Source organism: Odocoileus virginianus, chromosome X (genome assembly GCF_023699985.2).
Source record: "Odocoileus virginianus isolate 20LAN1187 ecotype Illinois chromosome X, Ovbor_1.2, whole genome shotgun sequence".
Classification (NCBI taxonomy): domain Eukaryota; kingdom Metazoa; phylum Chordata; class Mammalia; order Artiodactyla; family Cervidae; genus Odocoileus; species Odocoileus virginianus.
Genome location: NC_069708.1, coordinates 36,449,997 through 36,594,175, shown reverse-complemented (window position 1 = coordinate 36,594,175; position 144,179 = coordinate 36,449,997). Strand labels below are relative to the sequence as shown.

At 37.8% G+C, this 144,179-nt stretch overlaps 1 protein-coding gene and 1 pseudogene across 1 annotated transcript; one reads left to right on the top strand and one right to left on the bottom strand.

Moving 5' to 3' along the window:
* Positions 1-40,153: 40,153 nt before the first annotated feature.
* On the top strand, positions 40,154-41,825 carry LOC139033146 (F-box/WD repeat-containing protein 7 pseudogene; annotated as a pseudogene).
* An 8,278-nt stretch (positions 41,826-50,103) lies between these two features.
* Positions 50,104-112,228, bottom strand: CYLC1 (cylicin 1). The gene is made up of 6 exons (XM_070461767.1): positions 112,151-112,228; positions 85,427-85,480; positions 81,021-81,061; positions 78,664-78,782; positions 75,590-77,395; positions 50,104-50,254 (listed from the first exon to the last, which is right to left on the bottom strand). The coding sequence occupies exons 1-6, from the start codon at positions 112,165-112,167 to the stop codon at positions 50,222-50,224; spliced, it is 2,070 nt and encodes a 689-aa protein (XP_070317868.1). The 5' UTR covers positions 112,168-112,228; the 3' UTR covers positions 50,104-50,221.
* Between the last annotated feature and the right edge of the window lie 31,951 nt (positions 112,229-144,179).

Genomic DNA, 144,179 nt, shown 5'->3' with positions numbered 1-144,179 from the left:
CCTCCTGTACAATGTCACAAACCTCTGAACATAGTTCTTCACTCTATCAGATCCAATTCCTTTAATCTATTTATCACTTTCACTGCATCATCATAAGAGTTTTTATTTAGGTCATACCTGAATGATCTAGTGGTTTTCCCTACTTTCTTCTATATATGTTTGAATTTTGCAATAAGGAGTTCATGGTCTATGCCACAGTCTTGTTTTTGCTGACTGTATAGAACTTCTCCATCTTTGTTTTACATCTTCTAATATCTTGTTATATGTTGTCTTTTTGATAACAGCCATTATGAGAGCTGTAAATCGATATGTCCTTGTGGTTTTGATTTACATTTCCCTGATGATTAATGGCTTTGAATATCTTTTCATTTACCTATTAACCATCTATGTACCTTTTTGTAAAAATGCCAATTTAGTTCCTCTGCCCATTTTTTAAAAATTGAGTTGTTTGATGTTCAGTTGTATAAGTTCTTTGTATAGTGTGGATATTAGTCCCTTATCAGTTATATGGTCAAACAATATCTTCTCCCACTCAACAGGCCATCTCTTTGTTTTCTTGATAGTTTTCTTCACTGTGCGAAACTTTATAGTTTGATGTAGCTTTTATATGTTTATTTCTCCTATGTTTCCCTTGTCTGAGGAGACATATTAAAAATTTACACTACTAAGATCAATGTAAAAGACATACTATCTATATTTTCTTCTATAAGTTTTAAGGTTTGGAGTCTCTATATTTAAGTCTTTAATCCACTTTGAATTTATTTTTGTCTATGGTGTGAGAAAGTAGTACAGACTGATTCGTTTACACATAGCTATCCAGTTTTCCTAGCACCATTGTTTGAAGAGACTGTCTCTTCCCCACTGTAAATTCTCACCTTCTTTATTATAGATTAACTTTCCACATAAGTGTGAGTTCACTTCTGAGTTCTGTGTTCTGTTCCATTGACCTGTGTGTCTCTTTTTTATGCAAGCACTATACTGTTTTGGATAGTATAGGTTTGTAGTATATATTTTGAAATTGGGGCACACGATGTTTCATTTTCAATTTAATTTTTGACTGTTCTGCAATACAACAGCAGGAATAAGGCACAAGTATACATACGTCTCCTCCCTCATGAACTTTCCTCCCACCCCTCACTCCATCGCACCCTTCTAGGCTGTAACAGATGATTGGCTTGATCTCCCTTTGTTTTACAGAAGCTCCAACTACCTATTTTACATATGATACTATGTGTGTTTCAACGCTCTTCTCTTAATTTGTCCCATCTTCTCCTTCCCCTGCTATGTCCACAAGTGTGTTCACTGTATCTGTGTCTCTATGCCTGCCCCGTGAATGGGTTCATCAGTAACATTTATATATACACATTGCTATATAATATTTGTTTTTCTTTGACTTACTTCACTCTGTATAATAGGCTCTAGTTTCATGCATCTCACTAGAACAAATTCAAATTCACTCCTTTTTATGCCTGAATAATATGTCATTTATACATGTACCCCCAACTTCTTTATCCATTTATCTGTTGATGGACATCTAGGTTGTTTCCATGTCCTAGCTATTGTAAATAGTATATAGTACAGCAATGAACATTGGGGGTACATGTGACTTCTTGAATTGCAGTCATGAAATTAGAAGAGGATTGCTTCTTGGCAGGAAATCTATGACAAACCTAGACAGTGTATTAAAAAGCAAAGACATCATTTGCTGTCAAAGGTCCATATGCCAAGGTTATGGTCTTTCCAGTAGTCACATATGGTTGTGAGAGTTGGACCATAAAGAAGGCAGGGCACCGAAGAGTTAATGCTTTTGAGCTATGGTGCTGAAGAAGACTCTTAAGAGTCCCTTAGACAGTAAGGAGATCAAACCATGTTAAAGGAAATATTAAATGTTTCCTTAAGGTTAAAGGAAACCTTGAATACTCATTGGAAGGACTGATGCTAAATTGAAGCTCCAAGACTTTGACCACCTGATATGAACAGCTGACTCATTTGAAAATACCCTGTTACTGGGAAAGATTAAAGGCAGAAGGAGAATAGAGTGACAGAAGATGAGATGGTAGGATGGCATCACTGATGCAATGGACATTAACTTGGGCAAACTCTGGGAGATGATGAGGGACAGGGAGGCCTGGCATGCTGCAGTCCCTGAGGTCATGAAAAGTCAGATATGACTTAGTGACTGAACACCAACAAGAGTACAGGTTCAGTAGTGAGATTCCTGGGTCATATGGTAGTTTTGGGCTTCCCAGGTGGCGCTAGTGGTAAAAAAACCTGCATGCCAATACAGAATAGAAGTGGGTTTGAACCCTGGGTCGGGAAGATCCCCTGGAAGAGGACATGGCAACCCACCCCAGTATTCTTGCTTGGAGAATCCCATGGACAGAGGAGCCTGGTTGTCTATAGTCCATAAGGTCACAAAGAGACAAAACTGAAGCAATTTATAATGCATGCACATTACCACTCATTGTGCAAGAGGATTCAATTTTCTCCACATCCTCTCCAGCATTTATTGTTTATAACTTTTTGATGATGGTGATTTTGATGGATGTGAGATGATACCTCATTCTATTTCAATTTGCATTTCTCTCATAATGAGCAATGTTGAGCATTTTTTCATGTATTTATTGGACATTTGTATGTCTTCTTTGAAAAATGTCTGTTTAGTTCTGCTTTTTTTTTTTTTAGTTTTTCATTCTCTTTAAAAAATTTTATTGGAATATAGTTGATTTACAATGCTGTGATAGTTTCAGGTGTACAGCAAAGGGAATCAGTTATACATATACATATATCCCCTCTTTTTAAGATTATTTTCCCATGTTTGTAATTGAGTAGAATTCTCTGTGCTATATAGTAGGTCTTATTAGTTATCTATTTTATATAGTAGTGAATGTATATCAATAGGAACCTTTTATTAAACCACCATTTTTTTAAATTGGAGGCTAATTACTTTACAATATTGTGGTAGTTTTTTTCACACATTCACATGAATCAGCCATGTGTGTACATATGTTCCCCATCCTGACCCTCCCTCCAACCTCCATCCCCATATCATTCCCATCCCTCAGAGTCATCCCAGTGCACCAGCCCTGAGCACCCTGTCTCATGCATTGAACCTGGACTGGTGATCTATTTCACATAGGATAATATACATGTTTCAACGCTATTCTCTCAAATCATCCCACCCTCGACACTCCCACAGAGTCCAAAATTCTGTTCTTCACATCTGTGTCTCTTTTGCTGTCTCGCATATAGGGTCATCACTACCGTCTTTCTAAATTCCATATATATGTGTTAATATACTGTATTGGTGTTTTTCTTTCTGACTTACTTCACTCTGTATAATAGGCTCCAGTATCATCCAGCTCATTAGAACGGCTTCAAATGCATTCTTTTTAATAGCTGAGTAATATTCCACTGTGTATATGTACAATGGCTTTCTTATCCATTCGTCTGCCGATGGACATCTAGGTTGCTTCCGTGTCCTAGCTATTGTAAACAGTCCTGCGATGAACATTGGGGTACACGTGTCTCTTTCAATTTTGGTTTCCTAGGTGTGTATGCCCAGCAGTGGGATTGCTGGGTCATATGGCAGTTCTATTTCCAGTTTTTTAAGGATTTGCCACACTGTTCTCCTTAGTGGCTGTACTAGTTTGCATTCCCACCAACAGTGAAAGAGAGGTCTCTTTTCTCCACACCCTCTCCAGCATTTATTGCTTATAGACGTTCGGATAGAAGCCATTCTGACCGGCGTGAAATGGTACCTCATTGTGGTTTTGATTTGCATTCTCTGATAATGAGTGATGTTGAGCATCTTTTCATGTGTTTGTTAGCCATCTGTATGTCTTCTTTGGAAAAATGTCTGTTTAGTTCTTTGGCCTATTTTTTGATTGGGTCGTTTATTTTTCTGGAGTTGAGCTGCAGGAGTTGCTTGTATATTTTTGAGATTAATTCTTTGTCCATTGCTTCGTTTGCTATTATTTTCTCCCATTCTGAATGCTGTCTTTTCAACTTGCTTATAGTTTCCTTCGTTGTGCAAAAGCTTTTAAGTTTAATTAGGTCCCATTTGTTTATTTTTGCTTTTATTTCCAATACTCCAGGAGGTGGGTCTTAGAGGATCCTGCTGTGTTTTCTGTCAGAGAGTGTTTTGCCTATATTTCCTCTAGGAGTACATAGTTTCTGGTCTTACCTTTAGCTCTTTAATCCATTTTGAGTTTATATTTGTGTATGGTGTTAGAAAGTGTTCTAGTTTCATTCTTTTACAAGTGGTTGACCAGTTTTCCCAGCCCCACTTGTTAAAGAGATTGCCTTTTCGCCATTGTATATTCTTCCCTCCTTTGTCAAAGATAAGGTATCAATAGGTGCGTGGATTTATCTCTGGGCTTTCTATTTTGTTCCATTGATCTATATTTCTGTCTTTGTGCCAGGGCCATACTGTCTTGATGACTGTAGCTTTGTAGTAGAGCCTGAAGTCAGACAGGTTGATTCCTCTAGTTCCATTTTTCTTTCTCAGGATTGCTTTGGCTATTTGAGGTTTTTTGTAATTCCATACAAATTGTGAAATTCTTTGTTCCAGTTCTGTGAAAAACACCGTTGGTAGCTTGGTAGGGATTACATTGAATCTATAGATTGCTATGGGTAGTATAATCATTTGCACTATATTGATTATACCAATCCATGAACATGGTATATTTCTCCATCTATTTGTGTCATCTTTGATTTCTTTCATCAGTGTTTTATAGTTTTCTACATAGAGGTCTTCTGTTTCTTTAGGTAGATTTATTCCTAAGTATTTTATTCTTATCGTTGCAATGGTGAATGGAATTGTTTCCTTAATTTCTCTTTCTGTTTTCTCATTGTTAGTGTGTAGGAATGCAAGGGATTTCTGTGTGTTAATTTTATATCCTGAAACTTTACTATTTTTCATTGATTAGCTCTAGTAATTTTCTGGTGGAGTCCTCGGGGTTTTCTATGTAGAGGTTCATGTCATCTGCAAACAGTGAGACTTTTACTTCTTTTCCAATCTGGATTTCTTTTATTTCTTTATCTTCTCTGATTGCTGTGGACAAAACTTCCAAAACTATGCTGAATAGTAGTGGTGAGAGTGGGCACCCTTGTCCTATTCCTGACTTTAGGGAAAATGCTTTCAATTTTTCATGTTTGAGGATTATGTTTGCTGTCGGTTTATCATATATGGATTTTATTAGGCTGAGGTATGCGCCTTCCGTGCTTGCTTTCTGGAGGGTTTTTATTATAAATGAATGTTGAATTTTGTCAAAGGCTTTCTCTACATCTATTGGGATGATAATATTGTTTTTATCTTTCAATTTTTTAATGTAGTGTATCCCATTGATTGATTTGCAAATATTGAAGAATCCTTTCATCTCTGGGGTAAAGCCCACTTGGTCATGATGTATGATCTTTTTAATATGTTGTTGGATTCTGTTTGCCAGAATTTTGTTAAGGATTTTTGCATCTATATTCATCAGTGATATTGGTCTGTAGTTTTCTTTTTTGTGGCATCCTTGTTTGGTTTTGGTATTAGGATGTTGGTGGCCTCATAGATTGAGTTTGGAAGTTTATCTTCCTCTGCAATTTTCTGGAAGAATTTTGAGTAAGATAGGCGTTAGCTCTTCTCTAAATTTTTGGTAGAATTCAGCTGCTAAGCCATCTGGTCCTGGACTTTTGTTGTTGGAAGATTTCTGATTACAGTTTCGATTTCCTGCTTGTGGTGGATCTGTTAAGATTTTCTATTTCTTCCTGGTTCAGTTTTGGAAAGTTATCTTTTTCTAAGAATTTGTCCATTTCTTCCAAGTTGTCCATTTTATTGGCATATAGTTGCTGATAGTAGTCTCTTATGATCCTTTGTATTTCTGTGTTGGCTGTTGTGATTTCTCCATTTTCACTTCTAATTTTGTTGATTTGATTCTTTTCCCTTTTTTTTTTTTTTTTTTTTTTGATGAGTCTGGCTAATGGTTTGTCTATTTTATTTATTTTCTGAAAGAACCAGCTTTTATCTTTGTTGATTTTGACTCTGGTCTCTTTTGCTTGTTTTGCATTTATTTTTGCCCCAATTTTTATGATTTCTTTCCTTCTACTAACCCTGAGTGCTTCACTTCTTCTTTTTCTAGTTCCTTTAGGTTTATAGTTAGGTTATTTATTTGATTTATTTCCTGTTTCTTGAGGCAGGCTCATATTGCTATGAACTTTTCCCTTAGCACTGCTTTTACTGAACCCCATAGATTTTGGATTGTTGTGTTTTCATTTTCATTCGTTTCTATGCATATTTTGTCTTTTGCATATTTTTGATTGGATTGTTTGTTTTCCTGATTTTGTGCTGCATGTGTTGTTTTTATATTTTGGAGATCAATCCTTTGTCAGTTGGTTAATTTACAATTATTTTTTCCCATTCTGAGGATTGTCTTTTAATCTAGTTCATAGTTTCCTTTGCTGTGCAAATCTTTTAAGTATAATTAAGTCCCTTTTGTTTATTTTTGTTTTTATTTCCATTACTTCAGGAAGCAGGCCATAAGGGACCTTGCTGAAATTTTTGTCATACATTGTTATACCTATGTTTTCCTCTCTGAGTTTAATAGTTTCTGGTCTTCTATTTAGATCTTTAATCCATTTGGGTTCATTTTTGTGTATGGTGTTAGGAAGTGTTCTAACTTTATTCTGTTACATATATCTGTCGAGTTTTTTCCAATACCACTTGTTGAAGAGATTGTCTTTTCTCCATTGTATAATCTCACCTTGTCAAAGATAAGGTGCCCATAGGTGCTTGTGCTTATCTCTGGGCAGTCTGTTTTTTTCCATTAGTCTATTTTTCTGTTTTTGTGGCAGTACCATATTGTCTTGATGATTGAAACTTCCTGGTATAGTCTGAAGGCAGGAAGGTTGATTCCTCCAGCTTCATTTTCCTGCCTCAAGATTGCTTTGGCTATTTGGGGTCGTTTGTGCTTCCACACAAATTGTGAATTTTTTAAATCTAGTTCTGTGAAAAATGACAATGGTAATTTGATAAGGATTGCATTGAATCTGTGAATTGCTTTTGGTAGTATAATCATTTTCACAATATTGATTCTTCCAACCCAAGAGCATGGTACATCTCTCCATCTGTTTGTGTCATTGACTTTTTTCATGAGCCTCTTATGATATTTGTCTCCTAAGTTAGGTTTATTCTTAGGTATTTTATTATTTTCATTGTAATGGTGAATGGAACTATTTCCCTAATTTATTTTTCTGATTTTTCATTGTTAGTGTATCAGGGTGCAAGAAATTTACATATATTGATTTTGTATCCTGCTGCTTTACTAAATTCATTGATTGGCCCTAAAAATTTTCTGATAATATTTCTAGGATTTTTTAAAATTTAGAGTATCATGTTATTTGCAAACAGTGAGAATTTTACTTTTTCCAATCTGAATTCTTTTTATTTCTTTTTCTTTTCTGATTGTCATGGCTAGAACTTCCAAAACTATGATAAATAATAGTAGTGAGGGTGGGCACTCTTATTCCTGATTTTAGAAGAAATGCTTTCATATTTTCACCATAGAGATTAATGTTTTCTAGGAGTTTGTCATATATAACCATTATTATGTTGTGGTAGATTTCTTCTATCATGACTTCTGAAAAGATTTTATCATAAATGGGTGCTAAATTTTGTCCAAAACTTTATCTGAATCTATTATAATATGAATTTTATTTTTCAATTTATTAATATGGTATATCACATTGATTCATTTGCTTATACTAAAGAATCCTTGCATCCCTTGGATAAACTTGATGTGATCATCATGTATGAGCCTTTTAATATGTTGTTGCATTCTGTTTGCTAGTAGTATATTGAGGATTTTTGTATCTATGTCCATCAGTGACATTGGCTTTTAATTTCTTTTTTTGTGTGTGATGTCTGGTTTTGGTATCAGTGGGAGTGTGGCTTCGTAGAATGGGTTTGGAAGTGTTTTTTCTTCTGCAACTTTCTGGAAGATTTTGAGAAAGATAGGCATTAGCTCTTTTCCAAACATTTGATAGAATTCACCTGTGAAGCCATCTGGCCCTGGGCTTTTCTTTTTGGGAGTTTTTTTTTTTTTTTTTTTTAAATCACAGTTTCAATTTCAGTGCTTGTAATTGGTCTGTATATACTTTGTATTTCTTCCTGATTCAGCCTTGGAAGGCTGAACTTTTTAAAGAATTTGCCCATTTCTTCCAGGTTATCCATCTTATCAGCACATAGTTGCTCATAATAACCTTTTATGATCTTTTCTATTTCTATGTTGTCTGTTGTAACCTCTCCTTTTTCATTTCTAACTTTGTTGATTTGAGTCTTCTCCCTTTTTTGGTAAATCTGGCTAATGGTTTGTCAGTTTAGTTTATCTTCTTAAAGAGCCAGCTCTTAGAGTTATTGATTTTTGCTATTTTCTTCATTTTTCATTATTTATCTTCTTATCCTTATGATTTTTTTCCTTTTATTAACTTTAGGGATTCCCCCCCTTTTTGTAGTTGCTTTAGGTGTGAGGTTAGGTTGTCTATTTGATATTTTACTTGTTTTTGAGGTAGGATTGATTGTTTTGCTCTAAACTGCTTTTGCTGCATCCCAAAGGTTTTGAGTCTTGTGTTTACATTGTCTTTTGTTTCTAGGTATTCTTTGGTGTCCTCCTTGATTTTCTTTCAATTTTCTGTTGGCTATTTAGAAGTGTATTGCTTAACCTCCATGTATTTGTGTTTTACATAGTTTTATTCCTGTAAATGATATCCAGTCTTATAGCATTGTGGTTAGAAAAGATATTTGATACGATTCCAATTTTCTTAAATTTATAAAGGCTTGTCTTATAACCCAGGATGTGGTCTATCCTGGAGAATGTTCTGTTTGTCCTTGAAAAGAATGTGTATTCCTCTACATTTAGATGGAATGTCCTAAAGATACCAATGACACTAATGTGTCATTTAGGACTTTTGTTTCCTTATTAATTTTCTGTTTTGATGATCTGTCTATTGTTGAAAACTGAGTGTTAAAATATGCTACTATTATTGTGGTACTGTTAATTTTACTTTTTTGTTTGTTACAATTTGCCTATGTAATGAGGTGTTCTTATGTTTGGTGCATACATTTTTACAATTGCTATATATCATTCTTGGATTGACCTTTGATCTTTATGTAGGACTTTCCCTGTCTCTTATGATAGTCTTTATTTTAAGGTCTATCTTCTCTGATATGAGAATTGTTTCAGGGCGGTCCTTAGATGGCGGAGGAATAGGACGGGGAAACCACTTTCTCCCTTACAAATTCATCAAAAGAACATTTAAGCGCTGAGCAAATTCCACAAAACAACTTCTGAACGCTGGCAGAGGACATCAGGCACCCAGAAATGTAGCCCATTGTCTTCAAAAGGAGGTAGGACAAAATATAAAAGATAAAAAGAGAGACAAAAGAGTTAGGGACAGAGATCCATCCTGGGAAGAGATTCTTAAAAGAGGAGAAGTTTCCAAACACCACGAAACACTGTCACAGGTGGGTCTGTGGAGAGTTTTGGAATCTCAGAGGGCAACATAACTGGGAGGAAAAATAAATAAATAAAACCCATAGATTATGTGCCTAACTACATCTTCCAGCAGAGAAGTAGCCCAGATGCTCGCGTCTGCCACCAGCAAGTGGGGGCTGAACAGGAAGGCACGGGCTGCATTGCTTAGGGTAGGGACTGGACCTGAATGCCCTGAGGGCAATATGAGGGAGCAACTGTGACATAGCAACCCAAACTATGGGATAGCCAGAGAGAGGGAAAATAAAAAAAGAGAGAGAACTATCCCGTGAAAAGGCCTAACCTAAGGCACTGCCAGGCCTTCTCACAGAACAAAGGACTGAGCAAATACCAGAGGAAAGCTAGCAAGGTGCGGACCAACCCATCCCCCGTTGAGAGCAGGGAGGCAGGTGGGGGACAGCCAGAGGTGGAAAGGGGTAATCTTGGCTCCAGAGATCGCATCCTCTACCAAACTGCAAGCAGGCTCCCTGTTGCTAACCAAGATTTCCTGGGATTCTGGACAGTTGGCATCCACTGGGAGGGTCACAGCCAGAGATCAGCTCCCCAGAAAAGACACACGGAACACCTGAGAAGGCAGGCCTGCTATGCCTGAGCAGCTGGGATGTGGGAGGTGATAAGATGCACCCCCCACTTGGGGAGAGTGCACTCACCAAGCAACTGATCGCCTGAGCTGCTCAGACCTGGGAAAGTCACAAAAACTCAGGCCCAACTGAGTCTGTGCCTTTGTGGAATACCTGAGAATCTGAACCTGAGTGGCTTAGACCCGGGAACTTCACACAACCCAGGGCCCACTTTAGATAGCTCCCTTGCAGAGCAACCTGGAGCCTGAGCAGTGTAGACTGGGAAAGCACATACGCCGTGAACAGGGGCAAACCCAGTGTGGCCGAATCACTGCCAGCACTCCCCACACAAGCCAGTGATATTTGTTTGCATTGTTCCTCCCTCCCCACATCACGACTGAACAAGTGAGCCTAAATAAACGACTACCTTCATTCCCTTGTGTCAGGGAAGAAAGTAGACACTGAAGAAACCTGCAAACAGAAGAAGCCAAAATAAACAGTGGGAACTACTTTGCAAGTGACAGGTGCAACAGATTAAAACCCTGTAGTTAGAACAGACTACATTGGAAGGGGCATATAGGTCTTGAGAAATACAAGCTGGAACAAGGAACTATCTGAAACTTAACTGATCCCACACTGCCCTCAGCAGCTCCAGAGAAATTCCTAGATATATTTTTACTATTATCATTTAAAAAAAATTTTAAGTCCTCTATTGGTCCTTTAATTTTCATTTTTATAACCTACTATTACCTTGCAAAAAAAGACTCTAATTTTAAAGAAAGTTTCATATATATTTTTAATAATTTTTGTGATTTTTAAAAATATTTTATTTTTGAGAATCTAACCTGTACTCTAGATTTTTAATCTTTGCTTTTTGATATTTGTTATCAGTTTTGTACTTTTAAGAATCCAATCTTCAGTACCTATTTTTACTTAGGAGTGTGATTACTGCCTTGATTACTCTCTCCCCCTTTTGACTCTCCTTTTTCTCCCCAAGGTCAGCTCTATCTCCTCCCTCCCCCTTCTCTTCTCTACCCAACTCTGTGAATCTCTGTGTGTGTTCCAGTCTGTGGAGAACACTTAGGGAACTGATTATTGCCTAGATCTGTCTCTCACATTTTGATTCCCCATTCCTCTTCCTGGTCACCTTTATCTCCCTCCTCCTTCTTCTCTGCTCCATTTAACTCTGTGAACCTCTCTGCATGTCACTCACTGTGGAGAATCTTTTCACCATTAACATAGATGTTCTATCATCGGTGCTGTATGGATGGAGAAGTCTTGAGGCTACTGTAAGAATAAGACTGAAAACCAGAGGCAGGAGGCTGAAGCCCCAAATCTGAGAACACCAGAGAACTCCTGACTCCAGGGAATATTAATCGATAAGAAATCATCCAAAAGCCTCCATAACTACACGGAAACCAAGCACCATCCAAGAGCCAACAAGTTCCAGAGCAAGACATACCATGCAAATTCTCCAGCAATGCAGGAAGATAGCCCTGAGCTTCAATATACAGGCTGCCCAAAGTCATACCAAACCCATAGACATTTCAAAACTCACTACTGGACACATCACTGCACTCCAGAGAGAAGAAATCCAGCTCCACCCACCAGCACACTGACACAAGTTTCCCTGACCAGGAAACCTTGACAAGCCACTTGTCCCACTGCACCCACAGGGAGGAACCTCCACAAAAAAGAGGAATCACAAACTGCCAAAATACAGAAAGGACACCCCAAACAGCAATCTAAACAAGATGAGAAGGCATAGAAATACTCAGCAGGTAAAGGAACAAGATAAATGCTCACCAAACCAAACAAAAGAGGAGGAGATAGAGAGTCTACCTCAAAAAGAATTAAGAATAATAATAGTAAAAATGATCCAAAATCCTGAAAACAAAATGGAGTTATAGATAAATAGTTTGGAGACAAGGATTGAGAAGATTCAAGAGATGTTTAACAAGGACCTAGAAGAAATAAAAAAGTCAATCAATAATGAATAATGCAATAAATGAGATAAAAAACACTCTGGAGGGAAGCAACAGTAGAATAACAGAGGAAGAAGATAGGATAAGTGAGGTAGTAGATAGAATGGTAGAAATAAATGAAGCAGAGAGGAAAAAAGAAAAAGATGAATTAAAAGAAATGAGGACAACCTCAGGGACATCTGGGACAATGTTAAATGCCCCAACATTTGAATCATAGGAGTGCCAGAAGAAGAAGACAGAAATAAAGGGCATGAGAAAATATTTGAGGAGATAATAGTTGAAAAATTCCCTAAAATGGGGAAGGAAATAGTCACCCAAGTCCAAGAAACCCAAATAGTCCCAAACAGGGTAAACCCAAGGTGAAACACCCCAGACACATGTTAATCAAAATAACAACGATCAAACACAAAGAACAAATATTAAAAGCAGCAAGGGAGAAACAACAAATAATATACAAGGGAATTCCCATGAGGATAACAGGTGACTTTCAATAGAAACTCTTCAGGCCAGAAGAGACTGGCAAGACATACTTAAAGTGATGAAAGGGAAAAACCTGCAACCCAGATTACTGTACCCAGCAAGGATCTCATTCAAATATGTAGGAGAAATCAAAAGCTTTACAGACAAGCAAAAGCTGAGAGAATTCAGCACCACTAAACCAGCTCTTCAACAAATGCTAAAGGATCTTCTCTAGACAGGAAACACAGAAAGGGTGTGTAAACTCAAACCCAAAGCAACAAAGTAAATGGCAACGGGTTCATACTTATCAATAATTACCTTAAATGTAAATAGGTTGAATGCCCCAACCAAAAGAAAAAGACTGGCTGAATAGATACAAAAACAATACCCCTAAATACGCTGTCTACAAGACACCGACTTCAAAACAAGGGACACATACAGACTGAATGTGAAAGGCTGGAAAAAGATATTTCATGCAAATAGAGATGAAAAGAAAGCAGGAGTAGCAATACTCATAAAAGATAAAATGGACTTTAAAACAAAGGCCATGAAATGAGACAAATAAGGACATTATATAATGATCAAGGGATCAATCCAAGAAGAAGATATAGCAATTATAAATATATATGCACTCAACATAGGAGCACCACAATATGTAAGGCAAATGTTAACACGTTTGAAACGGGAAATTAAGAATAACACAATAATAGTGGGAGACTTTAATACCCCACTCACACCTATGGGTAGCTCAACTAAACAGAAAATGAACAAGGAAACACAAACTTTAAATGATACAATGAATCAGTTAAACCTAACATATTTATAGGACATTTCACCCCAAAACAATGAATTTCACCTTTTTCTCAAGTGCACGTGGAACCTTCTACAGGATAGATCACATCCTGGGCCATAACTCTAGCCTTGGTAAATTCAGAAAAATTGAAATCATTCCAAGCATCTTTTCTGATCACGATGCAGTAAGATTAGATGTCAATTACAGGAACAAAAAAACTATTAAAAATTCCAATATATGGAGGCTAAACAACAGGCTGCTGAATAACCAACAAATCACAGAATAAATCAAAAAAGTAATCAAAATATGCATAGAAACAAATGAAAATGAAAACACAACAACCCCAAACCTATGGGCCACTGCAAAAGCAGTGCTAAGGGGAAGGTTCATAGCAATACTGGCTTACCTCAAGAAACAAGAAAAAAGTCAAACAAATAACCTAACTCTATACCTAAACAACTAGAAAATGAAAAAATGAAGAACCTCAAGGTTGGTAGAAAGAAAGAAATCTTAAAAATTAGGGCAGAAATAAATGCAAAACATAAATAAATAAATAAATAAATAAATAAATAAATAAATAAATAAATAAATAAAAGAGATCATAGCAAAAATCAGCAAAGGTAAAAGCTAGTTCTTCCAGAAGATAAATAAAATTGACAAACCATTAGCCAGACTCATCAAGAAACAAAGGGAGAAGAACCAAACCAACAAAATTAGAAATGTAAAATGGAGAAATCACAGCAGACAACACAGAAATACAAAGGATCACAAGAGACTACTATCAGCAACTATATGCCAATAGAATGGACAACTAGGAAGAAATGGACAAATTCTTAGAAAAGGATAACTTTCCAATACTGAACCAAGAAGAAATAGAAAATCTTATCGGACCCATCACAAGCGTGGAAATCAAAACTGTAATCAGAAACCTTCTAACAAACAAAAGTCCAGGACCAGATGGCTTCACAGCTGAATTCTACCAAAAATTTAGAGAAGAGTTAACACCTATCTTACTGAAACTCTTCCAGAAAATTACAGAGGAAGGTAAACTTCCAAACTCATTTCTGAGGCCACCGTCACCCTAATACCAAAACCAGACAAGAATGCCACAAAAAAAGAAAACTACAGGCCAATATCACTGATGAACGTAGATGCAAAAATCCTTAACAAAATTCTGGCAAACAGAATCCAACAACATGTTAAAAAAGATCATTCATCATGACCAAGTGGGCTTTATGCCAGGATGCAAGGATTCTTTAATATCTGCAAATAAATCAATGTAATATACCACATTCATAAACTAAAAGATAAAAAGCATATGCTTATCTCAATAGACGCAGATAAAGCCCTTGACAAAATTGAATGTCCATTTATGATGAAAAAAAAAAAACCTTCCAGAAAGCAGGCATAGAAGGAACATAACTCAACATAATAAAAGCTATATATGACAAACCCACAGCAAACATTATTCTCAATGGTGAAAAATAGAAAGCATTTCCCCTAAAGTCAGGAACAAGACAAGGGTGCCCACTCTCACCACTACTATTCAGCATAGCTTTGGAATTTTTGTCCACAACAATCAGAGAAGAAAAAGAAAGAAAAGAAATCCAGATTGGAAAAGAAGAAGTAAAACTCTCACTATTTGTAGATGACATGATCCTCTACATAGAAAACCCTAAGGATTTCACCAGAAAATTACTAGAGCTAATCAATGAATATAGTAAAGTTGCAGGATGTAAAATTAACACACAGAAATCCCTTGCATTGCTATACACTAACAGAAAGAGAAATTAAGGAAACAATTCCATTCACCATTGCAAAGAAGAGAAGAACATACATAGGAATATATCTACCTAGAGAAACAAAAGACCTACATGTAGAAAAGTATAAAATGCTGATGAAAGAAATCAAAGATGACACAAATAGATGGAGAAATATACCATGTTCATGGATTGGAATAATCAATATAGTGCAAATGATTATACTACCCAAAGTGATCTATAGATTCAATACCTATCAACCTATCACTGGTACTTGCCTTAGAACTAGAACAAAGAATTTCACAATTTGTATGGAAATACAAAAAGCCTCGAATAGCCTAAACAATCCTGAGAAAGAAGAATGGAACCAGAGGAGTCAACCTGCCTGACTTCAGTCTCTACTACAAAGGTACAGTCATCAAGACAGTATGGTCCTGGCACAAAGACAGAAATATAGATCAATGGAACAGAATAGAAAGCCCAGAGATAAATCCAGACAACCATGAACACCTTATCTTTGACAAAGGAGGCAAGAATATACAATGGAGAAAAGACAATCTCCTTAACAAGTGGTGCTGGGAAAATTGGTCAACCACTTGTAAAAGAATGAAACTAGAACACTTTCTAACACCATATGTAAAAATAAACTCAAAATGGATTAAAGATCTAAAGGTAAAACTGGAAACTGTAAAACTTCTAGAGGAAAACATAGGCAAAACACTCTTCGACATAAATCACAGCAGGATCCTCTAAGACCCATCTCCCAGAGTATTGGAAGTAAAAGCAAAAATAAACAAGTGGGAACTAATTAAACTTAAAAGCTTTTGCACAACGAAGGAAACTATAAGCAAGGTGAAAAGACAGCCCTCATATTGGGAGAAAATAACAGCAAATGAAGCAACTGACAAAAAATTAATCTTAAAATTATACAAGTACCACCTGCAGCCCAATTCCAGAAAAATAGGTGACCCAATAAAAATATGGGCCAAATCACTAAGCAGACATTTCTCCAAAGAAGACATACAGATGGCTAACAAACACATGAAACGATGCTCAACATCACTCATTATCAGAGAAATGCAAATCAAAACCACAATGCGGTACCATTTCACACAAGTCAGAATGGCTGCTATCAAAAAGTCTACAAACAATAAATCCTGGAGAGGGTGTGGAGAGAAGGGAACCCTCTTACACTGTTGGTGGGAATGCAATCTAGTACAGCCACTGTGGAGAACAGTGTGGAAATTCCTTTAAAAATGGAAATAAAACTGCCATATGACCCAGCAATCCCACTGCTGGGCATACACACCAAGGATACCAGAACTGAAAGAGACACGTGTACCCCAATGTTCATTGCAGCACTGTTTATAATAGCCAGGACATGGAAGCAACCTAGATGTCCATTGGCAGACGAATGGACAAGAAAGCCATGGTACATATACACAATGGAATATTACTTAGCCATTAAAAAGAAAACATTTGAATTAGTTCTAATGAGTTGGATGAAACTGGAGCCTATTATACAGAGTGACATAAGCCAGAAAGGAAAACACCAATACAGTATACTAATGCATATATATGGAATTTAGAAAGATGGTAATGATAACCCTATATGCGAGACAGCAAAAGAGACTCAGATGTATATAACAGTCTTTTGGACTCTGTGGGAGAGGACGAGGGTGGGATGATATGAGAAAATAGCATTGAAACATTTATATTCTCCTATGTGCTACAGACCACCAGTCCAGGTTTGATGCATGAAACAGGGTGCTCTGTGCTGGTTCAGTGAGATGACCCAGAGGGATGGGATGGGGAGGGAGGTGGGAGGGGAGTTCAGGATGGGGAACACATGTACACCATGGCTGATTCATGTCAATGTATGGCAAAAACCACTATAATATTTTAAAGTAACTAGCATCCAATTAAAATAAATAAATTAAATTTAAAAAAAACAGCAGCAACAACAACAAAAAAGAATTGTTTCTATGACTTTCTTTTGATTTTCATTTGCATAATATATCTTTTTCTATCCTCTCACTCTCTGTCTCTGTGTTTCTGTGTCTTTTGGTCTCTTGTAGACAGCATATATAGGGGTCTTGGTTTTGTAGCCATTCAGCCAATCTGTGTCTTTTGGTTGGTGCATTTAATTCATTTGTATTTAAAGTAATTATTAATATGTATATTCCTCTTCACATTTTCTTAATTGTTTTGTTTTGTTTTTTTTTTTTTTTTGTTTTTTAGTAGGCCTTTCCCTTTTTCTAATTTTTCCTGCCTATAGAAATCCCTTTAGCATTTTTTGTAAAGTTGGGTTGCTGGTGTTCAATTCTTATAACTTTTGCTTGTCTGCAAAACTGTTGATTTCTCTGTAAATTTTTTTTCTTTTTTTTTTTTCCATTTATTTTTATTAGTTGGAGGCTAATTACTTTACAACATTGCAGTGGTTTTTGTCATACATTGAAATGAATTAGCCATGGATTTACATGTATTACCCGTCCCGGTCCCCCCTCCCACCTCCCTCTTCACCCCATCCCTCGGGGTCTTCCCAGTGCACCAGGCCTGAGCACTTGTCTCATGCATCCAACCTGGGCTGGTGATCTGTTTCACCCTAGATATACATGTTTCGATGCTGTTCTCTTGAAACATCCCACCCTCGCCTTCTCCCACAGAGTCCACAAGTCTGTTGTATACATCTGAGTCTCTTTTTCTTTTCTTGCATATAGGGTTATCGTTACCATCTTTCTAAATTCCATATATATGTGTTAGTATACTGTAATGGTCTTTATCTTTCTGGCTTACTTCGCTCTGTATAATGGGCTACAGTTTCACCCATCTCATTAGAACTGATTCAAATGAATTCTTTTTAATGGCTGAGTAATATTCCATGGTGTATATGTACCACAGCTTCCTCATCCATTCGTCTGCTGATGGGCATCTAGGTTGTTTCCATGTCCTGGCTATTATAAACAGTGCTGCGATGAACATTGGGGTGCGTGTGTCTCTTTCGGATCTGGTTTCCTCAGTGTGTATGCCTAGAAGTGGTATTGCTGGGTCATATGGCAGATCTATTTTCAGCTTTTTAAGGAATCTCCACACTGTTTTCCATAGTGGCTGTACTAATTTGCATTCCCACCAACAGTGTAAGAGGGTTCCCTTTTCTCCACACCCTCTCCAGCATTTATTGCTTGTAGACTTTTGGATAGCAGCCATCCTGACTGGCTTATAATGGTACCTCATTGTGGTTTTGATTTGCATTTCTCTGATAATGAGTGATGTTGAGCATCTTTTCATGTGTTTTTTTGCCATCCGTATGTCTTCCTTGGAGAAATGTCTGTTTAGTTCTTTGGCCCATTTTTTGATTGGGTCATTTATTTTTCTGGAATTGAGCTGGAGGAGTTGCTTGTATATTTTTGAGATTAATCCTTTGTCTGTTGCTTCGTTTGCTATTATTTTCTCCCAATCTGAGGGCTGTCTTTTCACCTTGCTTATAGTTTCCTTTGTTGTGCAAAAGCTTTTAAGTTTCATTAGGTCCCATTTGTTTATTTTTGCTTTTGTTTCTAAAATTTTGGGGTGTGGGTCATAGAGGATCCTGCTGTGATTTATGTCGGAGAGTGTTTTGCCTATGTTCTCCTCTAGTCAGAAACTTCTCTGTAAATTTTTAATGAGATCTTTGTTGAGTTATCTTGGTTGTAGGTTTTTCCCTTCAATTACTTTAAATGTATCCTGCCATTCCCTTCTAGACTTCAGAATTTGTACTGAAAGTGCAACTTTTAACCTTATGTGGTTTCCTTTTTATGTTACTTGTTGCTTTTCCCTCGCTGCTTTTAACATTTCTTAGTTGTATTTAATTTTTGTTAATTTGATTAATGTGCGCCTTATCATGTTTCCATTTGGATTTCTCCTGTTATGAGACTCTCTGCTTTTCTTGGACTTGATTGACTATTTCCTTATCCATGTTAGAGTACTTTCTGATTATAATCTCTTCAAAAATATTTTCAGACCCTTTCTTTTTCTAGTCTTCTTCCAGGACCCAAACACTTCCAATATTGGTGCATTTAATATTGTCCCTCCCTGATATTTCTGAGGTTATCCTCAATTATTTTCCTTCTTTTCCTTTATTTTGCTAGTCAGCAGTTATTTCCACCATTCTATCTTCCAGGTCTATTATCCAGTCTTCTGTCAGTTATTCTGCTGTTTATTTCTTCCTGAGTATTTTGAATTTCATTAATTATTTTATTCTTCACTTTTTGGTCATTTTTTATTTCTTCTAGGTCTTTGTTAAATGTCTTAAATGATTTTTTTTCATTTCCTCCATTCGATTTTCACAATTTTGGATATCTTCACTCTCATTACTCTGAATTGTTTTTCAGTTAGTTTGACTATTTCCTCTTTGTTTCATCTTTTGGATTTTTACCTTGTTCTTTCATCTGCACAATATTTCTGTCTTTTCATTTTTTATCACTTATCAAAGTGGAGATCTCTTTCCCCCAGGCTATAGAGTTGCATTTCCTCTTGCTTTTGGTCTTTGCCTCTGGTGGTTGTGGTTGGTTCAGTGGTTTGTGTAGGCTCCATGTTGGGAAGGACTGGTGCCTGCATTCTGTTGGAAGGAGGTGAGGTTTTCACCCTCTGACTGGTAGGGTCATGTGAGGTGGTTTGTTTTGGGGTGTCCATGGGAAGCCTGTCTGCTGATTATTGGGTTTGTATTCTTGTCTTGCTTGTTGTTTAGATGAGGCATCCTGCACTGGATTCTGCAGCCAGTTGGGTGGTACCAGGTCTTGGATATAGGTGAAGGCCTTTGTGGGAGTTCTTACTGATTAACAGTCCCTGGTGGTCTAGTGTCCTGGACTCAGCACTACAATCCCAGAAGTTCAGACCTGACCTCTTGTTGAGGCACCAAGATCTCACAAGCTGTTTTATTATGGCAATAAAGAGGAATTACAACAAAAAAGTACAGAACAAAATATCTACAAAAAAAAAAAAAAGAAACAAAAAGTGAACACCAGACAAATGGTAAAAGCAAAATCATACAAATAGGGACAAAAACAAAGGAACAGAGACACACAAGCATACACACACATATAGAGAACCAAAACAGACCAAAAAGAAAAAAAAATGTATAAGAGAGTTACCCAGGGAGCAAAGGAAATCCAAAAAATATCAACCAGTTAGAAACAAAACTATCTAAAACTCAAAACAGTAAGCAAGACCAAAATAGAGTGTCAACTGAGAAATACAGAAAAGAAAGCAAGGAAACATATTGGAAAAAGGAAACAAACAAACAGAGAAGCAAAGCTAAATATAAGTATATAAAAAGATCTCTATATATTAAAGAACAAACTAAAACAAGGAAAGAACAACAACATAACAACCAAGAACACTCTATAGAACTATAGAAAGCCAAAGTGAAAGTAGAAATATGTAAAATAAATTAAAATTATGATTTTTTAAAAATTCCACAAAGCTTAAATAGAGATAATAAATCAAACACAGCAATAGAGAAAAAAAGAAGAGGGAAAATATCCAGAACCAACTACAGAAAGAATCAAAATATAAGAATAATTTTAAATGTTTTTCTTGGATCTCAGCTGTCAGTCTCTTTCCCCTGCTGTGAGCTACAGCCCACCTCCATCTCCCTAGGAGTCCAGACCACCTCCACATCCCTAGGAGGCCCTCCAATATTGGGGAGGGCTGTCTCTGGACCTGTTGTGGGACTGCATGGACTAATATGTCCCTACTCCTGTGTGTTCTCGCTTCCAATGTCCATAGCTTTCAGAGCTAGAGCATTTTCTTTTTGAGAACATTCATTGTTCTTTCACATATTCCAAAACCACACTCTAGTTAATCACATGGATTTCATCTGTAGCTTGTACAGCTGGTGGAAAGGTTTTCAATCCTCTTTCTTACACACTGCACCCCTGGAGCTCAACAGAGATTTATACCCACCTTTCCATGGGGGTTATCCATAGGAGTTTGCTCCTGAGGCTGTCCTGGAGGACTTGAGTCTGCCAGTTAGGACTAGGCATGGAGGTGGTGCAGTTTCTTGGATTGCAGGGACCCTGGCGGTGCCTGGTGCACAAGGAAGCCACAGAAACAGGAGATATCATGTTATTAGGATTCTTTCCCAGCTCTACCCCAGTGAGGAGCAGGCATGTAGATAGCATGACTGCTAGGATCACTGGAACCCTGCCAGTGACAGGTGTGCAGGGAAGCCAAGGGCCATGGGTGCAAGAGATATGGTGATTTTAAGGTTCTTTCCTACCCTCTGGCAGCTCTGCCCATGTGAGGACTGAGCATGGATGTAGCACAGATATTTACATTGCAGGGACCCCAGTAGCACCAGGTATGCAGGGAAGGCAGCAGTCACAGGTGCACAAGATATGGTGATACTAGGATCCTTTTGTAGCCTCTGGCAGAAGGCACATTTCAAAGGGGCTTCTAGATGGGGTCCTTTTCTATTGCTTTGTACTTCAGACTTTCAAAGGGTCACCCTTGCTGGGGTCTTTTTCTATTAGTCAGCATGCCAGTGCTGGCATGTAGGGACAGAGTGACTATAGTGATGGCCCCACTACCTGAACGTGACTGAGCAGTAGTGCCCTGCCCCCATGGCTGTCCAGCTTTCTTTCAAAGGCATTCCCCACAGCAATCTCCTCCTTCCCACCCCCTCAGGCCTGAGGCCATTTCCCCAGAGTCAACAGCAGTTTTTGCTCTGGGATTGCTCTCAAATGTCCCATTCCAATTCCTAGCCACTATATATTCTGGTGAACCTGCGTCCCTGTCAGGGGTATGTAGGGCCACGACATGGAAGTCTGTGTATTTCTCACTCCATTTAGACTGTCACAGATCAGTTGCTTCACCCCGACAGCCTCAAATGCTTCCCATCTGTCCCAACTGATTGCCCTTGATGTGGGGATCTCACCCCTACTTCAGCTGTCCCACTGCCTAGGTGTAGGACCAGTCCTGCTTGCTCTCCTATTTTTCCCTTCCTTCTTTCATCCTACTGAGTTTTGAGTGGATCTAACCCTAACACTAATCCTTATGGCAGAAAGTGAAGAAGAGCTAAAGAGCCTCTTGGTGAAAGTTAAGAAGAGTGAAAAAGTTGGCTTAAAGCTCCACATTCAGAAAACTAAGATCATGGCATCTGGTCCCATCACTTCATGGCAAATAGATGGGGAAACAGTGGAAACAGTGGCTGACTTTATTTTTCTGGGCTCCAAAATCACTGCAGATGGTGATTGCAGCCATGAAATTAAAATAACCTTACTCCTTGAAAGGAAAGTTATGACCAACCTAGATAGCATATTAAAAAGCAGAGACATTACTTTGTCAACAAAGGTCCTTCTAGTCAAGGCTATGGTTTTTCCAGTGGTCATGTATGGATGTGAGAGTTGGACTATAAAGAAAGCTGAGTGCAGAAGAATTGATGTTTTTGAACTGCAGTGTTGGAGAAGACTCTTGAGAGTCCCTTGGACTGCAAGGAGATCCAATCAGTCCACCCTAAAGGAAATCAGTTCCAGGTGTTCATTGGAAGGACTGATGTTGAAGTTGAAACTCCAATACTTTGGCCACCTGATGTGAAGAGCTGACTCATTGGAAAAGACCCTGATGTTGGGAAAGACTGAGGGCAGGAGGAGAAGGGGATGACAGAGGATGAGATGTTTGGATGGCATCACTGACTCAATGGACATGAGTTTGGGTAAACTCCAGGAGTTCGTGATGGACAGGGAGGCCTGGTATGCTGTGGTTCATGGGCTTGCAAAGAGTTGGACACTACTGAGCAACTGAACTGAACTGAACTGATACAGAGTTTTTTGGTGATCAGAGGCTCCTGCCAGCACTCAGTTGGTACTCTGCGAAAGCCTGTGCATCTGAGGATGTATTTTTGATGCATGCGTGGAGAGAGATTTACTCCATGTTCACCTAATCCTCCACCATCTTGTCTCTCATAATGCCTAATTTTATTTATTTACTTCAATTTATTTATTTTGATTGGATAATACTTTACAACACTGTGATGGTTTTTGCCATACATCAACATGAATTGGCCAACATGTGTTCCCCCCGCCCTGAACCTCCCTCCCTCCACCCTCCCCACCCTATCCCTCCAGGTTGTCCCAGAGCACTGGCTTTCGGTGCCCTGCCTCATACATCAAACTTGCACTGGTCATCTCTTTTACATATGATAACGTACATGTTTCAATGCTATTCTCTCAAATCATCCCACCCTCGCCCTCTTCCACTAAGTCCAAAAGTTTCTTTACGTCTATGTCTCCTTTGCTGCCCTGCATATAGGATCGTTGGTACCGTTTTTCTAAATTTCATTTAAATGGGTTAACATATAGTATTTATCTTTCTTTTTCTGACTTACTTCACTCTGTATGATAGGCTCCAGGTTAATCCACCTCATTAGACCTGACTCAAATGCTGAGTAATATCCCATTGTATATATGTACCACAACTTCCTTATCCATTCATCTGCTGATGGCCATTTAGGTTTCTTCCATATCCTAGCTATTGTAAATAGTGCTGCAATGAATGTTGGGGTACATATTTCTCCTTTAATTCTGGTTTCTTTGGGGTGTATGCCCAGCACCGGATTGCTGGGTCATATGGCAGTTCTATTCCTAGATCTTAAGGAATCTCCACACTGTTTTCCATAGTGGCTGTACCAGTATGCATTCCCATCAACAGTGTAAGAGGGTTCCTTTTTCTCCACAACCTCTCCATCATTTATTGTTCATGGACTTTTGATGATGGCCATTCTGACTGATGTGGAATGATACCTCACTGTGGTTTTGATTTACATTTTTCTAATGAGTGAAGCTGAGCATCTTTCCATTTGTTTATCAGCCATATATATGTAATTTTTTTTTGAGAAATGTCTGTTTAGGTCTTTCACCCACTTTTTGATTGGGTTGTTCATTTTTTTCTGGTATTGAGCTGCATGAGCTGCTTGCATATTTTGGAGATTTACTCTTTCCAGCTGTTTCACTTGCTACTATTTTCTCCCATTCTGAGGGTTGTCTTTTCACCTTACTTATAGTTTCCTTCGTTGTGCAAAAGGTTTTTTAAGTTTAATTAGGTCCAATTTGTCTATTTTTGTTCTTATTTCTATTACTCTTGGAGGTGCATCATAGAGGATCTTGCTGTGATTTATGTCAGAGAGTGTTCTGCCTATATTGTCCTCTAAGAGTTTCATAGTTTCTGGTTTTGCATTTAGATCTTTAATACATTTTGAGTTTATTTTTGTTTATGGTGTTAGAAAGTGTTCTAAGTTTCATTCTTTTACACATAGTTGACCAGTTTCCCCAACACCACTTGTTAAAGAGACTGTCTTTTCTCCATTGTACTTTTTGCCTCTTTTGTCAAAGATAAGTTGTCCATATGTGTGTGGATTTATCTCTGGACTTTCTATTTTGTTCCAATGATGTATATTTCTGTCTTTGTACCAGTATCATACTGTCTTGATGACTGTAGTTTTGTAGTATAGTCTGAAGTCTGGAAGACTGATTCCTCAAGTTCCATTCTTCTTTCTCATGACTGCTTTAGCTATTCAGGGTCTTTTGTGTTTCCATACAAATTGTGAAATTATTTGTTCTAGTTCTGTGAACAATATCATTCGTAGTTTGATATGGATGCTGATTTTTGATTACAGCTTCAATTTCTGTGCCTGTGATTTCTCTGTTCATATATTTTATTTCTCTATCACACACAGAGTGATTTCTACTACATTATTTTACAAGTTAGCTGATAGGTTCCCCTGTTTCATCAAATATATTGTTGACTCCTTGTGTATTTATTTAATTTATTTTATTTTTTTTATTGTTGCTTTGTTCTTTATAGGCTCTAACTCTATGTTAAAAACTTCTAACTTTTCACTCTGTTAATCCATTCTTCTCCCAAGTCATTTCAGTATCTATATGTACATTACCTAGAACTCTATCAGGCAGTTTGCTTATCTCCACGTCAAATTCTTCTAGGATTTAATCTTGGTCCTTCACTTGGGAGCTATTCCTCTGTTGCCACATTTTGCTTAATTTGCTGTTTTTAATTTATATTTATTTGCTACACTGGTTACATTTCCCAATTCTTGAGAAATGATCTTATGCGGTAAATGTTCTATGAGGCACAACAGCTCACTGCCCACCTTTCACCAGGGTTGTATGTTCTCAGGTTGCCCTCTATGTTGCCTGCATTGTTCCTTCAGCTTACTACTGTGGGTACACTCATAGGCAGAAAATTTGTCACTAGTGTATTGAAATGTCACTGATTTTTGTAACTTAATTTCACATCGAGAAACATTAGTGAATTCATTGATTGTCTAGAAGATTTCTCTTCAGTCTTCAAGACTTTAAACCCTTTTTTTCAACATATGGAGATCATTTTTATTCTTTTCCAATCTGATATTTAGTTTTCTAGTAATTTATTGACAATTTTTATATCTATATTAATTAAGAATATTGCCCTATAATTTTCTTTACTACAAGTTTCCTTATTAAGTCTTGGCATCACAATAATAAAAAACAATAATTGTAATAAAACTCTTAAAATGAGTTTGAAAGTGCCTCCTCCTTTTCTATCTTTTGGAAGAGTTTGAGAAGGATTGGTATAATTCTCAGGGCTTCCCAGGTGATGCTAGTGATAAAGAACCACCTGCCAGTGCAGGAGACATAAGAGATGAGGGTTCAATCTCTGGGTTGAGACAGTCCCCTGGAGGAGGGCATGGCAACCCAATCCAGGATTCTTGCCTGGAGAATTCCGAGGACAGAGGATACTGGTGGGCTATAGTCCATAGGGTTTCAAAGAGTCAGACGTGACTGATGTAACTCAGCATGCATGCACTCATGGTATAATTCTTGTTTAAATGTTTGGTACAATTTACCAGTAAAGCTATCTGGTCTTCAGTTTTACTTCATTAGAAAATTTCTGATTACTGATACAACCTCATTTCCAGTAATCAGTTTATTCAGATTTTCTATCTCTTCCTGATTCAGTCTTGCATATTTCTAAGAATTTTTCCATTTCTCCTACTTAGCCCACTTCATTGGTATATAATTGTTCCTAGTAGTCTTTTATGATTCTTTGTATTTCTGTGTTATCATTTGTAATGTTGCTATTCTGATAAAAGTATTTTATATTGGAGAATAGTTGATTAATAATATTGTGAGTAAACACCCTCTTCCAACAACACAAGAGAAGACTCTACACATGGACATCACCAGATGGTCAACACCAAAGTCAGATTGATTATATTCATTGCAGCCAAAGATGGAGAAGCTCTGTATAGTCAGCAAAAACAAGACCGGGAGATGACTCTGACTCAGATGATGAACTCCTTATTGCCAAATTTAGACTTAAACTGAAGAGAGTAGGGATAAACACTTAGATCATTGAGGTATGACCTACATAAAATCCCTTATGAATATACAGTGGAAGTGAGAAAGATATTTAAGGGAATAGATCTGATAGACAGAGAGCCTAATGAACTACGGATAGAGGTTCATGACATTATGCAGGAGACAGGGATCAAGACCATCCCCATGGAAAAGAAATGCAGAAAGGCAAATTGGTTATCTGAGGAGGCCTTACAAAGAGCTGTGAAACGAAGATAAGCAAAAAGCAAAGGAGAAAAGGAAAGATATTACCATTTGAATGCAGAGTTCCAAAGAATAGCCAGGAGAGATAAGAAAGCCTTCCTCAGTGATCAATGCAAAGAAGTAGAGGAAAACAACAGAATGGGAAAGACCAGAGTTATCTTCAAGAAAATTAGAGATACCAAGGGAACATTTCATGCAAAAATGGGCTCAATACAGAACAGAAATGGTATGGACCTAAAAGAAGCAGAAAATATTAAGAAGACGTGGCAAGAATACACAGAACTGTATAAGAAAGATGTTCATGACCCAGATAATCACAATGGTGTGATCACTCACCTAGAGCCAGACATCCTGGAATGTGAAGTCAAGTAGGCCTTAGAAAACATCACTATGAACAAAGCTAGTGGATGTGATGGAATTCCAGTTGAGCTATTTCAAATCCTGAAAGATGATGCTGTGAAAGTGCTGCACTCAATATGCCAGCAAATTTGGAAAACTCAGCAGTGGCCACAGGACTGAAAAAGGTCCGTTTTCATTCCAATCCCTAAGAAAGGCAATCCCAAAGAATGCTCAAACTACTGCACAGTTGCACTCATCTTACAAGCTAGTAAAGTAATGCTCAAAATTCTCCAAGCCAGGCTTCAACAGTAGGTGAACTGTGAAATTCCAGATGTTCAAGCTGGTTTTAGAAAAGGCCGAGGAACCAGAGATCAAATTGGCAATATCTGCTGGATCATCGAAAAATCGAGAGTTCCAGAAAAACATCTGTTTCTGCTTTATTGACTAAGTGAAAGCCTTTGACTGTGTGGATCACAATAAACTGTGGAAAATTCTGAAGGAGATGGGAATACCAGACCGCCTGACCTGCCTCTTGAGAAACCTGTATCCAGGTCAGGAAGCAACAGTTAGAACTGGACATGGAACGACAGTCTGGTTCCAAATAGGAAAAGGAGTACGTCAAGGCTGTATATTGTCACCCTGCTTATTTAACTTATATGCAGAATACATCATGAGAAACGCTGGACTGGAAGAAGCACAAGCTGGAATCAAGATTGCTGGGAGAAATATCAATAACCTCAGATATGCAGATGAAACCACCCTTATGGCAGAAAGTGAAGAGGAACTAAAAAGTCTCTTGATGAAAGCGAAAGAGGAGAGCAAAAAAGTTGGCTTAAAGCTCAACATTCAGAAAACTAAGATCATGGCATCTGGTCCCATCACCTCATGGGGAATATATGGGGAGACAGTGGAAACAGTGTCAGGCTTTCTGTTTTTGGGCTCCAAAATCACTGCAGATGGTGACTGCAACCATGAAATTAAAAGACACTCCTTGGAAGGAAAGTCATGACCACCCTAGAGTGTATATTAAAAAGCAGAGACATTACTTTGCCAACATAGGTCTGTCTGGTCAAGGCCATGATTTTTCCAGTGGTCATGTATGGATGTGATAGTTGGACTGTGAAGAAAGCTGAGCACCAAACAATTGATGCTTTTGAACTGTGGTGTTGGAGAAGACTCTTGAGAGTCCCTTGGACTGCAAGGAGATCCAACCAGTCCATCCTAATGGAGATCAGTCCTGGGTGTTCATTGGAAGGAATGACGCTGAAGCTGAAACTCCAATACTTTGGCCACCTTATGCGAAGAGTTGACTCATCGGAAAAGACCCTGATGCTGGGAGGGATTGGGGGCAGGAGGAGAAGGGGACAACAACGGATGAGATGGCTGGATGGCATAACCTACTTGATGGGCGTGAGTTTGAGTAAACTCCGGGAGTTTGTGATGGACAGGGAGCCTGGCGTGCTGCAATTCATGGGGTCGCAAAGAGTCGAACACGACTGAGCTACTGAACTGAACTGACTGAATTTCTGCTTTAGAGCAAAAGTGTTTCAGTTTTGTATATATTTGCATCTATTCTTTTTTTCAGATTTTGTTCTCATTTAGGCTTTTAAAGAATATTGAGCAGAGATCCCTGTGCTAGACAGTAGGTCTTTTTTTGTGTATCTTTTAAATATTGAAGTGTGTACATATCAATGCAAAACTCTCACTGTATCCCTCTCCATGACAGTTAAACTTTGGTGGCCATAATTTCAGGGCTTCCCAGGTGGCAATAGTGGTAAAGAACCCACCTGCCAGTGCATGAGATATAAGAGACACAGTTTCAATCCCTGGGTTGTGAATGTTCCCTGGAGTGGGGCATGGTAACCCACTCCAATGTTCTTGCCTGGAGAATCCCATGAACAGAGGAAACTTGTGGGCTATAGTCCATAGGGTGGGTCCCAAGGAGTTATGCTTGCCTGAAGCAACTTAGCATGCATGCAACCATAATTTCATTCAAAAGCCTTTAAGTCTGTTTATGTTTTGTAAATAAGTTCATTTTTATCATATATTTTTAGATTCTGATAAATCAGAGTCTTATGTGATATTGCTTACATGATAAGAAATATCATATAATATTTGTATTTTTCTATCTGACATTTCACTTAGCATGATAATCACCAGGTCCATCTACGTGGCTCTAAATGGCATTATTTCATTAATTTTCATGGCTGAATAATAATCAATTTTATACAAGTACCACATATACTTTATCTATCTGTCGATGGACATTTAGTTTGCTTCCATGTCTTGACTAATGTAAATAGTGTTGCAATGAACATTTGGGTGCATGTATCCTCTTGAACCATGGTTTTCTCCAGATATATGCCCAGGAGTGGGATTGCTGAATGACATGATAGACTATTTTTAGTTTTCTTAAGGAAACTCCATACTGTTTTCCATAGTGACTGCAATGATTTTCATTTCCACCAACAGTATAGGAGGGTTCCCTTGTCCCCAAATCCTTTCCCAGCATTTATTGTTTGTATACATTTTGATGATGGTTATTTGACTGGAGTGAGATGATATCTCAGTGTAGTTTTGATTTTCATTTCTCTAATAATTAGTCATATGAGCACCTTCCGTGGGGCTCTCAAAGCAAGAATACTGAAGCGGTTTGCCGTTCCCTTCTCCAGTGGACCACGTTTTGTCAGAACTCTCTAACATGACCCGTCCTTTTTGGGTGGCCCTACACAGCATGGCTTATAGTTTCATTGAGTTAGATAAAGCTGTGGTCCATGTGATCAGTTTGATTAGTTTTCTGTGATTGTGGTTTTCATTCTGTCTTCCCTCTGATGAATAGGGATGAGAGGCTTATGGAAGCTTCCTGATGGGAGAGACAGACTGTGGGGGAAAATGGGTCTTGTTCTGATGGGCAGAGCCATGCTCAGTAAATCAATTTTCTGTTGATGGGCAAGATTGTGTTCCCTCCCTGTTGTTTACCTGAGGCCAAACTATGGTGGAGGTAATGAAGATAACGGCAATCTCCTTCAAAAGGTCCCTTGCACCCACTGCCACAATCAGTGCCCCCGACCCTGCAGCAGGCCACCACCGACCCACGCCTCTGCCAGAGACTCCTGGACACTCACGGGCAAGTCTGGGTCAGTCTCTTGTAGGGTCACTGCTCCTTTCTCCTGGGTCCTGGTGGGCACAAGGTTTTGTTTCTGCCATCCAAGTATCTGTTTTCCCAGTCCTGTGTAAGTTCTGGTGGCTATGTGGTGGGGTTAATGGTGACTTCCCCCAAGAGGGCTTTTGCCATACTGAGGTCTGCTGCACCCAGAGCCCCTGCCCCTGCAGCAGGCCACTGCTGACCCATACCTTCACAGGAGACATTCAAACACTCAAAGGCAAGCCTGGCTCAGTCTCTGTGGGGTCTCCTGGTGCATACAAGGTTTTGTTTGAGCCCTCTGAATGTCTCTGGTGGGTATGGAGTTTGATTTAAATGAAATTTTGCCCCTCCTACCCTTGCTGGGGCTTCTCCTTTACCCTTGGGTGTGGGGGATATTTTTTGGTGGGATCCAAAATTCTCCTGTTGATGGTTGTTCAGCAGCCAGTTGTAATTTGAGAGTTCTCACAGGAGAAGATGAGCACAGGTCCTTCTACTCTGCCACCTTGTAGTCATGAAATTAAAAGACATTGCTCCATGGAAGAAAAGCTATGGCCAAACTAGACAGCATATTAAAAAGCAGAGATATCACTTTGCCAACGAAGGTCTGTCTAGTCAAAGCTATGGTATTTGCAGTAGTCATGTATGGATGTGATTTTTGGACCATAAAGAAAGCTGAGTGCCAAATAATTGATGCTTTTGGAGTGTGGTGTTGGAGAGGACTCTTGAGAGTCCCTTGGACTGAAAGGAGATCCAACCAGTCCATCCTAAAGGAAATCGATGCTGAATATTCATTGGAAGGACTGTTGCTGAAGCTGAAGCTCCAATACTTTTGCCACCTGATGTGAAGAGCTGACTCATTTGAAAAGACCCTGATGCTGGGAAAGATTGAAGGTGGGAGGAGAAGGAGACAACAGAGGATGAGATGGTTGGATGGAATCACTGACTCGATGGACATGAGTTTGAGCAAGCTCTGGGAGTTGGTGAGGAACTAGGAAGCCTGGCGTGCTGCAGTCCATGGGGTTGCAAAGTCATACATGACTGAGGAACTGAATTGGATTGAACTGAGCACCTTTCGTGTGTGTGTGTGTTTGTTTGTTTTGTATCTGTATGTCTTCTGTGGAGAAATGTCTATTTAGATCTTCTGCCTGTTTTTTTTTTTTATTTATTTTTTATATTGAGTACACGAATAATTTGTAAATTGAAGAATAATCTCTTGTCAGTCATGTCATTTGCAAATATTTTCTCCCATTCTGTGGATCATCTTTTCATTTTCTTCATGGTTTCCCTTGCTGTGCAAAAGCTTTTGATTTAATTAGCTCCTACTTATTTATTTTTATTTTTATTTTCTGCACTCTAGGAGACAGACTGAAAAAGATATTGTTGTGACTTACATCAGTGTGTGTTCTGCCTAAGTTTTTCCCTAAGAGTTTTAAATATTCAGTCTTATATTTAGGTCTTTAATCCACTTTGATTTTATTCGTATGAATGGTTTTTAAAAATGTACTAATTTCATTTTTTAAAATGTAGCTGTTCAGTTTTCCCAGCACAAGATGTTGAAGAGACCATCTTTACTCCATTGTAGAGTCTTGCATCCTTTGTCAGACATTACTTGGCCATAAGTGTGTGGGTTTATCTCTGGATTTGTGATCACTTTCCATTGATCTATATTTCTGTTTTTCTGCCTGTACCATACTGCTTTGATGATGCTAGCTTTGCGGTGTAGTATAATCTGAAGTCAAGGAGCCTGATTCCTCCAGCTCCATTTTTCTTTCCCAAGATTTCTTTGACTATTCAAGATCTCTTGTGTTTCCATTCATGCTTATACTTTAAAGATTTTTTTTGTTGTTGTTGTTCAGTCACTAAATCATGTCCAATTTGTTATGATTCCGTGGGCTGCAATGCAACAAACTCCACTGTCCTTCACTATCTGCCAGAGTTTGCTCAATTTCATGTTCATTGAGTCAATGTTGCTATCTAATCACTTTATCCTCTGCCACTCCCTTCTCCTTTTGCCTTCAATCTTTCCCAGAATCAGGGTCTTTTCTAACAAATTGGCTCTTCACATCAAGTGGCCAAATTATTGGAGCTTTAGCTTCCTTATCAGTCCTTCCAATGAATATTCAGCACTGAATTCCTTTAGAATTTACTGGTTTGATGTCTTTGCTCTCCAAGGGACTCTCAAGGGTCTTCTCCAGCACCACAATTCAAAGGCATCAATTCTTTGGTGCTCAGCCTTTTGTTATGGTCCAACTCTCACATCCATACATGACTACTGGAAAAACCATAGCTTTGACTGTATGGATCTTTGTTGGCAAAGTGATTTCTCCGCTTTTTAATATACTGCCTAGGTTTGTCATAGCTTTTCTTAAAAGGAGCAAGCATCTTTTAATTTCAAAGTTGCAATCACCATCTGCAGTGACTTTGGAGTCCAAGAAAATAAAATCTATCACTGCTTCCACTTTTTCTCCTTTTATTTGTCCTGAAGTAATGAGACTGGATGTCATAATCTTAGTTTTTTGAATGTTGAGTTTTAATGTCATTTTCCCCCTTTTTTACCCTCATCAAGAGGTTCCTTAATTCCTCCTCACTTTCTGTTATTAGAGTGGTATCATCTGAAGTCATGGAGATTGAATTTTCCAACTCCTAGGTTGTTGATATTTCTGAGGTTGTTGATATTTCTCCTGGCAATCTTGATTCCAGCTTGTGATTCATTCAGCCCAGCACTTCACATGATATGTTCTGCATATAAGTTAAAAAAAAGAAGGGTGATAACATACAGCCTTGTCATACTCCTGTCCCAATTTTGAACCAGTTAATTGTTCCATGTACAATTCTAACTGTTGCTTCTTGACCCACATACAACATTCTCAAGAGACAAGTTAGGTGGTCTGGTATTCCCATCTATTTGAGAATTTTTCACAATTTGTTGTGATCTACACAGTCTAAGGCTTTAGCATAGTCAATGAAGCATATGTAGATTTTTTCCTGAAATTCCATTGCTTTCTCTATGATCCATCAAATGTTTGAAATTTGCTCTCTGTTTCCTCTGCCTTTCCTAAACCAAGCTTGTACATCTGGAAGTTCTTGGTTCATAGACTGCTGAAGCCAGCTTGAAGGATTTTGACCATAACCTTACCAGCATGTGAAATGAGTGCAATTGTCTTGTAGTTTGGACATTCCTTTTTGGTTTTAATTCTGTGAAAAATGCCTTTGGTAATTTGGTAGGGATTGTATTGACTCTGTAGATTGCTTTCTGTAGTATACTCATTTTGACAATATTGATTCTTCGATCAAGAGCATGGTGCATGCGTGCGTGCTAAGTCACTTCAGTCGTGTCTGACTATGACCCAGTGGACTGTAGCCTGCCAGGCTCCTCTGTCTATCAGGGTTTTCCAGGTAAGTATATTGGAAGAGGTTGCCACGCCCTCTTCCAAGGGATTTTCCAGACCCAGGGATCGAACCCATGTCTCCTGTGGCTTCCCCATTGCAGGTGAATTCTTTACCACTGAGCCATCATGGAAGCCCAAGAATATGGTACCTCGTTCCAATTTTTGTGTCATCTTTGATTTTTTTAATCAGCATCTTATAACTTTCAGAGTACAGGTTTTTTTTTTTTTTTTGTCTCCTAAGGTTGGTTTATTTCTAGTTATTTTATTCTTTTTGAGGCTATGTAAAACGGAATTGTTTTTTAAATTTCTCTTTCTAATTTTTCATTGATAGTGTATAGAAATACAAAAGATTTCTCTATTTTTTGTATCCTGTAACTTTGCCCAATTCATTGATGAACTCTAGCAGTTTTCTGATAGGATCTTTATGATCTTCCATGTATAATATTATAACATCTACAAACAGTGACAGTTACCCTTCTTCTTTTCCAATTTAGATTATTTTATTTCTTTTTCTTCTCTGATTGTTGAGGCTAGGACTTCCAAAATTATGTTGAATAAAAGTGGTGAGATCAGATATTCTTGTCTTGTTCCTAATTTTAGAGTAAATACTTTCTGCTTTTCACCCTTGAGCATGTTAGCTGTAGATAATTATTATTATGTTTAGGTATTTGCTCTCTATGCCCACTTTCTGGAGGGTCTATTTTTGTTTTATCATAAATGTGTGTTGAATTTTGTCAGAAGTTTTCCTGCATCTATTGAGATGTTCATACGATTTTTATTCTTCAATTTGTTGATGTGGTATATCAAATTGATTGGTTTGCAAATACTGAAAAATCTTTGCATCCCTGGAATAAATCTCTCATGATTATGGTGTATGATCCTTTGAATGTATTATTGAATTTGTTTTGTAGTGTTTTGTTGAGGATTTTTGCATCTATGCTCATCAGTAATATTTGCCTGTAAATTTTCTTTTTTATTATCATTGTTCACTTGCAATCTTCACAGGGTTAGAGTAATGACTCCCACAGAGCAACCTACAATGATGGGGGGATTCTTGTTGTCCCATTCATGTTCTCTTCTCCTTTGAGTAATCTGTGATTCAGGGGAGAACTCTCCATGTTGTCTCTGTTCGCCTAGTGGATGGGGAAGGTAGTCAGTTTGTAACTGCTTCTCTTAGCCCTTCTAATGTAGTCTGTCTCAGTCTCTGTGGTGCTTTAGCCTCACGTTCATATTCTGAGGTTCATTTATTGGTGTGTCTTTCTAGAAAATGTGTTAGTCCTTCTTGTGAAGGAGAACAAAGTCGGGAACAACCTATGTTGCCATCTTGGTGATGCCACTCCCCTGTCTATTTTTTTAAGTTGTTTAAAGTGAGAAGCCCAATCTCCTCTGGAGAAGGGAATGGCTATCCTCTCCAGTGTTCTTGCCTGGGGAATTCCATGGACAGAGAAGCCTGGTGGGCTACAGTCCATGGGATTGCAAGAGTCAGACATAACTGGGTGACAACACTCACTTTCAAGGTGGGAGGGAAACTCACTCTTGCTACTTTATTATGAGGAAGTAGAAGCCCATGTTTAATATTTGAACTACTAATTCCATTTCTAAAATATATCAAAAATATACATAAAAATTTGAAAGTACTTTCACACATAAAGTTGTCTATTGTTATGAAGCACAAGGGGAATGTAGAAGTAAATAAAGAACATCCACATAGTGGACTACCAAATAAATGCAAAAGAAGTGAGGAAAACATCTGTATTTTTCCTGGAACTATCTTCAGGATATATTGTTAAGTGAAAAAATGTGAGATTAGAGTTTAGTTATATACTGCCTTCTGTAAATACAGGGGGTATAAATATCAGTTCATGTTTTCAATATGTAACAATTAAAGAGTAAACAAAAAGCTAATACAAGCATTTATCCATGGGAGAGAGACAATAGTGTGCAATATAGAGGGGTAGAAATGAGATTTTGGAATGAACTATGTTGCATCAATTTTATTTTGCAACAATACAAAATTTTTACATAATTAAAAATAAAATTTAAAAAGCAATCCGTAGAAATTGCAAATTAAATGTGGCAAATAATCTTAACTGCATATTATATATATCTACTACACACAGCAATCTCTTTTCACTTCTCCATCATCTTAGTCACACCCTGACAGATCTGCTATGTCACTTAACTATAATGACATCTTTACAAATAAAACAAACAAAAAATCTTTATAATAACTATGGCACAACCACACAGAGAAAACAATTGCTTCAACTGACTGTAGTTAAAAAAAAATTATTGATGACCTAAATAAATATGTCCAGCAAGAAGATCCATAAACACAATGTTATTTAAATAATTTTAATTGCATTTTCCTGATGATCATTGTGTTTGGTCACCTGTCTATTTTGTTTATTGGGAATTTGAATATCTTCTTTTGTGAGGCGCATATTCAAGTATTTTGCACATCTTTATTGTAGGGGTTTCATTTTTTTCTTATAGATTTGTAGGATCTCTCTATGTAGTCTAGATCCAATCCTTTTTCATTACTAAAATAGAAAGCATCTTCTTGCTGCCTGTGGCTTACTCTTCCACTCACTTTATGTAGCATATGATGGAAGAAATTATTAATCTTAATGTAGTCACATTTGCCAAGTTTTGAAACTTACTGCCAGCAATAGTTTTTGCTGTTTAAGAAATCTTTACCTACTTCATATCATGATATTTCATATTTTCTCCTAAATAGTATTGCCTTACCTTTCATATATAGGTCTGTGTGTGAGTGTGCACTCAGTCATGTCTGACTCTCTGCGACCCCATGGACTGTAGCCCACCAGGCTCCTTTGTCCATGGAATTTTCCAGGCAAGAATGCTAGAATGGGTTGCCATATTCTGCTTCAGGAAATTTTTCTTAACCCAGGGATTGAACCCATGTCTCTTGCATCTCCTGCATTGGCAGGTGGGTTCTTTACCAATTGATCCCCTGGGAACAGTCCATATGAAATTCATTTCATATATATCTACATTTTAAAATCAATTTATTTTAATATTTTCATATAGACTTCTAGCAAACACAAGTCTAAGACCAGGTGGTTTTACAGTGGATTTCTACCAGATATACAGAAAACTAATGCCTATCCTTCTGAAGCTATTACAAAAAATTTAAGAGGAGGAATATTCCAAATTAATTCTACAAGGCATTATCCTGACACAAAACCAAAGATACTGTAGAAAAGAAAATGAGAAGCCAATATCTCTGATAAAAATAGATGCAAATATTTTCAAGAAAGTGCTAGCAAACCAAATCCGCCAATATATAAAATAAGGTCAAACACTTTGATCAAACTGGATTCATTCCAGGGTTACAAAAATAGTGTGACATTTTAAAAGCAAATCAACAAGTGTGATGTAATAAATTAACAAAAGGTAGAATAAAAATCACATTATCATCTCAAAAGACACAGTAAACGCACTGGACAAAATTTAACATACATTTATGATAAAAAATGCTCATTGAAGCGTGTAGAGAGGAGATATCTCAACATAATAAAAGTCATTTATGATAAACTGAAAGACAACATCATATTCAACAATGAAAAGATGCAATACTTCCCACTAGATTCAAGAACAAAACAAAAACACCCACTCTAAACACTTCTAGGGAAATTAAAATGGAGGTAGTCTTGTTCAGATTTCAGAAGCAGGAGAGCGGGCCTCAGACCTTTCTTCTGACCTGCCTGGACATTGCCAGGATCCCATGCCTCCTGTAAGCACAGCAAGGCAAGGAACACTTTAGATAAGATAAGGAGTGTGTCTTGGAGTTCTTGAGCCCATAGAGGTCTGGCCCACTACTCAGGGCTTAATAAAATCCTATGACTCACAAGATAAGGCAAACAACATTGTAACAAGATTAAAGTAAAACTGGAGCTGCATCTTTGCCTGAAAACTGATAATGATATCAATTTGTGACCTGAGATTATAAGTGGGAACCCCTGGAAATGCAATTTGAAGTTTCATCTGTGTAGTAGACACATAGCCTGGGACGTTTTCCCAATTGGGACTCCAGATTGCTGTTAATCTGGATGTTGATTGGCCCAATTTGGTGATATATGTACTGTTAACTCTTTTCTATTGTTTCTATTCCTCTTCCTTTAATGATCATATATTGAAATTAAGTCAACAAATCATCTACTAAATTTTGAAATTGTTTATTGTGTGTAACAAGTGGTTTCTTTTGGTAATGATTCATTTATTTATTTTTTTGGCTGCACCAGGCTCCTCTCCAGTGGCAGTGTGGCTTGTTCCTGGCCAGCCTCCACCTCCACCACTGCCACTGCCTTGACGCAGAATGCCAGGAGTGCTTTGAACAGTGGGCCACATTGATGCTCCCCGTTGTCAGGATGTGGAGCCAGGCTCCTAGGCCAGGGCTGTGGAAAGGGCATGGTGGCCAGCTGACTGGGCCTTCCCAGGTGATATGAGGAGAGGCCAGACTGCCCCATCTCCACCGGTCTGCATCAACCTGCCCAGCTTCTGTTAATGAATTTTTCGAATGTGAAACAAAAGTAAAACTCTTGCAAACACTCTTTAAAATAGCATTGTAAGTAATAGCCACAGCAATCAGACAAGAGAAAGAAATAAAATGAATCCAAATTGGAAGCCAAAACTCTTAACTATTAGGAGATGACATAATACTTTGTATAGAGAACCCTAAAGCCTCCAGCAAATTGAACAGAATGCAGAGCCCAGAAGTACCCATGCACCAATGGTCAACTAATCCATGACAAAATAGGCAAGAATATAAAATGGAAAAAAGAGTGTCCTTCAACACGTGGTGTTAAAAAAACCTGGACATCGGAGCGAGGGAGACACCAAGCTGAGCTCCGGAGGCTACTGCCGCTGCTGTGGAGAGCGAGAGCCAAGGAACATGTGAGAGACCCAGCGCCCGTGCACTGGCCGCCGCCAAGACCTCTGCTCTAACCTGGGTCAGCGAGAGCTGTGGCCACCCCTCCCCTCCCCCCCTCACCTTCCCGGTGACTGAGCCAGATCCTGTGGCTAGAGGGCAGGGAAGTGGCTACCTTGGGCCGGGACTAGTCAGCTGCTCCGAGGTGAGAGGACGCTGAGGAGGGGACAGAGCTTCTGTTCCTGCCAGGGTGTGGGGCGAGGGACTCCCAAGGTGGAGGGAGGGGGTCCCAGCCACAGTGACAGATGCGGGAGCCGGGAGCAGGGAAGGCACCGAGAGGAGCCAGCCGGATCCCCCACCACGCCGCCGCTCAGCTCGCTGTCTCTCTCGCCCCGATGTCCAGGTGGTTGTTGTTTTAACACCACAGGGACACTTTTTCCATTATATATTATATATTCTTGCCTACTTTGCCATGGATTAGTTGACCATTGGTACATGGGTACTTCTGGGCTCTGTAGTCTGTTCAACTGATCTATACATTTGCTTTTGTGCCATGCTTTTTTTGTACGATGCTTTTTTTTTTTTTTACCGTGCTTTTTTTGATTACTAGAGATTTGTTTTATATTCTGCAGTCCAGGAGGGTTATAACTCCAACTTTCTCCCCTTTTCTCAAGTTCATTTTGCAGTTCTGTGTCTTTTGTAGTTCCATCTGAATTTTAGGATTATTTGTTATACTTCTGTGAAAAATGTCATGGATATTTTGATAGGGCTTCCATTAAATCAGTAGATTACTTCGGGTAGTATGAACACTTTAAAAACATGAATCCTTCCATTCCAAGAACATTGGATGTCTTTCCATTTCATTATAGAATCTTCAAATTCCTTCATCAATTTTCTATACTGTTCAGAGTATAGGTCTTTCACCTCCTTAGGGAACTCATTTTTTTGTTGTTTCATTCTTTCTGATGCTATGCAGGTGGCCCTAACATCTAGCCCCCAGAATGTAGGAGCTGAGGCTCCAAGCCAGGCAAACGCCCCCCGCTGGGGGTGGGGGGGGTGATCCCCGATGTGAAGCGGTGTCTGGGATGGCTGGGACAGCAGGACCGGCGCCGCAGTCCTTTCCTTCCCTCCCCCCTGCCCTCTGCCCCCTTGGGGGTCTTCTTTCTCGGCCAGTCTCTGGACTTCTGGCTTTTCTGTTTGACTCAGGGAGGAGTTCTTAGAGCCCCCTCCCTGCCCCAGCCCCGAGGGTGGCGGTGCCGGGGTGGGTGGGGGGAGAGGGACGGGAAGGGGTGGGGGGGGGAGGCCACAGCCTCCACTCAGAAGAAATGTTATAAAACAAAAATCTGGAGCCTCCCAAACGTGACTGTCAGGGAGAGTGTCCTGGGAAGGGCAGAAGACCCAGCTTGAAGAGACCTAGGAAGAGGAAAAGAGGAAGTAAGGGGGGCCGCAGCCGCCTCTGCGGAAGAGACTTGGGTGGCCTGGCTTGGTGATCCCAGCCCCGCTTCTTGCTCAGTAATGCACGGGAGCTGCCACGCTGCCGCCTCAGCCCCAAGGAGGACAGGAAGCACCACTTTCTCAGCGCCACCGGTTCTTCTCTAAAGTGGAGTCTCAACCATCAGTGAGATATATAAAAGACTATCAAATATTTGGAATACTTCCTTAGGATAAATTGCCAGAAGTGGGCTAGAGGATTGTGAAAACCTTTGCATCTTCTGATAGCCTAGCCAAGGTCCAAGAAGTAGCAAGCTGGCTTTTGGAAATGAATCAGGAACTGTTCTCTGTGGGCAGCAAAAGACGACAAACTGGAGGCTCTCTGAGAGGAAACCCTTCCTCAAGCCAGGCAGATGAGGAGCAGATGAATCATGTGGTGGAACAGCAGCAGCAGCAGCAGCTCAGATACCAAGAGGCAGAGCACACTGTGAGGAATGGTGAAGTCATTGGAGTAGAACCTAGACCTGGACACCAAAATGATTCTCAGCAAGGACAGTTGGAAGAAAACAACAACTGGTTTATTTTGGTAGATGAGGACTCCTCCAGAAACCAGGAAGGACAGGAGGAAGAGGAAGAACATGCTGGTGAACAAGAGGAGGAGGATGCGGAGGAAGAAGAAATGGACCAGGAGAGTGATGATTTTTATCAGTCTAATGACAGCAGCAGGGAAGATGAACATACACATAGTAACAGTGTCACAAACTCTAATAGTATTGTGGACCTGCCTATTCACCAACTCTCCTCCCGGTTCTATACAAAGACAACAAAATTGAAAAGAAAGTTGGACCATGGTTCTGAGATCTGCCTTTTTTCTTTGGGAAAGCAACCATGCAAAGTCTCAGGATATACAAGTACCACTGGGCTTGTACCATGTTCAGTGACACCAACAACTTTTGGAGACCTGAGAGCAGCCAACGGCCAAGGGCAACAACGACATGGAATTACATCTGTGCAACCACCTATAGGCCCCCAGGAATGGTTGAAAATGTTTCAGAGCTGGAGTGGACCAGAGAAATTGCTCGCTTTAGATGAACTTATTGATAGCTGTGAACCAACCCAGGTAAAATATACAATGCAAGTGATAGAATTCCAGTTTCAATGAGACTTCATTTCCTTGCTTCCTAAAGAGCTGGCACTTTATGTGCTTTGATTCCTGGAACCTAAAGACCTGCTACAAGCAGCTCAGACTTGTCTTTACTGGAGAATATTGGCTTAAGACAACCTTCTCTGGAGAGAAAAATGCAAAGAAAAGGGTACTGATGAACCATTGCACATCAAGAGAAGAAAAGTAATAAAATCAAGTTTCATTCATAGTCCATGGAAAAGTGCATACATCAGACAGTGCAGAATTGATACTAACTGGAGGCGAGGAGAACTCAAGTCTCCTAAGGTGCAGAAAGGACATGATGATCACGTGATAACATGCTTATGGTTTTGTGGTAAGTGAATAGTTAGTGGTTCTGATGACAACACTTTAAAAGTTTGGTAAGTAGTCACAGGCAAATGTCTGAGGACATTAGTGGGACACAGAGGTGGGGTATGGTCATTACATATGAAAGAAAATATCATCATTAGTGGGTCTACAGATTGGACTCTCAAAGTATGGAATGCAGACATGGGAGATGTATACACACCTTATAGTCATACTTCTACTGTGCATTGTATGCATCTCCATGAAAAAAAGAGTTGCTAATGGCTCTTGAAATGCCTCCCTTAGGGTTTGGAATATTGAGACAGGCCAGTGTTTACATGTGTTGATGGGTCATGTAGCAGCAGTCCGCTGTGTTCCATATGATGGCAGAAGGGTTTTGAATGGAGTATATGACTTCATGTTGAAGGTGTGGGGCCCAGAGACATCACATTGCCAACAAAGGTCCGTCTAGTCAAGGCTCTGGTTTTTCCAGTAGTCATGTATGGGTGTGAGAGCTAGACTATAAAGAAAGCTGAGAACTGAAGAATTGATGCTTTTGAACTGTGGTGTTAGAGAAGACTCTTGAGAGTCCCTGGGACTGCAAGGAGATCCAACCAATCCATCCTAAAGGAAATCAGTGCTGAATATTCATTGGAAGGACTGATGCTGAGCTGAAATTACAATACTTTGGCCACTGGATGCAAATAACTGACTCATTTGAAAAGACCCTGATTCTGGGAAAGATTGAAGGTGGGAGGAGAAGGGGACACAGAGGATGAGATGGTTGGATGGCATCACTGACTCAATGGACATGAGTTTGAGTAAACTCCAGGAGTTGGTGTTGGACTGGGAGACGTGGCGTGCTGCAGTCCATGGGGTTGCAAAGAGTTGGACATGACTGAGCGACTGAACTGAACTGATTTCTAGGAATATCACTGGACCTGTTGTGGGCAGTGTGAGATCAGCTCAGATTAAGATTTGGCCTTACTCCGATTGGTACTTGATTCCAGAGTCAATAGTCCACAGTCTCAGGCTAATTGTGGGGATGTAATCTGCTGCACCTGTGGCTGCTGGAGTCCATTCCCTTCTTCTTCTTTGTTCCCACAACCCCTGGTATTCTGCTTTGGTTTTGTGCCTGCCTCTGTTTGTAGGGTACCTTCTGGTTTCTCTTCACTGCCCAGACAAGGGATGAGGCTTGTTAGAGCTAATTTACTCAGTCAAGTGGGGAGAGGTGTTATGACAGCCACAACTAGGATGTACTAGGGACTGCATTTTGATCTCTGGTTCCTCTGCCTTTTCTAAAACCAGCTTGAACATCTGGAAGTTCTCGGTTCACATATTGCTGAAGCCTGGCTTGGAGATTTTTGAGCATTACTTTACTAGCGTGTAAGATGAGTGCAACTGTGCAGTAGTTTGAGCATTCTTTGGGATTGCTTTTCTTAGGGATTGGAACGAAAATGGACCTTTTCCAGTCCTGTGGCCACTGCTGAGTTTTCCAAATTTGCTGGCATATTGAGTGAAGCACTTTCACAGCATCATCTTTCAGGATTTGAAATAGCTCAACTGGAATTCCATCACATCCACTAGCTTTGTTCATAGTGATGCTTTCTAAGGCCCACTTGACTTCACATTCTAGGATGTCTGGCTCTAGGTGAGTGATCACACCATTGGGATTATCTGGCTCGTGAAGATCGTTTTTGTATAGTTCTTCTGTGTTTTCTTGTCACCTCTTCCTAATATCTTCTCCTTCTGTTAGGTCCATACCATTTATGTCCTTTATCAAGCCCATCTTGGCATGAAATATTCCCTTCGTACTTCTAATTTTCTTGAAGAGATCTCTGGTCTTTCCCATTCTGTTGTTTTCCTCTATTTCTTTGCATTGATCCCCGAGGAAGTCTTTCTTATCTCTCCTTGCTATTTTTTGGGACTCTGCATTCAAATGGGAATATCTTTCCTTTTCTCCTTTGCTTTTTGCTTCTCTTCTTTTCACAGCTATTTGTAAGGCCTCCTCAGACAACCATTTTGCCTCTGCATTTCTTTTCCATGGGGATGGTCTTGATCCCTGTCTCCTGCATAATGTCATGAACCTCCATCCGTAGTTCATCAGGCTCTCTGTCTATCAGATCTAGTCCCTTAAATCTATTGCTCACTTCCACTGTATAGTCATAAGGGATGTGATTTAGGTCATACCTAAATGGTCTAGTGTTTATCCCTACTATCTTCAGTTTAAGTCTGAATTTGGCAATACGGAGTTCATGATCTGAGTCACAGTCAGCTCCCGGTCTTGTTTTTGCTGACTATACAGAGCTTCTCCATCTTTGGCTGCAAAGAATATAATCAATCTGATTTCGGTGTTGACCATCTGGTGATGTCCATGTGTAGAGTCTTCTCGTGTTGTTGGAAGAGGGTGTTTGCTGTGATCAGTGTGTTCTCTTGACAAAACTCTATTAGCCTTTGCCCTGCTTCATTCTGTACTCCAAGGCCAAATTTGCCTATTATTCCAGGTGTTTCTTGACTTCCTACTTTTGCATTCCAGTCCCTATAATGAAAAGGACATATTTCTTGGGTGTTAGTTCTAAAAGGTCTTGTAGGTCTTCATAGAACCATTCAACTTCAGCTTCTTCAGCATTACTGGTTGGGGCATAGGCTTGGATTACCATGATATTGAATGGTTTGCCTTGAAACAACAGAGATCATTCTGTCATTTTTGAGATTGCATCCAAGTACTGCATTTTGGACTCTTTTGTTGACCATGATGGCTACTCCATTTCTTCTAAGGGATTCCTGCCCACTGTAGTAGATATAATGGTCATCTGAGTTAAATTCACCCATTCCAGTCCATTTGAGTTCGCTGATTCCTAGAGTGTCAACATTCACTTTTGCCATCTCCTGTTTGACCTCTTCCAATTTGCCTTGATTCATGGACCTAACATTCCAGGTTCCTATGCAATGTTGCTCTTTACAGCATCGGACCTTGCTTCTATCACCAGTCACATCCACAACTCGGTGTTGTTTTTGCTTTGGCTCCATCCCTTCATTCTTTCTGGAGTTATTTCTCCTCTGAACTCCAGTAACATATTGGGCACCTACCCACCTGGGGAGTTACTCTCAGTATCCTATCATTTTTCCTCCTCATACTGTTCATGGGGTTCTCAAGGCAAGAATACTGAAGTGGTTTGCCATTCCCTTCTCCAGTGGACCACATTGTGTCAGACCTTTCCACCATGACCTGACCATCTTGGGTGGCCCCAAGATTAAATTTCCAATATCCACTGGATCATGGAAAAAGCAAGAGAGTTCCAGAAAAAAAAAAATCTATTTTTGCTTTATTGACTACGCCAAAGCCTTTGACTGTGGACCACAATAAACTGTGTAAAATTCTGAAAGAGATGGGAATACCAGACCACCTGACCTGCCTCTTGAGAAACGTATATGCAGGTTAGGAAGCAACAGTTAAAACTGGACATGGAACCATAGACTGTTTCCACATAGGAAAAGGAGCATGTCAAGGCTGTATATTGTCACCCTGCTTATTTAACTTATATGCAGAGTACATCATGAGTAATGCTGGGCTGAAAGAAGCACAAGCTGGAATCAAGATTGCCGGGAGAAATACCAATAACCTCAGATATGCAAATAACACCACACTTATGGCAGAAAGTGAAGAGGAACTAAAAAGCCTCTTGATGAAAGTGAAAGAGGAGAGTGAAAAAGTTGGCTGAAAGTTCAACATTCAGAAAACTAAGATCATGGCATCTGGTCCCATGGGAAATAGATGGGGAGACAGTGGAAACAGTGTCAGACTTTATTTTTTGGGGGCTCCAAAATGACTGCAGATGGTGACTGCAGCCATGAAATTAAAAGACGCTTACTCCTTGGAAGGAAAGTTATGACCAACCTAGACAGCATATCAAAAAGCAGAGACATTACTTTGTCAACAAAGGTCCATCTGGTCAAGGCTATGGTTTTTCCAGTGGTCATGTGTGGATGTGAGAGTTGGACTGTGAAGAAAGCTGAACACCAAAAAATTGATGCTTTTGAACTGTGGTGTTGGAGAAGACTCTTGAGAATCCCTTGGACTGTGGGGAGATCCAACCAGTCCATCCTAAAGGAGATCAGTCCTGGGTGTTCATTAGAAGGACTGATGCTGAAGATGAAACTCCAGTACTTTGGCCACCTCATGCAAAGAGTTGACTCATTGGAAGAGACCCCAATGCTGGGAGGGATTGGGGGCAGGAGGAGAAGGGGACAACAGAGGATGAGATGGCTGGATGGCATCACCTACTCGATGGGCATGGGTTTGGGTAGACTCTGGGAATTGGTGGTGGACAGGGAGGCCTGGCGTGCTGCAATTCATGGGGTCACAAAGAGTCATATGTGACTGATCGACTGAACTGAACTGAGGGACTGCATATGGCATTAGATACCTGCCAGATTTATTTACAGTCTGAAGGAGGTTGTGCACTTCCCTCAGGGAACTGGCCTAGACTCATGAGTCCCTAGGTTGATCCAAGCTGATAAGGCTCCTAGCAAGGTGTGAGCCCTGTGCCCACTCACAGCTTGGTGGCAACTGCCACCTCTGTAGTCAGGACTGTAGTGTTGGCATTTTGCCCACTGCCTCACGTACTCTCCATGGGTTTGGCAATGACTACTGGCTTATGTTTCCCCATCTGAAATAGTAAACTGTAGTTGAATCTAGCCCCACCACTGGTGCTCCTGCCGGCTTTTTTGGCCACCACTGGGGGCACAGCCACTCTTTGCAAGCATGTGGTGTTAGAATGTACCAGCAGCAATTATCTCTTGCCTCTATGGGAGGTCCAGGCTTTTCTCTGGATTCCTTCAGCTGTGTCATGCTAGCCCCCTGAGTATCTTCGTTAAAGTCAACTGCAGTCCGCTACCTGGGCCTAACCCCCAAAACCTGAGCTTGAGCACCCAGCTCCCACTCACCGCTGTAGGCATGAACATGTAAGCCTTTTCTTTACTGGGAAGTGCTGTTCATTGTGAATTCTTTCTGTTTTGCCTTCTTAGCACCTATTGCTGCGTTCCCCACTGAAATTCCCGGGTTCCTTCCTATCCCCACCCATGTGGGGGTCTGCGAGTGTGTGGAAACTTTCCAGGACTCCCTTCTGGGAGCACAGTTCTCTGTCATAAAATCTTTTATCTCTCACTTTTTTTAATCTTCATCTTTTTCCCGTTCTCATTCTAAGGAGATTGGCTTGCCTTTTTGAAGTCTGGATTCTTCTGCCTTGTTCAGAAGGTGTTCTGTAGCTGTTGCATATGCAGAATGAAGTTTTGATGTATTTGTGGAGAGGGAGATGTTCTCCCTATCTTATTCTTCCACAATCTTGGAAGTCCCTTCTAGATGTATTCTTGTTGTATTTGTCTGTTGACTTTTTAATGATGGCCGTTAATTTGTCTGTAGACTTTTTAATGATGGCCGTTATGACTGGTGTGAGGTGATTTTCGTTGTGGTTTTGATTTGCAATTCTATAATAATTAGCAATATTGAACATTTTTCATGTGTCTATATGTTTTCTTTGGGAGAAGAAATGTTTATCCCTTCTCCTTTAAATTTCCCCTAAGAAGGGGAAGCACAGACAAACTTTGGAGGAGCGAATATGGATGGAGAAGTGGATCCTTGTATTGATAGTTATGGGAGCTTGCTGCTCAGATCTCACTTGGAGATCCTGTTGTGAGCAGTGTAGTCACCTGACAGTAGATTCTAGCTGTTGCAAATTTGAATTTCACCAGTGTGAAATCTGTGTCCACACTCTCACTAGACTGCTCCCAGCCAGTAATTGAACACCATGGAAGAACACAGGCCAGGATATTCCTGCCCAACACAGAATCCTGTGCTCCTCATTAGCCTAGTTGAAACTTTCTCTGAGCTACAGCGCAGTGTGGCTCTTTCTACTCACCTCTCCTTTCTTTCCTTTTTCCTTTCACAGAAGCCAAAACTGCATGGTAGTTTGAAGGCTCTCCCCACCTACTCCTCCTCCCCTTTTCCTTTATTTATCACCATTGTTTCCCTCAAAAAGCCTTTTATACTTCTCATTATATTTTAGCATTTGATTCCTTGTGAGTTTCTGGGGCTTTAGGTGAGGAGGCCAGAGTGACATTTAAGTTGTAGGGTAAACAATATAGGTGCCATTTACCAACTCTTTTGGAAGTATTTTATCAAAAAATATGGCTTGATTTGTGCATGCTAGCTGAATATCAGTTCGGGGTCTGAACTTCATTCTTGTCCCTCGTCTATTCATTTCTTGAAGCATCATTCCTCCTTTATTGGTAAGTTCATTTATGTGAATCTATATGTATATATATATATATATATATATATATTCATGTGAAATACATATATATATATACATTCTCTTACCTTTAAAAAAAATACTATAGCTCATACACCATATGCTCTCTTCTGCACCTTGACTTTTTCACTTATATTTATACTGGACATCTTTCCATCTCACGACATAGAGAGGTAACATTCTTTTTCACATCCATATGACATTTCCCTGAGAAGTATTTTTATATATCAATCAATCACTTATTGATAGAAGATTGGATTGTTTCTGAACTTTCTGTATTTAAAATGTCTAAATGAGAAACCTTTCATATGTCATTTAGGGCATGTGTAAATTTATAAAATGAGCTATAAAATGACACCTATTTAAGAATTGGATTTGAAATCTAGTAATTTCTAAGAGAAAATAGAAGTCTATATAATAATAAAAGGACAGAAAGCAGACCGAGTAAAGTGAAGGAAAGTCACCAAATTTTTGTCTGTCTGTGGCCACCATCAGGTGGCCAAAGTATTGGAATTTCAACTTCGGTCTCAGTTCTTCCAATGAATATTCAGGACTGATTTCCTTTAGGATTGACTGGTTGGCTCTCCTTGTAGTCCAAGGGATTCTCGAGAGTCTTCTCTAACACCACGGTTCAAAAGCATCATTTCTTCTGTGCTCAGCTTTCTTTATAGTCCAACTCTCACATCCCTACATGACTATCGGAAAAATCATAACTTTGACTAGATGGACCTTTGCTGGCAAAGTAATGTCTCTGCCTTTTAATAAGCCATCTAGGAGCAAGGGTCTTTTAATTTTGTGGCCGCAGTCACCATCTACAGTGATTTTGGATCCCAAGAAAATAAATTATTTCACTGTTTCCATTGTTTCCCCATCTATTTGTCATGAAATGATGGACCCGGATGCCATGATCTTAGTTTTCTGAATGTTGAGTTTTAAGTGAGCTTTTTCACTCTCCTCTTTCACCTTCATCAAGAGGCTCTTTAGTTCCTCTTTGCTTTCTGCCATAAGGGTGGTGTCATCTCCATATCTGAGGTTATTGATATTTCTTCTGGTAATCTTGATTCCACTTTGTGCTTCATCTAGTCCAGCATTTCACATTGATGTACTCTGCATATAAGGTAAATAAGCAGGGTGACAATATGTAGCCTTGCTGTCCGTGTCAGGTTCTAACTGTTGCTTCTTGACTTGTATACAGGATTCTCAGGAGGCAGGTAAAGTGATCTGGTACTTCCATCTCTTTAAGAATTTTCCATAGTTTGTTGTGATCCACACAGTTTAAGTCTTTAAGCAGAAATAAATATTTTCCTGGAGTTCTCTTGCCTTTTCTATGATCCAATGAATGTTAGCAGTTTGATCTCTGGTTCCTCTGCCTTTTCTAAATCCAGCTTGTACATCTGTAATTTCTCAATTCACATACTGTGGAAGCCTAGCTTGAAGAATTTGGAGCATTGCCTTGCTAGCATGTGAAATGAGTGCTATTATGTGGTAGTTTGAGCATCTTTGGCCTTGCCCTTCTTTGGGACTGAAATGAAAACTGACCTTTTCCAGTCCTGTGACCACTACTGTGTTTTCCAAATTTGCTGGCATATTCAGTGCAGCACTTTGACAGTGTTGTCTTTAGAATTTGAAATAGCTCAGCTGGAATCCCATCACCCCCACTAGTGATGGTGGTGATGCTTGTAGTGATTCTTGATGCTTTGTAGTGATGCTTCCTAAGGCCCACTTGGCTTCATACTCCAGGATGTCAGTCTGTAGGTAACTAGTCAGACCATTGTGGTTGTCCAGGTCATTAGGATTTTTTTAAAATAGTTCTTCTGTGTATTCTTGACATTTCTTCTTAATCTCTTCTGTTTCTGTTAGGTCCATACCATTTCTGTCTTTTATTGTGCCCATCTTGGCATGAGCTACTCAGTTCATGGTATTTTTATTACAGCAGCCTGAACAGATGCATGTACCTTTCCTTCCATATCCATCTCCTCTCTCCAGAAGGAATATGAAAAGCATATTCATAGGAATTTGTATAATGATTGATAAGCATGTTTTATTCTCCTACGGTCACTTGCAGTGTATCATTAAATAAAATAATAAACTAAAGAAATAATTTCTAAAGATAAATGATTGTGGAATTTTGTTTATGTATGTGGGTGGTGGGGATTATGATCTACATATATCTGTTTATTTTAATGGTGTGAAAGATCTGGTTCCTTCCATTTTCTTTACTTTTTCTAAATATAAAGTAAAACAGAAATTTAACAGAACACACAAGAGAATCCCAAAGAACATTGCTGTTGCAACCTGAACAGAGAAGTAGCTTCCAAAGTGAAGTGATGTAAAATGCTGCAAAACTTTGTCTTGAGTAGATCAGGGTTTTAGTAAATAAATCATACACCTCTATACATCACCTTTATAAATTATGTGTAAAGAAATCAACTCCTGGTGCTCACAGAAGACTTGTTTTTATTTATTACAGTTCCACAGAAGTAGAAATGCTCATTTGAGAGTAGCTATTGTTAACTGTGGTAAGGCCATTCTGTGAAATGAAGTGCTCAGTTGTTCTTTAAAGCAGCTTATGAATCCATTTTACTTCAGGCTGAGGAATAAAGTAGAAAAAAGATTAAAATAAATAGTAGGATTAAGAAAAAGCTAGTAATTATAGAGAGTTCCTGGTATGTTAAAGACCATAATGAAACACACAATTGGAAACAAACTTGGATATGATTTTTATGTTTTCTTATTAAAAATGTAGATCCCTGCACCCCACCCCAGAGTTACCAAGTAAAAGCCTGAGATGGAGTCAGCAATGGCATGTTTAATAATTTCTCTGCATGATCCTAATGTTCACTTAAAGATGTGAAATACTGAATACTAGTCCAAGCACCACCATTTGTGTAGGAACCAAGTCCTAACCAATGTTACATTATGAATACAACTACTTTAATGGACAAGGACTTCAAAAATTGATAATATAAAAACACAAAAATACATTTAAAATACTGATAGTCTCTCTAAATTTCACCACATTAATAAAAGTATTTTCACATTTGCACATTACTGTCTATTGTTTGTAGAGTAGTTGCAAATTACATATAGTTGCAAACCTATAGTATTTTCCTCTACATTCTCCCTTAATATTATAGAATAAACTTTCCCCTCTAAACTCAAGGTCTCACAACTTGTATTTCAATGAATAAATACTATGTTTTATGTTTCAGTAAGCCAATCTTCTAATTTTCTACATTTAGTTTAATTCCAAAATTTTTGTCTTATAAACAGTATTGCAATTATCATCCTTATGTCCAGAGTTATTTTTTTCCTTCTGTTGACTTGTTTTTGTTACAATACATTTTTACTAATAGGATTACTGAATCAAATAGTCCCATCCCATTTGTGACTCTTCCTACATAGTCCCATATAGGTCTAGAAGAAATTTAACCAGTTTGTGTTGTTCCTGTTTTGCCATCAGCAATGAATTAATGGTATAGATACATAGATATACATATATCTGTATATCTTACTTGGAACTGTTGAGGCTTCAGGGATAGTGGTGTATTTATTCATTTATTCAAAGTTCAGAGAGTACTAGTAGAATTTTTTCCATACATAAAAGTGTTTTGGGAATGTTCAGAAAATGGAACTTTGCCTAAGGAAGGCAGATCATGGAATTAGAGCTTATTCTTGACAGTCAGACGTCAGCAAGAAGACATCAAAACTAATGGTGAGTGAGGGGAAAGGGTAGATTAGTTGCACACTTAGAGCAGAGCAAAGAAGCAGTGTATCAACACCGTTATATAACAGGTAAAAAGAAATATCTTGAAACTATATATATATTAAATTAAAGAATCATCATGGAACAAATCAGTACTTTGTTCATCTTCCATTTATTTATAGTTTAGTATTTCTTAAAAAGAAAACTGAAGTTGTAGTAGAGGAATCACAATTTTCTATTGCTGCTTTTATGCCCCTTAGCCTTGCATTATGCTTACTATGCTTGTTGCCAACTCTGTGTCACTCCCATCAACCACTTTATCTGCTTCCTGGTCTGGAAATTTTATTTCTTCCTTCAGTTAATTTCATCTTTCAATGTCATACTCATATTCCGTTTCATGATGCAATTTCATAGACTGGTTCTGGTATTAACTAGTTGGGTATTCTTGAATAGAAACTTCTCCCATTGCCTTTGCCTTTTAAAAATATTTTTTTATCTTTCATGACCCAGTTCATATATCACTTTTTCACCCTAACTGAATGGGTGAATGAGTAAGTTAATTCATAAACTGGGCAGACTAAAATTTCATACTATCTAGTACCATCTGGAGTTTAAAAAATTTCCAGCAATTCTTTCATTCATTTCTTGCTAATTTCTAATAAATGACAAATTAATTGATTGATTAAATTAATATTGAGTGCCAGCCACTCTCTTGGACATATAAACAAAGAGTTTTTATCTTCACAGAGCTTACGTTTTACCAAAGGATACACAAAATAAACATAATAAATAAGTAAATTACATAGTGGAAGGTAACACATTTCATAGGGAAAAATGTAGATGAGGTGAGGCCTAGTATGCAGTAGTGGGGATTGTTGCAATTATAAATTGTATGGTTAGATTAACCTAATTGAAAAATTGATATTTGAGTAAATATTTGAAAAAGAATTAACCACATAGAAATCTGAGGAAATAAGATTCTAGCTTGAAGAGTGGATCTGTGCAAAGTCCTACTCCTAGGATGTATGGAAGGATGCCAGTATGGTTTTATCAGACTGATGAAAAGGTGAGATCAGAGAGAATAGCAAGTCAGATTATCTAGGATCTTATTGGCAGTTGTAAGCATTTTGACGTTTATTCTGAGTGAAATTAAGTACTAGAGTTTGTTGTTGTTTTGTTTCATTAGGTTTAATTTAACTTTGTTAATTCTAAATATACATTTAATAAACTTTATCAATTAAATGATGGTCAATAAATTGCATCCATGTTGAGGATATGAAGAGGAATGATTAGAAGCAAGAGATATATTAGGAGGCTACTGTAGTAATAAAGGAGATAGATAATAGTGATGAGGGCCAGGCTGGTAGCAATGTGGTTCACAAGCAGTTAGATTTTAAATATATACTGAGTCAACAGCATCCAAGAAGGGCTGAGAAAGAAAGAAATTAAGATGTTTCTAATGAATTATAATCTTATTCTTGATTTTAAAGAAAATATGTCTTGAGAATGTACTGTTTCCTTTCAGTCTTTGATAGTTAGCTATTATCAAGATAAGGGAATTCTCTATTCCTTTTTAATTGGTGCTTTCATCTTAAGTAAATGCTGAAATTTATCAAATACTTTTCCAAAGACATTCAATTCCAGTTCTCAAGAATAAAGTAGATGAGCAAAGAACATAACGATGGAAAGTTTGTGTGGTATTTTGACTGTTTCTATTCTCAGGGATCTTCCCAGGTGGCTCAGTGGTAAAGAATCTGCCAGCCAAGCAGGAGACAGAAGTTCAGTCCTTGGGTCAGGAAGATCCCCTGGAGAAGGAAATGGCAACTCACACCAGTATTCTTGCCTGGGAAATCGCATGGACAGAGGAGCCTGCAAGGCTACAGTCCATGGGATTGTACATGAATTAAAGTTGGACATGATTTAGTGACTAAGCAACAATAACAATTCTCGAGGAAGACTATCTTCAAGATTATTGTTGTTCAGTTGCTAAACTGTGTCTGCCTCTTTGTGACCCTATTGACTGTAGCATGTCAGGCTCCTCTGTCCTTCACTATCTCCTGGAGTTTGCTCAGATTCACATCCATTGAGTTGGTGGTTCTATCTAACATTCTCATCCTCTGTTGCCCCCTTCTTCTCTTGCCCTCAATTTTTCCTAGCATCAGGGTCTTTTCCAATGAGTCAGCTCTTCGCTTCAGGTGGCCAAAGTATTGGAACTTCAACTTCAGCATCAGTCTTTCCAATGAATATTTAGAGTTGATTTCCTTTAGGATTTACTCTTTTGATCTCCTTGCAGTCCAACGGACTCTAAAGAGTCTTCTCTGGCACCACAGCTCGAAAGCATCAATTGTTCAGCACTCAGCCATTTTTATGACTCAAATTTTACATCCATAGATGACTACTGGGTAAACCATAGCTTTGACTATAGGGTCCTTTGTTGGCAAAGTGATGTCTTTGTTCTTTAATATGCTGTCCAGGTTTGTCATAACTTTCCTTCCAAGGAGCAAGCATCTTTTAATTTCATGATTTTAGTCACCATCTGAAGTAATTTTGGAGCCCAAGAAAATAAAATCTGTTACTGCTTCACTTTTTCCCCTTCTATTTACCATGATGATGGTACTGGATGCCATGATTTAGGTTTCTAATTTTGAGTTTTAAGTCAGTTTTTTCAGTCTCCTCTTTCATCATCATTAAGAGGCTCTTTAGGTCCTCTTCACTTTCTGCCATTAGGGTGATATCATCTGTGTAACTGAGGTTGTTGATATTTCTCCTGGTAATCTTGATTCCAGGTTGTAACTCATCCAGCCTGATATTTTGCATAATGTGCTCTGTATCTGGAAGCTCTTGGATCATGTTCTATTGATGCCTAGCTTGAAGGATGTTTAGCATAACCTTGCTAGCATGTGAAATGAGTGCAATTGTACAGTAGTTTAAACATTATTTGGCATTTCTCTTCTTTGGGATCTGAATGAAAATTGACCTTTTCCAGTTCTGTGGTCACTGCTGAAGATTCCAAATTTGCTGACATATTGAGGGCAGCACTTTAATTGCATCATCTTTTAGAATTTGAAAGAAGTAGGGTGACAATATACGCCTTGTACTCTTTCTGTTTTTTTCTGTTGCATCTTGACCTGCATACAAGTTTTTCAGAAGACAGGTAAGGTGGTCTGATATTTCCATGCCTTTAAGAATTTTCCATAGTTCCTCATGATCCACACTGTCAAAGTCTTTAGCATAGTCAATGAAGCAGAAGGAGATGTTTTTCTGGAACTCTTTTGCTTTCTCAATGATCCATTGACTGTTAGCAATTTGACCTCCAATTCCTCTCTTTTCTAAACCCAGCTTGTACATCTGGAACTTCTTTGATCATGTCTTATTGAAGCCTGGCTTGGAGAATTTTGAGGATAACCATGCTAGCATGTGAAATGAGTGCATTTGAACAGTAGTTTGAATACTCTTTGGCATTACCCTTCTTTGGGATTGCAATGAAAACTGATCTTTTCAAGTCCTGTGGACACTGATGAGTCTTCCAAATTTGCTAACATATTGAGTACAGCACTTTAATCGCATTCTTTTATGATTTTAAATAAGCCAGCTGGAAACCCATCACCTCCACTAGCTTTGTTCGTAGTAATGCTTCCTGAGGCCCACTTGACTTCACACTCATCGATGTCTGGATCTAGGTGAGTTACCATGCCATCATCATTATCTGTATCATTAATACATTTTTTTTTGGTATAGTTCTTCTGTGCATTCTTGCCAACACTTCTTAATCTCTTCTGCTTTGGTTAGGTCCATACTGTTTCTGTCCTTTATCATACCCATCTTTGCCTGAAATGTTCCCTTGATATCTCCAAATTTCTTGAAGAGTTTTCTAGTATCCCATTCTATTGTTCTCCTCTATTTTTTTGCATTGTTTATTTAAAAGCCCTTCTTATCTCTCCTTGCTATACTCTGGAAATTTGCATTCAGTTGGGTATATCTTTCCCTTTCTCCTTTGCCTTTCATTTCTCTTCTTTCCCCACTATTTGTCAAGCCTCCTCAGACAACCATTTTGCCTTCTTGCAACTTTTTTACCTTTGGGATGGTTTTGGTCACTGTCTCTTATATAATGCTATGAACATCCATCCATAGTTCCTCAGGCACTCTGTCTACCAGATCTAATTCCTTGAACCAACTTATCACATCCACTCTATAAATGATTTGACTTAGATCACACATGATTGGCCTACTGGTTTTCCCTACTTTCTTCAATTTAAGCCTGAATTTTGCAACAAGGAGCTCATGCTCTGAGTCACAGTCAGCTCCCGGCCTTGTTTTTGGTGACTGTATAGAGCTTCTCCATCTTTGGCTGCTAAGAACAAAATCAGTCTGATACTGGTATCGAACATTTGGTGATGTCCATGTAAAATTATCTCTTGTGTTTTTGGAAGAGGGTGTTTGCTATGACCAATATATTCTTTTGACAAAACTGTTAACATTTGCCTTGCTTCATTCTGTACTCCAAGGACAAATTTGCCTGTTACTCCAGATATCTCTTGACTTCCTAGTTTTACATTCTGTTACCCTGTGAAGAAAAGGACACCCCCCCCCTTTTTTTGGTGTTAGTTCTAGAAGTTTGTCTAGAAGTTTAGTTCTTGTAGGTCTTCAGAGAACCAGTCAACTTCAGTTTCTTCAGCATCAGTGATTGGGGCATCAACTTGTATTACTATGATAATAAATGTTTTGCCTTGGAAACAAACCAAGATCATTCTTTCATTTTTGAGATCGCATCCAAATATGCTATCTCAGACTATTTTGTTGATTTTGAGGGTACTCTATTTCTTCTAAGGGATTCTTTCCCACGGCAGTAGATATAATGGTCATCTGAATTAAGTTCACTCAATTCTGTCCATTTTAGTTCACTGATTCCTAAGATGGCAAAGTTCACTCTTGCCACTTCCTGCTTTACCACATTCAATTTATCTTGGTTCATGGACATAACATCCCAGGTTCCTATGCAATATTTTTCTTTACAGCACCAGACTTTCCTTTCACCATCAAACAAAGTCACAGCAGAGCATCATTTCTTCTTTGGCCCACCCACTTCATTATTTCTGAAGCTATTAATAACTGCCCTTCACTCTTCCCCAGTAGCATATTGGGTGTCTTCTGACTTGGAGGACTCATCTTCTGGTGTCATATCTTTTTGCCTTTTCATACTGTTTATGGGGTTCTTGTGGAAACAATACTAGAGTAGTTTGTCAAAATAGAGTAGAAACGTCAAACTACTCTAGTATTCTTTCCACAAGTGGGCCATGTTTTATCAGAACTCTTCACTCTGACCTGTCCATCTTGGGTGGCTCTGCATGGCAAGACTCATAGATTCACTGAGTTATGCAAGTTCTCTTGTCATGACAAGGTTGTTATCCATAAAGGGGAGCTTCAAGAAAGGGGACAAATGAAAGATGTGCTGCAAGCATTTTCATTTTCTGGGGAAAGATCTTATGTTTTACGACAGAAATAGACATGTATCTGTGTATATGCTTTGTTTAGCTCAGTGTTCAACACAGAATATTTGTTCAAGAAATATTTGTTGACTGATGAAACAAAAAATGAAGATGGATGATTCTAATGAATAGTGAATTTTCCTGAATATATTTATAATTCAAATATAAATCATTCTAAATATAAAATTTTAATGTAACTGATAACAAAACCAGAGACTGCTCTGGCAACATCTGAAAGTTCATCAGTCAAATATATGTATTAACTTCCTTACACTGCTATTTTCTTGGTGGATGACTTAACCAAAAGCACAAAATAACTCCTATTTAGTGGTGGAGCTAAGTCTCAAGTTCAGTTTTTGTGTTTCTTTCAACGTAGAAGTTGAATGAAAGGAGATAACCTACAAGAGTATGGATGAGAAAATAGTCTAGGGACACAGATTTGGAAATACACACAGAAAGGTGAAAATTAAACACATAAAATAGATGAATGCTTCTAAGTACAGTGGAAGATAGAAATATAACATAGTAGGATTCAACTATGCAAAAAAGCTTATCTATTTAATACATATCTTTATGAGTGGTTGCTTGTGTTTTTGGAAGACAGTGTTTGCTATGAGCAGTGCATTCTCTTGTCAAAATTCTGCTAGTCTTTGCCCTGCCTAATTTTGTATTTCAAGGCCAAATTTGCCTGGTTCTATACCTGTATATTTGCACAATTGCACTCCTCTCACACGCTAGTAAAGTGATGCTTAAAATTCTCCAAGCCAGGCTCCAGCAATATGTGAACCATGAACTTCCAGATATTCAAGCTGGTTTTAGAAAAGGCAGAGGAACCAGAGATCAAATTGCCAACATCTGCTGGATCATCGAAAAAGCAAGAGAGCTCCAGAAAAGAAAATATATTTCTGCTTTATTGACTATGCCAAAGCCTTCGACTGTGTGGATCACAATAAACTGTGGAAAATTCTGAAAGAGATGGAGTACCAGACCACCTGACCTACCTCTTGAGAAACCTGTGTGAAGGTCAGGAAGCAACAGTTAGAACTGGACATGGAACAACAGACTGGCTCCAAATAGGAAAAGGGGTACGTCAAGGCTGTATATTGTCACCCTGCTTATTTAACTTATATGTAGAGTACATCATGAGAAACGCTGGGCTGGAGGAAGCACAAGATGGAATCAAGATGGCTGGAAGAAATATTAATAACCTCAGATATGCAGATGACACCAGCCTTCTGGCAGAAAGTGAAGAAGAACTAAAGAGCTTCTTGATGAAAGAGGGGAGTGAAAAAGTTGGCTTAAATCTCAACATTCAGAAAACTAAGATCATGGCATCCAGTACCACCGCTTCTTGGCAAATAGATGGGGAAACAGAGGAAACAGTGGTTGACTTTATTTTTCTGGGCTCCAAGATCACTGCAGATGTTGATTGCAACCATGAAATTAAAAGACACTAACCCCTTGGAAGGAAAGTTATGACCAACCTAGACGGCATATTAAAAGCAGAGACATTACTTTGCCAACAAAGGTCCATCTAGTCAAGGCTATGGTTTTTCCAGTGGTCATGTACGGATGTGAGAATTGGACTATAAAGAAAGATGAGCACCAAATAATTGATGCTTTTGAACTGTAGTGTTGGAAAAGACTCTTGAGAGTCCCTTGGACTGCAAGGAAATCCAACCAGTCCATCCTAATGGAGATCAGTCCTGGGTGTTCATTGGAAGAACTGATGTTGAAGTTGAAACTCCAATATTTTGGCCACCTGATGCGAAGAGCTGACTCATTTGGAAAGACCCTGATGCTGGGAAAGATTGAGGGAAGGAGGAGAAGGGGACGACAGAAGATGACATGGTTGGATAGCAACACTGACTCAATGAACATTGGTATGGGTGGACTCTGGGAGTTGGTGATGGACAGGGAGGCCCGACATGCTGTGGTTCATGATGTTGTAAAGAATCAGACACAAGTGAGTGACTGAACTGATACCTGTATATTGTCACTCCTGTATATTGTAAACTTATTGTATATTGTCACCCTGCTTATTTAACTTGCATGCAGCGTACATCATGCCAAATTCTGAGGCTGGATGAAGCAGAAGCTGGAATCAAGATGGCCTGGAGAAATATAAATAACCTCAGATATGCAGATGACACCAACCTTATAGCATAAAGCAAAGACCTAAAGAGTCTCTTGATGAAAGTGAAAGAGGAGAGTGAAAAAGCTGGCTTAAAACTTAACATTCAGAATACTAAGATCATGGCATTTGGTCCCATCACTTCATGGCAAATAGATAGGGAAACAATAGAAACAGTGAAGGACTTGAGTTTTTTGGGTTCCAAAATCACTGCAGATGGTGACTTCAGCATGAAATTAAAAGACACTTGCTCCTTGGAAGAAAAACTATAACCAATATAGACCGCATGATAAAAAAAACAGAGGCATTACTTTACCAACAATAGCCCAACTAGTCAAAGCTATGGTTTTTCCAGGAGTCAAGTGTGGATGTGAGAGTTGGACCATAAAGAAAGCTGAGCACCAAAGAATTGATGCCTTTGAACTGTGGTGTTTTAGAAGACTCTTGAGAGTCCTTTGGACTGCAAGATCAAGCCAGTCAATCTTAAAGAAAATCAGTCCTGAATATTCATTGCAAGGACTGATGTTGAAGCTGAAACTCTAATACTTTGGCCACCTGATGTGAAGAACTGACTCACTGGAAAACACCCTGATGCCAGGAAAGACTGAAGGCAGGAGGTGAAAGGGATGGTAGAGGATGAGAAGGTTGGATAGCATCACCAGCTCTATGAGTTTGAGTAAGTTCTTGGAGTTGGTGATGGACAGGGAAGCCTGGAGTGCTGCAGTGCATGGTGTTGCAAAGAGTCGGACATGACAGAGCAACTGAACTGTACTGAACTGATGACTGGTTGCTAGTACTGATAACTAGGGGCAGAAAAATTAACTTGCTGGCAATAATATATATTTTATGGCTTATAACAGTCTCTTCAAGGTTAACCCCAAAAATGAACCATAGAAAAAACAGTGAGTTGGACATGGGATGAAGAATAAGTGATAGACATGAATATAGATACATAGTAATTAGGAAGGATAAAAGAAAACGATAAGAGTAGAAATTCAAAACAGTTAATGGAGGAGACAGTTCCAATGAAAGCAAGAAGTCACAAGGTAATGAGGATGGAGATAAGGCCATAGTAATTGGTAAAAGATTATTTCAGGACATCCCTAAAAGAATGTTTTTAATAGAAAAACTAGAGTAAGGGAACAAGAAAGGAGAACTGAAGAGAAAAAAATTAAGAGCACTAGGAAAAAATGAAGTTACAAATACAATGTTTCAAGTTACAAGTGTAATTAACAAATGAACTAAGAACAAAGAATCATATTAGAAAAAGAGTAGATGAATAAAATCTTCATCCATTTTGGAAGTGAGCCAATAGAAAATATATGAAATTGAGAAAAAACTACATAAATACATTATGTAGAGATACAGAAGGGTCACAAAGCGACTGAACTGACTGACTGACTGATCTCTATTCTAATCCAATAATGGGCAGACATATTGCCTACATCTTTAAACCACCAGTAGGGAACACCAAGCTCTTCCTCTTATGCTGTCTACAGTTACATTTATAGTTCTTCTAGTTTGATTCCTTATTCTGGAAATGAAGAAACACGTTTGGAATAAGAAAGAGATTTATGTGCCTTATTTTATCATGAAGCAACACGTGTTTTAGGAATAAAGTATATTTTAAGCCAGTTCCATAACTCAATAATTCCTATCTGTTTAACTTCAATTTGTAATTTGGCTGATTTTACATAGATTAAGTATGTTGAAGTCTTGAGGCTGCTTTTGGAGAAGGACCAAAAGCCAGAGGCCGGAGGCTTGACTCGAACACTTTAGAACATCATAGAACTCCTGACTCCAGGGAATCTTAATAGACAAGAGATCACCCAAAAGTTTCCGTGCCTACACTGAAACCAAGCTCACCCAAGAGCCAACAAGTTCCACTGCAAGACACACCACACTAATTCTCCAGCAAAATAAGAACACAACCATGAATATTAAAAGACAGGCTGCCCAAAGAGATGCCAAAGCCATAGACTGTCCAAAAATCTCTACTGGACATTTCATTGCAAGCCAGAGAGTGGATCCAGCTCCACCAACCAGAACAGAGACACGAGTTCTCCCAACCAGGAAACCTTTACAAACCACTGGTCCAACCCCATCTTCAGGGAGCAGTCTCCACAATAAACAGGAACCATGAACTTCTAACCTGCAGAAAGGGCACCCCAAACACAGCAATCTAAACAAAGTGAAAAGGCAGAGAAATATTCATCAGGTGAAGGAACATGATGAAAACCCACTGTACTGTACCAAACAGAAGAGGAGGAGATAGGGAGTCTACCTGAAAAAGAATTCAGAATAATGATAGTAAATATGATACAAACTCTTAAAAACAAAATGGAGTTACAGGTAAATAGACTACAGACAAGAACTGAGAAGATGCAAGAAATATTTACAAGACCTAGAAGTAATATAGAGGAGTCAGTCAATATTGAACAATACAATAGCTGAGATTAAAAGCACTATGGAGTGAACCAACAGTAAAATGACTGAGGCAGAAGAGAAGATAAGTGAGGTGGAAGATAGAATGGTAGAAATAAATGAAGCAGAGAGGAGGAAAGAAAAAGAATTAAAAGAAAGGAGGACAATCTCAGAGACCTCGAGGACAATGTTAAATGCCCCAACATTCAAATCATGGGTGTCCTAGAAGAAGAAGACAAAAAGATAAGGCATGAAAAAATACTTGAGGGGATACTAGTTGAAAACTTCCCTAAAATGGGGAAGGAAATAGTCACCCAAGTCCAAGAACCCCGACAACTCCCAACAGGATAAACCCAAGGTGAAACACCCCAAAACATGTATTAATCAAACTTAAAAAATTGAAAACAAAGAGCAAATATTAAAAGCAGCAAAGGTAAAGCCAGAAGGGAATGATTAGACATACTTAAAGTGAAGAAATAGAAAAACCTACAACCAAGACTACTCTACCAAGCCAAGATCTCATTCAGATATAAAGGAGAAATCAAAAGCTGTACAGACAAGCAAAATTGAGAGAATTCAGTACACCAAACAAGCACCTCAACAAATGCTAAAGGATATTCTCTACTCAGAAACACAAAAGAGTCTTATAAAAAAGAGCCCAAAACAAAAAAAGTAAATGGTAACGGGATCACACTTATCAATAATTACCTTAAATGTAAATGGACTGAATGTTCCAACTGAAAGACAAAGACTGGATGAATGAATGGATACAAAAACAAAACCCCTCTATATGCTGTCTAAAACAGACCCACCTCAAACCTAGGGACACATGCATACTGAAAGTGAGAGGCTGGAGAAAGATATTTAATGCAAATGGAGACCAAAAAAAAGCAGGGGTATGAATACCTATATCAGATAAAATAGACTTTGAAATAAAGACAGTGATAAGAGACAAAGAGCACCCTACATAATGACCAAAGGATCAATCCAAGAAGAAAATATAGCAATTATAAATATATATGCATCCAACATAGGAGCACCAAATACATAAGGTAAATGCCAAAACTATGAAAGGGGGAATTAACAGTAATGCAATAATAGAGGGGGACTTCAATACTGAACACACACCTATGGAGAGATCAACAAAATAGAAAATTAGCAATGTAACATAAGCTTTAAATGATACAATGGACCAGTTAGACCTAATTGATATCTACAGGACATTTCATCCCAAAACAATGGATTTCAACTTTTCTCAAGTGCACATGGAACATTCTCCAGGGTAGATCACATCCTAGGCCATAAATCAGCCTTGGTAAATTTAACAAACATGATCATTTCAAGTATCTTTTCTAATTGCAATGTGCTAAGATTAGATGTCAACTACAGGGAACAAAAATGTATTAAAAATACAAACATATGGAGGCTAAATCACATGCATCTAAATAACTAACAGATCATGGAAGAAATCAAAAAGGAAATCAAAATATGCATAGAAACAAATGAACATTTAAAAAAATGACAACCCCAAACCTATGGGATTCAGTAAAAGCAATGCTAAGACAGAGATCCATAGCAATACAAGCCTACTTCAAGAAAGAAGAGAATCACCAAATAAACAATCCAACTTTTCACCTAAAACAGGTAGAAAAAGAACTCAAAGTTAGTAAGAGGAAAGAAATCTTAAGAATCAGAGCAGAAATAAATGAGAAAGAAACAAAGGAGACTATAACAAAGAACAACAAAACTAAAATTTTGTTGTTTGAGAAGATAAACAAAATAGACAAACTGTTAGGGGACTGGAATGTAAAAGTAGGAAGTCAAGAAACACCTGAAGTAACAGGCAAATTTGGCTTGGAGTACAGAATGAAGCAGGGCAAAGGCTAATAGAGTTTTGCCAAGAGAACGCACTGGTCATAGCAAACACCCTCTTCCAACAACACAAGAGAAGACTCTACACATGGACATCACCAGATGGTCAACACTGAAATCAGATTGACTATATTCTTTGCAGCCAAAGATGGAGAAGTTCTATACAGTCAGCAAAAACAAGACCAGGAGCTGACTGTGACTCAGATCATGAACTCTGTATTGCCAAATTCAGACTTAAACTGAAGAACGTAGGGAAAACCACTAAACCATTCATGTATGACCTAAATCAAATCCTTTATGACTATACAGTGGAAGTGAGAAATAGATTTAAGGGACTAGATCTGATAGACAGAGAGCCTGATGAACTATGGATGGAGGTTCATGACATTGTACAGGAGACAGGGATCAAGACCATCCCCAAGGAAGAAATGCAAAGAGGCAAAATGGTTGTCTGAGGAGGCCTTACAAATAGCTGTGAAAAGAAGAGAAGTGAAAAGCAATGGAGAAAAGGAAAGATATTCCCATTTCAATGCAGAGTCCCAAAGAATAGCCAGGAGAGATAAGAAAGCCTTCCTCAGTGATCAATGCAAAGAAGTAGAGGAAAACAACAGAATGGGAAAGACTAGAGATCTCTTCAAGAAAATTAGAGATATCAAGGGAACATTTCAGGCAAAGATGGGTTCGATAAAGGACGGAAATGTATGGACCTAACACAAGCAGAATATATTAAGAAGAGGTGGCAAGAAAACACAGAAGAACTGTTCAAAAAAGATCTTCATGAGTCAGATAATCCCAATGGTGTGATCACTCACCTAGAGCCAGACATCCTGGAATGTGAAGTCAAGTGGGCCTTAGAAAGCATCACTATGAACAAAGCTGGTGGATGTGATGGAATTCCAGTTGAGCTATTTCAAATCCTGAAAGATGATGCTGTGAACATGCTGCACTCAATAGGCCAGCAAATTTGGAAAACTCAGCAGTGGCCACAGCACTGTAAAAGGTCAGTTTTCATTCCAATCCCTAAGAAAGACAATCCCAAGGAATGCTCAAAATAATGCACAATTGCACTCATCTCACATACTAGTAAAGTAATGCTCAAAATTCTGCAAGACAGGCTTCAGCAATATGTGAACCAAGAACTTCCAGATGTTCAAGCTGGTTTTACAAAAGCAGAGGAAACAGAGATCAAATTGTCAATATCCACTGGATCATTGAAAAAGCAAGAGAGTTCCAGAAAAACATCTATTTCTGCTTTATTGACTACGCCAAAGCCTCCGACTCTGTGGATCACAATAAACTGTGGAAAATTCTGAAAGAGATGGGAATACCAGACACCTGACCTGCCTCTTGAAAATCCTGTATGCAGGTCAGGAAGCAACAGTTAAAACTGGACATGGAACAACAGACTGGTTCCAAATAGGAAAAGAAGTACATCAAGGATGTATATTGTCACCCTGCGTATTCAACTTATGTGCAGAGTACATCATGAGAAACGCTGAGCTGGAAGAAGCACAAGCTAGAATCAAGATAGCTGGGAAAAATATCAATAACCTCAGATATGCAGATGACACCACCCTTATGGCAGAGAGTGAAGAGGAACTAAAAAGCCTCTTGATGAAAGTGAAAGAGGAGAGTGAAAAATTTGGCTTAAAGCTTAACATTCAGAAAACTAAGATCATGGCATCTGGTCCCATCACCTCATGGGAAATAGATGGGGAGACAGTGGAAACAGTGTCAGACTTTATTTTTGGGGGCTCCAAAATGACTGCAGATGGCGACTGCAGCCATGAAATTAAAAGACGCTTACTCCTTGGAAGAAAGTTTTGACCAACCTAGATAGCATATTAAAAAACAGAGACATTACTTTGCCAACAAAGGTCCATCTGGTCAAGGCTATGGTTTTCCCAGTGGTCATGTATGGATGTGAGAGTTGGACTGTGAAGAAAGCTGAGCACCGAAAAGTTGATGCTTTTGAACTGTAGTGTTGGAGAAGACTCTTGAGAATCCCTTGGACTGCAAGGAGATCCAACCAATCCATCCTAAACGAGATCAGTCCTGGGTGTTCATTGGAAGGACTGATGCTGAAGCTGAATCTCCAGTACTTTGGCCACCTCATGCGAAGAAGTTGACTTATTGGAAAAGACCCTGATGCTGGGAGGGATTGGTGGCATGAGGAGAAGGGGGTGACAGAGGATTAGATGGCTGGATGGCTTCACCGACTCGATGGACATGGTTTTGAGTAAACTCCGAGAGTTTGTGATGGACAGGGAAGCCTGGCGTGCTGTGATTCATGGTGTCGTGAAGAGTCAGACATGACTGAGCAACTGAACTGAACTGATGGCAAAAAAAAGCACATGAATAGATGCTCAATATCACTCCTTATTGGAGAAATGCAAACCAAAACCACAATGAGGTATCATTTCATGCTGGTCAGAATGGCCACCATGAGAAAGTGTATAAAAGATAAATGCTAGAGACGGTGTGGAGAAAAGTGAACCCTCTTACACTGGTGATGGGAATGCAAACTGATCTAGCCACTATGGAGAACAGTGTGGAGATTCCTTAAGAAAATGAAAATAGAACTGCCATGTGAGGCAGCAGTCTCACTTCTGGGCACAAACACCAAGGAAACCAGAATTGAAAGAGACACATGCACCCCAGAGTTCATTGCAGCACTTTTTACAATAGCTTGGACATTGAAGCAACTTAGATATCCATCAGGAGATGAATGGATAAGGAAGTTGTGGTCCATATACACAATGGAATATTCAGTTCAGTTCAGTCGCTCAGTCGTGTCAGACTCTTTGCGACCCCATGAATCTCAGCATGCCAGGCCTCCCTGTCCATCACCAACTCCCAGAGTTTACTTAAACTCATGTCCATCGAGTCGGTGATAGATACTTTTGTATCAGCTCTAATGTGGTGAATGAAACTGGAGCCTATTATACAGGGTGAAGTAAGCCAGAAAGAGAAACACTAATACAGTATATTAATGCATATATATGGAATTTAGAATCAGTAACAATGATCCTATATGCAGGGCAGGAAAGAGACACCAATATAATGAACAGACTTTTGGACTATGTCAGAAAAATGAGGGTGGGATGATTTGAGAGAATAGCATTGAAACATATATATTACTATATGTAAAATATATGACCAGTGCAAGTTTGATGGATGAAGCAGGGCACTCAAAGCTGGTGCTCTGGGACAAACCAGAGGGATGGCATGGGACAGGAGTTGGGAGTGGGTTCAGGATAGGGAGACACATGTGTACCCATGGGTGATTCATATCGATGTATGGCAAAACCCAGCACAACATTGTAAAGAATTTATCCTCCAATTAAAATAAATTGATTAAAAATATTGGAAAAAAGATCTGGATAGCCATTTTCCTAAGGATGATACATTCATGACCAATAGGTACTTGAAAAGATGTTCAAGATCACTAATCATCAGGGAGTTTCAAATCAAAACAATAATGCCTCACAGTTGTTAGATTGGCTATTATCAAAAAGACAAGAAATAAGGGTTGATGATGATGTGGAGAAATGAGAACCCTTGTATACTGTTGGTAGTGATGCAAATTGGTGTGGTCTCTAGGGAAAATAATATGGATGTCTTTCAGAAAATAAAAAATAAAACTGCCTATGACCCAGCAATCCCAATTCTGGGTATTTACCAGAAAAAAAAAAATAAACCAGTAACTCCAAAAGATATATGCACCCTCATGTTCATTTCCGCATTGGTTATAATATCTGAAACATGGAAAAATGAGTATTCACCAATGGTTGAATAAATAAAGAAGTTGTGAAATATATAAAAAGTGGAATATTTGTTAGCCATAAAAAGAAAATCTTGCAATTTACAGCAACATGAATGGAAATTGAGGGAATTATGCTAGTAAAATAAGTCAATCAGAAAAAGACAAATATTGATATTGAATTTATATACATAGGAAGTCCTAAAATAATATTATAGCTCATCAGTGAATTTGATAAAGCTATGATACAAAATAAATACACAGAAATTTCTTGTATATCTGTTCACTAACAATTAAACATCTGACAGGGAAATTAAAGAAATAATTAAATTTGCCATTGCATCAAAAAGAATAGTGAAATACCTAGAAATATACCTACCTGAGGAGGCAAAATACCTGTAGTCCAGAAACTATAAGATGCTGATTAAAGAAATCAAAGACAACACAAACAGATGATGATATATACTATGTTCTTGGATTGGAATAATCGATATCATCAAAAAGGTTATCCTACTTAAAACAATCCCTGTCAAATTACCAATGAAATTTTCCCCAGAAGTAGACCCCCCCCCACCAAAAAAGCCCTTACAATTTGCATGGAAACACAAAGAGACCCCAAATAGCCAAAGCAATTTTGCAAAAGAAAAGCAGAGCTTGAGGAATGAGACTCCCTGATTTTAGGCTATTCTAAAAAGCTACAGTCATCAAAACAGTATGGTACTGGCACTGAAATAGAAATATACATCCAAGGAACTGGATAAAAAGCACAGAAATAAACCCACACACCTATGGTCAACTAATCTAGGACAATGAAGGCAAGGATATACAATGGAGAAAAGACAGCATCTTCAATAAGTATTTTTGGGAAAAATGGACAGCTACATGTAAAAGAATAAAATTAGAAAATTCTATAACATCATACACAAAAATAAACTCAAATGGATTAAAGACATAAATATAAGATCAGATACTTTAAAACTCTTAGGGGACAGTATAGGCAGAATGATCTTTGACATATATCATAGTAAGTTCCTCTATGACTCACCTCCTAAAGTAATGGAAATAATAACAAAAATAAGCAAATGGGATCTAATTAAACTTAAAAGCTTTTGCATAGCAAAGAAAAACATAAACTAGATGAAAAGATGACCCTCAGAATGACAGAAATAATTGCAAATGAAAGTGAAAATTGAAGCCACTCAGTCGTGTCTGACTCTTTGCAACCAACTGACAAAGGGTTAATCTCCAAATATGCAAGGAGCTCAGGCAGCTCAACATTAGAAAAACAAACCACCCAATCAAAAATGGGCAGAATACCTAAACAAACATTTCTCCAAAGAAGACATACAGATAGCTAATAAACACATGAAAATCTGCTCAACATCTCTTATTATTAGAGAAATGCAAATCAAAATTGTAATGAAGTACCACCTCGCACTGGTCAGAGTGGCCATCATCAAAAAATTTACAAATAATAAATGCTAGAGAGAATGTGGAGAAAAGGGAATGCTCTTGCCCTGTTGGTGGGAATGTAAATTGATACAGCCATGATGGAGAACAGTATAGAGATTTCTTTAAAAAACAAAAACAAAAATAATATAACTAGGAATAAAACTAGCATGTGATTCAGTAATCCCACTATTGGGCATATATCCTGAGAAAATCACAACTTTAAAAGGCACAAGTATCTCAGTATTCACTGAAACACTATTTACAATAGCCAGGACATGGAAGCAACATAGATACCCATTGGCAGATGATAAGATGAAGAAGTAATAGTACATATATACAGTGGAATATTACTCAGCCATAAAAAAGAACACATTTGCATCAGTTCTAGTGAGGTAGATGGACCTAAAGCCTGTTATAAAGAGTGAAGTAAGTCAGAAAAGAAAAAGCAAATATCACATAATAATGTGTATATATGGAATCTAGAAAAATGGTACTAATGAAGCTATATCTAGGGCAGGGTTAGAGACATAAACATAGAGAATAGACTTGTGGACACATTGGGGGAAGGAGAGGGTGGGACAAACTGAGAGAGTAGCATGGAAACATATACATTACCATATATAAATATCCAGTGGGCATTTGCTATGACACAGGGAGCTCAACCTAGTGCTCTGTGATGAGTTAGAGGTGTGGGATAGGGTGGGACAAGGGTGGAGGTTAAAGAGGGAGGGAATATATGTGTACCTATGGATGATTTATATTGATGTGTGGCAGATACCAACACAACATTGTAAAGCAATCATCCTACAATTAAAAATAAACTGTTAAAAATGTGGTACATATATACAATGGAGTATTACCAAACTATTAAAAAGAACAAAATACTACCATTTGCAACAACATCAATGGACTTATAGATTGTCATACTGAGTGAGGTAAGTCAGAAAGAGAAGGACAAATATATGTTATAACTTATATGTAGAGTTTAAAAAAATGGTACAAATGAACCCATTTCCTGAACAGAAATAGAGTCACAGATGTAGAAAATACATTTATGTCTACCAGAGGGATAATAGAAAGGGAGGGATAATAGGATAGACATATACACAGTACTATATATAATACAGATGCCTAATAAGGACCTATTGTGCAGGCCAGGGAATTCAATACTCTGTCACAACCTATATGGGAAAGGAATCTATAAAAAAGTGAATATATGTACATGTATACCATGTATCCTTAGAGATAGCAAGAGAATATTTTATGCAAAGATGGGCACAATAAAAGACAGAAATGGCATGGACCTAACAGAAGCAGAAGATATTAAGAAGAGGTGAAAAGAATACACAGAAGAACTATACAAAAAGGATCTTCATGACTCAGATAACCACGATGGTGTGATCACTCACCTAAAGCTAGACATCCTGGAACGTGAAGTCAAATGGACCTTACTTAGGAAGCAACGCTACGAACAAAACTAGTGGAGGTGATAGAATTCCAGTTGAGCTATTTCAAATTCTGAAAGATGATGCTGTTAAAGTGCTACAATGAATGTGTCAGCAAATTTGGAAAACTCAGCAGTGGCCACAGGACTGGAAAAGGTCAGTTTTCATTCCAATCCCAAAGAAAAGCAATGCAAAGAATGCTTGAACAACCGCACAATTGCACTCATCTCACACACTAGCAAAGTAATGCTCAAAATTATGCAACACTATGTAAATTCAACAATATGTGAATCAATAACTTCCAGATGTCCAAGCTGGATTTACAAAAGGCAGAGGAACCAGAGATCACATTGCCGACATCTGCTGGATCATAGAAAAAGGAAGATAATTCCAGAAAAACATCTGCTCTGCTTCACTGACTATGCTAAAACCTTTGACTGTGTGGATCTCAAAAAACTGGGGAAAGTCTTATGGATATGGGAATGCCAGACCATCTTACCTGCCTCCTGAGAAGTCTGTATGCAGGTCAAGAAGCAACAGTTAGAACTGTACATAGAACAATGGGCTGGTTCCAAATTGAGAAAGGAGCATGTCAAGGCTGTATATTGTTACCCTGTTTATTTAACTCATATGCAGAATACTCCATGCAAAATGCCAGTTGCATAAAGCACAGGCTGAAATCAAGATTGCCAGGGGAAATATCAATAACCTCAGATATGCAGATGACAACACACTTATGGCAGAAAGTGAAGAGGAACTAAGAGCCTCTTGATGAAATTGAGAGAGTGAAAAACCTGGCTTAAAAGTCAACATTTAAAAAAACGAAGATCGTGCCATTAGGTCCCATCACTTCATGGCAAACAGATGGGGAAACAATGGAAACAATGACAGACTTTATTTTCTTTGGCTCCAAAATCACTGAAGATGGTGACTGCAGCATGAAATTAAAAGACGCTTGCACCTTGGAAGAAAATCTATGACCATCCTAGACATCATATTAAAAAAGCAGAGACATTACTTTGTTAATAAATGTCCATATAGTCAAAGCTATGCTTTTTTCAGTATTCATGTAGGGATGTGAGAGTTGGACCATAAAGAAAGCTGAGCACCAAAGAAGTGATGCTTTTGTGCTGTGGTGTTGGAGAAGACTCTTGAGTATCCCTTGGACTGAAAGGAGATCAAATCAGTTTTCCTAAAGGAAATCAGTCCTGAATATTCACTGGAAGAAATGATGTTGAAGTTGAAGCTCCAATATTTTGGCCACCTGATGTGAAGAACTGACTCATTAGAAAAGACCCTGATGCCGGGATAGATAGAAAGCAGGAAGAGAAGGGGATGACCGAGGATTAGATGGTTGGATTGCATTACCAACTCAATGGACATGAGTTTGAGCGAGCTCTGGGAGGGGGTGATGGACAAAGACCCCATGGACTGGCTTGCTGCCATCCATGGGTCACAAAGAGTCGGACATGACTAAGCAACTGAACAGATCTGATGAACATGTATAAGTGATTTTCTTTGCTGTACACTGGAAATCAACAACATTGTAAATTAACTATACTCCAGTAAAAATTAAAAAAAAATAATAAAATATTGTGTGATATCATATGCAGAAAATTTAGAAAGAAAAACAAAATTGAATTATGGAAAACAGATTGGTTGTTGTCAGATGTGGGGAGGGTGGGTGGTGGACAAAACGGTTCAAAGGAGTTAACAAGTACAAATTCACAGCTATGAAAAAAAAATGTCATGAAAATATAATGTAAAGGAGGGCAACTACAATTAATAATACTATATGTATGTTTGACAATGTTAATAGAATACTTTTTAAAAATTTTCATCACACAAAAATAGTTTGTAGCTGTGCACAGAGTTGAATATGCTATTGTCATGATTATTTCTAAATATATAAAAATATCAAATCTTATGTTGTAGACATGAAACTAAAATATCAGTGTATGCCAATTATATATAAATAAAACATAGAAAAAATAGAATGGAAAACAAGCAGTTTAAACTTAGTTTTATACCTCCATCAAATGGAACAAAAATAATTCTTCATTCAATCTTGAGGAGCATGTCAATCTTCACAAGCATAATTTCAATGCAAATTATTTTAATCCAGGAATAATGTTGACCCTGAAACAAGGCACTAGCCTTATTTCTGTGCTGCTATTAGAATCAGAAGGTCTCTGGTGGGAGGAGTAAGGACATGGCTTTTCAAGCTCATACAAAAAAAGACTTAAGATACATTAACACTCTCTAATCATTAATTTCCCACACAAAAGTGAGGTTATACATATTTTCTATTCAGATGTCAATTTAGAATGTAACTTGCACTATTGTGACTTCTCTCCTTCTAAAATGTCTTATTTGTACATTTTAGTCTAATATTGCTAGAAAAGAAATACTTAGGAAAATGGATGTCAGATATGACATGATCTGCAGCTCTTTTAGAGATATCAAATTCTTAACCAGTCAAATATAGGCCAGGTGACACTTTTTGAACTGTGGATACCGAAATGAAGAAAAAAAAAAAAAAAAAAGATCAGGTTCACTGTTGCAGGGAGCCTAAATTTTAATGGTTAATGTAACTAGCAAACAAATGAATAAACATAACATTTTATATTAAGATACATTCTATGAAGGGGTTTCCCTGGTGGCTCAGTGGTAAAGAATCCACCTGCTGATGCAAGTGTGGGCTTGATCTCTGGGTGGAGAAGACCCCTTGGAAAAGGAAATGGCAACCCACTCCAGTATTCTTGCCTGGGAAGTCCAATGGACAGAGGAATTTGGTGGACTGTAGCCCTATAGGGTTGGAAAAAATTCAGACATGATGCAGCAACTGAACAACAGCAACAATAACAATAGAAATATTCTATGAAGAAAAATAAATTAGGATTCTGGGTTAGAAGAGTAACTGGACAGTTGTGGGAGGGGATAGCATAAGATATAGTAAATCAGGGAAGGCTTCTCCAAAAAGATAATATTTAAGTTGAAAAAACAAATGATGAGAAAGACTAGTCATGCAAAAACTGGGGAGAAGAATTCCAAGGAGAGGGAACAGTATATGCAAAAGCTTGGCAAGAGAGCAATCTTAATGTATATGAGAAGCAAAAATACCTTAGTTTGGGTAGGTCAAAAAATAAAATGGGAAACAGGTTCAAGATGAGGGTAGAAAACAGATAGAGGCTGGATAATGTAAACATTGAAAGCCAGGGTAAGAAGTCTGAGTTTATCATGAATGTAATGGGAAACCATTAGTGTTTTAAGCAGTGGACAGTAGAGGCAGCAAGACTCTTGCAGTACTTCAGCAAAGATTATGATGAATATTGGGACTATTTAGGTAGTAGTAATTGAGATGGAAGAAGTGGACTGATTCAGGATATATTTTGGACGTAAGGTACATAAGTTTTAGTGATTGATCACATATGGGGGATGAGGAAAAGAGCAGAATCATAGATGATATCCAGATTTTAAAAGATTAAATGGGTGGATGGCAGTGCCATTTACTAAGATGGAGAATATTGGGAAGGACTAGGTTTTGAGATGGGTTAAGAGTGTTATTCATATATGTTAAATTTGAGATGTCCAGTAGACTACACCGAAACTTCCAAGTAGGTGTTTAGAATTTGGAAATCATTGGAAAGACCAAAGTTGGCTATATTACTTTTGCAGTTATCAATACATAAATGACATTTAAAACTATTGAATTGGATGAACTCACCGAGGGAGAATTTTAGAGAGAAGGTCCAGGACCAAGATTTAGATCATTCTAACGTTAAAAGTGAGGAAGTGTAAGATATAACAAAGGGGGTGAAAAGCTACCAGTAAGTAGAAAGAACAGGATGGGATAGACTCAAGTAAAGTAAGTATTTTTTTAAATTTATTTTTATTAGTTAGAGGCTAATTACCTTACAATATTGTAGTGGTTTTTGTCATACATTGACATGAAGTAAGTATTTTTAAAAAGAAGAAGAGGTTGGTTTAAATGCTGCTGGATTTTAGAATAGCATGAAGAGAGAAGAGAGCTCAGTATGTGTGGCTACAAGAAGGTATTTGGTAATCCTGAAAAGAGCACTTTTAGTAAAGTGATAGGGATGGAAGAGCCTGATTACATGGTAGCTATACAAATTTAAGCTTATTACAGTGATGGTATGAATATATGCAAGGCCAGAACATATCCTGAACGTTTTTTTTTTTTAACAATTAAAATTAATCCTCAGATTCAAGGATTTTGTAGTATTACTTTCTTGTATTTTACATATTTTTCATAAAAACTGCTTTTGGAAAAGAGTTCAGCTTTTCGAGGGTCTCTTTTTCTCAATTACCTTAAAATTATACACCAATATATTTTCATTCCTTACAAATTTTGTTGCTTTACTGGTTATCTGGCCCATTGACTTAGACTGAGCCCTAAACAATGGGGTCATTAATCAGCTTTGTCACAAAGCTGACATTTTGAGTCTGCCAGGAGAAAAATGGACTTAAAATCAGCCTTTTTGAAAGAGATAATAGGGATTTATTCATCTCTCCCACAAATGAAAAATATATGAAGAACAAATGCAAGTCAATAGATAGAGTTTTATTATAAATAAACCAAGGATAGAAAAAAAAAAACCTTGGAATACAAGGTAAAGTGAGATTTCCACCATTCAGAAGAGGAAATGGAAGCTCTTTGAGATATAAGAACAAGAATAGGGGGACAGAGAGGAAGAGGAGAAAGGGTGGGGGAAAATTAATTAAATATAAGGTCAAGACCCAGACATATCTACAGATGTTCTGAATTTAGCAGGACAGACAGCATGAGACCTATAATGCTGAGAATAGTCAATTAACACTGTGGAAAAGCAAAGGAAACACAGACTGATGCCCAGAAACAATGCAAATGAATCACACCTCAACCAAAAATCAGAGAGCCAACAAGGGAGGACAAGAATGGGAAGAGCAGACCTTCCATCCAAAGTGAAATGTTTAACTAAGCTTCCCTTTACAGCCATGTTTTAAAGGAAGGGGGATTGAAAGGGAGATCCTCTGTAGGAGAAAAATAGAAAACTTTAAATTTACAGATCCAAAGAGATTGGATCAACCTTGAAGATACTGTTTCCCACCCTTGATTATCAGTACTAGCAACAACTCATAAAGATACTGTTAAAAAATTAAATAGTTAAATATGCTTTTTTTCATATCTGAATCCTAGTATGTTATGTTTCTATCTTGCTGTATCTGAATTTGGTTGAGATTTTACCATATTCATCAACTTCCAAGGAAATGTCTTTATATCCTACTAAAATATGCCCCTTAGAAATTTTAGCTATTTTCCTTTTTGTTCTTTCATAAGTATAGGACAGTTAGCCACATCTGTAATATGATCCTTTTTACAAATAATTATAGTTTCTTAAATCCCAAGCCAGTTCTCTCTGCTCCAGTCTAAATACTATTCTTAACTTTTTGACATTTGTTTTGCATCCCTTTTGGGTCCTACAGAAGTACTCTATCTTTTCTCATCTGTGAGTCTCAAACTTGTCAATATTCCAGTAAAAGAGAACTAATCTTCAGAGAAAATATGAATTCAAAATTTAAAATATATCTTTCATTTTTAATCAAATTTTCTCTAAAAAAATAAAACAGGAACAAACATACCAGAGGAGCGTATCTTGGCTTTGGAGGTGGAGGAGGCATCTGGCACCAACAGAGGCGTTTGACTCTAGGTGATGGCAGTAAAGGCTCACAAGGAGGTAGTGGTGGTCTTTTTCTTGATGGAGGAACTCTACCTGCACCTATTTCTTTTCCTTTTTCTTTGAATGTAGTCCTCCGGGATGGCATTTTGATTCCTCTTTTTAGTTCCACTGCATCCTTCTTTGAATCTGTAGATGTGGCATCTGATTCATCAACTCTCATTTTAGGTCCAGGTTTAAATAGAGACTCTTCAGATTCAGCATTGGAACTTTTGAGCATTTCAGTCTTCTTTAGGTTTCTTTTGGAAGACACATCAGATTCAGCATCACTAGACTCTGTGTCCTTCTTTGCACTCTTTTTGGAGTCTTCCTTTGAATCTCGTTTAACCTTCTTTGACTCCCAATCAGACTCAGTTTCAGTAGACTCTTCAGATTTCATTGCAGACTTCTTTTTGTCATCTTTCCTTAAATCTTTCTTATCTTTCTTTGAATCTTTCCCACCCTTTTTTGCATCCCATTCAGATTCAGAATCGGCATCAGTAGACACAGCATCCTTCTTGGCATCCTTTTTCTTGTCATTTTTCTTGCCCTTTTTCGAATCTTTCTTTGCATCCTTTGAGTCTCCAGATTCTGCATCAGTAGACTCTGCATCTTTCTTGGCATCCTTTTTCTTATCATCTTTCTTGCCCTTTTTTGAATCTTTCTTTTCATCCTTTGAGTCTCCAGATTCTGCATCAGTAGACTCTGCATCTTTCTTAGCACCCTTTTTATCATCTTTCTTTGAATCTTTCTTTGCATCCCCTGAGTCTCCAGATTCTGCATCAGTAGACTCTGCATCTTTCTTGGCACCCTTTTTCTTAGCATCTTTCGTGCCCTTTTTCGAATCTTTCTTTGCATCCTTTGAGTCTCCAGATTCTGCATCAGATGCAGCATCCTTCTTGGCATCCTTTTTCTTGTCATCTTTCTTTGACTCTTTCTTGCCTTTCTTTGCATCTTTTGAGTCTCCAGATTCTGCATCAGTAGACTCTGCATCCTTCTTTGCATCCTTTTTGGTGTCTTTCGCTGCACCCTTCTTACCTTTCTTTGCATCTTTCGTTGCATCTTTTGAATCTACAGATTCAGCATCAGAGCCCTTCCCCTTTGCATCTTTTTTTACATCCTTCTTTGTGGGCTTCTTCGAATTATTCTGTGAATAATTCTTTAACAACATATTAAATTTCATGCGTAGAGTATCTGACTCCCCTGAATGCATCCTTAAACCCACATTTGATCTATTTTTTGAGAAAGTCTCTGATATGGCACCAGAATTATTCTTTGAGCTCTTAGAGTACTTATTTGTACTTATGGATTCAAATTCCATCTCCTTGGAATCTTTTGAATATCTCTGATCTTTGTTTTGATGCTTTATTGAAACTGGTATAGAATCTTTGGATTCTGGGTTTGCTTCTGATTTGGACTGTAACTTCTTAGATAGTTGACTTTCATGTGATGATTTTGATGGAGTTTTATCTGCTTCATTTCCTCTTTTAGGTTTCTCATCTATTTCATGTGGGCCTGTGTCTTCCTTGGAAATTTTCTTCAAAGTTGTTCCTTTTTTGTCATCTTTGCACTTTCTAGATTCTGCCTTGTTAGAATGGGTTATATGTCTGAATGAGGCCTGTCTCCTGATGGTTAAATTAATAGATAGACTTTGAAATTTTGTCCTTAAAGAATTCCTTATCCATATATGAGCTGGCTCCTGAAGTTCATGTACATTTCTTTTGTCAAGTATCTGAAAAAAATGGTTTGAATAATGATAAGTTTTTTAATGTGTTATGTCTTTTTCATATTGAAACAAATAGTCTAGCTTTTCGATGACCATCTATTTAGATTGTGTCTTGTTTCTTTTTCAACATTCTGTGTGTGTTTGTATGTGTATGTGAGAAAACTCCACTTTGGAAATAAAATTAATTTAAGAGGAACCTCAGAATATCCTCAGTGATTCATATTAGGATAAGAAGGGGTCGACAATGATTCATGACATTTCAGGACCTGGCCTCACAATAGATAATAAATTCATTTAGAACTCCTACATGGGAGAGATATTTTGAACCATTTCGCGTACCTTTCTGCCCCAAAATAGATAAAAAAAAATAAGCTGATACTCTTGAAGTTTGCCGTGATAATTCTTATGATAGTTTACAATTCTGTAGGCTTCAGGGTTAGCCTGATTTCTACATCTACTTTCAAGATTTTCTTACCAAATTGAAAGCCTAAGATCTCTGCTGTGAAGAACTGCTGAAAACAAATACATAAAATAAAACAAGTGTCTTATCTGCATTAATTAGTGTAGCAGTAGCATATTATTATAATTTTTGTTTTACTTCTGTCCAAACATTTGTCAAGGCTGGTTGCCATAGTGACCACATAGACTAATTTTACATTTACTTCTTATATTTTTTCCATTTTTATATGGAATGAAAGGAAGACCATGAAGAGAAGCATGAAACTTGGATCTCTATAGATGTAAATAAATGGCCCTTGAATAAATGCATTGACTATAGCTCTGCTTTGGGAGATGCTTTTAAAACATATTTTGCTATCACTATGGATGACCTCTGTAAGCTAACTTTTCTTTTGGTTAGTTGAAAGGATAACTACACTTTATTAAAAAAAATAGAAAACTTGAATCTCCAAGTATCTGGTATTTGAATTCTAGATTAAAGAAAATGTAAAGGCCCTGAAACCTCAAGATTGGCTCCTATTCTAAAACTCAAATTTTACATGTTTTTGCAGCTGGTAAACATTTCCTGAGAGATCCCACCAGTTTCAGTATTAGATTCTCCAGCTTACCAAGCCTATGAGCTTTAAAATGCCTTTGAAATGGAGAAACACATATAAGTTCAATCAGAAACAGCTGGGGACAATCTGCTATACAGGGAATTATACACCTAAAATATTTGCCTCCTGAAGGTATCAAAATTCAAATTATGTATTTTATTTGTATGTATGTATTGTAACATATTATATTTAATTAAAAATGATCTTGTCAATACTCACAGGAACTGTGATTTGTATTTGTGAAGGTCTTAATATCTTTTTTCCATCTGACTGGGATGGTTTGGGAAGTGCTGTAGTGAAATATTTTTGATTCCATAATTTTTTGTTTGATTCAATGACTGAAATGAGAGAGGATAAGAAACAATTTTGCAGCTAATAGCCATACTTTCATCAGTCCTGAAATATTCCTGAGCAAGGAATACAGTTTAATTTAAACTAAATTATAACTCAAAATACAGTCCCCCAGCCTAGAGTTTGTAGTTTATTTGCATGACAGTTAAGGGAAAATAAAAATCGATTGTTCCATTTAGAACCAAATTAAGTTTAAAATGACATTTGTAATTTTACTTTCTAGATTAAACCAATATATGCACTACCATGTGTAAAATAGATAGGTAATGGGAAGCTCCTGTATAACACAGGGAGCTCAGCTCAGTGCTCTGTGATGACAGAAGGGGTGGGATGGGGTAGTGGAAGGGAGGCTCAATAGGGAGGGGATATATGAATATTTATAGCTGATTCATGTTGCTGTGCAGCAGAAACTAACAAAACATTGTAAAGCAGTTATCCTCCAATTTAAAGTATAATGAAAATAATAGTCACAGTAATACAACCAAACAATAGGAATGGAAAATAAAGAAACTGTTTCCTTCCAAACATCTCCATCATCTCCACTACCTTCATGTCATTTTGTTCAGATTGCAGAGCATATGACTTCTTCTATAGTCCCCGTAATAGCTATTAACAGAGCATCAGTTAAAAGTCTCAATTGATTAAGTGTTTATGTTACTCCTCCTCTGTCCTCAATGACATCCCAAGCCATAAAAATTAGGGCCACAGGCACAAATGCTACATTCAGTTCTGACACTCTTATTTAAAGAAGGGGCATGCACACATTTGAGGGCACCCAGAATAGAGTGATCAGGAGGATCAAGCTATCTGGAAGCTATCAAAAGAAGAAAAGTGGGATAGTTTAGATAGTTCTTCTGGAGATTAACAAGAGATGTGATCATTATATTCAAATATTTAAAGAGCTGTTACATAAAAGAGTAGTAGTAGTAATAGTAGTAGTAAGATAGCTGCAACTGCTAACACATATATATCACTTGCTATATGCTGGACTGTGTTTTAAGCACTTTCTATATATCAACTCTTAGTCATTGCAACACTTTGATTAGTTAATACAATTCATGATTGACTCTGTTTTACAGATGTAGAAAAATAAAGCACCTAGAGAGGTTAAATTACTTGCCCCCAAATCACAAATTTAGCAGAAGAGTTAAGATTCAAGCACAGATAGTTTGGCTCCAGAGTCCATGCTCTTTTTTTTTTTTTTTAATTTTTTTTTATTAGTTAGAGGCTAATTACTTTACAATATTGTAGTGGTTTTTGTCATACATTGACATGAATCAGCCATGGATAAACAGTGTGGAGATTTCTTAAAAAACTGGAAATAGAACTGCCATATGACCCAGCAATCCCACTTTTGGGCATACACACCGAGGAAATCAGATCTGAAAGAGACACGTGCACCCCAATGTTCATCGCAGCACTGTTTATAATAGCCAGGACGTGGAAGCAACCTAGATGCCCATCAGCAGACTAATGGATAAGGAAACTGTGGTACATATACACCATGGAATATTACTCAGCCATTAAAAAGAATTCATTTGAATCAGTTCTAATGAGATGGATGAAACTGGAGCCCAATATACAGAGCGAAGTAAGCCAGAAAGATAAAGACCATTACAGTATACTAACACATATATATGGAACTTAGAAAGATGGTAATGATAACCCTATATGCAAAACAGAAAAAGAGACTCAGATGTATAGAACAGACTTGTGGACTCTGTGGGAGAAGGCAAGGGTGGGATGTTTCAAGAGAACAGCATCGAAACATGTATATTGTCTAGGGTGAAACAGATCACCAGCCCAGGTTGGATGCATGAGACAAGTGCTCGGGCCTGGTGCACTGGGAAGACCCAGAGGGATGGGGTGGAGAGGGAGGTGGGAGGGGGGACCGGGACGGGGAATACATGTAAATCCATGGCTGATTCATTTCAATGTATGACAAAAACCACTGCAATGCTGTAAAGTAATTAGCCTCCAACTAATTTAAAAAAATGGAAAAAAAAAAAGATATTTCCTAAAGTTTTAGCTGTTCAACACATGAACTGTCAACTTTCTTCTTTCTGACTACAGGAATATTTTAAACACACACACACACATACCAATATTCATGCTTCTCTTAGATTTTAACAAAAACTCAATGTTTTTTTATGCTTTATCACATTGAATGGAAGACACTAGTCATTTTCCCTAAAATTATTTTCAAATATAATTTTAATTCTTACTTGGTATGGAATTATCACATGATTCGATGTTTATTTCTTGCCTGTTTAAAAAAGAAAATGTTTGAATTAATACTATGTCTAATAATAATAATAATAATAATGATTATTATTACTAAGATGCCATTAATAGTAATGCTGTTAGAAATCTGATGTGTTCTCTGAATTCCATTATCTAAGATTGTCTACCTCTAATCCACAATTCCCTTCCTCTAAATCAAGTTATAGATGTATACGACTGTATTTCTCATCAGAAAATTGAATAAAAATAGACTATAGATCAAAACTGAAATAAAAACACTTCAATTAAAGTAAATAAATTAATTTTAAAAACTTGGTAAAGAGAAGGAAATATTATCTTATGTGCATATCTAAATAAACTTACTAATGACAAATTTAACTTAGTAAAAAAAAAATCCACTAATTTGAAAAATTCTATAACATGTAAAATATCTTATTTAATTATATAGAACAATAAATAGAATTAGTTCCCCTGCAATTTTCTAATGAAAACATCTAAATCAGTATGAACCATATATCTTCTAAATTCACTACATAAATTTTGAAGACAACCTACCACTTTTTAATATTCTTAGTACTTAAATTAAATTAAACCACTAATGATGTGTGAGAGGGGAGCATATAAGTGTTGATCTGTATTTTGAGTTGCTCCTACACATGAGACAATTGGTCCATGGTAGTTTCCATTTGGAAAGTATTCATTTAATTTTGTAATGATTGTGTTGTCTATCGAAGATACACATGGTATAATTTGTTTTTAATTTTAAAATTTTTATCTTTTTAAAATTGTATTTTATTTAAGTATTGCTTCCTTATTAATTAGCAGGAACAGTAGAATGGAACCATTGCTAATTCTGAGATTGTACTTCTGTGTGCTAAGTCACTTCGGTTGTGTCAAACTCTTTGCAACCCAGAGTCTCTAGATGTGGCTTGATCAAGTCTATTTAAAAACTCTCACAGGTTATTTGGACACTCAGTTCTAGTTATGAATCACACTCAGTTCTATTTATGAATTAATGGTCTTGAAAAAGAAAACTTCATAGATTTCTGAAATAGTCAAACCTGTGATGTTTGCTTTTTCAAAAAAAAAAAGTAGATCAGTGGTCTATTCATCTGTATTGAAACCACATTTATTCTATAGCATAGCTAGAAGGTTAAATGGCCTGGGATCCTGGAAATCTTATAGTTTGAAAGTTCGAAATGCTGGCTGGATCACTACCTTCACATTCTGGGAAAAATACTTTGCACCTGTATTGATTTTGACTTCTTTGCTACAGTCTAAAGTAATCCTTTTCAAACTTTCTTTTGAGCATGATTCAATATAGATGATGTGTGGATAGTTCAAATTCTACTGTAATAATATACCTTATAAATTATGCATTAAGATAGAAAATTTTAAGAGATGAAATAAAATACATAAATTGAAGCTGTAATACCCTGTTCACACATTCCAACTGATTATCTTGCATGTGCATCTCATTTTGGAAAACACTAGAAAAGGCAATCAAGGAACAATAAGAAATGGGAAAAGAGTCAAATATCATAACATGTCTACCTTGTATATGGCCTTCCCAGATGGTAAAGAATCTGCCTGCCAATTCAAGACATGAAAGAGATGTGGGTAAAAAAAAAAAAAAAAAAAAGAAAGAGATGTGGGTTTGATCTCTGGGTTGGGAAGATTTTTGCCAGTATTTTTGCCTGGAGAATTCCATGGATAGAGGAGCCTTGCAAGCTATGGCCCATAGGGTCACAAAGAGTTGGACACTACCAAAGTGACTTAGCACACACTGCCTTGTATAAAAGTGGCCTCAGTCTCAAATCATTAGGGCTTTAATATAGTTAAAATCCTGATAATTTTAATTCATTTCAAAGAGTACATTTTAGTGCAATAAATGATTGTGTGCATACGGTTTTGTTACATAGGTGATCTGAACCTATATTTTGAAACACAGGGGAAAATTAGTGACAGAAGCTGGAAGAGAATGGAAGGAATATTTAGTTCTAAAAAGAAAAAAAAAAAAACCCTGACAATTTAAGATTTTTATCACAGGACAAATATTTTTCAAAAGTGAGTGTGAAATAAAAACATTGTTTTTATATTAAAATAAAAAAAATTGTGAAAGTTGTATGGCTAGCATAAAGTACTAAAACAAATGCAAGTAAGAATTCTTAGTTAAAAAAGAAAAAAGAATTCTTCAGGTAGAAGGAAATGACCTAAGGTAATACATACTTAAGATAAAATAAAGAGCATAAGAGAGCACATATTTGGGTGCAGAACATGAATATTAAGTATTTACACATGATAATCTGGTGAGTTTAAAATAAAAATTATAAATTTAAACACAAAATTTATAGTGGTAATAAAGATTTGTGAAATAATTGGAGTTAAAGTGTTATAAGAAGCTTGATTCTCTGGGAGTTGTAAAGATACTAATTTGTTATATACCTCTATAAATTAAAACATAACCACTAAAGAATAATGAAAAGTGTATAAATAAAATAATAGAGAAGGTAATGTAATTAAAATGTTTGATTAATATAAGGGAAAGCAATAAAGGATAAATGAACAAAAACATGGGGCAAATAATAAAGCTAAAATGAAAGATGTAAATCCAAACGTAAAGCAGTTACATTAAAAGCAAATGGTCTGGGGACTTCCCTGGTGTGCATTGAGTAAGAATTTGTCTGCCAAAGCAGGAGACGCAGGTTTGATCCCTGGTCTGGGATCAAAGTTTCCACATGCTGCAGAACAACTAAGCCTGCGAGCCTCAACTACTGAGTTTGTTTGCCATAACTACTGAAGCCTGTGAACCTAGATCCTGTGCTCTGTAATGAGAAGCTACTGCAGTGAGAAGCTCATGCCCAACAAGAGTAGCTCCAGCTCACCACAGCTAGAGAAATGCTCGCAAGCAGCAACAATGCAGTGAATTCTTTACCCTCTGAGCCACCAGGGAAACCCAAGAATACTGGGGTGGGTAACCTGTCCCTTTTCCAGGGGATCTTCCTGACCCAGGAATCAAACCAGGGTCTCCTGCATTGTAGGCAGATTCTTTACCAACTGAGCTACCAGGGAAGCTGAAGAAAGACCCAGTGCTGCTAAAAATAAATAAATAAATAAGTAAGTAAGTAAGTAAGTAAGTAAATAAATAAATAAATAAACTTAAAAAAGCAAATGGACTAAAATCAACAAGTTATAGAGTTTTTCTGTGTAACTTTGGGCCTATAATTAACAATACTGTGTTTTACACTTAAAAATTTGGTGAGTAGTTCTAATGTTTAATTTTCTTACCACAGAAAAGTATATAGACTAAGTAGACCACTTAAACCATGAATCTGTCACTGGATTATAATAAATAAACCTAAAATATAAGAGAACATGATGTTTTATTGTTTCTTTTTTTAATGGAAAAGGGATACACTGTGTACCTTAATGGATAATAAGCTAGTGGAGCTAAACTAATGTCAAAGTCAAATTTAAGATACATAAAAATAAATAGGAATATTTTATAAAGGTAAAGGGGTTAATCCAACAGAAAGATGTAATAATTCTAAATATGCATGTACTCACTGACATAGCTCTAAAAACCATAAAAATATAAAAGAAAAAGTAATGTGCAAAACTGACAATTATAGTTGGGAACTTTAGCATATTTATTTAAATAATTAATAGAACAAGAGGAAAAGAATATAGAGTAGAGATATAGAAAAGTTGAATAACATGATTGACAAAACTTAGCATAATATAAAGACATTACACCAAATAACTGCACAATACTATACATTTTTTTCAAGTTCACATGGAACATTTAACAAAAGTGACCATAGACTAGGCAATAAGCAAATCTCAACAAGTATCAAAGTACTAAATCATATGGCATATGTTTGCTACTTACAGTTGAATAAAGCTAGAAATCAACAACAAAAATGAAAAAAAATCTAAACAATTGGAAATTAAAAATACAATCTATGGATCAAAGAATAAATTACAAAGGAAGCTAGAAAATATTTTTAAAACTTTTTGAATTGTATAAGGTAAATACAGTATTGAAATATTTGTGGGATGTAAAAACCTATTTAAAACTTTATAACTTTAAATTTGTAAATTAGAAAAGAAGAATAGCTGAAAAGTCAATGTTTTAAGTATCTAGTTTAAGAAGCTAAAAACAGAACAGCAAAACAAAGCCAACATATATAAGAGGAAAAAATAATAAAATTATTATCAGAAAGGAATGAAGAAGCAAAAGCTTTATGCTAATATATTCAAAATTTAGATGAAATAGGCAAATTCCTTTAAAAAGAAAACATATCAAATCTGAAACAAGGGTTAAGTAGAAAATATGGGTTACCGTATGTATACTAAAGACATTGTTTGATCATTAAACACTTACTGACATAGAGAATTCCAGGTGTGGATGTCTTCATTGATTAATTCTCCCAAACACCTAAGGAAGAGAAACTAACAATTATTCAAAAAATCTTCCAAAGAACAGAAAAAGAAGGACTTATCAATTTATTCTATGGAAAGAACATAACCTTGATACGAAAATCTGATGAGGTCATTAATAGACCATTACAGTATACTAACACATATATATGGAATTTAGAAAGATGGTAACGATAACCCTATATGCAAAAAAAGAAAAAGAGACTCAGATGTATAGAACAGACTTGTGGACTCTGTGGGAGAAGGCGAGGGTGGGATGTTTCAAGAGAACAGCATCGAAACATGTATATCTAGGGTGAAACAGATCACCAGCCCAGGTTGGATGCATGCGACAAGTGCTCGGGCCTGGTGCACTGGGAAGACCCAGAGGGATGGGGTGGAGAGGGAGGTGGGAGGGGGGACCGGAATGGGGAATACATGTAAATCCATGGCTAATTCATTTCAATGTATGACAAAAACCACTGCAATGTTGTAAAGTAATTAGCCTCCAACTAATAAAAATAAATGAAAAAAAAAAAAAGAAAAACATCACAGACTTATATCCCTCATAAATATAAATACCCCAGGCCTTAAACAGTTGATCTAATTCAATACATAAAAAGGATACTCTATCACAATCAAACAGGATTTAATTCAGGTTAGCTTAACATTTGAAATTCACCACATTAACACATCAAAATAAAGAAGGGAAAATTATATGAACATTTCAATATGCAATCTAACAAATTCATGGTAAAATTTTAGCAAATAAAAATTGGAAAGAAACTTCCTTAACCTGATAAAGGATATTTACAGAAAACTAGAGAAAATACGAATACTCAGTGCTGAAGCATTAGAAATATTCCCCTTAAGCTCAGGAACAACAAAAGGATATCTGCTAGCACAACTTCAATGTAACATTTTACTGGAGATTCTAGCTAGTGCAATAAGACAAGAAAAAATATAAACAAAACGTCTAAGAATAGGGGAAAAAAGAAATAAAACTGTTAGTATTTACAGGCAGCATGTTTATGTAGAAAATCCATAATACCTATAGACACACAATTAGAATTAATAAGCTAATTTAACAAAATAGATATAAGATTAAATGTGAAGATCAATTATATTTATATATACAACAAAGCAAGTAGAAAATATTTTAATAATACAATTTGTCAGTTCAGTTCAATCACTCAGCTGTGTCCGACTCCTTGTGACCCATGGACTGTAGCACGCCAGGCTTCCCTGTTCCTCACAAACTCCCAGAACTTGCTCAAATTCAGGTCCATCAAGTCAGTGATGCCATCCAACCATCTCATTCTCTGTTTTTGCCTTCTCATCCCACCTTCAACCTTTCCCAGCATCAGAGTCCTTTCCAATGAGTCAGTTCTTCACATCAGTTGGCCAAAGTATTGGAGCTTCAGCTTCAGCATCATTCTTTCCAATGAATATCAGGACTGATTTATTTAGAACTGACTGGTTTGATCTCTTTGCACTTAAAGACTCTCAAGAGTCTTCTCCAAGACCACAGTTCAAAAGTATCAATTCCTTGGCATTCAGCTTCCTTTATAGTCCAACTCTCACATCCACACATGACTACTGGAAAAACCATAGCTTTGACTAGATGCACTTTGTATGCAAAGTAATGTCTTTGGTTTTTCATATGCTGTCTAGGTTGGTCATAGCTTTTCATCCAAGGAGCAAACGTATTTTAATTTCATGGCTGCAGCCACCATTTGCAGTAACTTTAGAGCCAAAGAAAAATAAAGTCTATCATTGTTTCCATTGTTTCTCCATCTGTTTGCCATGGAGTGATGGGACTGGATCCTAGGATCTTAGTTTTTTGAATGTTGAGGTGTTTTTTTTTTTTTTTTTCTTCTCTTCCATTTTTAAAAATTTTATTTATTTATTATTTTACTTTACAATGTTGTATTGGTTTTGCCATACATTGACTTGAATCCTCCATGGGTGTACATGTGTTCCCCATCCTGAACCCCCCTTCCACCTCCCTCCCTGTTGAGTTTTAAGCCAGCTTTTTCATTCTCCTCTTCCACTTTCCTCAAGAGGCTTTTTGGCTTCTCTTTACGTTCTGTCACAAGGGTGGGGTCATCTATGTATCTGAAGTTATTGATATTTCTCTCAGCAATCTTGATTCCAGCTTGTGCTTCATTCAGCCTGTCATTGCACATGATGCACTCTGCATCATGGCATCTGGTCCCATCACTTCATGGCAAGTAGATGAGGAAACAGTGAAGACAGTGACAGAGTTTATTTTTTTGGGCTTCAAAATCACTGCCGATTGTGACTGCAGCTATGAAATTAAAAGAAGCTTGCTCCTTGGAAGAAAACTTATGATCAGCCTAGACAGCATATTAAAAAGCAGAGACATTACTTTGCCAACAAAGGCCTGTCTAGTCGAAGCTATGGTTCTCCAGTAGTCATGTATGTATGTGAGAGTTGGACTATAAAGAAGACAGAGCACCAAGAATTGATGCTTTTGAACTGTGGTGTTGGAGAAGACTCTTGAGAGTTCCTTGGACTGCAAGGAGATCCAAACAGTCCATCCTAAAGGAGATCAGTCTTGGGTGTTCATTGGAAGGACTGATGCTGAAGCTGAAACTCCAATACTTTGGCTACCTAATGCGAAGAACTGGCTCCTTTGAAAAGACTCTGATGCTGGGAAAGGTTGAAGGCAGGAGGAAAAGGGGACGACCGAGGATGAGATGGTTGGATGGCATCACAGACTCAATGCACATGAGTTTGAGTAAACACCAGGAGTTGGTGATGGACAGGAAGGCCTGGCATGCTGCAGTTCATGGGGTCGCAAAGAGTCAGACACGACTGAGGGACTGATCTGAACTGAACTCTGCACATATGTTAAATAAGCAGGGTGACAATATACACCCTTGACGTACTCCTTTCCCAATTTGGAACCAGTCTGTTGTTCCATGTCCAGTTCTAAGTGTTGCTTCTTGACATTCATACAGATTTCTCAGGAAGCATGTAAGGTGGTCTGGTATTCCCACCTCTTGAAAAATTTTCCACAGTTTGTTGTGATCTACACAGTCAAAGACTTTGGTGTAATCAATAAAGCAGAAGTAGATGTTTTTTATGAAACTCTCTTGCTTTTTCTATGATCCAATGGATGTTGACAATTTGATCTCTGTTTCCTATGTCTTTTTAAATTTCTGCTTGAACATCTGGAAATTCTTGGTTCACGTACTTTTGAAGCCTGAATGGAGAATTCTAAGCATTGCTAGCACATGGAATGAGTGCAATTGTGTGGTAGTTTGAACATTATTTGGCATTCCCCTTCTTTGGGATTGAAATGAAAACTAAACTTTTCCAGTCCTTTGACCACTGCTGAGTTTTCCAAATTTGCTGGCATACTGAGTGCAGCACTTTAACAACATCATCTCTTAGGATTTGAAATAGCTCAACTGGAATGCCATCACCTCCACTAGTTTTGTTCATAGGGATGCTTCTTAAAGCTCATTTCACTTCACATTCCAAGATGTCAAGCTCTAGGTGAGTGATCATACAGTCGTGGTTATCTAGGTCATGAAGATCTTTTTTGTATAGTTCTTCTGTGTATTATTTCCACCTCTTCTTAATATCTTCTGCTTCTGTTAGGTCCATGCCGCTTCTGTCCTTTATTGTGACTATCTTCAAGTGAAATGTTCCCTTGGTATCTCTAATTTTTTTGAAGAGATTTCTAGCTTTTCCCATTCTACAGTTTTCTTCTATTTCTTTGCATTGATCATTGAGGAAGGCTTTCTTATCTTTCCTTACTATTTTTTGGAACTCTGAATTCAGATAGAAATATCTTTCCTTTTCTCCTTTGCCTTTAGCTCCTCTTCTTTTCACAGCTATTTGTAGGGCCTCCTCAGACAACTATTTTGTCTTTTCTACATTTATTTTTCTTGATGATGATCTTGATCACTGCCTCCTGTACAATGTCATGAACCTCTATCCATAGTTCTTCAGGCACTGTGTCTATCAGATCTAATTCCTTGAATCTATTTGTCACTTCCAGTCTATAATCATAAGGGATTTGATTTAGGTCATACCTGCATGTGGTTTTAAGCATTTTGTACTTATGTTAATGACATATAGTATAAGTACAAAATACTCAAAATAAATTTTAAAATATATGTGCAATGCTTCTACACTGAAGGGTACAAATCAATGTTAAGATAAAGAAAACATAAGTAAATAGAGCTATATACTATATTCAGAAGGTTCAATGCTATAAATGTAACAATTCTTCCCAAATTGATACACTGATTCAATATAATCCCAATAAAATTTTCTCTGACTTTTTCTGATAACTGACTAGATAATTTTAAATTTTATATGAAAATAAGAGCCAAGAATATACAAGACAATTTGAAAGATAAACAATCAATGTGAAGGATATTTATTACCAAATATCAGTATTATATATTGATATATGTTACCAAATATCATTTACTAAAAGGTGAGAGCAATTAAGATGATGTATACAGGTCAAGAAGCAACAAATAGAACCTGATATGGAACAATGCACTGACTAAAATTTAGGAAAGGAGTACAATGAGGCTGTGTATTGTCACCCTGCTTATTTGAATTACATGCAGAGTATATCTTGTGAAATGCCTGGCTGGATGAAGCACAAGCTGGAATCAAGATTGCCAGGAGAAATGTCAATAACCTCATGTACACAGATGGCACCACCCTTATGACAGAAAGTGAAGAGGAATTAAAGAGCATCTTGATGAAGGTGAAAGAGGAGAGTTAAAATGCTGGCTTAAAAGTCAACATTCAAAAAATGAAGATCATGGCATCTGGTCTTATCCCTTCATGGCAAATAGATGGGGGAAATAATGAAAACAGTGAGAGATTTTTATCTTCTTGGGCTCCAGAATCACTGTGAACAGTGACTGTAGTCATGAAATTAAAAGACACTTGTTCTTGGAAGAAAAATCATGACAAACTTAGACAGCATATTAAAAAGAAGAGACATTACTTTGCAGACAAAGGTCCATATAGTCAAAGCTATGGTTTTTCCAGTGGTCATGGATGAATGTGAGAGTTGAGCATAAAGAAAGCTGAGTGCCAAAGAACTGACGCTTTTGAACTGTGGTGTTGGAGAAGACTGTTGAGAGTCCCTGGGCTGCAAGGAGATCAAACCAGTCAACCCTAAAGGAAATCAACCCTGAATATTCATGTCCAACTCTTTGTGACCCAATGGACTATACAGCCTATGGAATTCTCCAGGTCAGAATACTGGAGTGGGTTGCCTTTTCCTTCTCCAGGGAATCTTCCCAACCCAGAGATTGAACCCAGGTCTCCCTCATTGCAGGAGGTCTTTCTGCCAGATGAGCCACAAAGGAAGCCCCAAAATACTGGAATGGCTAGCCTATTACGTCTCCAGCGGCTCTTCCCAACCCAATAATTGAACCAGGGTCTCTTGAATTGCAGGTGAATTCTTTAACAACTGAGCTATCAGGGATGGAAGGACTGATGCCGAAGCTGAATCTCCAATACTTTGGGCACTTGATGCAAAGAGTCAACTCATTGGAAAAGACCCTGATTCTGGGAAAGATAGAAGTCAGAAGAAGAAGGGGATGATAGAGGATGAGATGGTTGGATGGCATTAGTGACTCAACGGACGTGAGTTTGAGCAAGCTCCGGGAGATGGTGAAGGACAGGGAAGCTTGGCATGCTGCAGTCCATGGGATCACAGAGTCGTACATGACTGAGCAACTGAACAACAACAAGAAGTATTAGCCTGAAGACAAATAACCTACAATACAGATTAAGGAGTTAAAAAATGAGAGCTATACAGATATGGTCATATGAATTGTCCCAAAGTTGTTATGCATTGAGGAAAAATTAGATTTTCAATAAACAGTACTAATCAATTGGATATCTTCAAGGAGGAAAAAAAAGTGTTTCTTGACCTGATCTCACATTACACACTAAAATCAATCCTAGATGTAAAGTAGACCCAAAGGTGAAAGGTAAAAGAGTAAAGTTTCCAGGAGGTAACAAAGGAGATTATCTTAGTGATAGTGGAGTAAACGTTTCTTAAACATGACACAAAAATCTATAACCATAATGGAATAGAATGACAGATTTGGCTTCTGTTATCCAATTATTATTAACTCTAATACTCTTCCTTTTTTCAGTAATGGAGATGTAAAAAAAAAATGAATCGAAGGAAAGACACATTTGTTCTTTCAATATCTTGAGAGAAATAATATAGTCATGACAATAGTAATAACAGTAATAATTAATATGCTTATTATGCTTTCTGTTTAAAACAGTTGCTGCTTAAAATATACTTTCAAAGATACTATATCATTTCATATAATTATACAATTTTTTACTCAGGTTTTTCTGAAGTGAAATTTTTCCCTCAAAATTCTTTATTCTTTTTCAGTTTATATGTACCTTACTTCAAATCTGCCTTTTATAAAATTACTTCTTTCTTGTCCTATTGTTTTTGCTCCACTTGCTTTCACTCATTCCTATTCTTGCAGTTGTATTCCCTAGTAACTGAATGAGTCCATCCTTCAAATTTGAACAAGAAAGTATTATGTGATTTTCATTAATCTGTTCATTCAGCTAATTAATATTGAGCACTGTGAAAAGTTGATAAACGACTCCTCAAAGTATTCATATCCAAATCCCTGAAACCTGTGAATGTTGTTTTAGGTGGAAAAAAAAGGACTTTGCACATGTGACTAAATTAAAACCTTGTGAACAGGAAATTATTCTAGATTACCCAGGAAGACACTAGATATAGTCACTAGAGTTCTTATAAAGAGGGAAACAACGGGGTTAGAGAAGAAGAAAGCAGGCTGATGATAGGCCTTGTTTCCAGCTGTGGTCCAAGAACTAGCCTCAACCCCCTTCAACTATGGTCCAGGATTCCCTGGAGAACATTGTTTTAGACAATCTCCCACAGATAAGACAGACTTTGTGGAAGTCCAAATTTCCAGGAGAATGATTATAGGTTATAATGAGAGCAAAAAATATAAATTTGGGTGCTTGGAGAGGATCAGAGAATACTTGATTTTATAGACATTATCCCTCCCTTAAGGTAGCACAGTATACTGCTAAAAGAAATCTCCTTGGCCTGTGATTTCTCCCATGAGAGGCAGTAAGGTTGTGTGAGTGAGCATCCAGCTTCCTCTGCAGTGTCTGATGCTGTCAAAAAGGATCATTTCTCTGTCACCACCTCTAAAGTACTGAGTCATAAGCAGCATGGGTGGAAGAAAGAAGCTGAGAGAGCAGCAGATATGACCCTCCGAGGGCATTAAAGGGAAATAAATCCTATAGTGTTGCAAACTACATCATGAAGCCTACCCACAAGCTGCTGGAGATGACTTGCTTAGGGATACCCCCAGCTGGCCCACAGGCACCCCTGGAATATCGTGTGCTTTATCCATACATATTCTCACCCTGTGGCTGGTTCCTTGTACATATTTTTAATGATGGTGAGAGTGAGCTTTGAAAGACAGTGAGCATGCACAGAAAGCTGGCATGAATCTGTGGGCCAAGGAGAGACGTTCTGCCACTAGAAAAGTAAAATGGAGACTGTCATCAGTGGGCCTGGTACATTGTAAGACCAAAAGATGGTTACAAGCTTAAGAATTCTGCTGCAAAAGGGATCAAGAAGCATGGAGCAGAAATATCCATAGAGGGTCTGAGAAAACCCCAGAATCCCAAGCAGGTCTGATGGAAGGTATTTCTCTCTCAAAGAATGGAGGAAGTCACTGCTTTTTCAAATGTGAAGCCAGTAATGCAAGACTTCAAAAAACGTGAAAAATCAAAGAAACATGATACCACGAAAGTATCATAATTATCTTCCAGCAACCAATCACAAAGACATAGAGATTTATGATTTATCTAATAAAGAATTCAAAACAGCTGTTTTAAGAAAGTTCGATAAGCTACAAGAAAGCACAGAAAGACAATTCAGAAAGAAATTAGGGAAACAATACACTAACAAATTTAGCAGTTTAACAAAGAGGTGGAAATCACACACACAAAAAAGACTCTCAAGCCGAAGAATATGGTGAATTAAATAAAAATGCAATACGTAGCAGAACACAAAGTAGAATAGATCAAACAGAAGAAAAATCCTAAGAATGGAAAAACAGGACTTTTGAAATAATTGAGTCAGAATAGAACAAAGAAAACAAATGAAAAAGACTGAAAAAATCCTATGTGATCTATGGGATACCATCAAAAGAAACAATCTGTGAATTATTGAAGTCAGAAATCTTACAGTTCAGGAGAGAGTGAGATGATATATTCAAAGGTCTGAAAGAACAAAAGGAATATTATTCAGCTATAAAAAACAGCACACTTGAGTTAGTTCTAATGAGGTGGATGAACCTGGAGCCTATTATACAGAGTAAGTCAGAAAGAGAAACATCAATACAGTATATTAATGCACATATATGGAATTTAGAAAGACAATAAGGACAACCCTGTATGCAAGACAGAAAAAGAGACACAGACATAAAGAAGAGACTTGGACCATGTCAGAGAAGGAAGGGGTGGAATGATTTGAGAGAATAGTGTTCAAACATGCATATTACCATATATAAAATAGATAACCAGTGAAAGTTTGATGCATGAAGCAGGGCACTCAAAGCAGATGCACTGGGACAACCCAGAGGGATGGGATGCAGAAAGAAGTTCAAGATGGAGGGACACATATACACCTGTGGCTGTTTCACGTCATTATATGGCAAAAACCATGCCACAATATTGTAAAGCAATTAACTTTCAGTTGGAAAAAAAAAAACACCCTGCCAACAAAGATCATTCTATCTAACAAAAATTTTCCTTCATAAATAAATGGGAAAAAAATCTCAGACCAAAAAACCTTAAAGAGTTCATCACCATTAGATGTTTCTTACAGGAAATGAAAGTTCTTCAAGGTGAAATTAAAGGATAATAACTAGTAACATGAAAAGATATGAATATATTCAACACACTTGGAAAAGGAGTATATCGTCAAATTAAGGATACTTTAATGCTGTAATATGATTATATGTTAACTTAATTGAAGCTAAGTATTTATCAGTGAAAAATAAAGTATTGCATTAATAAGACTTTTTTAAACTGATGGTAACTGTAAGGCAAAAACTTATAGTAGATACACAAAAGATAAAGGAAAAGGGAAATAAAAACAACTTACTATGATATTAATCAATTCACAAAGGAAGGCAGCAAGAGATGAAGGAAGAAAGAAACAAGGGAACTATAAAACTGTCAGAAAGAATAATATGACATCAGTAAATTCTTATTTATCAATAATTACTCTAAAAGTAAATGGATTAAATTCTCCAAATAAAATACATAGAGTGGCTGAATGAATGTAAAAACAAGACATAACTATATGATATGCACACAAGAGTCACTTCAGTTTTAAGATCACATATAGATTCAAAATGAAGTAATGGAAAAATATATTCCATACAATTGGAAATCAAAAGAGAGCTTTCATCATAAAAAGTAGACATTAGTCCAGAAACCATAATCAGAGAAAAAGAAGGTCCTTTTATGATGATAAAGAGATCAATTCATAAGAGGATATAACAATGATAAATATATATTCAGCAAAGATTAAAATACCTAAATATATTAAGCAGATACTAACAGGTCTTAAGGTAAAAATATACACCAATACAATAATATTGCGGGACTTCAATACCCACTTGCAACAATAGATAGATCCTCCAGACATAAAATCAATAAAGAACAATTCAATTTGGAATATATTTGATACCAAATGGGCCTAACAAACATATACATAATAGTCCATCCAATAACAGTAGGATACATATTCCTCTCAAGAGCACACAGAACAGTCTCCACAAAAGATCATATGTCAAAGAATAAATTTTAGAAAATTTAAGAAGATTGAAATCATAATTGACATCTTTTCCAATCACTATGATATTACAAATATTATACAGTATGATTACAAATCTGTAAATGTGACATTCTATATTAATAGCATGAAAACTGAGAATCACATAATTATCTCAATAGGCACAGAAAAAGCATTGACAAAATATAACATTCTTCCATATAGAAACAATGCTCTCAACAAATTGGCTATAGAAGAAATGTACCTCAATGTAATAAAGGTCATCAATGACAAACTCTCATTTTACATTACACTGAATGTTTAAATGTTGAAAACTTTTCCTTTGTGATCAGGAACAAGTGTGACCACTCTTGCCACTGTTAGTCAACATAGTAGAGGAAACCTTAGCCAGAGCAATTAGGCAAGAAAATAAACACATGACATCTAAATTAGGAATAAGTCAAATTCTTTCTGTTTGCAGATATGTGATCTTGAATACAGAAAGTCCTGAAGATTCTACCAAAAACTATTAGAACTAATCAGCAAATTCAGTAAAGTTGCAGTATACAAAACATAGAAATCAGTTATGCTTTAATACACTAAAACCAAAATACCTGAAAAATAAAGAAAACTATCCGATTTACAAGAGTTAAAAGTAACAAAATCCTTATAAATATATTTAGCCAAATAAGTTAAATAGCTACACACTAAAAGCTATAAGATTTTGATGGAAGAAAATGTAGAAGATACAAATAAATGGAAAGACATTTCAAGTTCATGAATCAGAAGCATAATATTGTTAAAATATCCAGACTACCAACCACAAGCCATCTATAGTTTAAATGCAACCTTTATGAAAATGTCAATGATGTTTTTCACAAAAATTGAAAACACAAATCTAAAATTTGTACAAAACCACAAAAGACTATGAATACCAAAGCATTCTTGAGAAAGAACAATGCTGAAGACTCATGGTTCCTTACTGTAAGCTACTCTTAAAAACTAGAATGTACTTGCATATATATATATATATATATATATATATATATATATATATATATATACTATTATAACAGAATAGAGAACCCAGAAGTACCAAGATAACAAAATGGGGAAAAGATAGCTCTTCAATAAATGTTTCTTTGAAAACTGGATATCCACATGGAAAAGAATAAAAGTGGACTCCTATCTTATACAACTCAAAAAATAAGTTTGAAATGGATTAATGACTTCAACATAGAAGATAAAAAACTTCAGCTCCTAGAAGAAAACAGGAAAAAAGATTTTTGATATTCTCTTGTCCCTGATTTCTTTTTTAACATGTCACCAAGAAAGTACAGGCTAACAAAAAGAGAAATGAATAAGCTGAAAAGCTTTTTTACAGCAAAAGAAACAATAGTAAAAAACAAAACAAAACAAAACAAAAAACTAGGGAATGAGACAACATGTATTCAAATTGTCTATCTGATAAAGGGTTAATATTTGAAATATATGAGACACTGATACAGCTCATCAGCAGAAATAATCCAAATAACCCTACTTTTTTTAAATGAGCAAAGAAACTAGAGACACCTTGTCAAAGTATTTATAACAATGGTCAACAGGTATATGAAAAGATACCCAGCATAATAATCAGGGTAACTAATATCAAAACTAGGGTGTGATATCATCTCATATCTGTTAGAATGGCTCTTATCAAAAAGAGTAGAGACAAGTATTGGTGAGACTGTGGATGAAAGGAGATTTGGGCACTCTTGGTACAGATGTCAATTGGTACAGCCACTGTGGGCAACAAGAGGGAGTTTCTTCAAAAATTAAAAACAAAACTACCATATTTTATAGCAACTCTACTACTGGACATATATCTAAAGGAAATGAAATCACACTTGAAGAGATGTGAGACTTGTCTATCAATCATTTATCTAATTAGCCATGATAAAGAAGGAAGTTATGGCATTTATGACAACATGGAAGGACTTTGAGGGCATTATGATAAGTGAAGTAAGTCAGTGAAAGACATATACAGTACAATCTCACTTATAAATGGATTCTAAAGAAGCCAAACTTAAAGAACAAACTGAGAGGTGGGGGGAAATGCAGAGATGCCATTCAAAGTGTACAGACGTTCAGTTAAAATATGGGTAATTTCTGGGTATTTATTATACAGTGTGTTGACTATAGTTAACAATACTATATTATATACTTGAAATTTGGTATGAGAGTAGACCATAAATGTTCTCACCACAAAAAGAAATAGTAATTTTGTGATGTGGTGGAAGTGTTAACTAATCCTATGTTACAATATACATGCATAACAAACCATCACATTGTACACCTTAAACTTAAACAATGTTTCATGTTAATTGTATCAGCAGAATTCTGTAATAAAAGGAAAGACAATGAGGATACAGAAGAAGAGTTAACTATAGGAGCTATACTTTTAGTGGAGAAAATCCAGCACCCAGTGTCGTGAGTTGATTTGTGCTCCTTATAAAGATACACACAAGTCTTACCAGTTGGTACCTGTGAATTTGACCTTATTTGAAAATAGTGTCTTTTACAGGTGTAGTCAATTTGAGATGAGATAATTCTGGATTAGAGTGGGGCCTACTACAATGACTGGTGTCATTATGAAAAGGGGAAATTTGGCACACACACAGGGAGAGTGAATTCTATGATGTTGGAGGCAGAGATTGAAGTGATGCATCTATAAACCAAAGAACACCAATGATTGCCAGCAATTGCTGTAACCTAGGGTAGAGGCATAGGCCTCCCTCAGAGCCTCAAGGAGCCAAATCTGCTGACACCTTAACTTTGGACTTAAAGCTTCCAAAAGTGTGAGACAATTAAGCCACTTGACTTGTGGTAATTTGTTTTGACCGCCCTAAGAAATTGTCACACTTCAAATTATACTCAGGCATGAGCAAGAAAAGGGCATTTGCTATAATAGAAGAGAAGGCAGAAAATAGGGTTGTAAGATGCCTGTAGATTAGTATATTCAGTAGTGATGATGGTGAAATTTTCCCCTAGCTGAGAGTAGGGTAGAGTATAGTTATTATAGATTTGAGAAGAGAGGAAAAAGTGGGGAACACTCATCTTCAAGAATATGAGAGCTATGAATAGATGATAGAAGTTTAATATTATTGCCAGGTACCATTAACAGTACACTTGCAGTTTGTCATCATAAATATGAATTGAAGCCAATCATCATGGCCACATGTCTTTCCTTAGTCATGTTCAGTTGCAAAAGTGCCACCAACCACTATGGAGTAATAGGATAATCAGATTTAACTAAAATTAGGGTTTTTGCTGGAAGAGATGTCAAAAGGATAGTGGGGAAATGGAATTGAGGATTTATGCAGGGAAACATTTGTGCTAATTCACCATGAGCTTGTAAGAATCTAAAATAGGTAAGAATTTATAATGGGTAAGAATATTAGTAAAGCCATGGAGAAGAGATTGATGAGTGACAGTTCAAAGATTGTAAATCAATGGTAGGTTTTGGAGGGGTGGAAACATTGTTGGAGTGGGGTTATTAAAGTTACCCGAGGCAGTGGTTGAAGAGTGAAATGCTAGAAAGTGAGGTTTTGGAGGGATATGTATGGAAGTGAGCCACTGAAATTAGATGAAAGGCAAGATAATTGGACATTAAAGATGGCAGAGAAGAAGGATGTGCACTCACCTTTTCCTGGGAGAACTCCAAAATTGAAATTAGCTGCTGAACAACCATGGGCAGAAAAAAGTTAGATCCAACCAAAATATGATGTCCCACATCCAAGGGCAAAGAAGAAGCCCAAACAAGATGGTAGGAGGGGCAAAATTTCATTTAGAATCAAACTTTATACAGGCCAGTGATGCTTGAAGGGTGCAAACAAAGCCTTGTGTGCACAGGACCCAGGGACCCCACAGGAGACTGAGCCAGACCTGCCTTTGATTGTTTGAGTGTTTCTTGCAGAGGCACAGGTCATTAGTGGCCTGCCACAGGGACAAGGTCTCTGACTGCAGCAGACCTGGGCGGCACGACATGTGGCATAAGAACTCTTGGAGGAGGTCGCCATTAGCCCCATTATAGAGCCACAGAGTGGAGGACTCACAAACTGGAGAAAATACCAAAGAAATTCTTGCAGTGTTGCAAAAGTTCTGTGGCCCACAACAGATTTCCCAACCTGGAGATCTGGCAAAGGGACTGTGAACTCCCAGGGAATTTGAAGGCCAGTGGGATTTGACTACAGAACGTCCACAGGATTGGGGAAACAAACTTTTGGATGGCACAAAATCTTGTGCACACCAGGACCCAGGAGAAAGGAGCAGTGACCCCACAAGAGACTGAGCCAGACTTGCCTGTGAGTGTCCAGGAGTCTCTGGTGAAGGCATGGCTCAACAGTGGCATGCTGCAGGGCTAGGGGTACTGACTTCAACAATCCTGGGAGCCACAGGGCGCTGGCATAAGTCCTTTGAAAGAGGTCACCATTACTACCATTACTCCTACTATAGTTTTGCCTCAGGCCAAAGTACAGGGAGGGAACACAGCACCACATCAGGAGATAATTGGATTAAAGATTTACTGAGCAAGGCCCCACCTATCAGAACAAAACCCAGTTTGCCCACAGCCAGTACCTAGCATCGGGAAGCTTCCACAAGCTTCTTATCCTTATCCACCATAGGGCAAACAGAATGAATAGGACAATTACAGAAAATCAACCAAACTGATCACATGCATCACAGTCTTGTATGACGCAATGAAACTATGAGCCATGGTGTGTAGGGCTACCCAAGACAGATGAGTCATGATGGAGAGTTCTAACAAAAAATGGTCCACTGGAGAAAGGAATGGCAAACCACTTCAACACTCTTGCCTTGAGAACCCCATGAACAGTATGAAAAATCAAAAACTGAAAGATGAACTCCTCAGATTGGTACGTGCCCAATATACTACTGGAGAAGAGTGGAGAAACAGCTACAGAAGGAATGAATAGGCTGAGTCAAAGTGGAAACAATGCCCAGTTGTGGATGTGTCTGGTAGTGAAAGTAAAGTCCAATGCTGTAAGAACAATAATGCATAGAAACCTGGAATGTTAAGTCCATGAGTCAAGGTAAATTGGAGGTCGTCAAACAGTGAATGTTGACATTTTAGGAATCAGTGAACTAAAGTGGGCTGGGATGCATGAATTTAATTCAGATGACCTTTACATCTACTACTGTGGAAAAGAATCCCTTAGAAGAAATGCAGTAGACCTCATAATCCACAAGAGAGTAAAAAATGTAATACTTGGGAGCAATGTCAAAAACAACAGAATGATCTCTGTTTCTAAGGCAAACCATTCAATATCATAGTAATCCAAGTCTTTGCCCCGACCACTAATGCCAAAGAAGCTCACGTTAAATGGTTCTATGAAGACCTGCAAGACCTTCTAGAACAAACACCAAAAAAAGATGTCATTTTCATCATAGCTGACTGGAATGAAAAAATAGGAAGTCAATAGATACCTGGAGTAATGAGCAAGTTTGGCCTTGGAGTACAAAATGAAGCAGGGCAAAGGCTAACAGAGTTTTGCCAAGAGAACACACTGGTTATAGCAAACAACCTCTTCCAATAACACAAGAGATGACTCTACACATGGACATCACAAAATGGTCAATACCAAAATCAGATTGACTATATTCTTTGTAGCCAAAGATGGAGAAGTTCTATACAGTCTGCAAAAAAGATTGGGAGCTGACTGTGGCTCAGATCATGAACTCCTTAGTGTCAAAATCAGATTTCAACTGAAGAAAGTAGGTAAGAAAAATAGGTCATTCAGGTATGACCTAAAACAAGTTCCATATGATTAAACAGTGGAAGTGACATATAGATTCAAGGGATTAGATCTGATAAACAGAGAGCTTGGAAAGCTATGGATGGAGGCTTGTAACATTGTAGGAGGCAGTGATCAAAACCATCCCCAAGAAGGAAACGCAAAAAGGCAAAATGGTTGTCTTAGGATGCCCTTACAAATAGCTGAGAAAAGAAAAGAAGCAAAAGGTAAAGGAGAAAAGGACACATATACATGGGGGTTGTAAAAAGCCTTTTTAAGTGAACAATGGAAAGAAATAGAGGGAAAAAAAAGAGTGGAAAGACTAGAGATGTCTTCAAGAAAACTAGAGATAACAAGGAAGCATTTCAAAAAAAGATAGGCACAATAAAATACAGAAACAGTATGGACCTAACAGAAGCAGAAGATATCAAGAAATGGTGGCAAGAATACACAGAACAACTGTACAAAAAAGATCTTCATGACCCAGATAATCACGATGGTGTGATCACTCACCTAGAGCCAGACATCCTGGAGTCCACAGTCAAGTGGGCCTTAAGAAGCATCACTACAACAAAGCTAGTGGAGTCAGTGAAATGCCAGGTGATCTATGTGAAATCCTCAAAGATGATGCTGTGAAAGTGCTGCACTCAATATGCCAGCAAATATGGAAAACTCAGCAGTGGTCACAAGACTGGAAAAGGTCAGTTTTTACTCCAATCCAAACAAAGGCAATGACAAAGAATGTTCAAGCTTCCCCACAATCACTCTCATTTGACACACTAGCAAAGTAATGCTCAAAATTCTCCAAGCTAGGCGTCAACAATATGTAAAAGTCAAGAACTTCCAGATGTTCAAGCTGGTTTTAGAAAAGGCAGAGGAATCAGAGATTAAATTGCCAACATCTGTTGGATCATAGAAAAAGCAAAAGAATTCCAGAAAGACATCTATTTCTGATTCATTGACTATGCTAAGGCCTGTGACTGTGTGAATCACAACAAACTGTGGAAAATTCCTAAGCAGATGGGAACACCAGATCACCTTACCTGTCTCCTGAGAAAGCTGTATGCAGTTCAAGAGGCAACAGAACAGGAAGTGAAACAATGGACTGGTTCAAAATTGAGAAAGGAGATTGCTTAGGGTAAGGACCAGCCCGAAGACCCTGAGAGCAATCGGAGGGAGCTTTTTTAAACTGTGGGATAGCAAGGGTCAAAATTAACCAGCCCGAACACACTGCCGGAGGTTCGCAAAACAAAGGGACTGAGAAACTCCAGAGAAGAGCCGGCCCATCCCCGCTGGAGGTAGGAGGCAGGGGGGAGGGGAAAAGGGCAAACTCAGCCCCTGAGAAGCCACCCCCTCCCACACTGCAAACAGGCCCCCGGTTCCTATCTAAAGACTTCCTGAGACCCGACTGGCGGTGCACGCTGGGGCCGCGGAGGGAAAAAGCGCGCCATACTGGGGAGATTGCGCCCAAGCCTCTGGCTGCCTGAGCCACTCGCCGCGGAGGGAAAAGGCGCACCGCACCTGGGGAGAGTGCTCCAAGCCTCTGGCTGCCTGAACCGCTCAGGCCGGGAAAGGCACAAAACGCAGGCACAACCGAATCCACGCTTTTGTGGAGTACCCGAAAACTGGAACCGCACTCAATGCAGGGCCCGTTCCATATAGAGCAGCCGGGAGCCTGAGCAGTGTAGACGGGGACAGCACTGACACCCGTGAGCTGGGCAAACCCAGTGTGGCCGGAACATGATGAGTGCTATCCACACAGAGCGGTATCTGTCTGCAGCGCCCCGCCCTCCCCATAGCAGGACTGAACTGAACTAGCGAACCTAAATAAGAGATCACCTCCGCCCGCCTGTCTCAGGGCGGAAATTAGACACCGAAGAGACGGCAAATAGAAGCCAAATAAACAAAGGGAACCGCTTCAGAAAGGACCAGTTCAACAGATTAAAATCCCTGAAGGTAACACCGACTACACGGGAAGGGGCCTATAGATATCGAGAAGTGTAAGCTGGAAAGAGGAGCTATCTGAAATTGAACTGAACCTACACTGACCGCAACAACTCCAGAGAAATTCCTAGATATATATGTATATATATATTTTCAATTAAAAAAATTTTTTTTTCTTTCCTTTTTTTTATTTTTTATTTTTTCTCTTTTATTTTCTTTTAAAATTCCCTATTACTCCCCCATTACTCCTCAACTTTCATTTTCATATATTTTTAAGATTTTTTTAATTAGGGGAAAATTTTTTTTTCTTTTTTTTTTCTTTTTCTTGTTTTTCTCTCCTGTTTCCTTTTAAAGTCCTCTAATACTCCTCTATTATTCCTTAATTTTCATTTTCATTTCACTATAACCTTGACAAAAAAAAAAAAGAGAGAGAGAGAAGCCCTATTTTTAAACCGAACTTCATATATATTTCTAAATTTTTTTTGTGTGTTTGTTTTTGTTTTTAAATATTTAAATATTGTATTTCAAAGAGTCTAACCTCTACACTAGATTTTTAATCTTTGTTTTTCAGTATGTGATATAAAGTTTGGACATTTAAGAATCCAATATTCAGTTCCCATTTCTATTCAGGAGTGACGTGATTACTCTCCCACTTTTGACTCTCTGTTTTCTACCTCAGAACACCTCTATTTCCTCCTTTCCCCTTCTCTTCCCAATCCAACTCTGTGAATCTTTGTGGTTGTCTGGGCTACGGAGAACACTGGGAACAGATAACTGCGTAGATCTGTCTCTCTCCTCTTTGAGTCCCCTTTTTCTCCTCCTGCTCACCTCTATCTCCTTCCTCCCTCTCCTATTCTTCATGTAACTCTGTGAACCTCTCTGGTTGTCTCTCATGGTGGAGAATCTTTTCACCATTAACCTAGAAGATTTATTATCAGTGCTGTATAGTTGGAGAAGTCTTGAGACTATTGGAAGAATAAAACTGAAATCCAGAGGCAGGATGCTTAAGCCCAAAACCTAAGAAAACCAGAAAACTCCTGACTCCATGGAACATTAAGGAATAAGAGACCATCCAAAACCAACCACCAAACCAAGAGCCAATAAGCTCCAGTACAAGACATACCACGCAAATTCTTTAGCAATGCAGGAACATAGACCTGAGTGTCAACATACAGGCTGTCCAAAGTCACACCTAACACATAGACCCATCGCAGAACTCATTACTGGACACTCCATTGCACTCCAGAGAGAAGAAATCCAATTCCATGCACCAGAATGCTAACACAAGCTTCCCTAAGCAGGAAACCTTGACAAACCAATCGTCCAACCCCACCCACCGGGTGAAACCTCCAAAATAAAAAGGAACCACAGACCACCAGAATACAGAAAGCCCACTCCAGACACAGCAATCTAAACAAGATGAAAAGGCAGAGAAATTCCCAACAGGTAAAGGAACATGAAAAAAGCCCACCAAGTCAAACAAAAGAGGAGGAAATAGGGAATCTACCTGAAAAAGAATTTAGAATAATGATAATAAAAATAATCCAAAATCTTGAAAACAAAATGGAGTTACAAATAAATAGCCTGGAGACAAAGATTGAGAAGATGCAAGAAATGTTTAACAAGGACCTAGAAGAAATTAAAAAAAAGTCAATTAAAACTGAGTAATGAAATAAATGAGATCAAAAACACTCTGGAGGGAACCATGAGGAGAATAACAGAGACAGAAGATAGGATAAGTGAGGTAGAAGATAAAATGGTCGAAATAAATGAAGCAGAGAGGAAAAAAGAAAAAAGAATCAAAAGAAATGAGGACAACCTCAGGGACCTCTGGGACAATGTGAAACGCCCCAACATTCGAATCATAGGAGTCCCAGAAGAAGAAGACAAAAAGAAAGGCCATGAGAAGTTACTCGAGGAGATAATAGCTGAAAACTTCCCTAAAATGGGGAAGGAAATAGCCACCCAAGTCCAAGAAACCCAGAGAGTCCCAAACAGGATAAACCCAAGGTGAAACACCCCAAGACACATATTAATCAAATTAACAAAGATCAAACACAAAGAACAAATATTAAAAGCAGCAAGGGAAGAACAACAAATAACACACAAAGGGATTCCCATAAGGATAACAGCTGATCTATCAATAGAAACCCTTCAGGCAAGAAGGGAATGGCAGGACATACTTAAAGTAATGAAAGAGAATAACCTACTACCTAGATTACTCTACCCAGCAAGGATCTCATTCAGATATGAAGGAGAACTCAAAAGCTTTACAGACAAACAAAAGCTGAGAGAATTCAGCACCACCAAACCAGCTCTTCAACAAATGCTAAAGGATCTTCTCTAGACAGGAAACACAGAAAGGTGGTATAAACGTGAACCCCAAACAACAAAGTAAATGGCAAAGGGGCCATACCTATCCATTATTACCTTAAATGTAAATGGGTTGAATGCCCCAACCAAAAGACAAAGGCTGGCTGAATGGATACAAAAGCAAGACCCCTATATATGCTGTCTACAAGAGACCCACCTCAAAAGAAGGGACACATACAGACTAAAAGTGAAGGGCTGGAAAAAAATATTTCACACAAATGGAGACCAAAAGAAAGCAGGAGTTGCAATACTCATATCAGATAAAATAGACTTTCAAATAAAGGCTGTGAAAAGAGACAAAGATGGACACTACATAATGATCAAAGGATCAATCCAAGAAGAAGATATAACAATTATAAATATATATGCACCCAACATAGGAGCACCACAATATGTAAGGCAAACACTAACGAGTATGAAAGAGGAAATTAATAGTAACACAATAATAGTGGGAGACTTTAATACCCCATTCACAACTATGAATAGATCAACTAAACAGAAAATGAACAAGAAAACACAAACTTTAAAGGACACAATGGACCAGCTAGACCTTATTGACATCTATAGGACGTTTCACCCCAAAACAATCAACTTCACCTTTTTCTCAAGTGCACACGGAACCTTCTCCAGAATAGATCACATCCTGGGACATAAATCTAGTCTTGGTAAATTCAAAAAAACTGAAATCATTCCAGTCATCTTTTCTGACCACAGTGCAGTAAGATTAGATCTCAATTACAGGAAGAAAAATTATTAAAAATTCAAACATATGGAGGCTAAACAACATGCTTCTAAATAACAAACAAATCATAGAAGAAATCAAACAAGAAATCAAAATATGCATAGAAATGAATGAAAATGAAAACACAACAACCCAAAACCTAGGGGACACTGTAAAAGCAGTGCTAAGGGGAAGATTCATAGCATTACAGGCCTACTTCAAGAAACAAGAAAAAAGTCAAATAAATAACCTAACTCTACACCTAAAGCAACTAGAGAAGGAAGAAATGAAGAACCCCAGGGTTAGTAGAAGGAAAGAAATCTTAAAAACTAGGGCAGAAATAAATGCAAAAAAACTAAAGAGACCATAGAAAAAATCAACAAAGCTAAAAGCTGGTTTTGGAAAAAAATAAACAAAATTGACAAACCATTAGCAAGACTCAATAAGAAACAAAGGGAGAAGAACCAAATTAACAAAATTAGAGGAAAAAAATGGAGAGATCACAACAGACAACACTGAAATACAAAGGATCATAAGAGACTACTACCAGCAGCTCTATGCCAATAAAATGGACAACTTGGAAGAAATGGACAAGTTCTTAGAGAAGTATAACTTTCCAAAACTGAACCAGGAAGAAATAGAAGATCTTAACAAACTCATCACAAGCAAGGAAATCGAAACTGTAATCAGAAATCTTCCAGCAAACAAAAGCCCAGGACCAGATGGCTTCATAGCGGAATTCTACCAAATATTTAGAGAAGAGCTAACACCTATCTTACTCAAACTCTTCCAAAAAATTGCAGAAGAAGGTAAACTTCCAAACTCATTCTATGAGGCCACCATCACCCTAATTTCAAAACCAAAGATGCCACAAAGAAAGAAAACTACAGGCCAATATCAGTGATGAATATAGATGCAAAAATCCTTAACAAAACTCTAGCAAACATAATCCAACAACATATTAAAAAAATCATACACCATGACCAAGTGGGCTTTATCCCAGGAATGCAAGGATTCTTTAATATCCACAAATCAATCAATGTAATACACCACATTAACAAATTGAAAGATAAAAACCATATGATTATCTCAATAGATACAGAAAAAGCCTTTGAGAAAATTCAACATCGATTTATGATGAAAACTCTCCAAAAAGCAGGAATAGAAGTAATATACTTCAACATAATAAAAGCTATATATGATAAACCCACAGCAAGCATCACCCTCAATGGTAAAAAATTGAAAGCATTTCCCCTAAAATCAGGAACAAGACAAGGGTGCCCACTCTCACCACTCCTGTTCAACATAGTTTTGGAAGTGTTGGCCACAGCAATCAGGGCAGAAAAAGAAGTAAAAGGAATCCAGAAAGGAAAAGAAGAAGTGAAACTCTCTATGTTTGCAGATGACATGCTCCTCTACATAGAAAACCCTAAAGACTCTACCAGAAAATTACTAGAGCTAATCAACGAATACAGTCAAGTTGCAGGATATAAAATTAACACACAGAAATGTCTTGCATTCCTATACACTAACAATGAGAAAACAGAAAGAGAAATTAAGGAAACAATATCATTCACCATTGCAACAAAAAGAATAAAATACTTAGGAGTATATCTACCTAAAGAAACAAAAGACCTATACATAGAAAACTATAAAACACTGATGAAAGAAATCAAAGAGGACACAAACAGATGGAGAAATATACCGTGTTCATGGATTGGAAGAATCGATATTGTCAACATGACTATACTACCCAAAGCAATCCATAGATTCAATGCAATCTCTATCAAACTACCAACGGTATTTTTCACAGAACTAGAACAAAAAATTTCACAATTTGTATGGAAATACAAAAAACCTCGAATAGCGAAAGTAACCTTGAGAAAGAAGAATGGAACTGGAGGAATCAACCTGCCTGACTTCAGGCTCTACTACAAAGCCACAGTCATCAAGACAGTATGGTACTGGCACAACGACAGAAAGAGAGATCAATGGAACAGAATAGAAAGCCCAGAGATAAATCCACGAACCTATGGTCACCTTATCTTCGACAAAGGAGGCAAGGATATACAATGGAAAAAAGACAACCTCTTTAACAAGTGGTGCTGGGAAAACTGGTGAACCACCTGTAAAAGAATGAAACTAGAACATTTTCTAACACCATACACAAAAATAAACTCAAAATGGATTAAAGATCTAAATGTAAGACCAGAAACTATAAAACTCCTAGAGGAGAACTTAGGCAAAACACTCTCTGACATAAATCACAGCAGGATCCTCTATGACCCACATCCCAGACTTTTAGAAACAAAAGCAAAAATAAACAAATGGGACCTAATGAAACTTAAAAGCTTTTGCACAACAAAGGAAACTATAAGCAAGGTGAAAAGACAGCCCTCAGATTGGGAGAAAATAATAGCAAACGAAGCAATAGACAAAGGATTAATCTCAAAAATATACAAGCAACACCTCCAGCTCAACTCCAGAAAAATAAATGACCGAATAAAAAAATGGGCCAAAGAACTAAACAGACATTTCTCCAAGGAAGACATACAGATGGCAAAAAAAAACATGAAAAGATGTTCAACATCACTCATTATCAGAGAAATGCAAATCAAAACCACAATGAGGTACCATTACACGCCAGTCAGGATGGCTGCTATCCAAAAGTCTACAAGCAATAAATGCTGGAGAGGGTGTGGAGAAAAGGGAACCCTCTTACACTGTTGGTGGGAATGCAAACTAGTACAGCCACTATGGAAAACAGTGTGGAGATTTCTTAAAAAGCTGGAAATAGAACTGCCATGTGACCCAGCAATCCCACTTCTGGGCATACGCACCAAGGAAACCAGATCTGAAAGAGACACGTGCACCCCAGTGTTCATCACAGCACTGTTTATAATAGCCAGGACATGGAAGCAACCTAGATGCCCATCAGCAGACGAATGGATAAGGAAGCTGTGGTATATATACACCATGGAATATTACTCAGCCATTAAAAAGAATTCATTTGAATCAGTTCTAATGAGATGGATGAAACTGGAGCCCATTATACAGAGCAAAGTAAGCCAGAAACATAAAGACCATTACAGTATACTAACACATATATATGGAATTTAGAAAGATGGTAATGATAACCCTATATGCAAAACAGAAAAAGAGACTCAAATGTATAGAACAGACTTGTGGACTCTGGGAGAAGGCGAGGGTGGGATCTTTCAAGATAACAGCATCAAAACATGTATATTATTTAGGGTGAAACAGATCACCAGCCCAGGTTGGATGCATGAGACAAGTGCTCGGGCCTGGTGCACTGGGAAGACCCAGAGGGATTGCGTGGATAGGGAGGTGGGAGGGGGGACCGGGAAGGGGAATACATATAAATCCATGGCTAATTCATTTCAATGTATGACAAAAACCACTGCAATGATGTAAAGTAGTTAGCCTCCAACTAATAAAAATAAATGAAAAAAAGAAAAACATAGACATTAAAAAAAAAATTGAGAAAGGAGCACACCAAAACTGTATATTGTCACCCTGCTTATTTAATCTATATGCAAAGTGCATCAAGTGAAATGTCAGGTTAAATGAAGCACAAGTTCAAATCAAGATTGCTGGGAGAAATTTCAGTAACCTCAGATATGTAGATGTCACCACCCTTATGGCAGAAAGTGAAGGGGGAACTAAAGAGTCTCTTAATGAAAGTGAAAATGGAGAGTGCAAAAGCTGGCTGAAAACTCAACATTCAAAAAAATGAAGATAATGGCATCCAGTATCATCACTTCATGACAAATAAATGGAGAAGCATTGGAAATAGTGTCATACTTTATTTTCTTGGGCACCAAAATAACTGCAGGTGGTGGCTGCAGCCATGAAATTAAAAGACTCTTGCTCCTTGGAGAAAAAAAATTCATTGAAAACCTAGACAGCATATTAAAAAGCAGGGGCATTACTTTGCTGACAAAGATCCATCTAGTCAAAGCTATGGTTTTTTGAGTAGTCATGCACAGATGTGAGATTTGGACCATAAAGGCTGAGCATGGAAAAATTGATGCCTCTGAACTGTGGTGTTGGAGAAGACACTTGAGAGTCCCTTAGACTCCAAGATCAAATCACTCAATTCTAAAATAAGTCAATCCTGAATATTCATTGGAAGGACTGATACTGAAGCTAAAACTCCAATACTTTGGCCACCTGAGGTGAAGGACTGACTCATTGGAAAAGACCCTAATGCTGGGAGAGATTGAAGGCAGAAGTAGAAGGGGATGACAGAGGTCGAAATGGTTGTATGACATCACCAACTCAATGGACATGAGTTTGAGCAAGCTCTGGGATATGTTGAAGGACAGGGAAGCCTGATGTGCTGCAGTTCATGGTGTCACAAAGAGTCAGTCATGACTGAGTGACTGAACAACAGATAAATCACAAGGAATTGACAAGAGTACAGTTGATCGTACTGTACAGCATGATAGTAGGCCACATAAGAAAATCATGGCAAAATGAAGTGGAACAATAATGGAATCAGCAGATGAATATAGTAGGGAAAGCTATCAGGTGACATGATCTGATGGCATGAGATTCCAAGCTAGTTCGTTTTAAGTGATAGAGAAAATAAAATATTTGGAAATGCCATTGAGGAAACAAACCCACAGTACCTCTGAGTTCTGCTTTATGAGGGGATATGGGAGAAAATACTTCTCACTAAAGAGGCATTTACTTATAACGCTGTGTTTAAAAGAGATAATAATGTCCAGTAGTGACATAATCTGAGACCTTTGTGATATAAGAGGCAAAATCAGATGTAGGCAGCATCAAACTAGAAATGCATTTTAAAAGCACTAGGGAACTAAATTGTTAATTTCTAGATAAAATCATTCTTTTCCTTTTTTTTTTCCAAACTATGTTGCATTTTCTGATTCTAAAAGTAATACATACTTTTTGAAAAAAAAAATCCAAACATTATAGAAATGCATCATTTAAAGAGGGAATAGATCTCTAAGTTTTTAGAATTTGAATTTCTGAGTCAGAGGTTTTATAAACTTTATTTTCACTGCTGAAATTGTGCAGTTTTTCATATGTTTACTGATCTTTGACATTTTTTCCCTACAAATTATCTATTCCATCTTAACTATAGCTTTCTTACTGATTTTTACATGCTTTTAAAATTAGGTTGTGTCATAGAATTTTCCATTTTTGTAGGTCAAAATGGCTGAATATTGATAATTTTATATGGTTCAACTTAATACATATGGATATTAGCTGTTAGCTTTGTCAAAATGGCTTACATCATCATAATTTTTTTTGTATTACTGTCAGTAATACTCTTTTAAAGGAGATTGGCTTTTAAAATATAGACTAACACTGAATGATGTAGCCACTAAATCCTGAAGAAATGCTTTTGTTTAATTCCTATGAATAGCATTTTATCATACACTTAATGATACCTTTAAAAATCAACTCACTATAATGTCTTAATTGGCAATAATATAAAGTCTTTCTTTTTATCGGAAAAACAGGATGGCCTAATCTTCTTTACATATAAAATTAAGTATACCAGAGTACCATAATAGAGTCTTATTATGTTTTATTCTGCTTTTCATTTTAAAGTGCCTTCACACACAGTAATTACTTCCCTTCTCCTTAAAATAAGATATGGTTATAAGTACACATATACACACACTCAGAGTGATTAAAATATTCAAGGCCATGCAGCTATTTTGTGAAAGAGCCTGAACTAGCTAAATTTCAAAGTAAAACACTTAATATGTTAATGGAAATTGTGTACCTCTGTTTAAAATACAACTTTCAGTCATGGCCAGTTAGCTTAGTTAGTTAGAGCATGATGCTAATAAAATACAACTTTTAATCTATAAATAGCTACCACCAGAGGAACATTATTTATATTAAAATATAAATATGAAGCTAAATTGAGCATACTAAGCATTAAAAATGATAAAAATTATTGAAAAGAGGACTTACAATTTTGGAAGAGACATTTTCCCTGCCTCTAGGTTGCCAGGAGTTCAGCGTTGTAAGTTCAAACTGGTGATGCTGAGTGATGACATCATAAAGACTGTAAACAGCAGGAACTTAAAGGGATAAGACACAGTAATTACATTTTACAGTGCATAAGCGCTTCTGAAATCTATTCAATAACTTTAGATGTGTTCACACACAATGTTTCAAAGTTTGAACTGAGAGAATCAGTTTTTCATTGATTGAATCTATTTTTATTTTTTTAATTAGACTAAAATTGCTTTACAGTTTTTTTTAAACAGCCAAAATAATTTAAAACTTTAATTTCTGTAGTTTTTGACTAGGCATCTTAAAACAGTGAAAGGTGATGGTGGATTCCCATTTCTTTTTTTATTTATTTACTTATTTTTATTTTTATTTTTTTAATTTTTATTAGTTGGAGGATAATTACTTTACAATATTGTAGTGGCTTTTGTCATACATTGACATGAATTAGCCATGGATTTACATGTATTCCCAATCCCGATCCCCCCTCCCACCTCCCCCTCCACCCGTACCTCTTGGACTTCCCAGTGCACCAGCCCCGAGCACTTGTCTCATGCATCCAACCTGGCCTGGTGATCTGTTTCACCCTAGACAATATACATGATTCGATGCTGTTCTCTCGAAACATCCCACCCTCGCCTTCTCCCACAGAGTCAAACAAGTCTGTTCTATACATCTGTGTCTCTTTTTCAGTTTTGCATATAGGGTTATCATTACCATCTTTCTAAATTCCATATATATGTGTTAGTATACTCTAATGGTCTTTATCTTTCTGGCTTACTTCACTCTGTATAATGGGCTCCAGTTTCATCCATCTCATTAGAACTGATTCAAATGAATTCTTTTTAATGGCTGAGTAATATTCCATGGTGTATATGTACCATAGCTTCCTTATCCATTCGTCTGCTGATGGGCATCTAGGTTGCTTCCATGTCCTGGCTATTATAAACAGTGCTGCGATGAACATTGGGGTGCACGTGTCTCTTTCAGATCTGGTTTCCTCAGTGTGTATGGCCAGAAGTGGGATTGCTGGGTCATATGGCAGTTCTATTTCCAGTTTTTTAAGAAATCTCCACACTGTTTTCCATAGTGGCTGTACTAATTTGCATTCCCACCAACAGTGTAAGAGGGTTCCCTTTTCTCCACACCCTCTCCAGCATTTATTGCTTGTAGACTTTTGGATAGCAGCCATCCTGACTGGCGTGTAATGGTACCTCATTGTGGTTTTGATTTGCATTTCTCTGATAATGAGTGATGTTGAGCGTCTTTTCATGTGTTTTTTTGCCATCCGTATGTCTTCCTTGGAGAAATGTCTGTTGAGTTCTTTGGCCCACTTTTTGATTGGGTCATTTATTTTTCTGGAGTTGAGCTGCAGGAGTTGCTTGTATATTTTTGAGATTAATCCTTTGTCTGTTGCTTCGTTTTGCTATTATTTTCTCCCAATCTGAGGGCTGTCTTTTCATCTTGCTTATAGTTTCCTTTGTTGTGCAAAAGCTTTTAAGTTTCATTAGGTCCCATTTGTTTATTTTTGCTTTTGTTTCTAAAATTCTGGGATGTGGATCATAGAGAATCCTGCTGTGATTTATGTCGGAGAGTGTTTTGCCTATGTTCTCCTCTAGGAGTTTTATAGTTTCTGGTCTTACATTTAGATCTTTAATCCATTTTGAGTTTATTTTTGTGTATGGTGTTAGAAAGTGTCCTAGTTTCATTCTTTTACAGGTGGTTCACCAGTTTTCCCAGCACCACTTTTTTTTTTATTGTTTTCTTTTTGTTGTTGTTGTTGTTGTTTTTTTTTTCCATTTAATTTTATTCATTGGAGGCTAATTACTTTACAACATTGCAGTGGTTTTTGTCACACATTGAAATGAATTAGCCATGGATTTACATGTATTCCCCATCCCGGTCCCCCCTCCCACCTCCCTCTCCACCCCATCCCTCTGGGTCTTCCCAGTGCACCAGGCCCGAGCACTTGTCTCATGTATCCAACCTGGGCTGATGATCTGTTTCACCCTAGATATACATGTTTCGATGCTGTTCTCTTGAAACCTCCCACCCTCGCCTTCTCCCACAGAGTCCACAAGTCTGTTCTATACATCTGAGTCTCTTTTTCTGTTTTCCAGCATCACTTGTTAAAGAGGTTGTCTTTTTTCCATTGTATATCCTTGCCTCCTTTGTCGAAGGTAAGGTGACCATAGGTTCGTGGATTTATCTCTGGGTTTTCTATTCTGTTCCATTGATCTCTCTTTCTGTCTTTGTGCCAGTACCATACTGTCTTGATGACTGTGGCTTTGTAGTAGAGTCTGAAGTCAGGCCGGTTGATTCCTCCAGTTCCATTCTTCTTTCTCAAGGTTACTTTCGCTATTCGAGGTTTTTTGTATTTCCATACAAATTGTGAAATTATTTGTTCTAGTTCTGTGAAAAATACCGTTGGTAGTTTGATAGGGATTGCATTGAATCTATGGATTGCTTTGGGTAGTATAGTCATGTTGACAATATCGATTCTTCCAATCCATGAACACGGTATATTTCTCCATCTGTTTGTGTCCTCTTTGATTTCTTTCATCAGTGATTTATAGTTTTCTATGAATAGGTCTTTTGTTTCTTTAGGTAGATATACTCCTAAGTATTTTATTCTTTTTGCTGCAATGGTGAATGGTATTGTTTCCTTAATTTCTCTTTCTGTTTTCTCATTGTTAGTGTATAGGAATGCAAGACATTTCTGTGTGTTAATTTTATATCCTGCAAATTTGCTAAATTCGTTGATTAGCTCTAGTAATTTTCTGGTAGAGTCTTTAGGGTTTTCTATGTAGAGGATCATGTCATCTGCAAACAGAGAGAGTTTCACTTCTTCTTTTCCTGTCTGGATTCCTTTTACTTCTTCTTCTGCCCTGATTGCTGGTGGCCAACACTTCCAAAACTATGTTGAATAGTAGTGGTGAGAGTGGGCACCCTTGTCTTGTTCCTGATTTTAGGGGAAATGCTTTCAATTTTTCACCATTGAGGGTGATGCTTGCTGTGGGTTTGTCATATATAGCTTTTATTATGTTGAGGTATGTTCCTTCTATTCCTGCTTTCTGGAGAGTTTTAATCATAAATGGATGTTGAATTTTGTCAAAGGCTTTTTCTGCATCTGTTGAGATCATCATATGGTTTTTATCTTTCAATTTGTTAATGTGGTGTATTACATTGATTGATTTGTGGATATTAAAGAATCCTTGCATTCCTGGGATAAAGCCCACTTGGTCATGGTGTATGATTTTTTTAATATGTTGTTGTATTCTGTTTGCTAGAATTTTGTTAAGGATTTTTGCATCTATATTCATCACTGATATTGGCCTGTAGTTTTCTTTTTTTGTGGCATCTTTGTTTGGTTTTGGAATTAGGGTGATGGTGGCCTCATATAATGAGTTTGGAAGTTTACCTTCTTCTGCAATTTTCTGGAAGAGTTTGAGTAAGATAGGTGTTAGCTCTTCTCTAAGTTTTTGGTAGAATTCCTCTGTGAAGCCATCTGGACCTGGGCTTTTGTTTGCTGGAAGATTTCTGATTAGTTTCGATTTCCTTGCTTGTGATGAGTTTGTTAAGATCTTCTATTTCTTCCTGGTTCAGTTTTGGAAAGTTATACTTCTCTAAGAACTTGTCCATTTCTTCCAAGTTGTACCATTTTACTGGCATAGAGCTGCTGGTAGTAGTCTCTTATGATCCTTTGCATTTCAGTGATGTCTGTTGTGATCTCTCCATTTTCGTTTCTAATTTTGTTAATTTGGTTCTTCCCCCTTTGTTTCTTATTGAGTCTTGCTAATGGTTTGTCAATTTTGTTTATTTTTTTCAAAAACCAGCTTTTAGCTTTGTTGATTTTTGCTATGGTCTCTTTAGTTTTTTTGCATTTATTTCTGCCCTAATTTTTAAGATTTCTTTCCTTCTACTAACCCTGGGGTTCTTCATTTCTTCCTTCTCTAGTTGCTTTAGGTGTAGAGTTAGGTTATTTATTTGACTTTTTTCTTGTTTCTTGAAGTAGGACTGTAATGCTATGAATATTCCCCTTAGCACTTCTTTTACAGTGCCCCCTATTTTTTGGGTTGTTGTGTTTTCATTTTCATTCATTTCTATGCATATTTTGATTTCATTTTTGATTTCTTCTATGATTTGTTTCTTATTTAGAAGCATGTTGTTTAGCCTCCATATGTTTGAATTTTTAATAATTTTTCTTCCTGTAATTGAGATCTAATCTTACTGCACTGTGGTCAGAAAAGATGACTGGAATGATTTCAATTTTTTTGAATTTACCAAGACTAGATTTTTGTCCCAGGATGTGATCTATTCTGGAGAAGGCTCCGTATGCACTTGAGAAAAAGGTGAAGTTGATTGTTTTGGGGTGAAACGTCCTATAGATGTCAATAAGGTCGAGCTGGTCCATTGTGTCCTTTAAACTTTGTGTTTCCTTGTTCATTTTCTGTTTAGTTGATCTATCCATAGTTGTGAGTGGGGTATTAAAGTCTCCCACAATTATTGTGTTACTATTAATTTCCTCTTTCATACTCGTTAGTGTTTGCCTTACATATTGCGGTGCTCCTATGTTGGGTGCATATATATTTATAATTGTTATATCTTCTTCTTGGATTGATCCTTTGATCATTATGTAGTGTCCTTCTTTGTCTCTTTTCACAGCCTTTATTTGAAAGTCTATTTTATCTGATATGAGTATTGTGACTCCTGCTTTCTTTTGGTCTCCATTTGTGTGAAATATTTTTTTCCAGTCCTTCACTTTTAGTCTGTATGTGTCCCTTCTTTTGAGGTGTGTCTCTTGTAGACAGCATATATAGGGGTCTTGCTTTTGTATCCATTCAGCCAGCCTTTGTCTTTTGGTTGGGGCATTCAACCCATTTACATTTAAGGTAATTATTGATAGGTATTGTCCCGTTGCCATTTACTTTGTTGTTTGGGGTTCACGTTTATACCATCTTTCTGTGTTTCCTGTCTAGAGAAGATCCTTTAGCATTTGTTGAAGAGCTGGTTTGGTGGTGCTGAATTCTCTCAGCTTTTGTTTGTCTGTAAAGCTTTTGAGTTCTCCTTCATATCTGAATGAGACCTTTGCTGGGTAGAGTAATCTAGGTAGTAGGTTATTCTCTTTCATTACTTTAAGTATGTCCTGCCATTCCCTTCTTGCCTGAAGGGTTTCTATTGATAGATCAGCTGTTATCCTTATGGGAATCCCTTTGTGTCTTATTTGTTGTTTTTACCTTGTTGCTTTTAAAATTTGTTCTTTGTGTTTGATCTTTGTTAATTTGATTAATATGTGTCTTGGGGTGTTTCACCTTGGGTTTATCCTGTTTGGGACTCTCTGGGTTTCTTGGACTTGGGTGGCTATTTCCTTCCCCATTTTAGGGAAGTTTTCAGCTATTATCTCCTCGAGTAACTTCTCATGGCCTTTCTTTTTGTCTTCTTCTTCTGGGACTCCTATGATTCGAATGTTGGGGCGTTTCACATTGTCCTAGAGATCCCTGAGGTTGTCCTCATTTCTTTTGATTCTTTTTCATTTTTTCCTCTCTGCTTCACTTATTTCCACCATTTTATCTTCTACCTCACTTATCCTATCTTCTGTCTCCGTTATTCTACTCATGGCTCCCTCCATGGTGTTTTTTATCTCATTTATTGCATTATACATTTTTAATTGACTCTTTTTTTACTTCTTCTAGGTCCCTGTTAAACATTTCTTGCATCTTCTCAACCTTTGTCTCCAGGCTATTTATCTGTAACTTCATTTTGTTTTCAAGCTTTTGGATCATTTTTATTATCATTATTCTAAATTCTTTTTCAGGTAGATTCCCTATTTCCTCCTCTTTTGTTTGACTTGGTGGGCATTTTTCATGTTCCTTTACCTGTTGGGTATTTCTCTGCCTTTTCATCTTGTTTAGATTGCTGTGTCTGGAGTGGGCTTTCTGTATTCTGGTGGTCTGTGGTTCCTTTTTATTGTGGAGGTTTCACTCAGTGGGTGGGGTTGGACGTTTGGTTTGTCAAGGTTTCCTGCTTAGGGAAGCTTGTGTTAGCGTCCTGGTGCGTGGAATTGGATTTCTTCTCTCTGGAGTGCAATGGAGTGTCCAGTAATGAGTTCTGCGATGGGTCTATGTGTTAGGTGTGACTTTGGGCAGCCTGTATGTTGACACTCAGGTCTATGTTCCTGTTTTGCTAAAGAATTTGCGTGGTATGTCTTGTTCTGGAGCTTATTGGCTCTTGGGTGGTGGTTGGTTTTTGTGTAGGTATGGAGGCTTTTATGTTCCGTGTAGTCAGGAGTTTTCTGATTTTCTCAGGTTTTGGGTTTAAGTATCCTGCCTCTGGATTTCAGTTTTATTCTTCCAATAGTCTCAAGACTTCTCCAACTATACAGCACTAATAATAAAACTTCTAGGTTAATGGTGAAAAGATTCTCCACCATGAGAGAAAACCAGAGAGGTTCACAGAGTTACAAGAAGAATATGAGAGGGAGGAAGGAGATAGAGGTGAGCAGGAGGAGAGAAAGGGGGACTCAAGAGGATAGAGACAGATCTATGCAGTTATCTGTTCGCAAAGTGTTCTCCATAGCCCAGACACCCACAAAGATTCACAGAATTTGATTGGGAATAGAAGGGGAAAGGAGGAAATAGAGGTGTTCTGAGGTAGAAAACAGAGAGTCAAAAGTGGGAGAGAGTAATCAACACACTCCTGAGTAGAAATGGTAACTGAATATTGGATTCTTAAATGTCCAAAATTTATATCACATACTGAAAAACAAAGATTAAAAATCTAGTGTAGAGGTTAGACTCTTTGAAATACAATATTTAAAAACAAAAACAAAAACACACAATAAAATTTAGAAATATATATGAAGTTCAGTTTAAAAATAGGGCTTCTCTCGCTTTTTTTTTTTTGCAAGGTTATCGTGAAATGAAAATGAAAATTAAGGAATAATAGAGGAGTATTAGAGGACTTTAAAAGGAAGTAAGAGAGAAAAACAAGAAAAAGAAAAAAAAATTTTGTTTTTCCCTAATTAAAAAAATCGTAAAAATATATGAAAATGAAAGTTGTGGAGTAATGGGGGAGTAATAGGGAATTTTAAAAGAAAATAGAAGAGAAAAAATTTTAAAAAAGGAAAGAAAAAAAATTTATTTTAATTAAAAAAAATACATATATATCTAGGAATTTCTCTGGAGCTGTTGTGGTCAGTGTAGGTTCAGTTCAATTTCAGATAGCTCCTCTTTCCAGCTTACACTTCTCTATATCTTTAGGCCCCTTCCAGTGTAGTCGGTGTTACCTTCAGGGATTTTAATCTGTTGCACCGGTCCTTTCTGAAGCGGTTCCCTTTGTTTATTTGGCTTCTATTTGCCGTCTCTTCGGTGTCTAATTTCCGCCCTGACACAGGCTGGCAGAGGTGATCTCTTATTTAGGTTCCCTAGTTCAGTTCAGTCCTGCTACGGGGAAGGCGGGGCGCTGCAGACAGATACCGCTCTGTGTGGCTAGCACTCACCGTGTTCCGGCCACACTGGGTTTGCCCCGCTCACGGGTGTCTGTGCTTTCCTCGTCTACACTGCTCAGGTTCCCGGCTGCTCTATATGGAGCGGGCCCTTCGTTGAGTGCGGTTCCAGTTTTCGGGTACTCCACAAAAGCGCAGATTCGGTTGCACCTGCGTTTTGTGCCTTCCCCGGCCTGAGCGGCTCTGGCAGCCAGGGGCTTGGGCGCACTCTCCCCAGGTATGGCGCACCTTTTCCCTCCGCGGCCCCAGCTCGTGCAGGTCGGGTGCCTGCGGCTTGTGTTTGTTCTCAGGAGCCCGGCAGCAGATGTCAACTATCCAGAATCTCAGGAAGTTTTTAGATAGACACCTGAGGCCTGTTTGTCGTGTGGGAGTGGGTGGCTTCTCTGGGGCTGAGTTTTCCCCTTTCCCCTCCCCCCTGCCTCCTACCTCCAGCGGGGATGGGCCGTCTCTTCTCTGGAGTTTCTCAGTCCCTTTGTTTTGCGAACAGGCCAGCAGTGTGTTTGGGCCGGTTAACTTTCTCCCTTGCTATCCCACAGTTTAAAAGAGCTCCCTCTGATTGCTCTCAGGGCCTTCAGGCCCGGTCCTTACCCTAAGTAATGCTGCCCCTTCCTCTCCATCCCGCCCCCACTTGTTGGTGGCAGGTGCTGGCGTCTGGGGTACTTTTCTGCTGGGAGTTGCTTTTAGGCACGTAATCTGTGGACCTTATTTAATTTTTCTTCCCAGTTAGGTTGCCCTCCGAGATTCGAAAATTTCCCCCAGACCCGCCAGTGCGAGGGTTTCCTGGTGATTGGAAACTTCCTCTATTAAAACTCCCTTCCCGGGATGGGACTCCATCCCTAGCTCTTTTGTCTCCCTTTTTATCTTTTATATTTTGTCCTACCTCCCTTCGAAGACAATGGGTTGCTTTTCTGGGTGCTTGATGTCCTCTGCTAGCGATCAGAAGTTGTTTTGTGAAATTTGCTCAGCGTTCAATTGTTCTTTCGATGAATTTGTAGGGGAGAAAGTGGTCTCCCCATCCTATTCCTCCGCCATCTTGGCTCCTCCCCCTGCTTTACAGTTTTGTGTTGATTTCTGCCCTACAACAACACAAATCAGCCATAATTATACATATATCACCCCCATCTTGACCCTCCCAAACTTCTCCCTATCTCACCCCTCTAGGCCATCACAGAACTCCAGGCTGGGCTCCATGTGTTATACAGCAACTTCTCACCAGTTATCTATTTTACAATTGGTAGTGTATATATGTCAATGCTACTTTCTCCATTCGTTCCACTCTCTCCTTCCCCGACTGTATCCACAGATGCATTTTCTAAATCTATGTCTCCATTCCTTTCCTGCAAATAAGTTCATCAATAACATTTTCTGAAATTCCATATATATGTGTTAATATACAATATTTGTTTTTCTCTTTCTGACTGACTTCACTTGGTATAACAGGCTCTAGGTTCATCCACCTCACTGGAACTGACTCAAATTCATTATTTTTTTATGGTTGAATAATATTGCATTGTATATATGTATACCACTTCTGCTTTATCCATTCATCTGTAGATGGACATCTAGGTTGTTTTCATGTTCTGGCTACTGTAAATGGTGATGCAATGAATATCGGGGTACTTATGTCTTTTAGAATTGTGACCTTCTCAGAGTATAGTCCCTGTAGTGGGACTTCTAAGTCATCTGGCAGATTTATTCTTTGACCCATCTCATAGAGTAATGGAAATAAAAATAAAACAAACAAATGGAATCTAATTAAACTGAAATGTTTTCTCACAGCAAAGGAAATGACAAACAAGATTAAAAAACAATCCTCAGAACAGGAGAAAATAATTGCAAGTGAAACAACTGACAAGTGATTCATCTCCAAAACATAGAAGCAGCTCAAACAACTCAAAATCAGAAAGAAAAGAAACCAGCTCAATCAAAAAGTGGGCAAAAGATCTAGGCACACATTTCTCCAAAGAAGACATACAAACGACCAATAAACACATGCAAAGATGCTAAACCTCACTAATTACTAAAGAAATGCAAATCAAAATTACAGTGAGGTATCACCTCACACCAGTCAGAATGGCCATCATCAAAAAAATCTACAAACAGTAAATGCTGAAGAGGATAGGCAGAAAAGGGAACCCTCCTACACATTAGGTGAGAATGTAAACTGATAGAGTCATTATGAAGAACAGTATGGAGATTACTTAAACTAGAAATGAATCTGATTGCTTAAGAAACAGCTAATTGCTTGATTTCAGTTTATTTTAACATGAGTTTTGAACTTGTATATGTCCACACAAATCTGTGTACCTGTATACGTGTGTGTGCATGAGAGATATATGGGCCGAAAGGAAAATACAAGAATATTCCTCTCTAAAGAGCAACTGTAATGTGTACATTTTCTGCACGTTTAGTCTCCTTTTCCTCCAAAATTATATATATGCTTGCAGAGATTATCCTCAAAAAATACTTGAATATAGTTTATTCTTAGATATATAAATTAAGCAAAGGTAAAATGCCTGTTAAAATAGTACCAAAGAGTATGAAAAACGTTTTTTTTTTTTTTCCTCTCCAAATCTGAACAAAACTGTTGGTTATGGACAGAGTTACGTTAGAACAACTTATCAAATTGTACTTGATAGGAAATTTACAAATGTGAACTTTTCATCAAATGAAAACTTGTGCAGTAGGTAAGGATATGTACAGATATAATTGTCTCTTATCTATCCTAGGTAAACATAAGTGAGCATCATTTTGGCCCTGGGAGGAAGAGAAATTCATTAGCTATTCTCATTAGTTTTTTTTTTTTTTTGCTAATTTGTCATTGAATTTTTCATTATTTTTAAATTAATTTATTTATTTTAATTGGAAGCTAATTACTTTATAATATTATAGTGGTTTTTGCCCAACATTGACATGAATAAGCCATGGGAGTACATGTGTCACCCATCCCCAAATCCCCTCCCACCTCCCTCCCCATCCCACCCATCAGGGTCATCCCAGCACACTGGTCCTGAGCACCCTGTCTCACGCATCGAACCTGGACTGGCGATCTATTTCACATATGGTACTATAAATGTTTCAATGCTATTCTCTAAAATCATCCCACCCTCATCTTCTCCAACAGAGTCCAAAATTCTGTTCTTTACATCTGTGTCTCTTTTGCTGTCACAAATATAGGGTCATCATTACCATCTTTCTAAATTCCATATATATGCATTAATATACTGTATTGGTGTTTTCCTTACTGACTTACTTCACTCTGTACAATAGACTCCAGTTTCATCCACCTCATTAAGACTGATTCAAATGCATTTTTTAAAAAAGCTGAGTAATATTCCATTGTGTATATATACCCCAGGTTTCTTATTCATTCATCTGCCGATGGACATCTACGTTGCTTCCATGTCCTAGCTATTTTAAACAGTGCTGTGATGAATGGGTTACATGTGTCTCTTTCATTTTTGGTTTCCTCAGTGTGTATGCCCAGCAGTGGGATTGATGGGTCGTATGGCAGTACTGTTTCCAGTTTTTTAAGGAATCTCCACCCTGTTCAGTTATTAGTTTCTTTCTTTAACAACATTCACAGGCAGACTGTCAGGAGATCACATCTTCAACTGAACTTAAAGATCTCATCTACCTTCTCCTCTATTCTGATACTCCCTGTCACCCTGTTTCGTTATTATTTCCCATAGCACTTATTACCTTCTTTATAACTTATTTATTGCTTATCTCCAACGACTAGAATATAAGGTCCACAAAGACAGTGATTTTTTTTTGTCTATTTTATTTACTTATGTATCCCCAGTGCCTAGCACAGTGATGGCATGCAAAATTTTTTATTGAATGAAAAAATAAATGCTACAATTTGAACTAATATTATGTAAGGAAATGTTGGCTCTCTCAGTTGCTTTCTTTCACTATGGAAGCATCATTAAAGTCTGAGTCACTTAAAAGCTGAGACTGAAATGTTCAAGTTCTGTCAATATAGGTTCTGTTATCTACTACTTATACACCAAGTTGGCCATTTATTTTGAGCCAGAATTTATGACTATGCTGCATTTTCACTTTGCACTGGTCTCCAGCTGACCCTGGTGATGAAGATGGAAATACTTTGAAGAGGTGTACTGGGAGTCCCCGGAGAGGGAAGTAGCAACCCACTCCAGTATTTTTGCCTGGAAAATCCCATGGATAGAGGAACCTGGTAGGCTACAGTCTATGGGGTCACAAAGAGTTGGACACGACTGAGCATATACACGTTCACACACGTGAAAGCTTCCCAGGTGGCCTAAATGGAAAAGAATGCATCTGCCAATGCAGGTAGATGTAAGAGACGTGGGTTCAACCCTTGGGTCAGGATGATCTCCTAGAGGAGGGGACAGCAAATCACTCCAGTATTCTTGCCTGGAGAATTCCATGGACAGAAGAGCCTGGCAAGTTGCAGCCCATAGGGTCGCATAGAGTAAAACAAAACTGAAGTGATTTTGCACACAAGAACTCGGAAGCAAAAAAAAAAAAAATTAAATTGGGATTCAGGAGACCAGTGTTCAAATGTTGATCTTTGTCACTAATATGGTAGCCTTGGACAATCTAATTAAATTTCCTCTAGGGTCTCAATGTGTAATAGGGATGGACCAAATAACTGGTTTACCTGGCATGACATAGACTGTTAAGGATGTAGGAAGGTAGTAATAGAGTCATCCAGAGCTATATTCCACATTTCAAAAACGGAATTAGTTTGAATCTTGTGTTGATAAATCCTATGTAAAAGAAAGAAATTTGAATGCTTTGCATATAAAATATTAGCCCAATAAGGTAATATCTCTATTTCATATTGATGAGACCTTCTGATTGGCAAACCTATGTAATGAAGATAAATGTTAATACTATAACTTAAAGGTAAAAAATAAAATCTGAAATGTCTCTTCCACCTATTCTTATCATACCCAGGAAGCTCCAGTAGGTTAAAAAGAGTTGGATATATTTCCATCGACTCTTATATTTTAATTACTCATGGATGTTACAAGTGAAGATGAACACTTAAAGGTTTGTCAAAATAAACCTTGAGGGGAGTCAATAATCTGAATAAACTTGGAGCAAATTAAAAGGGGGTAAAGTGTTATGTGAAATGAGCCAATAATCTTATGTTTCCTGGAACATGAAAAGCAAGCTCTACGTGTGTATGTGTGCATGCATGCGTCCAGTTGTGTCGGACTCATTGTGACCCCATAGACTATACCCTGCCAAGCTCCTCTGTCCATGAAATCTTCCAGGCAAAATTACTGGAGTGGGTTGCCATTTCCTACTCCAGGGTATCTTCTGGAACCAGGGTCTAACCTGCATCTCCTCTGCCTTCTGCACTGGCAGGCAGGTTCTTTACCACTAGCACCACCTGGGAAGTCCAAGCCTTATATTAAGTTTTGGCTATGTCTGTTTTTTTTTTTTTTTTTTTTGCTATTGTTGTTGTTCATAATTTAATCTCCTGTGCCTAGCAGAGTGTTGCTTCAGAGTAGATGATCACCAAAGATTTGTTGAATGCATAGATGTGTAAGAGACTGTATGAGGAGGAAAGAGTTTAGTAAAGTAAAGGGCTGAGAGGCTACAACTTAAATAGTACAAAAGTGGATATTTTTATAGCTCCTGAGTGACATTTAATACTAAAGTAGGTGAAAGTGAGTCTTTCAGTCGTGTCTGACTCTGCAATCTCATGGACTATACAGTCCATGGAATTCCCCAGGCAAGAATACTGGAGTGGGTAGCCGTTCCCTTCTCCAGGGGATTTTTCCAACCCAGGGATCAAACCCAGGTCTTCCACATTGCAGGTGGATTATTTACCAGCTTAAGCCATAAGGAAAGCCCAAGAATACTAGAGTGGGTGGCTTATCCCTTCTCCAGGGGATCTTCCTTACCCAGGAATTGAGCCAGGATCTCCTGCATTGCGAGTGGATTCTTTACCAACTGAGCTACCAGGGAAGCTAAAGTAGGTTTGTGTTGCAATTATTGTGGTCTTCTATAGATTTAGATAGTCTTATTTGAAACATGTGCTCAGAGATTCTCATTTTCAAAGTACTATAAACACATGCATCCACAGACACAATTGTGAATCACATATCAGAAGAACTTATTAAAAAAAAGGCAATTTTCTAAAGCTGATGAGAAAACTTTACTAAATGTTATATTTATATGTAAGACCCCAAACAACAAAATGGGTTTAAATTTTAAGAAGACAACTGAATATCATTGACAAAATTCATTACATACTTATTGTGATTTTTCAAATGGAAACATATCAAAAAGGCAACAGAATCAGAAAATTTAAAAAGCAACATCCAGGCACTACTTTTTATGGCTATTCTTATCAATACAAATGCTAAATATGAAATTCCCATATTTCAGTAGGTGAGTATGTGTATCCAAACTATTCATTCAATCATTTTTTCTGCTAGTCCTCTCATATCCTTGATATCTATTCCCCCACTGAAAAATGCTGTCATAGACTTTATAGGTTGCCTATCCACTTTACCCCTTATTTTTTTCAGAATGTAATAATAACTGCTCTAACATTGCATGCTAGTTTATAAATTCTTCCAGTGTTTGTCCCTTTTTCTTAAATAGTTGTCAACTTAAAAAATACACAATGTGAGAGCTGAAAGTTATGTTTTATTGAAGACAAAATGAAGACTGCAACTCTGGGGACAGCACTTCAGATAACTCTGAGAAACTGCTCCAAAGAGGCAAAGGGGAATATCAGTATACATGTGGTTTCTGTGAAGAGGAATACATACAATCAAGCATATATTTTTTACAGAAAGTTTCTGCTAGTCTTGTGAAGCATTAGAGATACCAAGGAGTATTTCATGCAAAGATGGGCTTGATAAAGGACAGAAATGGTATGGACCTAACAGAAGCAGAAGATATAAAGAATAGGTGGCAAGAATACATAGAAGAACTATACAAAAAATATCTTCACGACCCAGATAATCACGATGATGTGATCATTCACCTAGAGCCAGACATCCTGGAATGTGATGTCAAGTGGGCCTCAGGAAGCATTGCTACGAACAAAGCTAGTGGAGGTGATGGAATTCCAGTTGAGTTATTTCAAATCCTGAAAGATGAAGCTGTGAAAGTGCTACACTCAATATGCCAGCAAATTTAGAAAACTCAGCAGTGGCCACAGGACTGGAAAAGGTCAGTTTTCATTTCAATCGCTAAGAAAGCCAATCCCAAAGAATGCTCAAACTACTGCTCAATTGCACTCATCTCACACACTAGTAAAGTAATGCTCAAAATTCTCCAAGCTAGGCTTCAGCAATATGTGAACCATGAACTTCCAGATGCTCAAGCTGGTTTTAGAAAAAGCAGAGGAACCAGAGATCAAATTGTCAGCATCTGTTGGATCATCGAAAAAGCAAGAGAGTTCCAGGAAAACATCTATTTTTGCTTTATTGACTATGCCAAAGCCTTTGACTGTGTGGATCACATTAAACTGTGGAAAATTCTGAAAGAGATGGGAGTACCAGATCACCTGACCTGCCTCTTGAGAAACCTATATGCATGTAAGGAAGCAACAGTTAGAACTGGACATGGAACCACAGACTGGTTCCAAATAGGAAAAGGAGTACGTCGAGTCTGTATACTGTCACCATGCTTATTTAACTTATATGTAGAGTACATCATGGGAAATGCTGGGCTGGAAGAAGCACAAGCTGGAATCAAGATTGCTGAGAGAAATATCAATGACCTCAGATATGCAGATGACACCACCCTTATGGCAGAAAGTGAAGAGGAACTAAAAAGTCTCTTGAGGAAAGTGAAAGAGGAGAGTGAAAAAGTTGGCTTAAAGTTCAACATTCAGAAAACTAAGATCATGGCATCTGGTCCCATCACTTCATGGGAAATAGATGGGGAACAGTGGAAACAGTGTCAGATTTTATTTTGGGGGGGGGGCTGCAAAATCACTACAGATGGTGATTGCAGCCATGAAATTAAAAGACGCTTACTCCTTGGAAGGAAAGTCATGCCTAACCTAGATAGCATATTAAAAAGCAGAGACATTACTTTGCCAACAAAGGTCCATCTGGTCAAGGCTATGGTTTTTCCAGTGGTCATGTATGAATGTGACAGTTGGACTGTGAAGAAAGCTGAGCACCGAAGAATTGATGCTTTTGAACTGTGGTGTTGGAGAAGACTCTTGAGAGCCCCTTGGACTGCAAGGAGATCCAACCAGTCCATCCTAAAGGAGGTCAGTCCTGGGTGTTCAATGGAAGGACTGATGTTGAAGCTGAAACTCCAATACTTTGACCACCTTATGCAAAGAGTTGACTCATTGGAAAAGACCCTGATGCTGGAAGGGATTGGGGGCAAGAGGAGAAGGCGACGACAGAGGATTAGATGGCTGGATGGCATCACCAACTTGATGGGCATGAGTTTGAGCAAACTCTGGGAGTTTGTGATGGATAGGGAGGCCTGGCGTGCTGTGATTCATGGGGTCCCAAAGAGTCCAACGTGACTGAGCGACTGATATGAACTGAACTGATCTGAAGTTTTATTGGAGATTCAGTCACATATGGTAATGTAAGTAACAAAACAGGCCTGTTTGGTAAAACAGGCAAAATACAAATAATGCAATAACAATTAAGCCAAGAGCTTCCAATAGCTATTGCCCAGTATATTTTCAGGTCATCTGACTTAGTCTATTATGTACCAATCTTTGTCTTCCAAGAAATTATATATCAACACTGTCCAAAAGGCTCCCAGTGTAATTTCCTACTGTTGCTATTCTGGTTATCCTTGTGTGCATGCTAAGCCACTTCAGTCATGCTAGACTTTTTGTGACTTTATGGACCATAGACCTCCAGGTTACTTTGCGCATGGGATTCTCCTGGAAGGAATGCTGGATTAGATTGCCATGTCCTCTATAAGTGGATCCTCCTGAGTCAGGGCTTGAACCCGCATCTTCCACATTTCCTGCATTGGTGGGCAAGTTCTTTAACACTAACACCACAACAATTTAACTATTCTTAAGATAAAGGAAGGTCTTAAAACTTAAATGTACACCCATAGTTTATTCATGTCAATGTATGGTGGAAACCACTAAAATATTTTAAAGTATTTAGCCTCCAATTAAAATTAATTAATTAATTAAAAAAATCTCAAATGGCCACAGATTGGTGTTAACTACATGAATCCATCCCTTACTGGAACTGGATTCCCACAACTACTTGGATGACTTTTTGCTTGTTGCTTTGTTTGAGGTTGAATAAATTTAGAGAAAAATTCATATTTATGGCCATGGTCAGAGCAGGTATTAATCTCTGACTAGGTGACAGGAACCCAGTAATATCAAAATGCCACCAGAAAATTACTAGACCTAGCCAATGAATATAGTAAAGTTACAGGATATAAAATTAATACACATATATCCCTTGCATTCCTATACACTAACAATGAAAAAGTAGAAATAGAAATTAAGGAAACAATCCCATTCACCATTGCAACAAAAAGAATACAATACTTAAGAATAAATTTTCTTAAAAAGACCTGTATACAGAAAACTATAAAACACTAATGAAAGAAATAAATGATGGCACAAATAAAAGGAGAAATATACCATGTTCTTGCCCTGGAATTAAATTGACTTGGGCTATAATTAAAATGACTACTACCCAAAGCAATCTATAGTTTCGATGCAATCTCTATCAAACTACCTATGGTATTTAGCAGAAGTAGAACAAATAATTCCACAATTTGTATGGAAACACAAAAAGACCCTGAATAGCCTAAGCAACTTGAGAAAGAAGAATGTAACTGGAAGAATCAACTTTCCCCACTTAAGTCTATACTACAAAGCTATAGTCATCAAGAGAGTATGGTACTGGCACAAAGCAAAAATACAGAAAAAAATGGAACAAACTAGAAATCCTGGAGATAAAATCAAGCACCTATGGACACCTTATCTTTTATAAAGGAGGCCAAAATACAGAATGCAGAAAAGACAGTCTCTTTAAGTGGTGCTGAGAAAACTGGTCAAGCATGTGCAGAAGAATGAATTTAGAACACTTTCCAACATGATCCACAAAAATAAACTCAAAATGTATTAAAGTCCCATATGTAAGACCAAAAACTATAAAACTCTTAGAGGAAAACATAGGCAGAACACTCTCTGACATAAATCACAGCAAGATCTTCTATGACCCACCTCCCAGAGGAATGGAAATAAAAATAAACAACTGGGATCTAATTAAACTTAAGTGCTTTTGCACAATGAAGAAAACTATAAGCAAGGTGAAAAGACAGCCTTCAGAATGGGAGAAAATAACAGCAAATGAAATAGCTGTCAAATAATTAATCTCAAAAATATACAAGCTGTTCATGCAGTTCAATACTAGAAAAATGAACAACCAATCAAAAAGTGGGCAGAAGACCTAAATGGGAAGAAGATATACAGATGGCTAATAAACATATGAAAAGATGTTCAACATCACTCATTAATAGAGAAATGCAAATCAAAACCACAATGAATTGTTATCTCACACCAGTCAGAATGGCTATTATCCAAAAGTCTACAAACAACAAATATTTAAGAAAATGTCAAGAATAGGGAAATTTCTTACACTGCTGATAGGAATGCAAACTGATAAAACCACTATGGAGAACAGTAAGAAGACTCCTTAAAAAACTAGAAATAAAGCTAACATACAACCCATCAATACCCCCAAGGACACCAGAATTGAAAAGACACATGTACACCAATGTTCATTTCCCAGCATTATCTACAATAATTAGGACATGAAAGCAACCTACATGTCAATAGGCAGATGAATGGATAGGAAGTTGTGGCACATATACACAATGGAACATTACTTGGCTATTAAAAAGAACACATTTGTGTCAGTTTTAATGAGGTGAATGAACGAACCAATTATACAGAGTGAAATAAGTCAGAAAGAGAAAGTTATTTTTATTGTTCAGTTATTCAGTTGTGTTTGACTCTTGGCAATCCCATGGACTTCAGCACACTAGGCTTCCCCGTCCTTCACCATCTCCCAGAGTTTGCTCGAACTCATGTCCATTGAGTCGGTGATGCCATCCAGCCAACTCATCTTTTGTCGACCCTTCTCCTCCTGCCTTCAATCTTTCCCAGAATCAGGGATTTTTCCAATGAGTCAGCTCTTCCCACCAGGTGGCCAAGGTATTGGAGCTTCAGCTTCAGCATCAGTCCTTCCAATGAATAGTCGAAATTTATTTCCTTTTGGATTGACTGGTTTGATCTCTTTGCAGTTCAAGGGACTCTCAAAAATTTTCTCTAACACCACAGTTGGAAAACAATTCTTTGACACTCAGCCTTCTTTATAGTCCAACTCTTACATCTGTACATGACTACTGGAAAAACCATAGCTTTGACTATACAGACCTTTGTCAGCAAAGCAATGCCTCTGCTTTTTAATATGGTGTCTATGTTTGTAATAGCTTTTCTTCCAAGGAGCAAGAGTCTTTTAGTTTTATGACTGCAGTCACCATCTGTAGTTGATTTTGGAGCCCAAGAAAATAAAGTATTATATTAAAGAGAAAGATTATATATTAAAGTATATATTCAGAATCTAGAAAGATGGTATCAATCATCTGATGTACAGGGCAGCAAAGTAGACACAGACATAAAGAACAGACTTTTGGACTCAGTTGAAGAGAAAAGGGTGGGATGATTTGAGAGAATTGCATTGAAACATATGCATTGCCAAATGTCAATAGATAACCTGTGTGAATTTGATGTATGAAGCAGGGCACACAAAGTCGCTGCTCTGTGACAACCTGGAGGGATAGGGTGGGGAGGGTGGGGACACATTTCAGGATCGAGGGGACATACATATACCTATGGTCGATTTACATTGATATATGGCAAAAACTATCACAAGATTGTAAAGTAATTAACCTCCAATTAAACATATAAATTAAGAATAAAACAAAATTTTAAAAAAGACTAACCTGAACATGACTAGACTTTTTTCTTCTAAAATAAAATTTTTAGAGATCTTCCAAATAGAGCCTTGGAGTGGAGAAATCCACCAAGGCAATCTAGAAGTACCAGAAACAGGTAACTGGCTACAATTGAACAACTGGTTTGATTTTTTTAAGTTATATTTTCTTTTGTTTATCTCCAAAATCTTTCATTAATATAAATATCTCTCTGATTCTTTCATTTATTTTTATTGAATGATAATTGTTTTGCAGAATTTTGCTGTTTTCTGCCAAAGCTCAACATGAAGCAGTCATGTGTGTGTGTGTGTTAGTCACTCAGTTATGTCCGACTCTTTGTGAACCCATGGACTATAGCCCACCAGGCTCCTCAGTCCATGGAATTCTCCAGGCAAGAATACCGGAGTGGGTTGCCATTTACTTTTCCATGAATCAGTCATAGGTATACGTATATCCCCTCCCTTTTGAAGCTCCCTGCCATCTCCCTCCCCATCCCACCCCTTGAGGTAGATACAGAGCCCTTGTTTGAGTGTCCTGAGCCATACAGCAAATTCCCATTGACTATCTATTTTACATATGGCAATGTAAGTTTCCATGTTACTCTTTCCATACATCTCACTCTCCCCTCCCCTTTCCCCATGTCCATAATTCTATTCTCTATGTCTGTTTCTCCATTGCTGCCCTGTAAGTAAATTCTTCAGTTCCATTTTTCTAGATTCTGAATATATGTGTTAGAATACAGTATATAACCTTCTCTTTCTGACTCATTTCACTCTGTATAATAGGTTCTATGTTCATCCGCCTTATCAGAACTGATTCAAATGTGTTCCTTTTTATGGATGAGTAATATTCCATTGTGTGTATGTACCAGGACTTCTTTATCCATTCATATGTTGATGGACATCTAGGTTGCTTCCATGTTCTAGCTATTATAAATAGTGCTGCAATGAACAATGGGACACATATATATCTTTCAGTTTTGGTTTCCTCAGGGTATATGCCTAGGAGTGGGATTGCTGGGTCACAGGGTGGTTTTATTCCTAATTTTTTTTTAAGGAACCTTAATACCATCTTCCATGGTGGATGTATCAGTTTACATTCCTACCAACAATGCAAGAGCATTCCCATTTCTCCAACTCTCTCCAGCATCTATTGTATATAGACTTTTTGATGATGGCCATTCTGACCGGTGAGAGGTGATATCTCATTGTGTTTTAATTTGCATTTCTCTAATGATGAGTGATTTTGAGCATCTTTTCATGTGTTTATTAGCCATCTGTATGGCTTCTTTGGAGAAATGTCTGTTTAGGTCTTTCCCCCACTTTTTGATTGTGTTGTTTGTTTTCCTGGTATTGAGTTGTATGAGCTGCTTGTATATTTTGGAAATTAATCCTTTGTCAGTTGTTTCATTTGCTATTATTTTCTCCCATTCTGAGGGTTGTCTTTTCACCTTGCTTATAGTTTCCTTTGCTGTGCAAAAGCATTTAAGTTTAACCAGGTCCCACTTGTTTAATTTTGTTTTTATTTCTGTTACTCTAGGAAGTGGGTCATAGAGGATCTTGTTTTGATTTGTGTCGTCGAGTATTCTGCCTATGTTTTCCTCTTAGAGTTTTATAGTTTCTGGTCTTACTTTTGTGTCTTTAATCCATTTTGAGTTTCTCTCTGTATATGGTGTCAGGAAGTGTTCTAATGTCTTTCTTTGACATGTAGCTGTCCAATTTTCCCAGCACCATTTATTGAAGAGGCTGTCTTTGCCCCATTGCATATTCTTGCCTCCTTTGTGAAAAACAAGGTGCCCATAGGTGCATGGGTTTATTTTTGGGCTTTCTATCTTGTTCCATTGGTCTATATTTCTGTTTTTGTGACAGTACCTTACTGTCTTGATGACTGTAGTTTTGTAGCATTATCTGAAGTCAGGAAGGTTAATACCTCCAGCTCCATTCTTCTTTCTCAAGATGGCTTTGGCTATTCGGGGTCTTTTGTGTTTCCATATGAATTGTGAAATTTTTTGTTCTAGTTTTGTGAAAAATGCCATTGGTGATTTGATAGGGACTGCATTAAATCTGTAGATTTCATTTGGTAGCATAGTCATTTTCACAATATTAATTCTTCCTACCCAAGAACATGGAATATCTCTCCATCTGTTTATGTCATTTTTGATTTCTTTCATTAGTGTCTTACAATTCTATGTGTACAGTTCTTTTGTCTCCTTAGGTTAGTTTATTCTTAGATATTTAATTCTTTTTTTTTTTTTTTTTGCAGTGGGGAATGAAATTATTTCCTTAATTGCTCTTCCTGATTTTTAATTGTTACTATATAGAAATGCAAGTGATTTATGTGTATTGATATTGTATCCTGCAACTTCGCTATATTCAATGATTAGATCTAGTAATTTTCTGATACTATCTTTACGGTTTTCTATGTAAAGTATTATGTCATCTGCAAACAATGAGAGCTTTCCTTCTTCATTTCTGATCTGGATTCCTCTAATTTTGTTTTCTTCTCTGATTTCTGTTACTAGGACTTCCACAACTATGTTGAATAATAGTGGTGAAAGTGGACACCATTGTCTTGTTCCTGACCTTAGGGGGAATGCGTTCAATTTTTTTGCCATTGAGAATAATGTTTTCTGTAGGCTTCTCATATATGGCCTTTATTATGTTGAGGTAGGTTTCTTCTATGAACATTTTTTGAAGAGTTTTAATCATAAATAGGTGCTGAATTTTGTCAAAGGCTTTTTCTGCATCTATTGAGATTATCTTATGGTTTTTATCTTTCAATTTGTTAATATGGTGTATCACATTGATTGAATTCAATATATTGAAGAATCCTTGCATCCCTGGAATAAACCCAACTTGATCATAGTGTATGAGCTTTCTGATGTGTTGCTGAATTATGTTTGCTAAAATTCTGTTGACGATTTTTGCATCTATGTTTATCAGTGATATTGGCCTGTACTTTTCATTTTTGTGTTGTCTTTGGTTTTGGTATCAGGGTGATGGTGGCCTCGTAGAATGAGTTTGGAAGTATTCTTTCCTCTGCAATTTTTTGAAAGAGTTTTAGAAAGAGAGGTGTTAGCTCTTCCCTAAATGTTAGATAGAATTCTCCTGTGAAGCCATCTGGTTCTGGGCTCTGTTTTCTGGGAGTTTTTTTTTTTTTTTATTATTATTACAGATTCAATTTCGATGCTTGTAATTGGGTTGTTCATAATTTCTATTTCTTCCTGGTTCGGTCTTGGAAGATTGAACTTTTCTAAGAATCTTTCCATTTCTTCCAGGCTATCTATTTTTTTGCCATTTTTTTTCATCATAGTCTCTTTTAATCCTTTGTATTTCTGCATTGTCCGTTGTAACTGCTCCTTTTTCATTTCTAAGTTTGTTGATTTGATCCTTCTCTCTTTTTTTCTTGATGAGTCAGGGTAAGGGTTTGTCAGTTTTGTTTATCTTCTCAAAAAACCAGCTTTAATTTTACTAACTTTTAGCATTGTTTATTTCATTTTTTCAATTTATTTCTGCTTGGATCTTTATTATTTCTTTCCTTCTACTACTTTTGGGATTTTTTTGGTTCTTCTTTTTCCAGTTGTTTTAGGTGTAAACTTAGGCTGTCCATTCGAAGTTTTTCTTGTTTCTTGAGGTAGGATTGTATTGCTATAAACTTCCATCTTAGAACTGTTTTTGCTGCAGCCCACAGGTTTTGAGTTATCGTGTTTTCATTGTCATTTGTTTCTAGAAATTTTTAAATTTCCCTTTTTATTTCTTCAGTAACATGTTGGTTATTTATAAACATTCTGTTTAATCTCCATGTGTTTGTTTTTCTTACAGCTTTTTACTGTAATTGATATCTAGTCTCATAGCCTTGTGATCAGAGAAAATGCTTGATATGATTTCAATTTTTTTTTTAATTTACTGAGATTTGATTTGTGACCCAAGATGTGGTCTATCCTGGAGAATGTTCCATGTGCACTTGAGAATAAGTTGTATTCTTCTGCATTTGGATGGAATGTCCTGAAGATATCAGTGAGATCCATCTCATCTAATACATCATTTAAGACATGTGTTTCCTTATTAATTTTCTGATTTGATGATCTGTCCGTTGGTGTGAGTGGGGTGTTAAAGTCTCCTACTATTATTGTGTTACTGTCAATTTATCCTTTTATGTCTGTTAGTATTTGTCTTCTGTATTGAAGTGCTCCTATGTTGGGTGCATAGATATTTACAATTGTCATGTCTTCCTCTTGGATTGATCCCTGGATCATTATGTAGTGCTCTTCTTTATCTCTTGTAACCTTTATTTTAACATCTTTTTGTCTGATATGGGGATTACAACTCCAGCTTTATTTTGCTTCCCATTTGCATGGAGTATATTTTTCCATCCTCTCACTTTCAGTCTATATGTGTCTTGATGTCTGAAGTGGGTTTCTTGTAGACAGCATATATATGGGTCTCATTTTTGTATCCATTCAGCCAGTCCTTGTCTTTTGGTTGGAACATCTAATCCATTTACATTTTAAGCAATTATTGATATATATGTTCCTATTGCCATTTTCTAATACTTTGGAGTTGACTGTGTAGATATTTTTTTCTTCTCTTGTGTTTCTTGACTACATGTTTGACATTTGTTGTAAAGCTGTTGTAACCCCAACCCTAACCCTAACCAAAAAATGTCCTTTACATCATGGGGGATTAGAATGAAAAAGTAGGAAATCAAGAGGTACCTCGAGTAGCAGGCATGTTTGGCTTGAAGTACAAAATGAAGCAGGAAGAGGCTAACAGAGTTTTATAAAAAAGAACACAATGGTCATAGCAAATACCAATTTCCAGCAACTCAAGAGAAGACTGTTCACATGGACATCACCAGATGATAAATATGGAAATCAGATTATGTTCTTTGCAGCCCAAAATGGGGAAACTCTGTATAGTCAGTAAAAACAAGTCCTGAAGCTGACTGTGGCTAAGATCATGAAATACTTATTGCAAAATTCAGGCTTAAGTTGAAGAAAGTATGGAAAACCACTAGCCATTCAGGAATGACCTAAATAAAATCTCTTATACAGTGGAGATGACAAGTAGATTCAAGGGATTAGATCTGGTAGATAGTGCCTGAAGAACTATGGATGGATATCCATAATGTTGTATAGGAGGCAATAACCAAAAACATCTCAAAGAAAAAGAAACGTAAGAAGGGAAGGCGGTTGTCTGAGAAGGCTTAGGAAAGAAAAGAAGTGAAAGGCAAAGGGGAAAGTTAAAGTTATATCCAACTGAATGCAGACTTTCAAAGAACAGAAAGGAGAGATAAGAAGGTCTTCTTAAATGAACAGTACAAAGAAATAGAGGGAAACAATAGAATGGGAAAGATTAGATATCTCTTAAAGAAAATTGGAGATACAAAGGGAACACTTCATGTAAGAATAGGTATGATAAAGGATAGAAATGGCAAGGATCTAATAGAAGCAGAAGAGGTGGCAATAATGCAAAGAACTATACAAAAAAAAAGACCTTAGTGACCCGAATAACCACAATAGTATGATCGGTCACCTAGAGACAGACATCCTGGAGTGTGAAGTCAAGGAGGCCTTAGGAATCATTACTGCAAACAAAGCTAAGGGAGGTGATGGGATTCCAGCTGAGCTATTTCAAATCCTAAAAGATGATGCTGTTAAAGAGCTACACTTAAATATGTCAGCAAATTTGGAAAACTCAGTAATGGCCACAGGATTGGAAAAGGCCAGTTTCATTCCAATCCCAAAGAAAGGCAATGCCGTAGAGTATTCAAGCTACTGTACAATTACACTCATTTCACATGCTAATGAGTTAATTCTCAAAATCCTTCAAGCTAGGCTTCAGCAGTACAAAACTTGAGAACTTCCAGATGTAAAGACTGGGTTTCAAAGAGAAAGATACAGCAGAAGTCAAACTGACAACATTCATTGGACTGAGGAGAAAGCAAGGGAATTCCAGAAACACATCTACTTCTGCTCCATTGACTGCACTAAATCTTTTGACTCTATGCATCACAATAAAATATGAAAAAATCTTGAAGAGATGGGAGTACCTGACTATCTTACTTGTCTCTTGAGAAACCTGTATACAAATCAAGATGTGACAGTTAGAACCATACATGGAACCGTTGAGTGGTTCCAAATTGGGAAAGGAGTCCAACAAGGCTGTATATTGTAACCCTGATTATTTAACTTATATGCAGTGAACATCAGGCAAAATGCCCGATTGGATGAATCACAAGTTAAAATAAAGATTGCTGGGAGAAATATCAACCACCTCAAATATACAGATTATACTGTTCTAATAGCATAAAGTGAAGAGGAACTAATGATCTTCTTGATGAGGGTGAATGAGGAGAGTAAATGCTAGCTGGAGAGTAAAAATCCTGGTTTGAGAGTCAACATTAAAAAAAAAACAAAAACTAGGATTATGACAGTCGGTCTCATCAATTCATGGCAAATAGAAAGGGAAAAAGTGGAAGCAGTGATATATTTTCTTTTCTTTGGCTTCAAAATCATTGTACAGAGACTGCAGCCATGAAATTAAAGGATGCTTTCTCCTTGGTAGGAAAACTATGACAAACTTATATAGCATGTTAAAAAGCAGAGACATCACCTTGCTGGCAAGGCTCTGTATGGTCAGAGCTATAGTTTTTCCAGTAGTTTTATATGGATGTGATTGTTGAACCATGAAGAAGGGTGAGCGTTGAAGAATTGATGCTTTCAAATTGTGGTGCTGAAGACTTTTGACAGTCCCTTGGGCTGTGAGGAGAACAAACTTAAAGGAACTCAACCCTGAATATTCACTGGAAGGATTGATGCTGAAGGCGAAGCTCCAATATTTTTATCCACCTGATTTGAGGAGCCAACTCATGGGAAAATACCCTGATGCTGAGAAAGATTGAAGGCAAAAGGAAAAGGAGAAAACAGAGGGTGATGTGGTTAGATAACATCACTGACTCAATGGGCCTGAATTTGGACAAACTCCATGAGATAGTGGAGAACAGATTAACCTGGCATGCTACAGTTCACTCAGTCACAAAAATCAGACATGACTTAGCCACTGAACAATAGCAATTGCTCATCTTTGCTGTTCTTTGTATATTATAGCTCCTTTTTTAATTTCTTCTATCTCAGTATCTGTGTTTTTATCATTTTCACTAGATTTTGAATCACATATCATGTTTACTATAATTATTATGAATTATTTTTCAGGTAGATTGCCTATATCTTTAACATTTAGTTTTGTGGGTTTTTATTTTGTTCCTTCATTTGCAACATATTTTTCTGTTGTATCATTTTATCTAAATTTCTGTGTTTGCTGTCTCCTTTTCGCAGGCTGCAGGATCACATTTTTCTTGTTTCTGGTGCCTGCCCTCTGGTGGGTCAGGTTGATCCAGCTTTTTGAGTGGGCTTCTTGGTGCCTGCCCTGTAGTGGGTGGAACTGAGTCCTGTCCCTCTGATGGAAAAGGATGTGTCAAAGAGTGTGCTTTGAGCTGACCATGAGCTTGGTACAACTTTAGTGGACCTGTCTTCTGATGGGTGGGGCTATGTTCTTTTTGGTTGTTTGGCTTGAGGCTTTTCAGCACTGTAGCCTATAGATTGTTGGATGGAATCGTGTCTTTGCAGTGAAATGTGGACCTACAGGATAGCTCACTCTGATCAAATTTCCCTCGGGCTTCTCCTACTAGTATCACTGCCTCCAGAGGGGACTATGGTTGACCTTCACCTTGCCAGTAGATCTCCCAATACCCTTAAGTTGGTCTAACTCCATTTCCTGCTTTTTACTGGGTCCCAATGCACATGAAGCCTTTTGTGTGCCCTCCAAGAGTGGTGTCTCTGTTTTCCCCGGCCCTGTGGAGCTCTTGCACTGAAGCCCTGCTGATCTTCAAGACTAAATTCTCTAGTGGCTTTTCCTCCTAATGCCAGACACTTGGACTATCTTGGAACATTATTTTCATGTAAGAATGTCCCTGTGTAGCTTGCATAGTTTTAATATTTTGTGGTACAAGAGCTGTGCTTAGTATAGATATCTGCCTCCACTTTTCTCAGTGTATGCTGGCCATTATCCCCTTGATAGGATTCATGACTGACATTAAGGTGACCAGAGACTGCACTAAATATTGAGCAGGTCCTCTCTTTTGTTCTGTGGTTGTCACTGTTTTGTGAGAGGTGGGGCCTGGTCCCTAGTTGTTGGAATAAAGGCCACGAGATTTGTTTCTTAGCTGTTTTTCTGATCTGCGGTATAAAGTAGGCAGAATTAGAACACTCCCATGGGAGAGAATCTACTGAATATTCCTCCTCTGGAAATGTTCACCTCTGGGTGTGCTCTGTTGTGTCACCTTTTATCCATTGCACAAACTCTCAGATTACATTGTTGTTGGCATTACTCTCAGCCCCACATTAACAATGGGTATGCTGGAAATTGGCCCTAGTTTCTCTCAGGTATTGTTTTTATCAGGCCACCAGCATAGTTTCACTGAAGTCAGGTCCCAGGATTGCGGTAATCATCGATCTGGACTCACTGTGGTATCAGAGCAGTTCAGACTTTGGCCTGGCCCAATCCCTGTATATAAGTGTCCACAAAGATAATATTTGCCTCTATCATATATCAGATTAGAGGAGTCTTATCCCTTTCCTTTGGAGCAAAGTTCTCATATAATATCTTTACTTTTATCCCAACAAATGCTATTAAGGCATCCAAATTGAGGGAAAGCATCAGATCAGATCAGCCTCTACCTTAACCACTCAGCAAAGACTACTGAGTCACCTACAACTCAGCAAACCCTGATATCATCCAACCAGATGATGTCCCCCTCGCATATCTTTCCACTTGGTGGATATTACCCCGTATCTTTCAACTGCACCTCCCCTGCCCAGGAATCTTTCACTTGGGAGGGGGCAGGTACCTGCTATATACCTTCAAATAAAACTCAGGGTTGTCGACCAACATGGGAAATCTGAGGACTTGGAGAAATGTACCCAAATTCATCTGAACTCTCCAAGGGGGCGGACATGTGCAAAGGGCCTCTGTTTGTACCAAGGCTCTGATTCCTCCTAGAGTTCAGGCAGAGGAAAGAAGCCCATTTATTCATTCAATGTATTCATTCGAGTCCACAATTCATTCATTGTATCCTCTTCTGCCTAGCCCAAGCTCTGCATGTAAGTGCCCACAAAGTTTAGCTGCTAAAGCTAAACCTGTTTTGGCTGAGAAGAAAACTCATTGTCTATTCAGATATTCTGTAGGTGCTGAGTTTGCAAAGTTAGTTGCAGGGGTGTCAATCTGCAGTTTGCACAATTGCAAGGAGAGATTTCAGCTTTTCTTCCTTAGTTGCACAGACTCTGGGGGCTCAGCTGTGGTTTCAGCCCCACCTCTGCATGTGAGCCAACCACAAGGATCTGTTCCCAGTACTGCTTCAGAGCCCATGATTCTTCCCCAGCTAGGAGGGGGGCCAGAGTCGGTGAAGACTGGGATCATGAGAGCACCTGCTGCAGCAGAGATGGTGTGGAGGAAGGGGCAGTGGCTGAAAGGGTTGTGGGATTTCCCACTGCAATGGGGACAAGTGTAGAGGTTGTGGTGGCCACTGGGTCATGAGAGTGCTTGCCCTCACAGAAGCCCTTCCTAGTGCCTAGGGAGGCATTGCCTTGGGCTTGGGAGAGATGAAGCAGTGGCAGCCCTGCCCCTTCCGCATTACTCAACAATGATACCTGGCTTCTATGGTGTTCCAGGTTTCCTTCACAAGCATTCTTTGCTGCCAATTTCCTCACTCTGTTCCCTCAGACTGTCTCCTTTGCAGCTAATGGCAGTCCTCTCCCTGGGCCTATTCTATAAACTCCATGTTCCAGCACCCAGCTTCTGTCTGCACCAGTGGACACACCTCTCAGGCTGGGACATGAAGGGCCATCTGTGTAGGTCTAACTCTGTCCTGTTTGCCACAGACAGAATGTGGTGCTCTCCACCAACAACACCCAAAGCTCCCTTTCTGTCCCAACTGATCTCCCAGCTGGTGAGGGGAACCTCTCTTCTCCTTCAGCTCCACCTCCCCCAGGGATGCAGGTCTTGTATTTCTTCCTCTGCTCTTATTTTTACCTTTTTCTTTCTTTGATCCTACCCTGATACGTGGGGGTCTTTTTTGTCCTTTTAGCTGCCTACTATCCTCTGCATGTGCTCCATATGAATTGTTGCATTTGTATATGTAATCTTGATGCCTTTGGGGGAGAGATGGACTCCACATTCTCCTACTCCTTTACCATCTTGATTCTCTGCATTTGGATTTATTAATTAAAAGCTGTCAATTTTAGAATAACTAGGTTGCCCACTCAGCAACACATTGGTGATTATTCTTAGATCAATTGTCTTACTACTGACCTATTACCTTTAGGACATGTACTTTTTTTAATAGTGGTGGCAAGTTTGATCTAATATCATCCCAGTTCCTTTGTGACTGTCTTAAAGATAGTTGGCCAGTATTAAATATATCATCTATGGTCATGAAATAGAAGATGGCAAGTCATGTGGAAAGAGAGCCCCAGACCTTGGCTTTAAGTGTGTTGAATTCTAATTGCTGGGATAACTTGCTACAGATTTAGTACTACATTTACCATTCTGAGAATAGTAAATATATGTTACAAATCCAATACTGTTTTCTTTTTTTACATTCATGGCTTTTTCATTCTCATTTAATCTCTATGCCTTTTAAGCTTTTCTATCCTCTGACAATTGGCATTAGTTTTATGCAAAAAAATTGTTTTTTTTCAAACATTCTTGTAATGTTTTATCAGTGTGATATTTTCACATTAAAAAATATGCTACATGGGCAAAACTTCCATTTTAATTTAGAAAGTTATATCTACCCAGACACACTAATAATGTACCTTTTCCTGACAGATTAGTTTATGTTTAGGGTTCTCATTTCTTGTGTTAATTCTAAGGTCAAGGACACTACCTATGAATTAGCTTAATATACTTGCTAATGAGTACTGTTTGAATATCTCTAATTACTTTAATGCTCATAAACCAAGAATTTAAAAGTCATATAGATATTTCCAAATTCACAAAGCTTGCACTTGCATTTGGGAACTTGATTGGATAAAAGGAAACATCTGAAAGAAAGGAAAATATCCAGCATATCAGAATAGAGTAGGTAAAGGCAGTGACTAACAAATAGGCTACATAGAAAAGAAAATATCAGGAACAGATTCTTGACATTGTTTTCAAATACAAGTTTGTGTGCCTGCCTCACAGTGAGGCTAAGCAAGTAAAAATGTCAGATTTGGGGCAGAAAATGTTTATTGCAGGGCCAAGAAAGGAGTAAAAGTGGCTCATCTGTAAAGATGAAAACTTTCAAGGAATTATTTTCAGAGAATTGTTTTTAAAGGCAACATTTGGGGTGAGGGATGCAGGGTGCATGACTTTCTTCTGATTGATTGATAGTGAGGTAACAGAGTGGTATTTCAGAAATATCATCTCAAACACTCTTTTCTCCAGGGAATTCAATGGAACAGGTCTTTTTTTTTTTTTTTTTTTTTTTTGCATTTTTATTTATTTATTTTTCCATTTATTTTTATTAGTTGGAGGCTAATTACTTTACATCATTACAGTAGTTTTTGTCATACATTGAAATGAATTAGCCATGGATTTACATGTATTCCCCATCCCAGTCCCCCCTCCCACCTCCCTCTCCACCCGATCCCTCTGGGTCTTCCCAGTGCACCACGCCCGAGCACTTGTCTCATGTATCCAACCTGGGCTGGTGATCTGTTTCACCCTAGATAATATACATGTTTCAATGCTGTTCTCTCGAAACATCCCACCCTCGCCTTCTCCCAGAGTCCACAAGTCTGAACAGGTCTTTAGATAAATATTTTTCAGGAAATGATTTCATGATCCCAATCCTTGTATTTCTTCATATCTAGAAAATCACTAAGTCCATTCATGGTGATATCAATTCCTTGTGACTAGCATAAAACCTTTCGGCAAAGTAAGCCCTTGATTGCACTGAACTCCCCCTTCACTGAAAACTTTTATATTAACCTTTCCCAACTGCCTCTTTGGAGCAGTGCCTCAGAATTAACTGAGGTGCTGTCTCCTGGACTGCAGTCCTCATTTTGATCCAAATAAAACTTAACTTGCAAATCTCAAGTTGTGCATCATTTTTATTCAACACTATTATCAAAATACAAGAGACAGTAAGTGTTGATGAGGATGTGGAGAAAAGAGAACCCTGTACCCTATTTGTGGAGACATAAATTTATATAGCTATCATGGAAAACAGTATGGAAGCTTTTCAAAAGGTTAAAAGTAGAACTACCATAAAATCTATCAGTCTCACTTCTTGATCCCAGGTGGCCTCAGCCTGCAGCAGCTTGGAGTGGGGCCTGGATTCCCAACCAGAGATGGAAGCTGGGTCATGGCAGTGAAAGCACCTAATCCTAGCCACTAGATCAGTGGTCAGTGACAAGGACCCTCGCCCTTCAACTTTGCAGAAAAGAATTTCCACGAGGACAGAAAG

Excerpts from the sequence above, each read along its gene's own strand:
- CYLC1 (XM_070461767.1), bottom strand. Across the intron at positions 77,396-78,663 it reads AAATACAAATCACAGTTCCT|ATACTTGACAAAAGAAATGT; the intron begins GTGAGTATTGAC and ends CATTTTTTTCAG. Across the intron at positions 50,255-75,589 it reads AGCCAAGATACGCTCCTCTG|CCTGAAGTAAAATGGATTCA; the intron begins GTATGTTTGTTC and ends TTTATTCCTCAG.